The sequence below is a fragment of the Phocoena phocoena genome, chromosome 14 (genome assembly GCF_963924675.1).
Source record: "Phocoena phocoena chromosome 14, mPhoPho1.1, whole genome shotgun sequence".
In the NCBI taxonomy this organism is placed as follows: Eukaryota; Metazoa; Chordata; class Mammalia; order Artiodactyla; family Phocoenidae; genus Phocoena; species Phocoena phocoena.
Genome location: NC_089232.1, coordinates 77,908,373 through 78,052,551, shown reverse-complemented (window position 1 = coordinate 78,052,551; position 144,179 = coordinate 77,908,373). Strand labels below are relative to the sequence as shown.

The 144,179-nt window shown below is 44.6% G+C and overlaps 1 protein-coding gene across 1 annotated transcript; it reads right to left on the bottom strand.

Moving 5' to 3' along the window:
* Window positions 1–56,125: 56,125 nt before the first annotated feature.
* Window positions 56,126–114,387, bottom strand: CYRIA (CYFIP related Rac1 interactor A). The gene is made up of 11 exons (XM_065890930.1): window positions 114,237–114,387; window positions 81,197–81,276; window positions 69,129–69,250; window positions 67,785–67,890; window positions 65,813–65,949; window positions 65,054–65,131; window positions 64,773–64,889; window positions 64,603–64,682; window positions 63,045–63,171; window positions 58,683–58,753; window positions 56,126–56,485 (listed from the first exon to the last, which is right to left on the bottom strand). The coding sequence occupies exons 2-11, from the start codon at window positions 81,264–81,266 to the stop codon at window positions 56,422–56,424; spliced, it is 972 nt and encodes a 323-aa protein (XP_065747002.1). The 5' UTR covers window positions 81,267–81,276; window positions 114,237–114,387; the 3' UTR covers window positions 56,126–56,421.
* Window positions 114,388–144,179: the final 29,792 nt, after the last annotated feature.

Sequence of the window (144,179 nt, the reverse complement as noted above, 5' to 3'; positions counted from 1 at the left end):
CAGAGCTCTGTGAGACCCTCTGCCAAACCCCTGGCAGTGCGTGCAGGGACCCAAGTGAAAGACAGGTGTGGGTGGAAACTGAAAGAGACCCCTTGTTGATTTCCCGAGGAAACTCAACTGTTTGCAATGACCTGGTTCTGCAAGTTTTCCTCCTGCGTCCACGTGTCCTCATCAACTCCAGACTCACAGGAATGATGATGGTTGTGAAATTTGGAGCTCATGCAGGTAACTCAAGTTCAACATGAGAGGTTATGCAGTACTGTTTGACACCCAAACCACCATTTTGGACTCCTTCCTCTCCTTTTCCCTGTGCTCAGACATGCCGCAAGTCCTGCCATTCTGTCTGTATAGTCTCACAACAGACCTAATAATTACTTCTGCTACTGTCCTAGATAGAACCGTGCCCCCTTCCCCAACACCTCCAACATCTGCCTTTGGTCTTTCCCTCCAGTTCCTCCTGATTGTTACAATCAGCTAGGTTTTCTTAAAACAAAGCTCTGACCTTTTATTCCCTCTGCTCAAATACTTTCAGTGAGCACTCATTACCGACAGAATACAAATTCTCATCCTGTATGCCCACAGTCTGGCCAAACCCAAGAGAGCTCTAAGTACTGGTCAGCAGTTCAGCAAACATGCATTGCTCCGCACCAGGCATTGGCCAAGGTGTAGGAACTACTGAGTATGAGTTTTCAACACTCTCCTTCTTATCATCTATATTTCAAACCAAATCTTTTCCATCCATCAAAACTCGTGGACTATGGGCTCTCTTGAAGTACTCGGGTTGCACTTCTCTCATTGCATCTTCACGATGGTCATTTGCATTCCTGACCAGGAGTCCAACATTTTAGACTATGAGTCAGTCATCACTGAATTCCCTCATCTCCCTCTGAAAATCCTAGTACCTGGCTCAGCTTGGGGGTAAAAGGTGTATATTTACTGAGCATCACCTGTATTTCTAGGACTATTATAATGTGTTCCACCACTCTGGTCTCCACCCCATTGAATGCAGAAGAAACTGACAATCCTCACAATACACACATTTTATTTTTAATAAATCACTTTTCAAACATGTTGCTGATTCTCCAATGTTTAACATATTTTGAAAAAAAAACTCTCATAGTATTTTTATTCCTTTTTTTTTCTTTTTTTTGCCCATTGTAGATTTGAAACTCATAATACTACCAGCTTGAAACAACAACTGTTCATATTTTGGTCTGTGTCCTTTAAGCCTTTTATCCTAACGAATATCAATAATTCAGAAATTGCAGAGAAAATAAATATTTTTTATCTTGCTTTCTTTACTTGATTTTGTACCGTAGTTTTCCTGCCAGCAATGTATTCCAGGAATATTTTACTCATTGTCCTTTTGCTACCATAAACAACAATGCAATGAACATCTTTGTGTACAAAGCCTTTCTTACATTTGTAGTTGTTTCCTAAAGATATTATTCCAGAATTGCAGTTGGTAGGGCAAAAGGGTATACACACTTTATGATCCTAAATTCTTACCTTAGCTTGGCTTTTAAATACACAGTTAAAGGGAAGGTCATGAGCAAAGGTGACTGTTTAGCAGAGATCTGAGAGGGAGTCTTCAAATTCCACTATCTCAGCCTAATTTATTTCATGACTATGTTAATGTTTGCCTTTGCCTTCTTCTCAATTTCAAGAAAAAACACAAAACACTGAAATTAGATTCAGAGCCAACCTCTCCCTCTCATTTATAAAGTCTGCTTTCTTGATGGGAGAGGGTGAGAACTTTAAATCTCTCTCTGAGAAAACATGCAATGAAATTGGAGATGGTGGGACCCTAGACCCAGAGTCATCTTTGAATGGACGTGTATTTCCCAGTGCTTTGGGAAGATGGAAAACCCTAACAAAATAAAATCAAGACCAATTCCACATAGTTCAGTCTCTTAGCAAAAAGAACCTTATTTCTCTGTTACTGGGGCAGCTATGCACAGATGCAAAGCACAGACAGACTATCCTTGCCCTGCGTTATAAAATAGTTATTTCTGTTGAAGGTCATTTTGCTTAGGAAGAAAAACAGAAGACTGGTACTTGGCAGGGAGGCGGCAGAAACTGATGCATCTCTGCCAAGGACCTTCAACATGGATGGCCCGGGAGATCTTCCACGTCACCCCAGAGCGGGTCATGGCCCTGGTTACTGCGGGAGGAAGAGGAGGAAGATAAGAGTTGGAATAAAATGAAAGAGAGAAGGTTGTTCTCTAAGTCCTCGGAGTTCTAAAATTAGAACCTCCTAAATAAATTTCCAAGATTAATAAAAAGTAACTGGACCCCTAAGGTAGGGTATCGTTGTCTACCTACACAGTTCTCCTCGCAAGAGTCTCTTTATTCTAAAAGTGGGCTGTTTGAAGGGGAGAGTCAGCCCCACCCTGGATTCATGGAAAGACGGGGGCAGATTGGTAACCTCTTGCAGGCTGAGCATCTTCAATCTAACTAAGGAGGAGGTGGGGGAGGAGGGTGCCCTCCCCGCTTCCTCCACCCACCACCAAGCAGGGGATTTTCTGGGAAGTGAGGGTCTGGAGACAGTGATGATCCTTTTATCCTGTCTGAAGTCTCCAGGAAAGCCATGCAGGAGTCTCCTCGTTCTGGTCTAGTGTTTGACTCTGGTATGCTTTTACCCACCACACCATCCATAGTCTCATAGACGCCACAAATCCAACATGTTCAAAGCTGAACTTTTCTCCTAGGATGTCTTCTCCCCTTGTTCTATATCTCAGCCAATGGCTTTATGGAGTGCTTCTTTACTCAGCCCAGAAACCCGAGTGGCTGCCTCTCCTTACGCCATGCGTCTTGTCAGTTCTCTCTTCCCAACCTTGACGTCTTCTCCCAACTTCCGGTCACCCAGCTCTGGTCTGCGTGATTCCTTATTTATACTTTTGCAAAAGTTCGCTAGTTGGTTTCCCTTCTCCAGTCTCTCTCCGACCTCCCCTGCCCATTCTCTGTCCTGCCCTCACTCTCCGTTCCATTAACCACACTAGTGCCAGAAGGATCCCACTAAAACAATTTCATCAAGGTACTTCTCTGCTTCAAATATTTCAGAGGCTTCCCACTGTTTTCAGAAGGAAGATCAAGCCTCTTAGCACAGCAAGCAAAGCCCTTCCTTGATTCCTCAATTCTTCCACATTCCGCCTCAAATTCTATACTTTGCGCATAATATATTCTCCAAATGTGTCAAACTCTTTCAAACCTCCATCCCTTGAAAGAGCTACTGCTTCTGACTGGAATGCCCTTCTTCCAGACTTTTTGACTTTACTAAGTTCACTGCCAGACTCATCTAAAATGTCAGGGAAGTGCTCTCTCTGACCCTAAGGCAACCTAGACATAGCCCTGTCATAGCATTTGTCAACATGTATTGTAACGATTGATCTCTTAGCTTGTCTTTCTCACTAAAGTGTGAACTCCTTGAGGCCAGGAACTGTCTCTTCCACATCTGCATAACCTAAGAGCATTAAATGGTAATGGGCATGTAATACATATTTAGTAAATTGAACAAAAGAATGAATGGATAAACAATGGAAAAGAATTCTGTGCTGTGGGCTGGCTCTTTGGCTAAACCATTCTACTGTGTGCCTCAAGTTCTCTGTATGAGAACACGTTATCTCCTTTTATAATAGCTACTCAAAAGCTGAGAATAGTATGTGTATGAGTATGTGTGTGCATATGTGTGTATGAGTGTGTGCACACATGCATCTGTGCAACTGGATGTCCTAGTCTGGGCTGATTATGGGCATTATCTTTGGGGAGACGCTAGTCCTATGATACAGGGTTTAGAAAATAGAAGTGAATGCTCCATAACAAATGTGACACTTCCTATGGAGTAAGACCAAATTCAAATACAGTAGATTCAGAAAGAAGAATTTTGGTTTGTAACTTGAGTCCATTGATGAACATCGTCCTGATGTATGAAGTGGTACAAATTTTCTATAGAACAGGTCTTGCCTCTTATGTGAATTAATATTCAGGCTCCCAGGATGTCTTTCCCAATACTGTATATTTTTAACAATTCAATTAGTCATTCCCAAGTGAAGCATTCTAATTGATTATTTTCCAGTCTCTGTTGGTGATAAAGATAATGGATGTTTTTGTGGAGTAAATTGGCTTCCTTGCTTAATATCTGTTTCTTGATGTCATTGCCCAGCAAATAAATGGTGAAGCATATTGCTATAAATAGCATGATGGCTGGCAGAGGAAAAAAAATAGCTGTGTTTCCTGACAGTGCAAATTTCACACTGTTTTAATTACCACAAACGTTCACTCCTATCTCAGAGAGCTGGGCAGGAAACTGGGAATAACTGAAAATTTGTAGACATGGCTGAAATGACAAGCTTGGGATGAGACTCACACTGGCATGGGCAGTGTCCCCATGACATCCTCTGGGAACTTCAAGTCTAGGAGGTGAATTGGACCCTCTGGGAATCAAGCACATGAAACCTGGAAATCTGTCCTGTTCTTTGTGCTGTTGAGACACCTGTCTCCCTAAAATAAAGAGTTTGGATCTCAAAAAAACAAAATAAAAGACAGAATGCTGGAATTTTCTATTCAGGCAAACACCTACACACTTTCACAGTCCATATTAGGCAGTGGTAGAGGAATAACAGGGATAAGCTTCCCTGCAGGCGTGCTCTGGATGCTAGACTTTCTGTCTACCTCGACTGAGTATGAAGGCCTTTTCTCCCACATGGCCTGCATCTCTTCCCTTCCCATTTCCTCAACCATCACCTATCTTCCCTCTGACCTTTCCCACCTGCCTTATTAACTGGAGCCACCTCTCCTCTTCCCTGAATTCTGGACAGTTCCTGGCTCTCCTGAAACCCCACTTCAAGAAGAGAATGGTGTTAACAATGTATTTGCTCCAGTGCTAGAGATCTTCTTCTTGGGCCTTTTGTCAATTTTGCATTTGGGGTGAGAAATCTCTGGCTCAAGCCCAGAAATCTCTACAATACTTTGTAGTAATGGAAAAAGCATGCATTGGCACAGTCGTTTATAATTTATGCCAACCTCTCTTACATTTTTTCCCACGTGAGGGTAAATCTCATTGGATTTGAAATTGGATACAACAGTATCTTATAATTACTCAGAGGAGTTTCAAGCCTTAAGCAGGTGGAAGAAAAGGAAAATTTTTCACTTCCCATAGTGATAAAGATGTAATTTCTTACAGAGGGTAGGAGGTAGGTTTGCGAGGCTTAGGAAAGAGGCCCAAGGACCCAGCCAGTACTGCCTCTCTGTGGAGTACGAGGCAGTGGCCCTTTTCACCCATCACAGAATAACCATTCGATGAATATTAATTGATTGTTTAGATGAACGTAAAAACTAAATAAATAACACAAAAGGGTGCAGCATGGATTACAAAACAACGTTACTCAAAGTTTAATGGGAAGTAAGTTTAAAAGCCATCAATGTGGCCTGGCAACCAAAGTCCCAACCATGATGCCATGTTTCAGTACCAGAGACGTATCCATGCTAAGGAAAGTGCTTGAACTACTTCTGTGTTCAGTAAGAAGGCTCCATATCATGGTTTGCATGTTGTAGAAAACATGTTCTAAATGGTCCAAGAGGTAAACCCTAAGACCACATTGGTGGAAATACAGTCAAACAGACATCAACTTGATACAAAGAATCGCACGCAGATGGAAGCTCACTGGTCAAAGGCGGACTGTGCTAGTTATCAAATTGCTTCTTAGTTCCAAATTCCCTTTTTGCCCGCTCTTGGAAAACTGGAGCTGAGCTGTTTAACTATTTTTCTTTTGCTAACTAACGAAGGAAATGGGTGTCAAGCTTTGTCATTACAGAATAGTGGAGAGACACTAAATCCTGAAGCATGGTAGCTTCCTTAGCGTTATCCTAAGGTTCTTGCAACATGCACAGATTCGGTGGTGTACTAGTGGCTGCCATCCCATGGCACTCCCAGCCTTGGGCGGTTTTATAAACAAAGTGCCTCTAGTGAAACATCTCCCCAGGAATAGATTTCCCCAGCTCCCTAGAGGGCAGATTTCCAGCAAGTTTCCCTCGTATGGCACCATGGCAACTTCTCATCTACCCTGCGAGCCCTGGACTCTACAGTAAGGTCTGGACCTTGGCCCTGGGGAACCTATGCCTTATGTGTTATCTCGGTCCAAGGCAGAGAGTCCGCTTCCTATATTTGCTATTCCTTTAATCTTGGGCGTGCTCTTCACTTTTTACCAGCCAATCTCTTACTACCACAATCCTCTGTTATAGTTAATAATTCTTTATATCAGACTGTCTCTGTTCAAATTACTATGTGGTTTTGCTTTACTTACTGGGTCTTAATCGATACACCTAGCAATTGCGTGGAGTCCTGAGAAATGGGTAGAATTTAGGTAAGCATAGAGGAAAGAGAATGAATATTTGAGGCAGAATGAAGTCATTAAGGTCCATATTTTTCATGTTTATACTATTTTAAAAGAATGAAATAACTAGCAGTAATTACATTTAATCTAATTATAAATTCCTTGAGGCAAAGACTATGTCTTATTTTTCCTCAAGTCCTCTAATATAATGCTTGATGAAATAATAGAATCTTCTGGACATTGTCCAATCCATTTAACCATAACTGAGACCTGGGAAGAAAGACCAGACCTCATTGCAGTGCTTCACAAAAAAACCCCAGTAATGTTAATAATAAAACTAATAATGTTAGAAAAAAATATTGAGTAATACCATGTCCCAGGCTTTGTACAAATGAGCTCATAAGTAAAGACCCTCAAAATCTTTACAAGATAAATATTATTATTACATCTGAAGCACAGAGAGGTTATGTAACTTGTTTAAATTCGCCTAACTAATAAGTGGCCAAGTCAGCATTTAAACCAAAGCAGTCTGGCTCCAGATACCCTCCCCTAAATCACCAAACTCTACCATTTCCCAACTGTGCACGGAATTGTGATTATATACCTCAGTGCTAATGATCTTTCCTTTCAATATTCCAGGGGAACAAAAGACGGGGGTCTTTTTTATACATTAAAGACAGGAACGTTTTCTTTGGAAATCAAGATTTCTTCCACTGAGGGTTAGGAAAGGAAAGATTTCAGAACTTTGCTGCTTGAAATGTTGAATATTAAAATGTTCCATGTATTAATTGGTACATTTTCTTATGAAGAGTTGCATGCCCTGGGCTTCTTCCCTCCAGGATATTTACCTTTTCACCCTTATCTTTAAGGAATTGTGGTTTTGAATGTTTGGGTTCCATGACAGAGATTCAGAGAGCAGAAGGCAGAACTCTTCTTGAAACGGGCTCCCTCAAATGCCCTCTTATTACATTCAAGACCTGCTCTGATTTCTTCACTACCAGATGAAGTAGGTGGAAAGCCACGCTGGCCCACATCCAAGTTTTCAATTTCTACATGATGTGCTCTTATTCTGGAAAATTTGGAGTCCAGGACCCCTCTTCTCCTCCATGGATATTAATGTCTCTCAGGATGCCACTTAGGCTAAAAGCACTTTTGAATTGCTTTGACCTATAAAATCCTACATGTAATGTTTCTTCTACCTGGAATGAGTAAGACTCTACTCAAATAAGATGTCCTTTGTGACATCTTTCCCAGCCCCTCAGAAGAATTAGAGTTCTGTGCTGTGCTCCCCAGAACACCTGGCTACCATGTCTCTGTTAGGCCTTGTTATATGACCCTGAGGCTGACACATATCTGCTTCTCCTCCAAACTGGAAGCTCATGGAAGGCAGAAGGCTATTGCATACCCATATTTGTTTTCCCACAGCCTGACATAATCATTAAGACTGAGTAGGTGTTCAATAAATATGTGTTGCTGACATAAATACATGAATAAGTGAATGGATTGGGGCCTTTCCCAATCCATACAGGATTTATGGACTTGGGCAAATCATGTCACCTCCTTTAAAATGAGTCAGTGTGATTAGATGATGCCAAAGGTTCCTTCAAATTCTGATTTCTTAGGGGTATGAAATTCAGTAACCATTTTTATATTTTGCCCTGAAGTTACTAAGAAACTTTTACAAATCCAAAGCTTTATTTTTTTTTTAATTCCAAACATTTTAAACAACTGTATCTCCAAAGATCTCATGTAGAAGAGCTCTGCTCATCTCCACTTCAGAAGATCCATGGGCTCAAATGCTAATACAAGCTCTCTGTCTATAAGCAAACGGTAGTACTGTATAGGGTAAGAGGAAAGTCACATGAACTATTGAAGCTTCTTTTGGAGTATCAGCTTCATCAACCACAGCTCTGGAAGTTCTGATACCAATCTGTTAATACAAGGTCAGGGATGAAATTGGGACCTTGGGCACACCTGGAATAACATCTCTGAAGATTTTCTATCTGTGAGGGAAGATCACCACTTTGGTTCGTTCCTCAATTTGAGACCTGGACTGCATTCTTTTCTTTCTTTCTTTCTTTCTTTCTTTCTTTCTTTCTTTCTTTTCTTTCTTTCTTTCTTTCTTTCTTTTTCTTTCTTTCTTTCTTTTTCTTTCTTTTTCTTCTTTCTCTTTCTTTCTTTCTTTCCTTCTTTCTCTCTCTCTCCCTCTCTCTCTCTCTCTCTCTTTCTCTTTCTTTCTTTCTTTCCCTCTCTCTTTCTTTTTTTTTTTTTTGCATTATTTTCATTTTAACCTCACTGAACTATGAAATAATCCATCACCGGGAAACACAGTCTTTCTCTGCACTTGATCAAGGAGTTAAATGCACAGTCCGCATTACAATTCCATTATCCAGGAGTGGATTCTGCTCTTGAATTAGGGCCTGTGGTAACAGTTAGTCTCTCCTCTCCTTTCCAGATGCCAGGCATTGTACAACTTCCAATTATTGGATGACCAAAGCCAAGGGAGGCAACGCCCCCATCTGGCCAGACAGAAGAAACAAGATGAAAATAATGATAAAGAAACCAGAGTGTATTTATTGACTTCCCTCTAGAGATGAAGAAAGAGGCTTACAGAAGTTAAGTAGCCAGCCCAAAGTTATAAAGCTAATGTCTAATTTTAAAGTCTGTACTTTTCTGTGAGTGTGAGTGTGTGTGTGTGTGTGTGTGTGTGTGTGTGTGTGTGTGTAGCAGAGGTGGGCAGTATGGATGAAACACAGACTACATTTAAAAGTACAGCGTCCTAGATAGTTCTCTATTCCAGGTCATTCATTTCAAAGAAGAAAATTAAGGTGAAACATACGGAGCTCAGAGTCATAAACCAAGGTGTCAGTAGAGGCGTGGTTAGAATCTAAGTTTCTTTAGCCTCAGCACTTTGGTCTGTGCAGAGAACCCCACTCCACGCAGCTGGGGAAAGAGTACATGACAAAGCTGCAGTCACACTTATCAACTGTTTGACCAACGTATCATCGATATTTTATCATTAAGGAAAATCAGGTTTGGAGAAGATAATGACCACATCGTATTCATTTTACGATGAGGAAGCTGAGATGGTGTGTGTCGTGCCCATACCTCAGGGGCTCAATAAATGTTGTGCTCCTCCTGAAATGGGCTACTTAGTTTTTTAATATAATTATTATCAGGACAAAATTAATTCATGCACCTGGTAAAAAATTTTGAAAAGGTGTAGAAAGTTTATGGAAGGAAAAGGTAATTCTCTCCCTAGGTCCATTCCCCAGAGGTAATCATTTTTAACCTTTTCTGATTTCTGTCATTCTTGGGGTTAATGCCATAATTCTAAATATCATGGTTATAGTTCTATTCATTTGTTTATCCACTTGCTTATTTTAAATGATAAGCTTCTATTTCTTATTCCATCAACTCTTGGCAGAGTCTTTTCTATCATGTGATAAGATGAGAAATTGTCACTCTCTGTCCCTCATTCATTTCCAAGGTCATATTCTATCTGTATCATGATTAAGTCTTTCATTGTTTATCTATATGTTGATGTTATACATGGAAACAAACAGACTTTTAAATATTTGATCATATACTGTTAGACCAACTAGTTAGTGTGTCTGGATCAGCAAAGAAAGAAAGTAGAATTCCTTTTTTTTTTTTTTTTTTTTGCGGTACGCGGGCCTCTCACTGTCGCCGCCTCTCCTGTTGCGGAGAACAGGCTCCGGACGCGCAGGCTCAGCGGCCATGGCTCACGAGCCCAGCCGCTCTGCGGCATGTGGGATCTTCCCGACTGGGGCATGAACCCATGTCCCCTGCAACGGCAGGTGGACTCTCAACCACTGTGTCACCAGGGAAGCCCTCATGCCTTCCTTTTTAATGTCTATGTATTTACTATATTGCTGCAATATAGCCTCAAGTATTTTACCTCCAGAAATAGTGGAAGAAAAGTAGCTTTCTGAGCTCTTGTATAAGTGAAAATGCCTTTATTCCATAATGTTTAAGAAATTCTCTATTTGCATTATTGTTGCAGATGACAAGTCTGCTGACAATCTGAATATCTTTTTCAGTTTAAAATTTTCAGGGTTTTTTGTTTAGTTTTCTGTCTCTCAAAGCACCTAAGACTGTCTTCTTTTCTCAACAAAATGAACCTTCACAAGGATATGTGCATCAAAATGCAGATTGTGTTTCACTCATTCTGTTTCTTAACTTTTAGTGGTCCCTGCAATTTAAGTATTGGTGGTCTTCAGCTCTGGAAATTTTTATTCTGTTATTTAGTTGGTAATTTTCCTTTTTGATTTTCTCTTTTCTTTTATTCTGGAGTATCTGTCAGTTGGATTATGAATATCCTGAATTGATCTTCCTTACCTTTTAATTTTTCTCTTTCATTTGCCTTTAAAATTTTTTTCTTCTTTCTGAGAGGTATCCCTGATTTTATCTTTCAGACTTTCTATTCATTTTTTGGTCTATCATGATTTTTTAATAGATTTCAAATGATTTTATCTTACTTTCCAAGCATTCTTTTAATGGTTCCCATTTCAAAAATAATTTTAATATTACCTAAACTCTCTCTAACAATCATCATTATACTTTTCCATTCTCTTTTGTTCCCTGGATTAATTGCATTTCTTCTTTAGGAGATGAGTTATTCTCATTTATCTTTCTCTTTCTCTCCCATCAAAGGTAGGGCAGATCTTAGGTGCCCATTCACATTTATGAATGAAGAGTTGCTTGACTAGTATGAAAATCTGTCATAAGTTTCTTCCATTACAGTGTTGACTTGTTTGCCCAGCAAGCCTTTCTCCTGAATGAGGAGACCGATGGTGAACTGTGTGTACATGTTTGTGTTGACTGGAAGGGTTTAGATTGGATCTGGTGAACAGACTGCCTTGCCTGTGTTTTCTACCCACCACCAGCCTGTCAGAAAGAAGGGTGCCACTCTGAGGCCAGCTCTAACACAGGCACCTAAGACTTTTCCCCCAGCAAGTGTTCAATTTCTGTAGGATGGAGTGTTCTTGGCCTAAAGCCAGGTAGCTGCAAGTTGCTCTGTTTAGGGAGAAAAGACTGAACAGTTCAAATATTTCATGAAGGTTTTTTTAAAATTAAATAGCATAGATACTACTCCTTAATTCTTGGCTTTCCATAGCTACAGACTTCAAATTTGGAACCTATTTAGAATGTTGTTAATTAAAACAGTTCCACCTCTGCAGCAACCTTATCCTCTTATGTTCTGGCCATCCGCTTTCTCTACTTTGGGTGAGCTATTCATTTGATTTAATCTACATGTCATCTTTCAGAAATTTGTTAAAGTTCTTGGTATACTGGAGTCCCTCTCTTTGTTCTCTACATTTCAATGATTTTATTTTCTGCTGTTTATTTTTTCTGTTATTTCAGTGGAAATCAGGAAAGAAGAGGAGGTAAATACGTATGCTCAGGTCTTCATCATGAACCAGAAACCCCCAACTATTTTAAAAAATCCTGTAAGCTTTTGAAGGGATTATGTACAGTTTTTAGCATTTTCTCAGAGGCTTCTAATTGGTTTATCATGAGGAAAGAAAAATTTTAAATATGGGTTATATTATTTCATTCCAAAGTAATACTGTACTTGGATAAGACCTAAAATGTCTTATCCGAAACTGTTTATGAGTATGGACTACTGACACCACCTAAAGCCTGTTATTTTAAAAATAGAAACTAAGACCTAGAAAACAGAGAAAGCAGCATAGGTAAATAGAATACGTGGATTCAGTTACACACACACACACACACACACACACTGTTCTCTCCCCTTGGAGGATGGAACCCTCTAACCACTGCACACAACTTCAAACCCATTTCTTTGGCTGTGCAAATTTGTCTTCAAACCCTGCTGGCCCTATGTTATTGGCAAATATTAAAATGGCATTGACAATCTTCTAATCTGCCCAGCATAATCGAAAATTCAAATTAAGGAAAGATTATGCTAATGGAGGAGAAGATCATAGAGTGGGAAGGTCTCTCTGAGGATGGCTTGTTCAGCTGTCCGACTGACACAGGCTTTCTGTCTGTAATATCCCTCCTAATGGTCTTTTCTTGATCATCTCCAGTAATGAGAAACTCGTCACCTCCAGAGGCAGCATTTTTCTCTTCAGGCAGTGCTGTTAAAAGGCCTTTAAATGTAACCCTGATTTGGCTCTATGTACCTCCCAGTGTGTTCACCAGCTGTGCTCTCCAGGATGTATAGCACAAATCTAAACCACTGTCATATGGAAGAGAAGTTTGATATTTCACATGTTAACAGGACAGGTAAGAAAGAGATCCATTTAATGTCAGAGACAGTTGTCACTTCCCTAACTAAAGATGCTTGCATTCCTCAAGCGGGTCTTTACAAAGAGTGAGCCTGTTAAGTAAAAGCTTTAAAAATAATTCCATTATCCACTTTACAAAGACAGAGTGACAGCCGATCATTAGAAGAAGAAAGTCTTTACGGATGATGCACGATTTGCAAAAGATGTGGCTTCATCCCTTAGAAAAGGAGACGTACAATAACTTCCCACCAAGATACGTTGTGTTTGTTTGCGTTTCGTATCATTCCTATGGCTTCAGTTTATAAATGAGATTCATTGCAAGTCCCCCTTAAACTGTTAAAGGTCTATGGATACAAAGAATTTGGTTGTCTGGAAATGCCTGGAACTTCAGCCACCTCTAACTGCTTGTAAAGAGACAACCAGAAATTTCAGAAGCATGGGTAGCCCACACTGCAGCTCCAGCACAAACGCACCCTGGAGGCTGTGTGTCCATCCGAGTGGTCCACTCTTGGCCCCATGGATAAATCTGAAATGCATAAGCAAGGTCCAGAGACCACGGAGGCCCGTAGTCATCACTTCCAATTCCCTCATCATGTAGATAAGGACGCTTGAGGCCCAGGAGCAGAAATTAGAAGCCCGGAGTCATTCAGGAAGTCAGGGCAGAGAAAATACTAGAATCAGAAGCTTTGGTTCTCTGGTCCAGACATTTTTTTCTCTATTCTTTACTTTTCTGTTATGGGCTGTGGTTCTTTATGTCCTGGCCCCATCCCCCATCTGACGCCCTCTTCTGGAGCTCTCCGCCCCCCACCCTTGTTCATTCTGTTCTGCCACGCTACAGACATCTAACTGTTCTTGAAACACAGCAAGCAGGCTCCCTTCTCAGGGCATTTGCACTTCCCATAGGTCTGCCAGGCATGCTCGTCTCCCTCCTAGCTGCATGAACCACGCCCTCATTCACTTAGGTGTCTGTCCACATGCCCTCAGGGAGGCCTTTCCTTGTCATTGTATCTAAAATAAGACTCCCTATCACTCTCTCATTTTCCTGATTCATTTTTCCTCACAGCTTTTCCCATATCCTAACATATTAGATTTCAAAATATGCATATTATGTACGTATGTTTCTTCCCAATAAATGTAAGTTCCATGAAGATGAGGACTTTGTGAGTTTGTCCACTACTATACTCCCAGCATCTAGTGCGTGCAAAGAAGTATCTCTGAAGGCCTGATTAAATAACACCTTTGAAAGTGTTCCATGCAGTTTAAGAGGGGAATCAACTGAGAGTTCACACGGCACAACAGACCCCTCTACCACTGGGAACTCAACTCAGAACCTCCTCCTACAAAAGACAACATGGTGTCTTTAACTCTGGTCTCCATTTCCAATCCCTAGTTCAACTCAAATATTCACTGAGCACCATACACTCAATAAATGTTTGTTAAATTAAGGAATGAATACAAGCACTGATTTAAAAGGCATATTTTTGTAGTAGGATAAACATAGGAGACCAGGCTTCAGGAGACCTAGAAGGTTGTTCCTTGCTCAACCAACAGCTGTATTAGTTTAGGCAAGTTTCCTAGGCAATTAATCACCTTCAATTAATCACCAAATAATCAATAAAGAGGGTAAAACAGATTGGTTCTAAGAGACCTTCCAACTCTGACACTCTAGAATATCATAAAATATTCTCTTAGGTTATTTTCTTCTTGCAACTTGCTAGTGTTAATCGATTTTAGTAATACCACTGTATCTACAGGCTGTTGGGAAATTTGTTCTTTACCACAGCGATGACCAAGGTCCTTTCAAGTAGCCAGCATGCCAAGCCACAGGTAGGCTCCATTTATCCACAGGTCCATCTCCCAGCAATCTGACTCATTCAGGACCTTTTGATCCTGAATTCATCAAGAGTCCCCAGGTACCCACATGAGCTGGCAGAAAGCCTCAGCATTAAAGATTATATGCGTTGCTTCTCATGCCCTCTTTCAAAGGCTTAAAGAGTCTAGATTCTTGTTTTCCATCAGTGACTCAAGGGTGCTATTTCCTCTTCTGGAAATTGCCTTCCCCTGTCCATTCTTGCTGATGGACCCCTGTGTGTTCTTCAAGCTTATCTCAAATTTTCACTGCTCTAAGAAGCTACTACAGCCTCCAGCTGCCCACAGAGTTTAATGTTCTACCTTCCATGCTGTCACGCTAACACGTGTATAGCTTCATAACCGCTTTGGCCATTTTGTGTTATCGTTATGCTCGTTGAGAGTTTGAGCTTGTCGAGGTCAGTGTAATATTTTATTTACCTTATTCCCGAGGATGGAGTCTGGCATGGAGTAGGTGTGCGGGTAGTGTTCTCTGGAGACTTCTAGTGATCTCGTTTCCTGGACCTTAGTTAAAGAATCCCAATAACCCGAAAAGGAAAGGTTATAGAAGGCATTCAGGAGAGGTAGATACATGATCCCTGAGCAGAATAACTGGTGACATTGCATGACACTGAGGGAAGAGACAGGAAGATCTAAAACCAGATACAGAGCTGCGATACCGCTCCGGACGCTAATGGGTCTCTAGAATGACATCGCCGAGTGACTTTGAAATGACAGGGTTCTGTATGGCAGATGGGAATTCAGAATTTCTGGAAATGTCAAACACTTTTCAGAAGGATGTCTCTTGACAAGAGCTTCCTCTGCTTGTTTGGCGTTTGACAGGCTCAGCTTTGGTTATCTGGAAAAGACCAAGATGCCAGAGGAATGGGACTTTATCAAGTCATAAACCGACAAGATTTGATTAAATGGTATCACGTGCTCAGCATTGTACATGTGTCCAATAACGTGCCAAAGACTGGACTCTCAAAGAAGTCAAGAGGCCAGACTGGCCAAGACTGTGAGGGTTTTAGGTTCTTAGTGGAGGAGGAAAGATCAGGGATCATGGTAACCTGGAAGACATGGGGACGGGAGGGGGACTCAGGCCAACCCGTACAGACAGGGAAGGGTGGATATTAGGAAAGAGGAAGAAAATGTGCTCTAGCTGATGGAGACCATTCAAGCAAAGGCCCTGGGGCAGGCCTGGCAAGAGAAAGTGAGATTGGGAGGTTCAGTAAAGTAGCAGTTAGGACAATGTCTTGCAAAGTATGGCAGATTATGGGAGACTGTCGACAGTTGGCCACAAGTACTTGGATCCAGAAACAAGGTGCTGATACATGAGTAAGGAAATTATCTAACCTAGTGGCTACTGCATAGTCAAGTCACAAATAACTTGACGGCATTGGTGTGGGTGAAGGGGCCCAGTTTCTGGAATCCTTCCAGTGAGCTTCTGTTACTCAGAGTAAAATACGCTGCCTCTAAAAAGGCCCTCAAGGCCGTGTATGATGTGGGCCCTGTCTCCTTCTACTCTCCCCTCTGCTTAGACTCCAGCCACACTGACCTCCACACAACCAAGTACCCTGCTACCTCAGGGCCTTGGCACGTGCATTTTCTTCTACCTGGAATTCTTCTCTCCAAGACACCCGCAAAATTTTTCTTTCTAATCTTGTTCAATGTTACCACATCAGAGACCACTCTCATGTGAAACCTCTCCTCTGTGGAATGCTCTGTCTCTCTTATGCTGATTCATTTTTCTTCCTGCTGTTTATCATCAGCTAATACTTTGTATATGTATTTGTTTCTCTTTACTGTCTTTCTCTATCCCCTAGCCTCCAGAATGTTTACAAGCAGAGATTCTGGTTTTTACTATCCTAGTCCCAATATTCAGAACAGTCCCTAGCACATATAAGCACTCAGTAATTGTTTGCTGAATGAATGAATTGTGAAGCTATAGGAAGCTTCAGGAATTACGTCCAAAGTTAGGTCATATTTTTCCAAATGATTTCCAAAATTATCAGTAGATTCTCCAAAAAACCTACTGCCAGTAATTAAAAAAAAACTGTATAGAACCCAAGTAGACATCAGGAGACCTGCAATCTCATCGTAGCTGTGGGATTTCACCTAGATGAGGCTCAGTTTCTTCATCTATAAAATGGACATAAAAATACCTGTCTCATTTCTACTACATTTGCAAAAGCCAAAGTTGTTGAGGCCTCCCATGTGCCTATTGCTGTGGTCCAATAATAACCCAGACAGCCGGTCCTCCGGTCTCAAGAAACTGGCAGGCAGTTCAGTGAAGCAATGAATGGGGGAGTGGTGGTAAATTTCATCTCCTGTGAGCTGCTAATGAGACCCAGTGTGAACATTCCTGCTGGAGGCCGCTCAACTATAAAGAGGGTCTCCATAAAGAGACCTTCGCGCGTCCACCCCTGCCCTACCTCTCCATAATCTAGTGGATGTTTTCAGGGCCCCCAATAAAACTAAGCAGGTGTTTGCCACAGTTGTCCAGCATTTAGCTTAACGTTTGTGAAGAGTGTTTACATGCCTACTAAACACACATGGCCGTTTGTCCACCTATCTTACCTTGTAGGGTTGCTATAATAATCAAATGAGATAACGTCTGTACAGGGCTTAGTACAGAATCAGAAATGCAATTATTATTGTTAGCAGAAACTCGCTAAACTTCTATTAATGCCGAAGATGGTATATAAGTGGTAATAGAAAGAACCTGGAGGGATAGATAGAAGGAAAAGGCCAGAAGGAGAGAATTAAAAATATATAGTTTATTTCATATACAAAGTTATATCTATTTTGCAAATTTAATTGGTCAGGTGTTTTCTGAATGCAGCATTTGGAAATCATCGAGATGCTGTATGAGACACAGACACTGACCTTAAGCTAGGCAGTAGGAAGGCTAACTCAGATAAGATAGATGAGAACAGGGCTCGCTGAAGCTGAAGACGGGACACTAAGCAAGAGTTGTCTGTAGTCGTTCAGGTGAGAAATTGTATGGAACTAAACAAAGACGGTCACAGCAGGGATGGCAAAGGAGAAAACACAAGGCACATTGAGAAGGAAAATATGATAGGGGTTGAGTGACATGTTTCATTACTTATCATTTCATTTGTTCAGTTCCTTTTGCTGAGCTCTTTCTGCCAGGCTCTGCAGCATTTATTGGAAATACAAAGATACAAGCATCAGGATAAGCTGCATTTGTTTTGTCCTCCCAGGAGCCAGACATAGTATTAAGAAGTCTACACTCACCATGGCATTTAATGTTCAGAAGGTCCCTGTAAATAGGTCTCGCCATTCCCCACTCTACAGTTACAGAAATCTGAGCTCAGAGACAGAGGGTAAACAACTCGATCAAGCCACACAGCTAGGCTAAGCTGGGGTGAAAATGCAGGCGTGTGGATTCTAAGCCTGGCTCTTTCATCTCTGCTGCAGAGATGACTAGGGCGAGGCTCGTGTCACTGCAGGAATCAGTCCAGTGAGGGGAAGGTGGAGGACAGATAGGATGGAAGGTCGTAACAGGGGCACGCCCAGAGCCTCAAGAAATGGAACAAAGAGTCAGAGGAGAAGGAAAATCCCAAGATGTTTAAACTGCTGACTCTGAAGGTAGTTTCTTGCCACCAAGTGTGTGAGGGAGACTCAGAGGTCATTTGGGAAAACCTCTGGGCTGTGCCTGTAAAGGCTGGGGTGGAGGTCCTGCTTCCACCACGACCTTGAGCAACTGACTTTCTCTCTATGGGTCTGGGTTTTCTCACTGGCCAGGAGTTTTGGACAAAGTGTTCTTCAAAGTCTCTCCCATCTCCAAAGTGGTGGTGGAGAAACTGGAGTCCAGCGGGCTGATTAACAATGAAAAGTCAATGGCAGAGGGAGGACTCAGTTGGCCCTGTTTTGGTCTTTTTTCACTCCTCCACGAGATATTTCTTCCACTGCTTTCCAGTTCATCCCCTAAAGTGTGAGACACAGAATCAGAAGGTTAGGGTCCTGGATGTCTATGAGGAATCTCAGGGGGAAACCAGGTGGGGATCCTAGACTAGGTCTTTTCTCTCTGGAGCCCATGATCTCATTCCCATTTCCCTGGAGTGTGGGGAATAGAATGCCCCATTCACTTTATCTGAATAGAGAGAGGCACAGTTGTAGAAGAGAGAATGCCCACAACCTGGCCCTCGGCTCTCAGCACTGGGTTGGGGAACAGAGGAGCCAGGAGATGGGCATGGAGTGGAAATTGACTTGGGAAAAGCACACCCTTCTCCCAACTGGCCGTGCCTTCCAGCCATTGCCCCACGTGGGTGAACGGGAAAGCTGAAGACCCTGCCACAGCCAGAGGCTCAGCTATTATACACGTCTGGGCAAAAGCAAAACTGGGGCAGAGAATGGACTTTAGGCAGGACTTTCAAAAGGTTTGGTGCCCACGCCGATAGTTTCTGTTGGCATAAACAATGTCTGTTCAGTTGAAACTGAACCTCTCCCTAAACTCTGTTTCCTCCTACCCACTTCCCCTGTCTCTCTTTTCTTATACTTCACAGAACAATAAAAAAAATATACATTTTTTACCCAACTTCTGATGGAAATACATTAGATTCTTGACAGTGGTGTGCTCAAGTCAGCTCATAAGCCGATGGTTCAATTTTTTAAAAATTTTTCAAGTTGGTTGTTAAACATAGCCATTATTAAACATTAAATTATAGAACTTACAATTAAATAAATTATAGTGAAAACAACAGTAATAAATACTCAAAATTATCACTTCCTAATTATTTTACTACATTTTATCTTTATCTATGCTCTTGAGGTTACTTACTTTCCATCATATCTGTGCAGTGAAAATACTAAACAACGGTGTGTAAATATTTTTGTAATTCCGTATTCAATGAGCTTATCGTGGTAGCTAGAAAGTGGTCATGGTTGGTCATATTTACACCATGGAAATCCTCAAACATCGCAAATCAAGGCTTGATTTATTAATTTGATTGCCTTGACATAAGAGAGTGACGGATAAAATGTTAATAATGTAACTTAACCTAAAATTGTGCCATGTCTGTAGCCATTACATTGTGAATAGCATACAAATATTGAGGAATGCTATTTTAGTTTCCAAAAACAATTATCTGAATCAGCAAAGAAGTTCCTCATGTCATTGACAAGTGAGATTCCAACACACACCTTCATTATTTCACTTTCATCTACCTTGTTAACTAAAATGAAAATATCAACTAACATTCATGTCTAAACTACATGCATTGTTCATCCGTAACATTATAGGTAGGCAACAGATGCGAGAGTTTGGCAAAAATCAATGAAGTGTTCTGTGAGAATCAATTGGCTATACGGAATTTACAATAAAGAATGTATTTATATTTTATTATCATTTGTGAATTGTGTACTACACATACTTTAAATTAGTAAAATTTATAATCAACTATGTACAAATATATATGCAACATATATATTATATATGTTCTCAATATATACTTCTCCCGTCAGAGAGCTGGTTGGTAAATTGTCACCAGCATACCATTGGCTCTTGGGGTCATCATTTGACTGACAGGAAAATGGAAGTTTGTATTAAATGTCACTGTTTGTGACATTGGGTACAGACAGCATTGGGTCCAGAGTAGATACTCTGGTTAAGTGACTTGGAGACTACATCAAGATTCCGTAATGCTATTAGATCATATTAAAGTACTCTATCATTTTTATCTACAATGTTTTCTACTGACTTCCTAACACAGTCATTCACTCCTTATCTCCAAATAAAAATTTCTCACAGGGCTTCCCTGGTGGCGCAGTGGTTGAGAGTCCGCCTGCCGATGCAGGGGACGCGGGTTTGTGCCCCGGTCCGGGAAGATCCCACATACCGCGGAGTGGCTGGGCCCGTGAGCCATGGCCTCTGAGCCTGCGCGTCCGGAGCCTGTGCTCCGCAACGGGAGAGGCCACAACAGTGAGAGGCCTGCGTACCGCAAAAAAAAAAAAATTTCTGACAGTCGTCTTTGACACTGAGGACTCCCAGCAGGATAGAAAAATGGCACGTGTTTGGAGCCAGGGGTGGAGCTCAGAAAGAAGGAGCAGGCTAGGAGGACTCTCCCTTGAGAACTTGGGTTCCCGAGACTGAGATTCCACGCGAGAACAAGCGGTGGACATTTTTAAAAGGCTAGCCTCCTGGCAACCCACTGACACAAACCTATTTTACCTTTACCTGGGTATACACTAAGCGCTCTATAAATGCAGAGTCCACAATGAGTTAACACAAGACATATCAATCAAAAGTAGCTATTATTTATTAAAAGCATGCTCTACGTCTCACTCAGTGCTTGGTGCTTTATAGCCATTAACTTTCACCTTTAAATAGCTCTCCACAGCTATTATTATTATCTGATTCCATTTTACAGGTAAGCAAACTGAGGGTCAAGGATGCTAGATAACTTTTAACTAATATTTGGCAGATCCATTATTAGCTGGTCTTTGTTTACTGGCCTCTCTGATTCCAGTACCTGTCTTCTTGCCTCATACCATCGTGATGGAGGTAGGGAGGTGAGAGCTGGTGCACAAGGAGGGAAGGATGTGCCTGTGTATCCATGCCCTGTGGTCTGCATGTGAAGGTGAAGATTAGAGTTGGCACCGCTAGAGACTCTTCTCGAAGCCTCAGAATGACTTAGAGAATCTCTGGGAGGAACTGGTTTACAGGAAGCTTCTCTGTCTGCACAGAAACGGAAGGTCTCAGAGAATCTCACGTGACCCTGATGTGCCGGAATTTGCTGGGCTCTGACACGGGAGGGTGTCCAGAGGCTTCCTAAGCAATCCGCTGCAGCACTGGCTGGAAAGACTAGGGGTGCTTCCTCGTTTGTATCTTCAGTGAACTCTCTGAGGGACCAGAATAAAAATTAATAACACAAATATTTATGTGGCGTTGACACAGGTGCCAGGCGCTATTCTAAGTGCTTGACTGACATTAAACGAAGTTCATCCTCAGGACACCCTACAACATAGGTCGTTGTGACAGAGACTGCTGGCCCTGATCCATTCTCCTCTACTTCCTGGGCAACAGCTAAGACTGGACTCCCAGCCTCCCCTGGGTCAGGTGTGGCACGCCTCTCAGCGCTGGTCAATGGAGTGTGAGTGGAAGGGACTAGGGCCTCTTCACAGCCAGGCCATGGAGTTCCTTGGGTCCCCACCCCCCAGTTCCTCCCCCTCACTGGGTCTTTGGAAACCAACCATTAGCCTGAGTCCTCTGAATCACTGGAACAGAATTCCCTGCTCATCTGATACTTCTCTGGACTATTTTTGTGAGTGAGAAATAAACTTCTTTTACGTTGAGCTACTTCAAGTGTGAGTATATTTCTTACTACCACCTAGTTGACTCTAATGCAACTTCATACTATGATTATCGTCATCTCCATTTTACAGATGAGGAAACTGAAGCGCAGGTCACTTGCCCAAGGTCACACGACAGGTGACACATCTGTGGTACAGGTGGAATTTAAACCCAGGCAGTCTGGCTCCAGAGTTCATGCTGTTATTTTAAATTGTTTTTTTAACATCTTTATTGGAGTATAATTGCTTTACAATGGTGTGTTAGTTTCTGCTTTATAACAAAGTGAATCAGCTATACATATACATATATCCCCATATCTCCTCCCTCTTGCGTCTCCCTCCCACCCTCCCTACCCCACCCCTCTAGGTGGCCACAAAGCACCGAGCTGATCCCCGTGTGCTACGTGGCTGCTTCCCACTAGCTATCTATTTTACATTTGGTCATATACGTATGTCCGTGCCACTCTCTCACTTCATCCCAGAGTTCACGCTGTTGATCACCACACTACACATCCCCTTATGGACTAGAAGAGAGTAGTGGTGAGAAACAGACTGTGGGGCTGGGCTGGAGGGGACACCGGCCACCAGGTGTTCCCAGGTCCTTTCTGTCCAGCTTGAATGGATGGGTAAATGGAATTGTTAGGAGAAGAGGCTTCCCCAAGGTCCCTCAACAAGATTAGGGTTCATGTTTCCTGATTCCCATGTCTCTCCACTGCACTGTTTAGCCTGGCTGCTAAACACACTATAACCATATGTAACCTACAGCACTACAGAGCTGCAGGTACCCCAGCAACATAGCTTTTGTAAAGCCCCTCTTTCACAGATGGGGGAATGGAGTCGTGGGAAATGAACTAGCCTGCTCAAGGTCACCGAGTTAGAAAGTAGAGCAGACCTGAGGTTCAAATCCAGTCTGACTCAGGGCTGTTTTATTAACCAGCCCCACTTTGCCCGCGATACCAACCCTATAAACTTAAAGTAAGATAATGTGTTGTGGGAGGGGCTTTAAATCCAAGCTCGGTGGCCGTCCTTTAAGAGGGAATAACAATGTGCACAGCTGCCGTGCGGTTTCCGGGCATTCCCACCCGCTTTATCCTCCCTAGAGTCCCTCCTCTCACAACCCTCTAGAGCTCTGGGCGCGCGTCTGTCCCTGTTTGGCGCATCCTCGGGCCCCTCCTGGGGTAGGGCTGTCTCACTCATCAGGGAGGTCCCGGAACCCAGCGCTGCTTGTGGGCGTGGGCAGGAGAGCGGGTAAGGTTTGCTGACTGCAGAATCGAACAAGGTGGGGGTGGGAGAAAGACATTCGTGCCCCCATTTCGCAGATGGGGAGACTTAAGCTCATGGCGTTGAAGGGATGTGCCCAGGCATGTCCTCTGCAGTCCAGAATCTGTGGCTCAATAATCAATGAACGGGTGGCAGCCAGAGGCATGAAGGGATGGCGAGTGGCACGAAGGGGGGCTTCCCAAAACGCAGCCACCGCCAGGGCCTTGCATGAAGGAGGGGCTCATGTCACTGCTCTCCAAAGACCCCCTGGCCAGCTCAATTCACCTGCTTCCCTGCAGGGGTGGGTGACAGGCGGGCGGGGGTGGGGCTGGTGGGAGGACTGGAGCAGCCCCGATTTCCCACCCACCCCCCTCCCCAGCCCCGCCCGCTCCGTCTCGCCCGGTCCGGGCTCGAGTCGCGCCTCCCTCTTCGAGGAAGCCGGAGCTCCGCATTGCAGGGGTCCCTGCGGGCCCGGGGTCGCCGCGCCCCCGCCGGCTCTTCCTTTGTCCCGGCGCGTCTGCGGCAGCAGCTGAGCTTGCCTGCAGGCGGGGCGGCCGCGCGCTGCCCGGTGCACCAGCACCATCTAGGGGCGATCGGGGTCGCACAGGTGGAGCCCGGAAAGGGGTAGAGCGCTCCGCCGGCAGCCGTGGATCACCGCGCGCCTCGGGCAAGTCGCTGCCCCAGCGAGGCCTCAGTTCCCCTACTTGGGGTAGAGGTGATAATCAGGCCCACCCCTTTGGGAGCGCCCAAAGGCGTGATGCCATTTCACTCCCCTCATCGCGTTTGATCATCCCTTGTCAGGCAAGGAGGGAAGCTGAGGCTCTGGGAGGTTGAGTAACCCCAAAGGACACAGCAGGCCGGAGCAGAACCAAGAATCAAAGGCAGGCTCATCTGAGCCCCAGATGTGTGAACTGACCTCTACTGCATCACAGGGCGCGGGGGCGGTTTCCCCTGATATCTGCGGCTACTACGGGAAAGCTTCTGCTGCTCGGTCCTTGTCTTCTGCCAGCTACTTCCTGTGTGATCTTGGCCAAGCCACATGACCTCTCTGGCCTGTGTGGGAACCTTCTCCCCAAAGCTTCCTGGAGCCCATCCTGTCTTCCTGAGGCCACAGCCCACTATGCCTGGCTCCTCTGACATCCCTGTATACCTTATTCTCAAAGGTGTCCTGACTACAGCCTGTGGCTGACAAAAGCAGGTGCAGGACTTATGAAGAGGATTTTGACGCCTCTCCTGCAAGGGCAGCTTTGTTCTGAGGTGCAGGGTAGCCCAGGCCTCCCTGGGAACTACCGGGCCCTGTCATTTGTACAGGCTTCCCAACTCCCGTCAGCTCTGAACAATCCCTGTCACTTCAGGTGACCAGAGAGTGTATCTCTTACAACTCAAGAGCCTGACATGTACCTCACAGTGATGTGCCCTTTCTCAGAGCCGTGGCCTGGGTGTGAGGCTTGTTCTCCAGGCACTGGGACCTCTGCAAGTCCTGGACTGTTCATTTTCCGCCCTGCCTTCCCCACTCCTACCCCAGCACAATGCTGACAATGAGAGAGGAGTTTTCTGGAAACACCGTTGAAGTGACAGCACTTTACCCCTTCCTGCCACCCATAGTCACTCCAGGGCCTTCTTGCCGCAGATGTTGGTTGAGGATCTGCTGTGTGCCAGGCGCTCTGCCAGACCCAGCTGACACACTGGCAAAGTCCCCTAACACATCTGTCCAGGCAGGTTCATTAACCCCATTACACATGTGACTGGTAGGAACTATTTCATCAGTTTAGGAGTGGATACAGTCACATAAATCTCATTTTTCCAGTTAATCTCCCAAGTCCATTTGCCCAATTTAGTGGCAAGGTCTCTATTTCCCTCTCAAGGCCAATGCCTACCCCATCTCCAGTTGTCCACCAGCGTATCAAGGAGCTTTAGGTCTTAGCCAGGCCAGGGGGATCATTCCTGCTTCCGAATGCCAGTAAGAGAGAGTTGGAGTTAAGTCCATACCATAGTGGACCTCAGCAGAAAACCGGTCCTTGACAGACTGATGAGTTGCTGTCCACTGTTTCTACGGTGCCCTTCCCATCTGCATCCTGCCCCAGCCCAGTGCTCGCAAGGTTACAGCTTTTACAGTTTCTACTCACACTCTGTCATTGTGATGAAATGCCACTTTCTGGGCCACCAAGCCGGGTCTGTAGGGGCTACCGTCCATCTTCAGCCACATGCAGTGCAGGGTCCCGCCTTTTCCTCGCAAGGCACCTAGCTTGAGTCTGGTCCATCTGGACCCCTCTACCCTCTTGACAGTGGATAGAGGCAGGTGTGACCTCATTCTTCCGGAGATGATCCAATAACAGAAAACCTCCAAAGAAGGGTTAAGAGCCCAGACTTTTCCTTTCTAGAAAATCCCTCGGCCCTTGTGAAAATTTGCGCACTGCTTTCCCATTGATTCACTTTACTGACCAAAGTTTTTGAAAAACCGGCTTTGTTAAACAAGGCCAGAAAATGTCCTATAACTGCCTTCTCCCCCCAGAGCAGTGGATGACAATTTATTTTTTTACCTAACCAAAGACAGCTGCTTGACTAAGCAGAGAAGACCTGCCGGGCATCTAAACGAGATGACCTGCCATTCCTCTCAGCACCACAAACAAACAAACGTACAAATAATGAGCTCAGCTTCTCCAGACACCCTGCCATGGCACACGGGGGAGCTGCAAGGCCGCCGGGCTGAATGTTTTGCACGAGGTCACATAGTTAGTGGGAGAGCTGGCGTTCAAATCCATGTCTGCCTGTCCCTAACACCTGGATTTTTTCCATTATTATTCTTTCTGGTGAGGGTATTTAGCCATCTCAAAGGTGACTCACACTTGCAGCCTATCGGATATCTGGTATTTTTATTGCTAATACTATTTAAAGGACAGATCCCTGTCCTACCCCATTCCTCCCAAACTCTAGTAAAAGTACGTTGGAACCAATGGGACCCAAGTGAAGTCTGTGGTCTCTGATTGTCATCACATCACACTGGCTGATCAGATAGACCGAAATGGTGCCCTTTGTCAGACCTGCACCAGCACAGTAGGGTAGCCCAGTGAATCTGATGTGACCCCGGACCTTCCGCCTCTGTGCACTGACGGGTCCAGTGGGGGAACTTGTCCAAATCTCTTCTTTGGAGGATGTCCATCTCACTGTGGGGCGAATGGGCAAAATGTGCTGGGTCTTGCCAAGAAACCAAGACCCAGCAGAGACGAAGGGTCATAAACTATCAGAGCTAAATGAGTCCCAGCCAGGCGCTTGGATCGCTCAATCCGCTATACAGTTTAAAAGACTGGGGCCTGGGGAGGGGAGATGATTTCCTGTGGCCACACAGAGGCATTGATGGAGGTAGAATTAGAACAAAGAGATGACATGTATCATAGAGCTTCTTTGATTCAGCATCACTCTCTCCAGTTATTGTCTTTTAAAGATATTATCACTGAAAAGTACACAGGGTACAAATTAATTTTACTAACTTGTGAATAAAGTGCTGGGCCCCAGGTAGGTGAAATGTCCTGCTCAGGGTCACTTGGCTGGTAGTGGAGCCAGAAATGGGATTCAGATCTTGTAACAGGGAGGTGTTCATTCCTGTTGCTTCTCCTGGCCGGGAGTGAAGCACTAAGAAGGTCGTTAACCTTGCAGGTGAGGCTGCTTTCCAACTCTTTCTTTGTGGAGGGAAAAGAGTGATATTTTAGTACCATTTCAAAGGAGACAAGACTTCTGGGAACAGGCTCAGCAAGAACCCACTTTCCCCACTGCCCTTACCCACTTGCCTTTGACTATAGATTGCGGCAAAGGGGGAAGGGACTCAGGGTTGGAGTCATAAAGACTGAAATGAAAATCCCGACTCTATTTCTTACCATTCGAGTGATCTTAGCCACCATTCTTCGAACCAGAGTGTCATTTCCGGTTCCCAGAAGCTAACAAATGTCTTTGTTTCTTGACCTTTGCTGCTTGATGCTAGTTGCATTGTTCATGTCTGTGTGCTGAAATTTCAGTATCTGTATCTAGGCCTGGGGTTTGTTCCGAAGCCCCAAGGGGCCTTCCTCTGGAAGCTTTGGTGTAAAGCTTTGGACCCAGCGGGCACAGAACCCCAGTTGGCATTGTTCTGTCTGAGTTTCACTGAACATAGGAGTCTCTCAGTCCTGGTTGCCAATGAGTGGACCAGACCTTTGTTAACTTCCAGATCAAAAGAGGCCTATTAGTTGTTCCCTGTAAGGCAACCCTTTTGGTCCAGACTTAAGATGGCTGCTCAGCAACAAAAGCTACCACCTTGTCCATGGCTGCACTGCTACCATTGACCTTTGGGGCCTTCTAGACTCTGACCTACCTGGAGACTATACCCAGGTGGGGTTAAGGGCGACCACAGGTTGCTCACTCAGTGCTAGGTCACCCATCCCTACAAACATCTTTTTTTTAAAATTTGTTTTGCAGACCTCCGTCAGTACAAGGGTTGAGCTTATGCATTAGCCAGGAAATAAAGAGATTTAAGGCAAATTAGAAGGACGAACTATACTTTAGCTTGCAGAAAGTAGAGTGAACCAAAGAATTTAATGAGAACTAATGCTTATTCATAAATGAACTGTATTGGACACAAGTTTTTTAACCTTGCACTTTAAAGTATCTTCAAACATGAGGCTTTCAAAATGTTATATGTAGCTAACTAAAAATATTCCACAGTTTTTTAAAGGAAAGACAAGTGTAAATTCTTTTCTTTTTTAACATCTTTATTGGAGTATAATTGCTTTACAATGGTGTGTTAGCTTCTACTTTACAACAAAGTGAATCAGCTATATGTATACATATATCCCCATATCTCTTCCCTCTTGCGTCTCCCTCCCTCCCACCCTCCCTATCCCACCCCTCTAGGTGGTCACAAAGCACCGAGCTGATCTCCCTGTGCTATGCGGCTGCTTCCCACTAGCTATCTATTTTACGTTTGGTAGTGTATATATGTCCACGCCACTCTCTCACTTCGTCCCAGCTTCCCCTTCCCCTTCCCCGTGTCCTCAAGTCCATTCTTTACATCTGTCTGCGTCTTTATTGCTGTCCTGCCCCTAGGATCTTCAGAACCATTTTTTTTTTTGATTCCATATATATGTGTTAGCATACGGTATTTGTTTTTCTCTTTCTGACTTACTTCTTGTTCTGATCTAAATCTCAAATTAAAGCACGAACCTTGTAGTTTATAAGGTATGTCAGGCAATTAAGGTTCGTGGTTGCTTCTTTATATTGAGGCTGCAAAGATAAGCACCTAAGTTAATTACGGAAATGTCACTAGTTTATTAAACATCTTCAAATATGATAATTGGCAATTCATTTATTGAGCCTATATTCATGTATCCTTGGGGAAGGGTCATCCTTCCTTAATTCAGGTAGAAAGTTTGATGTCTTGATCCTAGGTTGTTAGTATGACAACAGGGCTCTTGGCTGAGCCCTGGTCCCTCTTGGGCGAGGCAGGATGTACGAGCCACAGATGGACATGTGCCCATCATCTTAGTCCCTCTATTGATTGTCCAGAAGTGAGTTTAATGAAGACAGAATGTCTCCTGTAAACACATCATTATCCCTGATCAAGGAAGTGTAAACAGAACGTGGCCTGGGAAGCAGGCTCTTGGTCTCTCCCTACCACAGACGTGAAAATGCCCAGGCTCCAGGGATTTGCCAAGAGTCTGGAGTCAGTAAGGAAACTTCCTGGAGCATAGGGGGAGGACCCAGAAACCAGACATGCCGAGAGCTCAGACAGTGTCTTCAACATCAGATCTTATTCCAAAAGTTGGAAAGATGGAATTAAAGCATGAATAGGTGAACCTTATCAAAAAAATTCAAATAATCTTAAATGCTTAAAATGATGATATAGAAGGAATGGAAATATATCACAGAAGCATTTGCTATAAGAATACTTTGAATGATAGGAACTAGAGTGGGATTCTGTTTACCTGATCTTACTAAAAGCAACATTTATCTCTCAATGTCCTCAAAAAAATCATTAGAACTTCTTGATTCTTCATTTATAATATGTAATCCATCTACTTTGTATTTGTAATATATACTCTATAAACTTTGGTTAATTTGCTTTTTTTTCTTGATGAAGGTAAAGCTGCTTAGACAACTATAAAGTGTCAGGTAGATATAAGGGGTTATATTTATACAATGTCTAGCACATCAGCCCTTAATAGGTGGTTGCTCTTATAATTGTTATTATAATTATCATGATCTCCATCATTCACACCATTTAATTACCTCTGTATAAAGTGAAGGGTGTAAGTATGTTTTAATTAATAATGTAATAATGGATACCTCTTATTGATTGTAAACTATGTGCCAAGTCCTACACTAGGTGCTTTGCATACAAATTAACATTTTAGTTATTGCAGAGACCCGGAGACAACGACATTATGAGCATTATTTTACTGAGGCTTGGGGAAGTCAGGCATCTTGTAGACAGTCCACAGGGTCTATTTGGAGGAGCATTGGTTCAAAGCCAGATCTGTCTGACTCCACACACCTTGCTTTTCCTGCCATCTCGTGCTCCCTGTTTTGAAGAGACGGACAACGTATTTTAGAATTATTTCAGGTTGGTATTTTTCCCCCTCTAAATATATGTCAACTGTAAAACCACCTGAAATACAGGCTGATCCTCCTTTCTGAAAGACAATGCAAGCCTAGAGAAGTCCCTTGGAAGGTGAAGATCACCCTCCCCATTTCATCACCCTCGTCCTGATTGTTGCTATTCTCATAGGCACGGACTCCAGCTTTGTTCCATTAGCGTCTCCTGCGCACCATCCCTGCTCCAGCTATTTGTGAGCATTTTACATTGTAAACCTGCCTTCCCACCCTAGATCAGCCCACCAATTGCCTGAAAGCGGTCCTGTGGCTCTAGTATCTCCCTGCGGTCATAATTAGCCAGGACCACAGGCGGGGTAGAGCAGAGATGCTTTCTGTGTCCTGCACTTTCTCCCCAAACCCACGGAGTGGCTGCATATCAGTTACGCTCAGCAAAGTGCTCTTTAGATACACTTGATTGCCTCCAGTAACAAGAAGCTCACTACCTTCCAAGGAAGCTCATTCAATTATTGAAAAACTCTGGTGATTTGGAGATTGGATATAGGCATTTCTTCTTCTTTTTTAATTGATATATAATGGACATACAACATTGTGTTAGTTTTAGGTGTGCAAGATAATGATTCGACACAGGACATAGGCATTTGTATAGAAAAATAAAGGAACACAAGTTGATACACACTTTCTAAGTACAATTTATCAATAGGTATCAAGAACTTTAAAATTGTTCTTTCTTTTCAATCTGCTGATTCTAATTCAATCAGCTAATTTTCTTCCTTGAAATTCACGTTACCAAAAGAAACCAAGATGGTGGAAGAACTGTTGTAGTTTTAGATGTCAGCATTATATTATTTATAATAGTTTAATGAATACATGCAATAATTAAGGATCTCAGTGATCTTAACCCTTACTCAGACAAAATGGCTTGTAGATCCTGATAGATGACTTATGAGAGGAATGGTTCTTCACCATAATTCCTCACTAGAATGTCCCAGACCAATTAAATGAGAAACTTTAAGAATAAATCCAGACACTAGTCTTTTTTTTTGCGGTACGCGGGCCTCTCACTGCTGTGGCCTCTCACGTTGCGGAGCACAGGCTCCAGACGCGCAGGCTCAGCGGCCATGGCTTACGGGCCCAGCCACTCTGCGGCATGTGGGATCTTCCCGGACTGATGCACAAACCCGTGTCCCCTGCATCGGCAGGTGGACTCCCAACCACTGCGCCACCAGGGAAGCCCTAGTCTTTTTTCTTAAGTTGCCCTAGTGATTCTCATTGTGTAGCCAAGGTTAAGAGCCATTCTTCTAGAAGTTATATAGTCATCAAAATGGCTTGTTAAAGTCACTAAAGCTCCAGTCTTCAGAAAGGGAAGCAGGTGAGAAAGCAGGCCACCCGCTTTCTACTGCTGTGGTAGGGAGTCACTGTTTGGCCCTGGTACCCCAGGGGCTAAGGGGTTCAGCACCTGGACCTTCCCATTGCATCCATTGTACTCACATCCAACCATCCAAGGGCCCTCATGAGCCCCTCATCCAGATGAGTCTGCAGCCCTGCTGGGAGGTCCAGACAATTTTGAAGAGAGAAGGCTCCAAGGTGACAGGCAGGCTGGGGTCTCTTTAACTTGGTTTACCATCATGATCATGCATATGTCACTTCAATCATGCATATGTCACGAACTCTGGGCTTCCATTTCTTTTGTGAAGTGAAGATAATGGCTCCTGCCTGACAGGGAGCTGTGAGGCTTCAAGCAGAGAGTGGGGATGGAGACATTGTACGCTCTGGACCAGGCGAAGTACTCACACCACCAGAAGTCAGCTTTGTGGAGGAGGAGAGAGAGAGCTTCACGTGCACCCGAGCGTGGGAAGCGGACAGGACAGACTGAGCTCACCTGGGGGGCTTCACTGAGATCAGCTCCTCCCCGCCTACCCCTTCACCTGTGAGCCCCCTGTGCCTGCCCATTTCCTCCAGGAAACTGACCGATGGTGGTTTCTGTGCTAGTCAGCCAGCCTTCCTGGTCCTTCACTGCCGTCTGCATTCCTTAGAGGCACTGGCCTCTCTTTTAAATGCCATCCAGGGGGACCAACATTCCCACTTTTATCCCCTCTGGTGATTTCTTTTGCACAAATTGGAAAAAGCATCAAAAAAAAAAAAAAGAAAGAAAGAAAAGAAAAAGAAATCAAACAGCTCTTCCTTTCGCTTCAAAAATAGCGCTTCTGGGGCTTCCCTGGTGGCGCAGTGGTTGAGAGTCCGCCTGCCGATGCAGGGGACACGGGTTCGTGCCCCCGTCTGGGAAGATTCCACATGCCGCGGAGCGGCTGGGCCCGTGAGCCATGGCCGCTGAGCCTGCGCGTCCGGAGCCTGTGCTCCGCAACGGGAGAGGCCAGAGGCCGCAGCAGTGAGAGGCCCGCGTACCGCAAAAAAAAAAAAAAGCTCTTCCTGTCCCATACCACAGGTAGGGGTGTAATTCACAGCTTCTGTTCTTTGAGCGTCTATGTCCCTCACAGTGGCGGGTTAAGGCCACTGTGAGATATCTGGAAGGATTTCTCTGAGAACCGGTATTTAGATCCTCCAGATCTGGTTCATTTGTTTGTTGTTTGTTTACTCATTCATTCATTTATTGAGAATAAACAAATGTTACCATACCTTGCAGAGGGCAGCATTCTTGGACAGACTCTTTCCTGAAGTCAGAGGCCAGGCAGTTGGGAAGTAGACAGCAACATACAGCCAGAATCTGCCCATGCCTCGGCACCGCCACCACACTTCCCCTGGTCCCAGCCACTGCCACCTCTTCTCTGGTTGACCGCGGTAGCCCGCTAACTCCTCTCTCCATTCTCTCCTTTCCTCCTGCCCACCTCGTGGGCCAGTCTCAAAAAAAGTCAGAGCGCCCTTTTTTTGTAACATTTTTAAAAAGTGAAGTATAGTTAACTTATAATGTTGTTAGTTTCACAATGCTCTTTAAATGCAATTTAAAGTATGTCGCTTCTCTGCTCAGAATTCTACAGCGACTCACCATTTCGCTCAGGGTGGAAGCCCCGATCCTTACCATGACCTGGCAGGTCACTGGATCTTGCCCTGCCCCGGGACGGCTCTTAGCTCTCTGGTCACTATCCTCACGCACACCCACTCCAGCCACGTGGCCCCTCGCTCACCCTCCATCACCTCGGGTGTACGTCTGGGGGTGCTGTGCACTGCCACCCCTTCACTCTTTTCTTGCGATCCCAATTCAGTGCCCTTGATGTGCAGTTGATTTCGGAATGCTGAGTTCCCTACAGCCTCAGCACAGGAGACAGCAGGGCGGTCTGGAGTTTGGACATGTTCAGAAACACTAGTCTCTTCATTAAGGATTTCCTCGTCTGCTTCTACCTGAAGCCAAACATCTGGATGGAATATGCAGAAGCCAGACCACATGTCTGGGGGTTCTTCACATGCTAACAGAACACAGACCATCTGGGGACTGTTGCTGTTTCACTCTTCATCCTTGTTAAGGTTCAGTTACTTTAAGTTCAACAAACGTTTGTTTACTCCAGCTTTTTGCTTTTTTTTTTTTTTTTTTTAATCTTTTCAATAGAGAGATGAACAAGTCCCACCATGAAGGAACTGGCAGGCTAGAGGAATGGGTGGCACGTCACAGGTAATTCTACCCAGTGCCACGTGAAGGTCCCAGATCTGGATCCGGTGGCTGCTTCATGGAGGGACGCCCGAAAGACAAATCAGAGGCCATCAGTGAGCTGGAACCTCGGAAGTTGTAGTCTTTCAAGGTGATGAAACTGAGCCCAAAGCTCAGTTGTTGCCTCTGTACAATGAGGGGAACACCTTTGGGGTGTCCAAGGCTGGAGTGGACAGTAAGGAAAAGAATTTGAGGTCATGGTATAGGGGCACTGCTGTCCTTATCAGGCAACAGGGGAGATCTGCATACAATTTAAAAATTCTCTGACTTTAAAAGTACAGTTTAACCCATGGGCTAATCAAATGGAGGGGTGTTAGCACTTTTGAAAGTAGATCCTCCCTTGCTATATTTACCGGGTAAACATTTACTCATCACTTAAGACGCAGCGTAATTGCCCTCACCCTCCCGGAGAAGTCTTCTCAACCGTGAGTACGCTGGCCATTTCTGTCTGTCTGCAGCCACCTCTCACCAGGCTAAGTTCTGCCATGCTTTCGAGCCCACCATGTTCTCACTGTTTATGTCTGGGACCTGACACAGACCAGATGGAAGGGAATGCACGTCCCCCTCCCTGGATACTCTAGGGCTGAGCATCTTTTGCACTCCAGTATGGCACCTTCTCCAGACACCCTCCAGGGAGCAAGTTCTGAAGGGATGACAGGGAAGGGACAGAAGGACCCTGCATGGCTGAGATGGGAGATATAGGAAGACAGGGACAGTGCCCGGAGGCACACATTGTCAAGCCCTTGGGCTTTCTCTCAGCACAGAGGACGTTTTTGGACATGCACTGCTCTGCCATGGGTAGATATGGGGCATCTTGGGTGCACCTTCCTTTGTTTCCCAAGCCTTCCATGATACATGCGCTATTTTTTTAACTGTTTATTTTCTATTGGAGTATAGTTGATTAACAATGCACTATTTATGATGATAGATTTAAAAGACACGAGACAAAATTCTGATGCTCCCAGACACATAGATTATTGTTCTTTGCTCTTGCAGGAAACCCTTCTCCCTAGTATCTATCAGAGTCTCTGTTCCTGAGAAGGCAGTAGAATAATCAATTACCTGCAAGGTTGCTTTGCACAGGAAAAAGAACTTGACTGAAAACCAGAGCAGATGATTCTATCTCCCGTCTGCTCTGAGCAGGCTTTTCTTCCCGGTCCTTTGGAGTCTTTGGCCAGGATGGCTTCTTGGTAGCAAGGGTCCATCTCTGTGCTGGGAATGGCGAAAGGTAAGTTCCTATGCTCATGCCAGATCTTTTCCTACCCCAAATGCTGCCACGTAACATCTCAGAAAGTTGTTCCTCCTGTTCTGTCTAGATTTAGAGACTGGTTTCAGCTGCTGACGTGGTGCTTCTACTGTCTGTCCAATCTGAATGTTGAGTGTGGTCAAACCCAGCTGTGCTGATGGGTCAAGTTTGCTCAGCCACAGGGAAGGGGGTGATTGGACCAATCTGTCACTTCAGTGCTTTTCCCTGAGCGCATTCTATGCACTGAGGCTTGTGCCAGGAGCCTGAGGGAAACAGAGAGGGACACGACTGAGTCCCCCCACACGGGAGCTGGGGGTGACAGAAATAACATAACAGGCTGAACATGTTCAAAAGCAAGATGCATTTGTTTTGCCTACAAACTCACTCCTATTTTGTAAATGATCCTGCCTCCTGACCCAGTCACTCACTCATACCAGAGACCTGACGTTCATCCTGGATTTTTCCCTCTCTCTTCCCCCCAGAAATGATCCTAAATTCTCTAGATTCTTTTTCTGTTCCTCCTTTTCCATCTCATGAGCTCTGCCTCCGTCCAGCCATTTCTCTGATCTCCCTGAATCTCCCATGCCATCCCTTCTACATGACAGCTCATGACAATTTCCTTTTAAAAACTTGCCGGTGACTTTCCATATCTTTCTGGGTCAAGCATGTCCAGGCATCTGAAAACCAGGTGACCTCCATGATGCAGCTCCATGGGACATTTCCCATCTCACTTCTCCCTCTTCTCTTTTGGGAGTCAAAGCAGGTTCTTTACACCCTCCAGGATTCAGTTCGCTTTCCCAATGCCTCCTGCTTTCTTTGGTGACTTTCATCCTGTCTAGAATGTATCTCTTTTTGCCCAAATACTACCTGTCACACCTAGCTCAAATGCCACTTCCTATAGGAAGCCTTCCCTGATCTTCCAATACGAGGGCATCTTTCTCTCCTCCAAATCTCTTGAAGACTGAAACCGAGCAGGACCCTGTGAGGCCCTCCCGGGTACTAAAGTCTTTCCGTGTCCTCTGTTTCTTAATTATACGATAAAGGCTTCGGCCTCCTAGACCTTCCCTGAGTTCCAAAGAGCAGAGTCAAACAGTTGCTAAGGGAAGAGAGGGAACACAGAAACAAAGGAGGAATAATTAAGAAACTATAGTGCAGCGATTAAAGCAGGATCCTGGTTTCTTCTCAGGGAATATACATAATACCTTTGAGTTCTTCTGAAGGAACTAAGGCCCCCCACCCAGGTGGAGGATGGCAACTTCAAGTTGAGCACAAGATCCTTGGAGCACCACCCTGTTACCTCACCACCAACCAGTCAGAAGAAAGTCACACATCCTGCAGCCCTCACCCCAAATTTTGCCTCCAAAAACTTCTCCCTGAAAACCTTCAGGGAGTTCGGGGTTTCTTCGGACATGAGCCACCCCTTCTCCTTGCTTGGTCCTGCAATAACCCTTTCTCTGCTCCAGATTCTGACATTTCATTTTGTTGGCCTCACTGTGTGTCAGGTACACAAACCTACGTTTGGTGACAACTGTTTGCAGAAGCTTTGTAACTAGAGCAGAAGCTTGAGATAAAACGAGCTTGGGCTGGAAATTTGATTAAGCCACCGAATAAGCAGGTGCTCTTGGGGAGTTAACCTCTCTAAGCCTCAGTTTTTTCATCCATGAAATGGAGAACCCTCATGCTTCCTACATTCGCTGTGAGGGTGAGAGATGATACCTGCAAAGCACTTAGTGCAATGTCCATTAGTAGGGGTTTGATAAAGGGTGGGTATTATTATTAGTATTCGAGGCCATAATTAGGCACTCGCTCTCTTTAAGTTATGGGGGTATTGGCCAAGGCTCCTGCCCGAGACCTGAGTGCTTCTCAAGGGGTGAGGGGTGGCTGTCCCAGGGCCTGCCTGATGGGTGATGAACTGCTGGGGACATGGCGGGGTGGGGGGTGTCTGCTCTGGGGCTGCTGAAGGTACAGAGCAGTCGCAGAGAACAGCAGGCTCAGGGCTCACACTATCAAAGGCCTGAGGCCCCAGAAGGACCAGCTTGTTTCAGTAAAACAAAGAGAAGGGTTTCCTTGAAAATCCCACTTCTTCCCAGATTTCCCTCTCGGCTGCTTCTGTGGCCACACATGTTTCCGATGAATCCACATTCAAGTGAATTTCGGTCGACAAATAACTCGATACAGCTCTTTGGTGGGAGAGAATTCCTTCGGGATGAGGTCATGGTTTGGCTACAGTAAAATTAAAAATAACCCAGAACCCCCCGCCGCCCGGGCTGGCATCAACCCAGGACAGTGCATTTGGGAACCATTATCGGGTTTATCGGGGTAATGTATCGCAGAAAACCTGCTTCTGTTTATAGACCATTTTATTATTCCGTTTTGACATTTCCCTTTTTTCTTCAACCTTTTTCCCCCTTAAGCAAATATCTATTAGACTGAGTTGAAATGTGACCCATCCAAACATACTCTTTTTCGACTTGAGGCTAAAGCAGGTCTGACTAGAAGCAGAAATGCTTAAATGAAAAGTTATGATTTACTTTCTTTCTAAAGGGAAACAGTGTCAGAAAGAGAATTTTATGTGACAAGGGAACATTCGGAGCACAGAATGACAGCTGGCAGCTGACACAGGCCTTGCCTGGGAAAGGAGTGATACTTAGAAGGCTGGGCATGATCCCACCCGGCACCTCCCACCCCCAGGCAAACCGGGAACCACGCACAGGCAGAACCTCAGTTATTTCCAAAATGGCAAAGCTCCCAGATTGGATTGTAGGCATAACGATGGTCAGATCAGGAAGACAACTTTGCAATAACACAGCAGTCTTTGTGCCCATTATCTTACTATTGGATAAACTGAGGCCCACAAGGTGGCAGGTAACTCCACTGAGGTATGGTATTAACGGGGTTGGGTCTTAGGCCAGAGCTCAGATGGCATGAGCTTGCGGGCCAGCTCTGCCCCGTGATCTTAGGCAAGAGACTTGGCTTTATTGTGCCTCCAGTCTATTGACTGACTGTAAAATGGGATAATAATTTCTGTCTTGTTTGTATCATACCGCTACGGAAGATCCAAAGAAGACCCAGCTAGTATAGCAAATATTTACCGAGTGCTTTCTACGTGCTCTGCACTGTTCTAAGCCTTCACAAAACCCACTTAGCACTCACAGCAATCCCACCAGTTAGATACCAGAGTGATGCCCATCCTGGGGATGAGGGAGCTGAGTGAGACTCAGAGAAGTTCAGTTACGTGACCAAGGTTACGTCGCTGGAGGATGATAGAGGCTTGATTTGAGCCTAGAGCGCCCCACACCAGAGCCTGTGCTCTTGACTCCAACCAGTTGGTCTCTGGGACCTATTAACTCCGAGCCCAGATGCAAAGGTGAAAGACCAGGATTCCTGCTTCCTGCTCCATGGCCTTTACAGGACCCTGAACTGCCCCAACTTCTGGAGGGGGAGGTGGTCAGGCTACTTTCCTACCCTTTCTCTCAGGCCTGGAGCAACAGATTAAATGATGACATGGAAAGATGGTTTGAATTCTCTTTGCATGCATCTGAGTACAGACCTGAAAGGCATGTGTGCTGGTGAGGGCTGGGAGTTCGAGAGGCGGGCCTTTCCTGAAGGAGGGCTCCCCCCCGCCACACACACACACACACACACACACACACACACACACACACACACACACACCGTGGTTGCTGAATCCCGCTCTGCCCTTGCGTTTGCTCCCCTCCCCTCTTCCTCTTTCATTTCGATTTATTGCTCCCAGGCCTGACTACCTCCTGGCTTGCCTCTTCACAAGCCCCTGGATTCTTGGATGATCTGATGACCTAGCCCCCAACTTCCTCTTTAATCTCCACCTTCCTCTCCCTTTCGCCCTCTGGGGGTCTGTGTGTGTGTGTGTGTGTGTGTGTGTGACCAGTTCTTGAATGCATCAAGTTCTCCCCCCACCTAGGGGCTGTTACGTCTGCCCAGAATGTCCCACACCCCACACTTCACCCTTCTGATCCTGGTCCAAGTAGCTTTCCTCAGACCCAACTTCCATGATCCTCAGTCTTAATTAATCTCCCCCAACGTCTCCGTACTTCTCTCATAGAACCATTTCTTTCCCTTTGCGCCCTTCTTACCCTTTGCACTCAGACATTATTTTTTAAATCTATCTCTTTATTTAGACCAGGGACCTACAAACTCTCTATTACTGTCATAAACTTTTACATTGTAAATGGCTATGTAAGCACCTACAGGGTATCTTTGATTTTGCTTCTTCACCTTGCAAAACCTGAAATATATTTATTTATATTTATCTTTTAAGATGAAGTTTGCTAACCTAGACCGTGAGCCCATTACAGCAGAGACTGGATGTCTCCTCTGCATATCCAGTACCTGACCCAGTGCCTGGCGTGTAGTCGATGTTCAATAAATATTGGTGTCCTGAAATGATCAGCGGATTCTCCCTTCCTTCTAGCTCCCCCCAGGGGGAGGCAAGAAGTTTAGTAGGAAGAATTCACGCTGCATCCAAAATCTCATTTGAACTCCAAATTTGAACTCTGCTGTTTACTAGCTGTGGGACTCTGGATAAGTCATTGTCTTTGAACCTCAGACCTAGTATCCTTTAAGTGAAATTAGTAATTGGAAGGGTGCAATAAGGTGATAAAGATGACTTAGCAAAATGTAAAGACCGTATAAAATAGTAATTACTGTCATAATAATTTACGTTATTGTGCCAAATGTCAATTTCTCACCTCTCGGCTCCCAAGCACCTTTCATTGCTTGCTCTGTGATAATGGAGAAGGACCCTGTGCATATTTTCTCTTTGCCAGTTCACACAGCATTTAGCTCTCTCGGTACAGGGCGCTCAGGAGACACCTCAGAAGGAAGGGGCTCCTCCTCTTGCTGCTGGTATGCTGCTTCTTGCTCCTGTCATTCTGCTGCCAGCATCACATTCGGGGACATTCACCAGTGTTTACCCCCGGCAAGTTTCGGTTGTACCTCTACGGACAATTTCCCTTTGATTTTCAGTGGTAGCTCCGTGGGCAGATCCCCACTGAGTCCAGTGGCCAGCTTCCCAGCCTGGCCTGCACACAGTAGGTTCCCAGCTTGCCATTCATGGCTGTGGGTCCCCACCCATCTGTCTCAACCTACCTGTTCCTAGACGGGGTATTTCCTTTCGGCCACTTTCAGCTAAAGTTCCCTACTCACCAGCCTCAGCCTAGTGTCTCTGGACCAGCGTTGACTTGGGGTAACACAGTGAACTTCCCTGCCATCCAGCAGAGTATAAACGGCACCTTCCCCAGCGAGGTGAAGCCCATCCTTGGAGACGGCCTCTGCCTTCCAAGTTTATTTCTTCCTTAGGCGCTCTCCGTCAACCTTAGGGAATTCTTTAGAGTACTCTTCACTCCTTTATAGATTAATTATAACTGTTATAGTTAATAATTCCTTATAGTTTTTCTGTTCAAATAACTGTATACCATCTATCTCCTGATTCAACCTTGACTGAGACAGAATTGTTATCGTCTCAGGAGATGGACACGCAAAGTTGGGATTCAGGGATTGGCTTGGTTGTGTCTCTGAACTCGAGTGTAGTGCTATTTTTTGCCAATAGGAAACGAGGTGCTAGCAATCCATGGCATGCAGTGGCATCGCCATTAGTCCAGCTGTCGCCTGTGGTTGAATGTGATAAAGTGCCAACTGAAGACATGCCTTGGAAGCCCGTGGCCTTTGTGGCAGGAATGATGACAATGGGACTGTGGTGTGGGAGGGGTCTTCAAAGTGCACTTGAGCCATTACTGAAAGAAAGTGACAAACTCTAGTCCTTGAACTGTCAGCTCAAATCACAGATTGAGGAGCAGAGAGCTTCCAAGACAGTCCTAAAATATGTTCTCATTTCTTATAGCTTCAGGGCTGATATTGTGGAAAAAATCAACAAAAAATTTATTCCGCAAGTTACTGAGTTACAATAACAGTTGAATTCAGAGTCTTGCCAAATTTCTCAGGCGAAAGCGAGGACACTTATTAGGAAAGATTAGGAGACTAAAACTAGGATTGAGAACATCTGGTTGGCAGCAGATGAAACTGACAATCTTAAGCCTCCAAATCACTCTGGATTTCCCTTGGCACTGAAATTAGCTTGTTCTCCTGTACACTGAAGTTAGACCCACATTCCTGTACCTGAAAACCTTATTATTTAATTTTACCTGGGGTAGATGACTTAATAGTGGACAATCAGTCTCTTTAAGATCTACCAGAATCGCCCTCTCTTGCTAACAGACCCACAGTTAGAGTCACATCATTTTATGCTCCAGAGATAAGTACATATTAAGGCCCAGGTGGAAATAGCTTACACCCAGAAGAATGGAAATTGTGCTACTATATTGGCAGAAACTTGGGGAACGTGAGAATGGATTTTATGGGCGTTCAGCCAGGGAGGGTAGACTATAACAATAGATTGGACCAAATTCATTGGTATTACTAGAAGTTCCACATAACATGTTAACTCATGCATCCAGGGGTGGCTCTAACAGCTCACTTGGGAGCTGTGAGCAGGCAGGAGAGGTGGGGTTTGTACAGTGAAGAGATACAGAGAATTTCTGGTCTCATCTCCACCCTGCAAAAGTCCATGACTCTGCTTGGGAAAAAAACCACATAGATCCATGTGAAAACGAACCAAAAATAATCTCTCAGGAAGGCAGCCACCTTGAAACAGCAGGAAAATAAGCAGCATAAACAGTCAGAACTATGGCGCTCAGGGAAGAGAAACTCTTACAGGCTGGAGGACTGTTCCGTGGAAGGAAGGAAAGGGCTTTTTTGGGAGTTGGAGATGCCTAGGTTTGAGGAGCCCAGGAGAATAGTGGTAAGTGAGAGTGAGAGGCAGGTTTTTAGATCAAGACTGAAAGTGTGGCCACAGACCAGGGCTCATGAGATCTGTGGAGCTCAACAATTATCCCACAGATGCTCGGGGCAACTCAAGGCCCCCACAGGGCATTGACTCCTAATGCGTAAAGCACACCCTATGAGCTCAGCATCTTCAACCTGTGTCCAGTGCTGTAATACCTCCTTTCCAGATCCTAACACGTTAGGCATGAACTTTACACTTTGCTCCCGGAGCCCATACATCCGGGCATTTACTATCATCTGTGTCTGGATCCAAGAGCATCCGGGCTCCGAAGAGGAGGAATCACCACAGCTGCATGTTAACCTCCTTGTCGATTCTAGTTTCTTGTCTGAGGAATAGACCTCTTTCCTGAGGTGGCTGGATGGAAAGTCTGCTCTTTTTAGGAGAGATGCTGTTCCTACCCTAGGAGTGTGGCCGACACTCATACCAATGGCTGACAATCACAGTAACTGGATTTTGACGAGATACAGTAGACCTCTCAGAAGAGGTTACCCATGTGTCATCAGCATGGAAAAAAAAAAGTCAGTGGACTTTCTTCGTTCTGCCTTTTGGACGTTGATGTCCACGGTATTGTCTTACTTTAGCCTTCTGACCATTTGTCATGGTTGGTTAGTCAAAAGTGCTGCTAAAGGAACTATAACCCTCCCAGGGCAAGGTGCATGGCCAAGAGGAGGATATGCGTTGTATCCGGCTCCAGACTGGGGTGTGTTAAAACCTGTCACGGTCTGATGCTGGATCTTCTCTCTGGAAGCTGAGCTGCTCTCCTGCTGGAGACAGTCGAATCAGTGCAATGGGAGAGTCAACTCAGTGGGCCAGGTGGGGTCAGAAAGTCTAGCTGACCTTCCCCACAAGGAGATTCTCCTTCCATTCTTGTCTTGGATGATCTGATTTATATCTTTGAAATTGAAGGCAGTTCCTGATATAGGCATGTTGCGTTGGAGACAGCAGAGAGCAGGCAGGGATCTAGCCTTCACCAGTAGGTTGGTCACCATCACAAACTGAAGGAGAAGGACCGGGAAGTGAAGGGGCTGGACAACAGGGTGCATGAAGGAGAGCCGAAGAAATGGGGGGAAGAAGAGAAATGTAGACAGGGCTTAGTCAGTGTCTCCGGACCTCTGGGAACTGGGGACGCACTTTGCTTGGTTTCAGTTTCTACCCATTCCCTTCCTTCCAAAGGAATGTAATGGAGAGTAAATAAACGTTTGAATAATGAATGAAGATCCAAAAAGTAGATCCAGAACCAAGTGAATGTAAGGTAAAACCAAGATATACTTTAGTTGAATATAAAGAATGCATTAAAAATCAATGTCAAAGAGCTAACTGAGCAGTGTTCCTTTGGAGGTATAAGCTCCCCACCACTGGGGTGTGTGGGCATCAGCAGAATGCCCCTTTCCTAGAAGTGCCTTGAAAAGGTGTTCTGAATGGCATAGCACCCAGGGACACAGGCCAAGCTGTCGCCCTCTGGATTTATGCTGGTCAAGCTGTGAGATACACAGGTGAGGCGGTCACTTGGGGTTGCCAGACTCCACAGACCACAGCAGGGAAAGGAGGGCTTCCCTTGTTCATAGATCCATGGCTAAATTCACGAATGTTAACAACCCTGATTGGTCAGTGTCTCGAGCTTTTCTCTTAAGTAAAGCACAGACCTGTAAAAAGAAACAAGAGAAGACACAGAGAGCTGGGTGACTGCCACAAGGCTAAATTGGATATGCCACGAGTAATAAAATAAAGATGAAATATGCCTTATTATTTGAAAATTTTCACTAAATCTATTAGAAATATTTAATTGCAGCTATAAAAGTTGTCATCAAAATGGCCTAGCCTAATGTGAACATAAAAAGAGTAGACAATGAAATCTTCATTAGTTAATTAAAATTTCTTAATTTAATGAAGTGTCATCCTGATAAAGTTAAATAAATATGGTTTGCTCTGTAGTTTACAAATGAAACCCTGAAAACAAAAACGGTTCAAAAGAATAACATTCTGTCTGTGTTTCGCTCATTCATTCATTCCATGCCCTCACTATAGTTACTGCAACACACGAGCTGTCAAATGTCAGAGCCGGAGGGACCCACGGCAATGCGTGAGACTCAGTAAACATATCTACATGCACGGATGATTGTCAGTGCTCAACCATGGCTCATTCAGAGGAAGAAACACTGGGGACCAAAAGCACTTGCGCTTTATTAGGGATAAAAAATTTCATCTGCAAGGATCTTGCTTTAACGGCAGCATTACAGTCATTATCTGTCCTCGCTGGGGGAACTGCTCAGTGTAGATGCCAGTGACTGTGTTAAATTGAACATGGGGTGAAAGAATGAGGACGATTGGATGCCTGTCTCTCCCACGACTGCATGGCACTCATTCCTCACAGATCTCAAAGTGAGTTTAGAAACTCCATTAACTGATAAAAGTCCCAGCACAGGACTTGCTGTAGGCAAATGCAATAACATCGGCCCCGGTGAAAAGGTGGACCAACCCCAAGGACCCAGCAGGTGGCATTATTCCGATCTTAGGACATGGGCTGTGTTAACCAGCTCTTGTGTCCAGATCCACTTGGTCAAGGATTCCCTTTCCCCTCCCATCACACCTCTACTCTGACTGAGTGATAGTCATGCACACCACCTGAGCTGAAGTCGATCCTGGATCTAGATCTAGTCTTCAGAGATTGACTGACATCATCATTTCTCAACCCTCCATCCATATCCCCTCACCACCTCATGAAGCTGTGTCTTCCCTAGCTCTGAAACATATCAGTCCCTAGACTGTGGAGTCCCCAAGGCCCAAGATCCAACTTTGACTTTACTTAGGGCCATAGCAACTGGCAAAAGCTAGCATGTAGAAGAACCCCACAAGAAGATGAGAGCCACGCACGCTGATGGAGAAGCAGTGTGACCCAATCTCTCACTTCTCATCTACACCATGGCGCTTTATCACTGAGCCTGGCTTCCTGCAGGACGCTTCAACCTTTAAACCTTCATACATATTAGCTGTGCAGACACCCATGTTCAAAATATTGCCCACGTTTCCAGGCCCAGTTTATGGATCACAGGCGCTAGGGAGATGGCCCTGATAAAACTCCATCTTCACAATCTATATTCCCATTCTTTAGGGAGTCCGAACCATAGAGCTCCTGGGAAGCTTCCATAACCTCTGAACCAGTAGTTTTCAAAGTGTGAAGTTCAGTGTCTTTGTTCTATAGTGCTTCACAGAGATCAGGCAGAGGTCACACCTGCTCAGGTAGGTGTCCCGACCCATCACCTCCACCGTGTCAACAAGCGCGAGTTATGCTTGTTTACCAGCTGGGATTCTAGTTAAGTTTTTATTTGAACAAAGGGGTTTTTAGGCAAAAATATGGAAATCCAAAGGTCTAAATCAGGGTTTCTTAAAATAAATCACATTGATGCATATGGAAAATGAGGATTTCTTGGCTTCTTGCAAAGAAATTCTGATTCAGTACGTCTGAAATAGAAGCCAGAAAACTGCTTTGCAGAAAATTGTCCAGGAGGTTTTGACACTGACGTTTCAAGGACTGGGGAGCTTGCAAGCCCTCTTCCATAGAACTTACAGCCACGTAATTCCTCTTCCATAGAACTTTCTGCCATGATGGAAATGCTCTCTCTCTCTGTGTCACTACAGTAGTCATTATATGTGGCTACCGAACATTTGAAATGTGGCTAGTAAGACTGAGGAACTACATTTTAAAATTTACTTAATTTTACCTAATTTAAATTTAAGTAGTTACATGTGGTTAGTAGCTACCACATGGATGGTACAATACTGATGTTCTCCCTGTGAAAAAGTCTGCCCTGTAACATCCTTAACGGTTAGACATACATTTTTTTTTTTTCAAAGACCTCTTTGCCTATGATGAAACATTTTCGGGTTGGGTTGCCTTAATTAATTTGCTTTTCTCCTATTTAATATGTATCTGGAATATATGGATAAACAAATTAGGGTCCCTTTCTTCAAAAAGCTCAGAATCTAGTGAGGAAGATTTTAGTCAGGGAAATCAGCAAGTCCAGTCACGTCAAAAGAAGTAAAGAGATTCCGATCTTGGCAGACTGATTTTAATTCATTCTGAGTCCTTCAGTTTCTAACATCCACGAGCACTTTATATCAGGTAAGTTTCTGCTTCAATAGTTAGAGCCTCTATGGAACTCCAGCAATCACCTGCTGATGGGGAGGACCATGGCAATTAAAGGCACAGGCTCTGGAATGAGACAGCTTGGGTCCTAATCTTCCATCTGATCTTTATTAGCTGTGTGCCCTTGGGAAACTTATCCAACCTCTCTGTGCCTCAGTTTTCTCATCTGTAAAATGGGGATAGTACTATCACCTACCCTCAGCTATTGCTGTGAAGAGTAATTGGGATAAAGTATGCTAAGTGCTGAACCCACTGCCTATACATACACACAGTGAGAGCCCATAATCAGGCAAGTTTCTATAGCACAGTGATTGACAGCATGAACTCTGGAACTCGGCTGCCTGGTTTAGAATCCCAGACCTGCCACTTACAGCTCTGAGAACCTGGAGCATTTACTTTACTTCTTTGTGCCTCAATTTTCTCCTCTGTAAAAATGGGATTTATTAAATGGTAGGGATCGTGTAGAGAGGTTAATATGCATAATTAACTTACGGTCTAGCTCCTCGTACAACGCATAAGCATTTATATTTATTTGTACCCTTACTGCTAGTTGTTGGTTTTCTCTCTTCAGTCTATATTTTCCAAGCCATCCTCCCACACATCAGTCAGAATAATCTCTGAAAGGCAGAAATTTGACCGTGTCATGTTTCAGTTTAAAGTCTTTCCATATCTTCCTATCACCCTCATAGCCTTTCACTTTCTTGTTTGGCCTCACCTCTCATTGGGTTTCCATCTTTTATCTCCCACCTCCAGGAAAAACAGAACCCATATGCTCCATCCATATAAAGCCTCTGATGGTGTTATGGCCTCTTGCCTTTGCACGTGATGCTATTTCTATCTGAAACAGTTGCCCTCTATCCCTTGCTCCTCTGGGGGGTATCAAAGCCCTTCTAGTCTTCAAAGCTCAGCTGCCTTTGCCAAGATAACCTCCTTGACTTTCCCGCAACCAGGCTAGGTTAGGTTTCCCATGTCCTTCCTGTCACGTGACTTTCTGTTTATCTGTATCATAATACTTATCGAATTGAATCATATTTATGTCCCCCCAATAGAATGTGAATTTTCTGACTTTCATAACCATATCATTGGCAATTAGCACATGGGTTTTATACTCAATGTAAGTAAGTCAGTAAGTGAGAAATTAAAAAAAAAAGGGGGGGACCGAGTTCTGGGCAATAAATAAAGGATATTTTCGTAGACAACTTCCTCCCTTTTATCCCTGGGTCAATGATCTTCACTTATCACCACAAGAATTCAGAGATGCTAATTTGACACCCCTTTGAAAAAACTGTACATGTGAAACTATAATTCCACAGGTACAGTTTAGTTATCTTGAGGTTACAAAATGAGCTAATAACAGGTAGTTTAAATCAACATACCATGCATGGCTGCTTCTCAAACAGCCCAACTCTGTCTAAGGCTAGAAGGGGACATTTATTAAAAACACTGGCAAAGTCTGTCAGAGTGAGACCTTTCATATCCATAATTCCTACCATCTGTAACATCTTATGTTACATAAGATCCCAAATTACCAGTAGCAGTGTTAATCCATCATCTGTCCTAAATATTTTTAGATGTTCTTTATATACTCTACTTAGCTCCCCTTTCTGTTTTTATAAATGTATGTGCTTTACTTGCCACAATTAATTTTATGCTGACTTTATCATATCATGGGACAATCCAAAATCCTTTGGGATGATTTTTCAGAAGTAGTATAAGGTATAAAAACAAGTTATATTGAAACCAAAGAAAAAATTCCAAGTCTCTTAATTAAAAAGAGGCATTCAAGTTTTCTCCTCCCACCATAAAGTATTACGAATATAATTTCCTACAGGGTTATTATTTCTATCTAGATAAGAAGTTACTCTATAAAATTTGTGTTATTATTTGTAATAAAAGGAAAAGATACACTTCCAGTAAACTATTAATGCTAATGATTTCTGATCGCATCTATTCTGTTCTTCATCTGCATGAGAGAGTTATTTACTCTTCAAGTTACACTTGGACATAAAGAAACTCTTAGTCAAATAAATATGAGCTATTATTTACCGTCTGATAAATAAGAAGGTTCTACACCTCTGCACCTCTGTGTCTTTTGTCATGGTTACGCGATCTCGTGTTCCTGAATAGCATTGTCTGCCTTGTGAAGTACTGAGCTACTCTTTGATACACATTTAGAAGCAAAGGCTGGAAATTATACCCCAAAGAGCCTTCAAAAAATAAAACCTTATCATTGGCACACTTTACAAATGGATGGAGATGATTTTGTGTGTAACGTACAAGATGGGTTCCCACACCAGATCCCCTAGGCCTAGCCAAGATGCCAGGGGCAGCTTCAGTGGGCAGTTCCCATACGCGCTGTCAGTGGCCTGCCGGAGGTTGGACTTTCTCTCTCCACTTTTCTGTTTCCCGGCTTTCTCGGAAATGAAGGAAGGTTGCTCAGTCCATTCACAGCTGCAGCCCAGCGGGCTGGCCAACTGTGCTTGGATGCTCCAGCATCCAGGCTTCAAGGAGATGAGATTTAGGAGTTTCTGTACAGCTCCTTAGAGAGTTTTCAGAAGGACTGGGCCCTTCTCGTCCTCAGAAGTAACTTCCTTAACAGTGCATCTGTTATTAGGTCCTCCTCCTGCCCTGTCTCTTTCTCTCTGTGCTCCTGCCCCTGCTCCCTGGGTTCATCTCCTAAATAAACTACTTGTGGCTACGTCCTAGCATTAGGCTCTGCTTCTGGGGGGAATTCAAACTAAGGTATCAGGCTACAAAGAAAACCTTGATTAATTCCAAAATGATAGCAATGGTATAGGTCACACATTCTGATCGTGATAGAATAATAGTAACATTAATGACAAAAACTGGAGTACAAAGCCCAACAAAATCCTTAACTCTTTAGATATTTAAAATTACGCCTAAATTATGCATAAATGGAAGAAAAATTACACTCAGAGTATAAAATAGCCTAGTAAAAATGATAATGAGGTGAAGCTAAAGGTGTTATCATAGAAAAATGCATTTCCTAAAAGAGTTTTTTCATGAACAGAGGAAAAAAAAAACACTAAATATTCCACATAAGACATTATAAAAATAAGAAATAAGAAAGGTAAAAAATACAATAAGGAACTTTAACAAAGTGGGAAATAATGAAGATAAAAAATTACTACAATAGACAATAAATATGACCAACGGTTGGTCACTAGGTGCAAGGCCCTTTGTCACATTTTTATAATTAACATAATTTCACAGATGATAAAATTGAGGCACAAATAAAGTTGCCCAAGATTACACATTTAGTAAGTTACGTGACCTGAATGAAAACCTAGGCTGCTGTTTGGACTTTGACTGCTTCCCTCTCTTAAATCATAACTGCTATTCAATAGCTACTTCTTACAACATACACACACATGCACGTGTGCATACATGTATATACAAACATGAACAGATAAATCATGTATTTGTCTGGTCAAGGTAAAAAAAAAAGAAACACAAATTCAAAAATGTTAATTCTAAGGAAGTAGATGTAACCACAGGTAAAGAGAAAATAATAAAATAATGAATAATTTCTAAAAGGTTTTGCTATTTTTAAATGTGGATAAAATGTACTATTTTCTATGAAAATGCAAACTACTTAAATCAAAAGAAATGTATAGACTACATGAACAAACCTCACAAATATGGAAAAATTCAACACTATTTACTGAGAATACCTGCCTAAAAATGTCAGTTGAGATGGTTTCTTAAGTGACTAGTGTTAGATCTTCAAATGGTACATAATTATTATTTTTTAAATTACAGAGCTGATTAAAAAAAAGATTCTTTTAAAGAAGTCTCAGATGTGGGTTACTATTTCTATGACACATTTGGGCAACAAAAAAAATGAGACCTAAGCACAGCTGTTCACCACTAATCTCTCTGGTACCACCTAAATCTGAGAATGGTATAATGGAGATGGGAACATGGTAACATGCAGGAAAGAGTAACTAACTTCGCTTGGGTAAAGCACGGAAAGAGTCAAAGAAGAAGAGCCATTGGAGCAACGTCTTAAAGGATGAACAGGATTTCACAAGACAAATTAGGGGAAGTAGAATTTCAGGCAGAAGGAACAATGTTATTAGCAATGTTATAAATCTGAAGAAAATAGATGTTATATCAGAAAACTGTGAATGTTTTTTATAGCATGGAAAAATGGGATGCATGTTTGATAGAAGGTAAGTGAGATGGGAAAATTAAGTTGTTAGGTTTGATTAAGCAGCATTTCTGCAGAATGCCAACGTCCATGAGAAATCATAGATGTTCTGTGAAGTATGAATTCTGTAGACAAGTACATTTAAGAATTGCTACATATCATATGCTCTAGCCTCCTGTGGAGATTTACAATGAATAAAAAATTCTAGTAGAAAAAAGAATAAGTAAATAAAATAATCTGTTTAACCTGTTTCACAAGTACTCGAAAATTGATTTTCTTTTCATGGAACACCAATTAACATCTCCGAGACTATACTTCAGGGAACTTGCTAAAGGCAATAGTATGCCACAACATTGTCAAACGTATGTCACAGAAAGATGTGTTAGCTGTATGCAGAATGGATTAGAGGAGGGAGAAAGTAGAGGCTGAGTGACCTTCTAAAGAAGAGATGGTAAAGCTTGGAGTAAATAAAGCAAAATGAACTGAGGAGAATTTGACAGATTTTGAGAGCTCCTTAAAAAGGATATTTGTTAGGTCTTAATAATCAGCTGGAGGAATAGGGATAAAGAAGAGGAGAGATTTATTTTTATGAGTTTGAATTTTAAAATATTGTGAATATGAAAATGCAAGATGATATATGGGCCTTTCCAAAACTACTTCCTGCCCATCTTATGTGATATTCAGAAGTCCCAATACAAAGGAAAATGCTTTTCCAGCTACCGTGAAACTTTAATTTTATGAGGAACATATTGTCTTGATAACCAGAGTTCTAGAGACAAAGTTGAACCAACGCATAGGACTTATGGATTCCAGGGTACGTGGCGGTGGACGGTCAGGGCGACAGGCCTAGATTGCTGTCCAAGGTGCTGAATCGATTGGTCAAGTTATTGGAAATTGCTTCACTTGCGTTTCTGCCTCTGCCTCAAGGTCAACTCTCTGATGGAGTAGCAGCCTAGCACCAGACCAAGCAAAACTTCATCCAACTAGCATGTCTACCCTTGCCGGAACTAGCTGACTCTGACTTGTGATCAAGACAACAGCTTGATTTCTCAGTTGGACTCCTGGCAGATCTGCTGCAAGCTGCAAACTCTCTGTGTCCACAGAGGCTAAAAATACCCTGACAGGTAGGTAAACATCTCCTCCACGAATAAAGTCGACCAGTCAGAGGAGCTGGTAGTTTGTGGCTGCGGATGGCTGTGAGCTGTAGAAATTAATTATCAGGGTCTCATTTCAGCACACTCAAGTTTCAGGACCCTGAAATTTTCTCTCCGCAGGCAGCTTCTATTGGCCACTGGCCTATGTTGAGCTTGACACTCTGTAGGTCACATTTTCTGCCCACGGGAACTTACAAATCTAATGCACAAACCAAACACATGATTTAAAGTACTGTACAGTGGCCTATATTTAACATCAAATACATTAAATGCACTAGGAGGCAAAAGGAGAGGATTAGCATGGACTGGGTTAGTTAGGTAAAGCTTCATGGAGGAAGGGGATCATCAAGTTTACTTGAAGCCCAAGTAAACTTCAGATAGACAGTGAGGAAGAGGGTGTGCATTAAAGACAGCATCACGGGAGTGGAAATGCCCATGCAACAGTTTGGAGACAGTAAATACTCACCTGGTTCAGCCTAGAGCTCCCTATCCTTTCATCCTCCCCACCCATATTCACATGAAACACCACCACCTTTATAACTTCTCCCCATAGTGATAGCATTATTTCTATCACACAAAAGGAATAAAAAAATCCTTTCAAATCTATTGAAATTTGGAGGGAGATAATTTTATAGCCTCCTCCAAGTACTTTTGATATTTTCTAGAGACAAGCTTCTTCAAGGTGTAAGAAGCCTTTTAGAACTACCAGTCCTCGAGTCACAACAGACGACTATAGATCTTGGGTGGCTTAGGAATGTTAATAAAATATAGCTTCTGACTTGAGAAAAAGCCTGTTATGGGGCAAACAAGGACAATTTAAAATGAACAGAAAGTGCAGGCAGAGAGAAAGAGGAATCTGGAAATATGCAATTTGATAGTGAAAACTGGAAGATCTTGTAGAGAAAAGACTATTTTGAGTTTACAAGAACTTTCAGCCTAAAAGGCACTTTCTAAACTAAATTCTGGGACACCAGGCAAGGGAAGAGCTAGAGTAATAAAAATACAGTCCCAGGAACCTGATGTGACCAGGGCAGAAAAATTCCCTTCTTTGGAGTTTCACCTGTGAGCTGGAGCCACAGGTCAAGACCTTTCTGTTTACTGAGTAAGAGGTACATGTAGGATGTACTCAGTCAGGGTGGAGGTTACTAGTAGCAACCAGGATTTTGGTGTTGGATAGATTAATGTGCTTAATGAATATGAATAGTTTAAATAAATGAATCAACATTATACAGTATTATTTAGTCGGTCATTTACATTGTGATGACTAATTATCCTACACACCTTTCAAACAGCAAACATCTAGAAATTCTGCCTGCTTACTGATAACTTAAAGCACGAAATCAGGGGTGACTACAGATTGCCAATATTCACCAGGTTTCAGGAATGTGCCATCTGAGCTCTTCTTTACCATCCTTCCAGGAGAACTCTGATTAACAACCAAATTTCTGGTTGGTATGAAGGATATTCATTTCCTCACCAGCTGTGCTCCTCTTGACAATTACACTTATGCTTACTCATTTCTTTTTCATGTCTTTTGACTCTCATCACTTATTTAATTAGGGTCTCTCTCTCCCCTTCTTCTCTCTCTCTCTCTCAAAGGCCCCTTTCATTTTCTCTCTTTCCAGCTTTTGTCCGTTTATAATTTGTGTCAATTTACAGAAAATTTAGCATTCCTATTCATTTCCCTTTGTGTTTTGTATATGGTATCATGGAAGGTCTCTACTGGGGACTCTAACCCACTGAGAGCACACACAATTAGGTCTTAGGTGATTAACTTAAAAGGTTCAGGGATTAAAAGTAAGGCTCTAGAAAAGTTTCAGTGTTTAACAGTTAAGAGAATTGCTTTAGAGTTTACGTTGCCTGAAAAATGAACTTTTGTGGAATAGGCTATTTGCTAATTTTGCCAAATCCATAAAGTGCTACTGTACTCAAGAGAAAAAATAAAAGAGCAAATAAATGCTCTTATATTTCTTGGCATCCTTGAATAAGTAGGTCTCATGCAACTCTAGATATCAGTCACGTATCTCCGTATTTTATGCCTTTTAAAAAAAATAATGGGGGGGGGGTCTTTGCTGAAATGAATAAATACAGCTGGTACCAAGACTAGTTCATTTTGGGCATTTCAGATTTTGGGTATATGAAGTAGTTGAGGCATAGAGAGGTGAAGGGCAGCTGGTGTGATTTCCTGGTCCCCAGAGCAGGTGTTTAGCAAATATCTATGTTTAGTAAGTATCTGTGACCATGTGCTTACTACCCACTTAACCTTGAACATCACATAAAAGAGGTGTATTTTTAAATATATGTACCAAACTTTAATTTTCATTTCACACTCAAAACTTCTGTACAAAAAGAGGCAAAGCAGGCAAAAAAAATTACAGGGACTTCAGCAAACAATATACAACTTTTAAACAGCTTTGTGTATGCAACAGCTTTTATAGATGTAGTGGGGAAATTGGGTTCCAAAGTTTTTGTTTCTTTACGATAAAATTCCAATGTTTATTATTAACATCTAGAAAAATTTGTATCTGTCTGGGATACAAGATTGAATGAGAAGTTTCTGATGTCTACTGCACCATTAGATTCCAAGATTGAGAGAGCTTCATTTTTCTTTTGAGAAAGCATGAAATTATTGTTATTTAAATGTGATGATTTATTAAAAACCTCAGTTTACCATTAATAACTTGATACAACGGTGATGGCTAGGAGCAAACACCGATGAAGCGTGATATTAACTAATAGTTAAAGGAGAGTATCCAGGATTCCCTTTCTGGTTGTTAATTAATACTCCAGCCCCAATGGGCCACCACAATTCAAAACATTCATTGTCACTTTGTTTTACTAATTCCTAGTGGCACATAAAAGGTTTCCAAGAACAAAGTTATAATGTCAAAGTAGCAGTGCATCCGAGAAATGCAATTTTCACCTTGTTGCTTGCCCCAAAATAAATATCTGAGTAATGGAAAACACTTTTATTTGAAAACGATGAGACATGAAATATGAAATATAGTTAACATTGACATGGATACTGTGGCTAGCACTTTCCCCTGAACCACTCACAGGCTGTGGACACATGTGCATGTGCACAAAAAGCTGTGATTTTTCAAGGACGTCTGATGCCTGGTGGACAGTCTGTTAAAAGAATGTCTCCCACAATAGCTCCGGAGTGGACCCAAGGCCCATCACCTGTTAGTGATCACAGACATTCAGTTAACCGTCCCCCTGATAGTGAGGCAATAGTTCAGGTCCTGGGCTTTTGAGAATCCACGTACTAGTGAATCTTGGCTTTGAAACAAGGTGGCTTGGCTAAATCGGGGCAGACCGGCAGCCTCTCCCCTATGTTTGGTCCCATTTGATAGAAAGTCTAATTAAAAATTATAAACGTGCTCAACTATTTACTCTGCAAGTCCTTTCCCCTCTCCAAGACTTAATCTCCTTCCCTGATATGGGAGGAAAGTAAACCCAGTGACGATAAACATTGAGTGCATCTATACTTCTAGTCTTGACAGTTGTTTCCCAAAGATAACATGGGCCTGCCAAGTAAAAGAACATTTCTTAAGCTGAATATTTAATGAATTTGTTTACCCAGTGTTATCTTAATTTCTGGATTCCTCTAGGGTTTTAGAATGCCTAGGTTTGGAAAGGTCTTGAAAGCCATCTAGTGCATTTCTGTTCTGATGAGAGAACCCTCATCCAAGCAGCTGTACTTGTTCAGCTGGAAAAGCTCCAAGGAAAAGGGCCTTTCCTCTCCTTGTTGACTGACATTTAGATACAGACTGGGTAATCTGTTCTGTCACTTGACTGGATTTCTTTGTGAAACATAAACAAAACCAAAGTATGTCTCTCCTCTTCTTGGAGGACTCAAGGCAATGCCAGCTGGCCACCAAAGTCAGGAAAGTAATGGTGTGACAGCTCATTCCTTGGGACATTGTGAATGACACCAAACCCTGATATGACCAAACCCAACTTTGGGAATTACCATTCCCTGGGCAACTCTTTCCTTCCATCAGAAATAGGCAAGCAATTATATGGTTCAGGCCGAGGGTTTATTTAAAAGCGTCCAGTATCACCCCCATAGTATGTATGCATAGGCCACGTGGTGAAAAAAAAAAGGGCATGGAGTCAGGAACGAGGCATCCTGGGTTCTAGTCCTACATGGGGGTGATCCCGTTAGACTTCATCCTCTGTCTCATTTTTCCACTTGGAGACCAGAATAGAAGATTTCCAAGATTCCATTCTAAGCTCTGTCTGCAGACACAATGACCCTTGTCATACTGCTAACCATCAAGACAAGGTGGGGTGATGCTTACTGGACTCTACTTACAAAGGAAGGATGTGAGAGTCAGTCTTTTTAGTGGCTCATAGTCTTGTAGGACTACTGGAGATTATCTGTTATTTGCCCATTTTATAGATGAGGAAAGTGAGACACAGAGAACTTAAGTGAATCTCCCAAGATCACTCTGTGAATCAACAGGGCTAGGACTTAATCCAGGTACTCAAGCCAGAGTTTATACATTGCAACAAGCTAGCAGCTGGGTCATAAAGGAGCTCCCATTTAAATAGTAGATAACCAGAAAACGAAAATCTCCCCTCTAAGTTCCTCTAGTTTTCTGGTAACTAATTAAGTGTCTAGATCTCCGCTGCCACATGGATGGTCCCCAGAGGACGGGGCTCCTATTAGGATGGGGTGTGTACGCAGTGCTCCACAGACAACAGGAATGTTAGCAACCTTACCCACAATTTTAGCCAGAGCTCCATTTCCCTGTCCCTGGAGACAGAGGGTTGAAGCAGAGAGATGACTGTCCTGTCGCCTGGGTGCCCTTCCTCCCCACCTGTGCCCCACTTCCACGACAGCCACCAACCCATCCACAACAGCACATCTATCTATCCTTGCTTCCCTCCCATGAACTGATGCAAACACACTGATTTTTCCTCTTGCAAAATGGAAGGGGAACATTAGGGGGTACAAATCAAAACAGGAAGAGAGTATGCTGGTAAATAAAATACATGCAACAAAAAAGTTGCACGTGTGCTGTGCTGTCTGAGGGAAGAGAGGCGGTGTGCTGAATTCCAAACACTTGGCTTTGTGTCTCCACGTGCATTTGTCTTTTCTGGGATCCCTCTCTCTCTGTCAGGATAACAGCTGTGTTTCTTGTAGTTGAGCTGTCCCAGGAAATCAAATACTTCATGTTTCTATAACTATACTTCCCAGAGAGATTACACATCTAGAATTAAAACATGACCACAAGCTATTAGGAATTTCTGATTGTTAAAGGTGTAAGGAACTCCAGTAGCAAAGATCAATGTCTCCAAAATTTTCCTTTTGGAGAAGGGGTTTTCCTTTCAGCCATCGAAGATAAGGCTCTCCAGTCAATTTATGCTCTGCTGGGTTGAGTCAGTCAGGATACAAATTAAGGTCCATATATTTCAGGGACAAGAAGGAAACGGTTATGTAAATACACGAGTATTAACATCAATCTGTATTAAATTATGTAAACATATACATCTTCTGAGGTCAGTTCAAAGATCCTCTTCACTGAGCAAAGCTTTACTGAAGCATGGCTCGAATCTGTTTGGAAGTCGATTCATCATTCAAGTGTTTTGTAGTGAACCTGGATGGAGAGAAAAGGATGGCGGTCAGTGTGCAAACAGCACTCTGAGAAAGCTTCGATCGTGACTCTCCAGCTCATCTTTACCTTGGGAGACATAACTGATATTTAGAAATCAAACTTGGCATTGGTTCTTTACACAAAGAGCCACACTTCAATGCCCAGAGCAGTCTCAGATTTAATATCTGATCCTTCCTTCCAAAGGAGTTTTATGTTATGGTTATTAAACAAGTAGATCTTCCACTTAATCAAATAATTTCACGGAGGAGACACAAGCATTCTCATTTTCCAGGGAGACAGACTTCACGTGCTTGAGTGCAGGATCTTGGCCATCTAGGCCACCCCCGCTGAGTCACAAATATTAAAATATGGGTTTGCACGTAACAACTTTACCCAACACTTAAACTGTTAGGGTTTTCTACTTTTATGGGAATGCTTGTCCTCCTTGCCACCACAAGGGGGCACGATGGCAGGTCCATATACTGAAGAAAAGTGGTGTAGTTTGTCTCCTCACATTAACTGGTGTAGAAATAGTTCATGAAAAGAAAGGAAAAGAGAAGTAACATGTAATAAAATCTTGACCGCGTCTCAAGCACTCCATGGAAGTTTTCCACTCACACTAACTCTTTGTAGGACAGGTTATTGCCTCCATTTTACAGATGTGCAAACTGAGGTTTGGAGACATTAAAAGACCCATTCCAGATGACAAATACAACGATGTATGATTTGTAAACAATTTGTGATTTCTGATTTGGATCCAGGTCTGCCTCTGCCTCAAAAACCTGTGCTCTTTGACTTCCTCACAGTGCCTACAGGAGACACCAAATGCCGAGGTTCAGATGGAACTCACAGCCTACCGCAGTGCCCCGCTCTTAAAGCTCTGCTTGACTGAATGATGCTGGAAAGCAAAAGAAACGAACAACAGAAGCCAAAGTCTTCTTACTGAGTGTGGAAAGCCAGCCTTTTGTGAAATGGGCACCAGTGGAGAAAACCTCGGTTTACCCACAGAATCTGGAAGGCTCTTGGGTTAAAGCTACATCTCTTCTGAAGAATGATGACCTAGCAGCTTCATGAAAAAGGATTAGCCTCAGTGTATAATTATTCATTTCATGTGCATCTCAGTTTCTTCATTTATTAGATGGGGTGACAGATCTTATCACTCTGACTTGTGATGATTAAATGAGAGCAGGAAACGTGTGTTGTACGTGCGTAGAGGATCACTGCTCCATCTCACTTATACTTATTGAACATTTACTACATGCATGAAGTTGAGAGGAACTGAGGGAAATCAGGTGAATGATGATGATGAATCATTCAGATGAATGAGACAGCAGGGACCATGAACTTTCCAGATCACAATCCCGACTGTCATGATTCAGCAAACTCCTGTGGATATGTCACAGCTAAGAAACAAGAATACCTCCCCTGGAGTGGATTAAGCGCACGTGTCCTTGGGAAGAGAGCAGGTGCTCGGGCATGACGTGTTAGCAGTGAGGAGACAGCAGGAACACTAGCCAGCTACACCTGGAGTGGATTAAGCGCACGTGTCCTTGGGAAGAGAGCAGGTGCTCGGGCATGACGCGTTAGCAGTGAGGAGACGGCAGGAACACTAGCCAGCTACAAGGGCATCCAGACAGGGGACAGCAGGCTCCTCAGTTTTGGCAACTGCATGTACGACTCACCCAGGGACCTTCAGAGCAAACCCACAAACACAAAATGGATGCCTGAGGCCCTAGCCCAGCGATTCGAACTCATTTGGCCTGGATTGGACCCTGAGCATTAGTGTTTTCAAAAGCTACCCACATAATTCTCCTGAGCAGCCAGGTTTGGGAACCACAGGTGCAGGGGGAAGTGAGACCGGGGAAGCTTCTTCTTCTGCAAGTCCCCACCAACCACAAAGCACTGTGGCTGGGAGTTAGGCCTTTGACCTGCGGGGTCACCCAGGCCTGGGTTTAGATCCTGGCTCAGCCATCTGCTGTGTGACTTTTGCCAAGTGAGTTGACTTCTCTAAATTTCAGTTTCTTCCATCTGTAAAAAGGGGACGATAAAAATGGGGCTGACCGCAACAGGCAGTTGGGAAGATGACATGTATTAACAGATGCAAAGGGGTTAAGCCTGGCGTTCTAGCCCTCGGACCCAAACAACACCTACATTTGCAATGGTTCAGAAGGGTTGGCTGCCCCACAGGGCTGAGGCTCACCTGAGGGCGTTCAGCAGCCCCTCCACACTGTCTGGGGCCTGTTCCTTCAACACCTTTATACAGCCTTTCATCTAGAAGAAAGCACGAGAGTTTGTGAATACCCCAGTAATTCCATCATAGTACCTGTCCATAACAACATCTGTTCATAATAATATATTATTTCTTCCCATAGAAATCAAACTCAGAAATGTCCAACACACCTTCCTACCCCCTCAGGCCAGTGAGTTGTTCTTCTGGGCTTCTAGAAGGTTCTGTGCCAGTTTTCATATTATACTGCAATCGAACATTTTATGTGTCTGACTTCTGGGGACAACGACCTGAGACTTTGATTTTCTTGTCTTGGACTCGAGAGTCAAGGGGAGAGCTCCTCCTCTAGCCTGTGCTCAGTTGAGACTGACCGAATGAATTGCAAACCTGATCGCTTTATGTCATCTCTCTGCCCAGAATGCTTTTCCTCCTTCAGCTGTTTGACTGGTAAACTCAACAACTTAACAATTTTTTTTTCTTTTTTTTTTTTTGCGAAGGAAGAATCTGGAAAGAACACCATCACTCATTTTAAGCTCAGATGTTCATGCACTGATTTGGGTATACTGTACTAAGGGCCTCTTTTATAAAGGTCACTTATAAAAATGTTCTTGTATGTTGCAAGTTTTTTCCTAAAGGCCTGATAAACTCTGTTGGATTGATGGGGGCAGCCAGAAGCCCAGGGTTGAGAATCATTTGGGGGCATGTTTAGGCTCATCCATAAAGAATGTCGTGGTCAATCAGAGATGCCTGTCCTAGGTGCAGAATGGGGTCAAGCTCAGAATGAAGAGATTTGGTCCCTCTCCCGAAAGAGCTCATAGTCTAGCGGGAGAAGAGAGACAAATAGCTCATTATCATCCTGTGATATGTGTTCTTGTAAAAAGTGCCCAAGGAGGAACGGGGCCATAGATGAGACAAGAGGCAGAAGAGCAGTGGATACTCTTTGGAAATTTCGAGTTCTATTCCAGGCTGATGAAAGCCTTGAGTGTGAATATCAGGATGCAGCCAGAGGTGTAGTCAGGGCCAGATTCAATGTGGGTTTAACAGCATGTTCGGGAGTTGGGGGCCTTTACCTGTGGAAAACACCCGTGATAGGTGTTAAACAATCTAGTAATGTGATTCATACTGAAAGGGATCGGAGGAAGCACGACTGGAGACGGGAGGGCCAGTGGGAGCCCCTGAGGGGGAGGGTGTGAGAGCAGCAGTGGGCACGGAGGGTCAGGGCAAGACGGGAGGATGCATCTGAGGTCCAGGTCACAGGATGTGGTGATGGAGAAGGCGTGAAGGTGAAGAGGGAAGAAGACAGTTCCTAGGTCCTGAGGGACAATCCCACGTTTCTGGCTTTGAGACTGAGTTGCAGGAAGGTGAAATACCTGAGACAGGAACCCAGGAGGAGGAGAAGCAGGTCTGTGGGGGAAAGGATAACCTTTGATTTGAGGCCGGCCATGCCTCAGGTGTCCAAAGGAGGGGGTGTCTGGAATTCTGGGTGAGGCTTGGGCTGGGGACCACGGTTTAGGAGTGATTCTATATTGGATCATTCCATACAAGTTTAAGGAAATCAGTTGAAAATGTCATGTCACTCCAGCCTGCTTTCCTGACACCCACGATTAGCATCAGTTCTCTAAATGATGCATATCCCGCTGGGCCTCGATGACTTTGCTCTGATGATTCCCTCCGCCTGGAGTACTCTTCCTTCTCTCTGTCCATTTGGTAAAAATCCTCAAGGCCCACCTGAAACGTCACCCTCTGTCTCTGCCTCTATGCAGAATGAGTTTCTCCCTCACCTGGGTTTCTAGAGCTCAGTACCTCCATTTTGGACTACAGAACACATTCTTTGTAACCGCAGCTAACAGGATCTATTTCAATATTTGCTTTTTCACAGTTGATGCGGATACCCTAAGGATTTATAAAACAGTGCAAGTAGCTGATGGCTTAGAAGCAGACTGGTATCTGGAAAGAAACCCTTATGTCATCAAAGAAAAATGGCCCATCATGTACATGTTGTGCTCCGTAAACCTGAAACTTTCCTAGAGACACATATAAACTTCTACGAACAAACCTTCTTAGTGAGACATACGTGAACAAATGGACGTCATCAAGACTGGGTAGGGATAGATCTAATATTATATAACGTTTATAGCCTCAGCAGAAAGACTTAGTAAATAACAAGCAAGGACAAGCTTTTTAAAGGTTAGGGCTACAAGACATAATGGTACCCAGCGTATTTTTAATTACTGACTGTGTGACAAGTTAACAAAAGACTGTGGTAAATGAGAATGTCCTATGAGTACTAGGTAATAAATTCAATCCATATTCAAATGGTATTCACGGGTTATTAATGGAGCTATTTATACTTAATCTATAGCATAAAAACGTTAAAGCCTCACAAAGAATACAGTAAAAATATTTATTGGTATAAAAAAACTTCCATAATATACTGTTATGCAAATTAAATATGTTTTAAAATAGAAATTATGGCAGGGTGCTAACCTGTTAAGTATATACACACACAAACATCGATACAAAATGAAGGGACATATATATGTGACATATTGACGGTGGTCATCTGTCCATGGTGAGGTTACCACTGATAAATGTAATTTTCTGTGTTTTGGGTCCGTTTGTTTTTGTTGGCTGCCCCGTGTAGCATGTGAGGTCTTAGTTCCCTGAGCAGGGATCGAACCCACTCCCCCTGCGGTAGAAGCATGGAGTCTTAACTACTGGGGCACCAGGGAAGTCCCAATTTTCTGTATTTTGATTTCCTGTATTTTCCCAGAACTGTTATATAAGTATTTATTTTCTTGATAAATAGAAATAATTACATTAAAAATAATGAAGACTCTCTGAAGAACCATGGCTAGCTATGCTAGGGAGCCAGAACCTCAAAATGAGTAATCCAAGTTGCATTATTAATTGATACATTTCCTTACAATCTTTAGATTCACGGCCCCTCTGGGCACATGGACCTTCTGTCTGCACAGAACTAGAGCATCAGAGATGCTGTTCTATATGGATAAACGAGCATAGAGTGCGCACGCCCCGACTGAGCCGCGTCAGAATAAGTCGGTACCAAGAGGTCCTATTCCGTACTGAAAAGCCTTTAAATTAACACAGGGATACGCTACTGGGTGCCATTGCAGGCAAACAGTGGGCTGAGAGGAGCCTGTTTTATCCCACAATCAACAGGAAATCACCTGCACACCACAATCATTTGTTTTCCAATCATATCCATCCATTCAGCAAAAGCTATATGGAGTATCTATTGAGCGCCATGCTGTATGTACCAAGGATACTGCCAGGCAATGAAGCAGACATTAGGTATACAGATCTTGGTCTCTGCCCTTGTCAACAAACTCAGAGTCCATGAGGGAGTCAGAAAACCCAAAATGGTAGGCGCTTTGGGCCCGGAGGAGAAGCAAGGCTCTGCTCCATACGGGGCACAGGAGATGGGCTCCAAATGAGGTGACATGTGAGGAGCGTCTTAAAAGAATCCCCCCATCAGAGAAGAGGGAGGGCACTCTGGGCAGAGAAAAGGGCTCAAGCATATTCCAAGGACAAGAAAAGGCATGGGAATCAGGCAGAGCCATCTGCAGGGATGGTGGGAGAGGAAGTTGGAACATTGTTTGGGATTTGACCACAGTGTCTTGTAATCTAGGATGAGACACATATAACATATAAAAATATATATATTTGAGGATATGGGGAGGGGGAAGGGTGAGTTTTGACAGGGCGAGAGAGAGTCATGGACATATACACACTAACAAACGTAGTAAGGTAGATAGCTGGGGGGAAGCAGCCGCAAGGCACAGGGATATTAGCTCGGGGCTTTGGGACAGCCTGGAAGGGTGGGATGGGGAGAGTGGGAGGGAGGGAGACGCAAGAGGGAAGACATATGGGAACATATGTATATGTATGGCTGATTCACTTTGTTATAAAGCAGAGACTAACACACCATTCATTGTAAAGCAATTATACCCCAATAAAGATGATAAAAAAAATATATATATATATATATATTTATATGGCACACTAGGTAAGCTGAAGGGGCAGCTTGCAGCTAGGGGACTGTTTACCTCTCAGCTCCTCTACAGGCTGAGGGAATCAGCACCTCCACATTCCTGCTGTGTCTCTGAGGTTGGATGTGTTTGCTGCAAACATATGAACAGGACAGGACTTCTTGCTACGAGGAGAGCTGCCACGATGGGGCTTGCATCTGGGAGAGTTCACTCCCGGGGCGGGGAGTAGGGAGTGTGGAGGGGAGGGAGAGAGGGAAGCAAGGTCTGTTTGACAACATTTATGAGCTCTTATTGGGAAATCACAGTTCGTAACTATTCTTACATCGATCTTGGATGTCTTGCAGAAAGCTCCCACGGGGTGGACGTGGTCGTAGAGGATGATGACCCCCACCATCACCCTCATGCAGAACATCAGCGTTTCTTCACTTGTAAACCTACTCCTGTACTCCCTGGAAGAGAGGACAAGTGGCAGAGATATTACCTCCGTGACAGAGCACGTTCATCTCTGGCTCCACAAATGGCTACTTTAGCCTCCTCCTATCCTCCCTGGAGAACAATTCCAGACCTGCAGAACCAGGTTAATAAGCTCTTAAAGAAACCAGCGATGGTAATTCTCCTTGAGTCTATCTGACCATTGTGAAAACAAGGTAAATTAGAGGGCAGTAAATTCTCTTCTGCCCTCAGCGAGCCAGCTCATCATGTACATAAGTCCCTCGCCCATCAATCTTGAATATTTTATAGCAGGTCTCTCTGGCTGTCCTAGATTATAGAGAATAATGGCTTCATTATGGAGAAAACGAATCAAGTTCATTTCTATAGAGCAGCTACCATGTCTCCAGTCTGGGTAACTTCCTTTGTAAAGATACAGGCTGCAGACTGAATTACATTGGCAAAGGTACCTACCAGAAATTACATACCATTCATTGGGCTGAGAGTATTTGTGGGGTTTGAATTTTGTTCACCTACCTTGACAGGGTCACTGATGATTCGGGTAATTCAAGCCAATCCTAGAGGCTTTCTTAACATTTACTTCCTTACGGTTTGTCCCCACAGTGGTGATGATTACTATTTCCATCTTGGAATAAATCTTAAATATAAGTGAGCTACCTGAAATTAACACCACCTGACCTTTGAACAGAGCACCAAATTTTATAAGGCACTCTTGGTGCCTTTGGGCCTCCCAAACTCTCTGCATCATAGATGGTATTATGGGAACCTCATCAGATGAGGAAACCAAGGTCCAGGCAGGTCAGACCACTTGTTTATGGGCACAAAAGGGGCTACAGACATACGTGGAATAAGTGGAACCCTGACATTGGAATGTAGGTTTTCTCATTACCATACTGCCTCAACCTCAACAAACTCAACCATTTTTTAAATCTAGCAAGTAATTTAAGTGCAAGGAAACTGCTGCATGCACGAGAGAGAGAGAGAGAGAGAGAGAGAGAGAGCGAGAAAGAGAGAGAAAGAGATCTTCATCATCATTTTTGCAATAGCCTTACCACTTCCACTCTTGGTTCTACATCTTCTCTCAAATCCTTTCTCCAATATATTTATAACATACCCAGTCATCTACCCCAATCTTCCATTTGATCCTTATACAACTTCTCCTGCATCTTTGATTTGCCGTTTGATTCCGCCATCTAACAAGCTATGCAATCTTTGGGAAGAAGTCAGTTAATCAATTTAGGCCTCATCTTCCTCAGCTCTAAAATGGGGATACTACACCTCGCACCCAGAATTCTTTATGAAATTAATTCAGTTAATATATAAGTAGATGTTAACATGCTGACCCACACGTTAGATGTTGTCACCACCATCACCATCATCACAGAGACAGGTGAACTCTTGACCACGAATACACCTCTGATTTAACTTACGGAGTCTCCAGCATGACTTTACAAACGCTCGTCATCGTACTGAGGCAGTCTGTGGTATTCTCTATTGGCAGTGTTTTGTTCTAAATGGGAGACACAAATGGGTATTAGCCCTGTTAGCAGCTTTTACATGCAATCGGGCAAAAGGCACCTCGTTGCTCGACGTCGCTTACTTCAGAGACAAAGTGCATGGTGGCGTTGCTGAGGGTTTTCAGCATCGGCGTGGCTTCTGCATAGAAGAGGGACATTCGGTTGGCCATCTCATTGTTGACTTCGTTCTCAATGTCTAGCTGATGAAAAGAAGATGAGAGGATGCGGTTGATAAAGAGATGGTCAACATCTCAAAACAGTGTCCTCTGGAAATGGAATTACAGACAAAGGCTCTGTCTTCTCCCTGTGCCCCTCCCGATGCCTGGAGCATGCGTGTGTCAACCTGGGAGCTCCGGGGACTCACATGCATGTTGTTGATGCGGTTACGACTGATGGTCCTTCTGTAGTAGCTGAAGTCATTCTGAATAGCCGGGTTCCTCATCTGAAATTCAGAAGGGAGGAAAGCGGGTCATCTCTCAGCATCAGGTGTAGGATATGCATCAGAAGCCCAGACACCAGATTCTGCACAGATACCAGAACTTCTCTTTGTTACCCAAGAGTCAAAGCAACTTCCGGTTAAAAATAAATACTCAGGGCTTCCCTGATGACGCAGTGGTTGAGAGTCCGCCTACCGATGCAGGGGACACGGGTTCGTGCGCCAGTCCGGGAAGATCCCACATGCCGCGGAGCGGCTAGGCCCGTGAGCCATGGCCGCTGGGCCTGCGCGTCCGGAGCCTGTGCTCCGCAACGGGAAAGGCCACAAGTGACAGGCCCGCGTACCATAAATAAATAAATAAATAAATAAATAAATAAATAAATAATGCCCTGGTTTTACCCTAGGCTAGATTTCAGGGAAAGTATACTTGTTCCCAAAGAGGAAGAGACATTTGAAATGTTTTTTTCTGGTTGCATTGGGCAGATTTTGAATTTCCATGTAGAAACCACCATCTTCAATCACTTTGACCACAAGGAGTTCAAATTCTCACCACATGACACGCCTCTCTAGGGAAGGAGCTACAGCTCACTCATCTCTCTTGCCCCCGCCGCACAGCACTGCAGAGCACCTGGACACCTAGGTGCTCAGTAGGAATTTGTTAAACTGCCCAAGCGCACGCGGCCTAACCTTCAGTTCATCAAATCGAAGGGTGAAATGCAGAATTTCCGCAAACTCCTTTGCCAGAGCCTGCTGCCGCTCCAGGTGTTGCGTTGGTGTGTAGGGTGGACAGGTCAGAGATTCCAATAAACTCTGAAGAGCTTTTTCTGGAAGTCAAAGGGATACAGACATATTTGAGGTGGCCCGCAGAGATCTTTTCAAAAAGCACAATTTGAAGCCCCAGTTGACATTCTCAGAGATAACCTGCTTGAGTCTTTCCACTCCACCCTTTCCCCCAGAACTGTGTGAGATGTGACATGTGTGGGTAAGGAGGAAAAGGAACCCCCCATGCTCCGCCTCCACTGGAGAAGAGCCCCGGGGCCACACAGTCTTGTAAACGTCTCCCAGAGCTCAGCCGGACGCTCACACGTTCTGTCATCCCAATTCCTCACCCTGTTAGAAAACCACAAAGAGGTGATTTTGGATCATGTGCACGAGATAGCCATTCAGAAGCCAGGATGAGATGAGGTGGCCCTGAATGCGTGGGGTAAATCACCTGCTCTGCAGGGACAGACTTCTGGGTCATTCCAGCTCTTCTCTGCATTTACACTCTCATCAAATCCCAGGCATATTTTTCTACAAACCCACTGCCACATCTACCTCCATTACTGTCCTGAAAAGAGTCTCATTGCTCCCACTTCTCTGTTTCTAAAACTCCCTTCCAGTTTTTCCTTCCATGTATTTCTCCTAGTACCGAGTCATTTAACCAATCCTCTAGAGCAGGGGTAGGAAAACTATGGCCCACAGGCTAAATCTGGCCCACAGTCAATTTTTGCAAATAAAGTTTTATCAAAACACAGCCATGCTTTATTTTCATTCCCCTAGGGATTGACTATGGCTACTTTTGTGCTACAATGGCAGGGTTGAGTGGTTGCAACGAAAATAGGATGGCCCACAAGCCTAAAATATTTATTAGCTGGCTCTTTACAGAAGAGTTCACCAGCACCTGCTCTATCATCCCTAGAGTCCTTTTACAGTTTCTTTCCAAGGACACCGCTAGCATTTTCTGTCTGTGGGAACACTGTCTTCTGAGGCAGCTCGCTTGACCTTGGACTGCTCTGGTAGGTGGATTTTTCCTGTCTGCTGAGCTGAGTGTTGGCTCCTTAGGATTTCAGCTCATTGGGTCTAGACACACACTTGGAAGAAACAGAGAAATCGATTCCTCTTCAACCTGAGTGTCTTCAGAAGCTCCCTCTTCTTGAAAAACTGGTTCAGTTCATTGAACTATTTCCTTTGAGTCTTAGCTTCAAGTTCTCTCAACATCATGGCTATTATTCCCCCAGCGTACTTCAGTTTCTCTGTTTAACTCTTAAAATGTGGCACTCACTTATGGCAGAAGTAGAGTAAAACATGACCACACGCTTCCCCGTTCTAGATGTATTATATTAACCAGGGAAACCTCAGACGGCTTTACTGTTCGGGGAGGGGTTGTATCATATCGGTGGTCACATAGAGCCTACTGTCAACCAGACTTGATTTTCTTCTTGCTTCTGCAAAGCCATCCTGTGCCTGCACAGATTTTTTTAAGCTTAAGGATAGAATGTTACGCTTGTCTTTCTTGTATTTTACTATATTAAACATAACACATGATTCCAGCCAACCAACTTCTTTTTGGGTTAGCAGGTAACCTGTATTTTCTCTGTCCTTCGGAAATGTGATCAGACATGGTAAACCTGTTAAGAGTCAGACCTAGCTGAGAACAAATCCAAAGGGACACCCACTAGTGAAGACACTCTAAATGCACCAATAAATGCAGGGGAAGAAACTCTGAGGTGGATTGACAGAAGTAGACATGGCAGGTGATTTTGTAGAAGTGGCCTCTGACGATGCACAGCGACGGACCTGGGGTAGTTTCCAACGCCCTGAACCTTTCCTGCTACTTTCTCAAACGCCGTAACAGAATTTCACACGTAAGACATGAAAACCGTAAACACATACTCACCTAGCCTGATAGAAAACTCATAAAATCTCTTTAGCCTCACGACCAAAGGACACACTGCATTCCAAGCTTTTTCTTGAAGCTGAATGTCATTGGGATTTTGAATGGCCTGCCAAAACATTATGGAATTGTCTGTTTAAAAAGAAGCAGTACGCTCCCCATCAAAATGACTTAAGATTGAGAAAGAATTTGAGTTAAAAAGATATGATTCCTGCTGTACTTTGCTAATGTGTATTTCCCCAATGGACATCAGTTCATTGGAGTGTCGTCCAAGATGCTCAATTAGGATGGCGATTTTAGCCCTTGAACATAATGTAAATGGCTCGGCAATTAGACACCACGTCATCTTACTTGTTTCTCTTATCTTCAATGCAAAAAAAATGCATGTCTAATTGGAAGCAATTGAGTCCTCCTCCATCACCATTCGATTCTTCTAAAGTAGAGCTAGTGCTCATTGGGAAGTACAGATTCTGTGGATACTTTCCTTTCGTTATAATATGTATTACATTCCCGCCAGTCTGTGATGGTACCTAAATTACCTAAATTAAACGGTGACCCCTAAGTAGAAAAATAACCTCTTAATAGGCTGTTAGTTTCTTCGAAATGCTGTTTTGTCTGGGTTTCAGCAGCTTGAGGATTATGACGCTAGCAGTGCTTTTGTTGTTGTTGTTATGTTTTGTTTTGTTTTTCAGAAAATGGTGGTGGCAGTGTGTGTGTGTGCTGATACTTGCACAAAACTAATTATTTCAAACAAAAGGAGTGTGAAGTTTCTTGCCTTGAAGGCATTATGGAGTCTCAGAAGCCACACTGACAATTTTCTTTTTTTGTTTTGTTTGTTGTTTTGTTTTCCCTGCATTTATTTTTAAAATCTCACATGTCATTTCAAGATGACAGACGAGCAGACTACTTAAAACGAGATCTTTTATGACTCTTGTTTCTGATACTAGTAGAACCTGCCAAAATTATTACAAATTTTTGTAAAGTTCATATAAACCCAGACTACCAATCATATTTCAATTGTTGTTCGTAGATTTCATATGTATGTTTCCCTTATATGAAGTAACACAGTGACAAATTATTGTTTAAATGTGAGTCCTGCAATATCAAATGTATGTTGGAGAAGAGAATGGCTAACACTTTACACAGTCTACAGCACTGTGTGCTCAGATCAGCGTACTAGAATAAAAAGGACCATTCATACATTTTTTAAGGACACATTACCCTCCTTGTTCTTCCTAGTATGCTAGGAAACACTAGGGCTATTACTTAATCTTGCTGTGTGTGTGCGTGCACGGGTTTCCTTTCTCCACCAAGGGTGCTGTCAGCTCAGTATTATTATTGGCATACGTCTCGGATCTCTGGCCCCGCGCCCTTGTAAGCCTGCAGGTCTGCGAGGATGCTCTCGGAATCCTGGAGGACGGCGCTGATCTGGTTCCATATTTCCCGCTCTCCTTCTGTAGGCTGGGCATCTAAGCAGATGGGAAACCAAAAGACACAGAGGGCTTGTGTTTATAAACAGCCTGAGAAGAGGCTTGGCATTCAGTTCTACCTGCTAGACAATCCTATTTTAACTCCTGCAGGCTTAGTATTTACTCTTTAACATAACAAGGTGCTAAGAAAGGAAAACTAACAGAAATTCTGCACATTACTCAGTTCAAAATAGTCATCAATATTTCACACACATTAAGCAAAGTGTGTTGGAATCATTGCAGGCACTCCTTTATTTGTATAGGTCACATTTTTTGCATACCTACTACGTACCAAGTGGTACAGTGGGTGATAAGAAGAATAAACATTATCTTCTGGGATCCACTTTTAATAGAAGCTATTGAATATTTCTGTTATGATTGAAAAGTCTGTGAATCTGAGTATAGATAGGAAAATAGTCTCCCTTATATTTCCATACTACAAAAGCTTAAAATATTAGATAATGAATCCTTCAGAGCCACGACAGAGATACTTTCTGGAACACAATGATTTGTAGAAAGCTTTGTGGTTTCCCTTTGAACATGAACTCAAAAAGTGCCTGGAGTTCATTTTAAAGGCTCCTGTACTGTTCATCTTTGGTATTAACCATGAAATTTATCCACAAAAATAAGTAACACATTTAAGCTTAAATAATGAAGAATGCATTCAAACAGCCACAGAAACATCCCCTTAGCCCCTCAGTGAATTCCTACTTGTTTACATTCCTGGAGCCAGTGTTTGCTCTAGTCTGCAGGAGTATTTTGTGGGGGGCTAGTGGGTGGAAGTAGAATGGTGGTAAAGATTGGGTTTTATTTATCTCACAATGCCTACAAAATAGGTTTCTTGCCCAGGCTAGTCAGGAAATTAATCTCCATCTAAAACGAAGGCACTGCTAACAGAGAAAGGGGATAGATGTCATCTCCTAAAAATCTGTTTTCAAAAATCCAAGTCCTAAGGCTCTGAATTCTCCCAGCGGACCTCACTAACGAAAGGTGGGATGGAGTCATACCTGGTCTAACATTACCCAGATCAAATCCCAGTTTTGACTAATCTTGGTGGGGGTTAGAAAAAACAGAATTCACAGAATAGGTGATTTTTTAAGTGAGGCATTGACCATGCCAACTGGGTCTTCAGAAAGGCTGAGTATCAGAGTAGAAGTGGGCCAGATGTGGTTGCTCCCGCTTCAGTCACCATCTGCTGGACCTACACTAATGCAAGGCCAGACCTCCGAGAAGTGATGCCCATGGAGATTTTTAGATCATTTTATTTCTCAGATCCTGCTAAGGCCTAAGAAGTTGGCGGAGTTACCTGGGAAGTGAAGGGTGAAATTCATCAGTGCATAGTAATTATCTTTAAAAGAAAAGAAATCATAGGCCCTCAGAGATTACTCAGAAACCCTGCAACCTGTTCCTTCTACAAATGAGACGGATTTCAACTAGCGGATGAGGAGGGCCTAAAGTACACGTGCACCAGGGTGCAGAGAAGGGAGAGATGAGTGTGGTCTGGGAGAAGCGGTAACTGCTCCATGTAAGGGCTGGGACTGGAGCTGGCTGGCTGGAAGCCCCAAGGGAGGGTGCCCATGAAAAGCAGGAGGAAGACTTGGCAGGTGGCCCAAGAATGGCTGGACTTGAAAGAGGAAAGGGACCTGCCAGGTTACATTGCTGAATCCAGCCTGGGAAGCAGAGGAGGGAAAGAAACATGTTCCCCCTTTATCCTTTGCTACCCGTCTCCTGCTTCCCCAAAACACCTGGTAAGCTGTCTCAGGTAAAATGTCTGTCACAATACACTATATATTTCAGCTTTTCCTGTTTTCCCAAACTTTTCTCAAAGCAATATGGCGTCTTAAACAGAAACCTAAAACCCACAAGCTAGGAAGCCTGTAACTTCCAGGGTAAGACTGGCAATTCCCAAGTAAGAAGAAAGTCAGGGAAGAAAACATATGACAAAAATGCAAAGATCCTAGAGAACAAAAAATCAGATACTCTTGACTCAAATCCTTTCCCCTCTGGATGAATGTACCGAAAACTCACAAGCTAAACACAAAGACAATTTCCTATAGAGATGTATATTTGAGAAGGAAAAGAGAGTCTGGGACCAAGATTCTGAGAGGTAAGTCTATTTGAATATCAATACAAAGAAGTATGGGAGAGGAAGGCACTTGGAGAACAGAAAAGGCTCCTAACCTTGGCTGTCATATGACTCCATCTTAGCAAGTCATCACTTGGTAAGTTTTAAACAAAACAGAAGTAAAGCTAAGTGGTCTAGAAGAGGAGCACTGGAAAAACAAAAACAAAAAGCCCCCATTCTTTTGATGGTTACTGAAACACCAAAGGAGAAAGATTTCAAACTCAGTTTTTAAAAACAGAGGCCTTTCTTAAGTGCTTCAAAAGTAAGACAGTTTCCAGGAGAGTGGCCTAAAAGTGGTACTGGCCACAGACAGGCAAGCATCTCTCCATCCCAGGCGAAGTGACACTTTCTAATACAAATTCACACTGACGTTGATGTGACCACAAAGAGCTGGATGAGTGACATGGAGGACGACACCACTTCTCTCCCAGAGGTGGCAGAGTTGGGGGCTATGGTGAATCACTTCCGGCCTGCAGTAACTCCCTCCTGCTAGCCAGAGTGATCTGTGAAACAGGACCCTCAGTCCCCAGCCTCCCTCTCTGGGAAAACGTTTCTTTTGGCAGATATCCTAGTGTCCTATTGGAAATATTTCTCATGTGGCCCCGTTCGACAGGGATGGGGTAGGGAAGGGTGGGAGAAATCCAAGCCATCATTCCTTCTTTGGGAATGATTCTGACTTAGAAATGCACTGGCTCATTTTCTTCCATAATTTGCTAGGCTTATTGCAAGCCCTAGTTTTCTCCTCTCTCCTCTGTCATGGAACTTAAGTCACCTTTTCTTCCAGCTAATAATTAAGCCCTTGGGGCCAGCAGCACAGTCCCTGTCTTCTGGGCCAGGCAGCTCTAAGAGTCTCAGGGGACTCAAATCACAAGTGGCATCAACTTCCGAGGCAGAGAGTCCCAACTGGAAGAAGCCCTAATCTGTCTGTCTTCTTCTTTTTTCAAATGCGAAAAGGACTGTGTAACCCGAAGTGACATTTGGTATTGGCCCAAATCCCTAAGTTCATGACTCATCCCACTTTGATCCCCCAGCTAAATGATCAGACACTTAGGACTCATTAGTGAGAATCTGATCTTTGAGCCTGTAAGACTCAGGCCTTATTTGTTTCATTTGATATCGTATCCCCAGGACCTAACACAGTGCCTGGCACGCAGTAGATGCTGGTAGAAAAATGTGCTGAATAGTTGAAACATATGATTTAAATATACTTCTCACATTGTTTTGTGATGGTTTTTCTGCTTGGCTTTGAATTCTGAGATCTCTGGAGACAGGGTCTGTATTCTTGTCCTTAGTGCTCCCATATGCCCTACCCACTGGAGATGCTCACTAAACATGTCATGACTCAATGAATAAATGAGGAAATTGACCAGGTGACAGAGAACGTGGGCTGTGGGAAGTAGCAAAAGAAATGAAGATCCTCTTACTTCTAGATCCTCTCTTCCGTCTTGTCTCTCTAACAGTGCTGCCTGTCTCTCTATTACCGTGAAGATAATACGCACTCACCTACAATCAGATTGGCTATTCACATCTTCATTTACATTGTGTTTTTAAATCTTCCATCATTTTTCTACAGCGTCAACGTTTCCTCAGTGCGGTTAACACATTAATAGAATATTTGATGAGTGAAAAACTGCATTTAATGTTTATTCTCCCAATTCTAAGGCTGTTATCATTTTGGAGTAGTCCTTTGAGAGGCTTTGGGGTCTATACTTTTGGCATTCTCCAGATTCAGATTCAATTGGTCACCACGTTTTTAAAATGTACTGTCTCTTCGGATGTCAAGGAGAGACATCTTGAAAAAGACCTTGAAGAATTAGTGATTGAAAAGGTTACTATATTTAACCTGTCAGCAACCGCATTTGCTGAGTGAACAGGAACTCTGAATTATGGGTTTTGTTTTTCTATTTTTAACACAAAGATTGACCTTTAGTCAAAGGTATACACACACACATGCACACACAAATGCACACCAATAATATTAATGATGGAAATGGGTCATTATTTCCAGTTGCAGTCAGTGAATTATTTGGTGATATTTTTTCTAAGAATCACATTCTAAATTTCTAATCATCACCAGTTATTTCATCAAAATTAAGGAGGATGGTTACAGAAAGCTGGGCTGCTCCTGTCTAACGATGAAGCTGTTAAAAACCCCTGTGATTTACACAGGCAATTTCAGAAACCAACAATTCTAGGAGCCCTGGAACGAGCTTATCCAGGCTTTTCCCCGGGTGATGATTTAAACCCCCTATTCCGGACTCGCTATTGCAGAAAGTATGAAAATGTATCATGTGCACCGTGACCTTGAACACATCTATTTATTGTTAAGAACTTGCTGAATTCCACGTGCCTAGAATTTTTAATGGAAAAGTACCATCTTATCAATTAAGAAAGTTAAACAGTATTCATTCTGTTTACAGGGGATCTATTTATCCTCCTTTGGCTCAATTTGCTAGTGACAGTGGCTATTCACTGTCAGCATTTTGGAGTCACCAGGGTCAGGTAGAGGTTTCACAGTGGAGGATTGTGGTATTTACTGAAAGCAGAATGCTTGGCATTCCACTGTGCTGATGGAGAGGAAGGTGGCCATGGGCTTTGTTTGTCAGGAACGGACATCTTTGGTGAACATACCCCAGGGCAAGGCAACAGGGTTCAACCCAGAGCAGGGCTGTCAAATCAAAGGGTTCTTATCTCTGTAAATCAGCCAAGGATGAGCCCTGTCTCTACAAGCACCGGGAACCCACACACCTTTTCCTAACAACCTATTCAGTACTGTGTGGAAAAGCTGACAGAGAATCAAACAAATTAACCAAAGATAATGTGAGAAGAAGACACAATTTATCTGGAGATGTCTTTGGCTTGGAAGGAAGCCCTGGCATTTCATCAGTAGGATACATCCCTATCTCTGTACCCCACTGGTTGTTGTATAAACACAGAAGAAAGGTACAGCAGAAAGAATCTGCCAAAGCCATAAATTAAATCTATGGCCCTTCTTCCCCACCCACTTCCTCACTTCTCCACACCTCGCCCCTTCAGGATAAACTAAGAAACATAACTATCTAATATTAAAATTTGGGCATGTAAAATGGAAATGATTTATAGCACAATACTAACCGCTTACAGAAACAACGTAAAATTGTGAAGGTCCATTGGAAGATGTAAGTGTGATTGGTTGACGTATTTATTCATACAGGAGCATTAGCCATCACATGCCAGAGCCCCTTCCCAAGGAACAATCAGATGAGGGACTGCAAAGAACAGGGAGGGTTAAGATACTTGAGGGCCTGTTTATTTCGTTCACATGCTGTGAGATCCCTGTGATGTCATGGGGGAAGGGGGAGTTCCAAGGATGTAGTTTTGGAGATCCAGATCCTACCATCAGTTTTACCACTCACTAAACATGAGACCTCAGGGAAACCCTATTAATCTCTCTGGGTCTCATATTAATTCTTGGTAAAGGGAGGGAAGCTAATAAGAGCCCCGTCTCCTCCCTGTATGTTCCTGTGGGGTCTATGACCTGTAGGATTGTAATGAGGATGTTGACAGATGAAAAGCGCTTAAAAAGCAAAAGTGCTAGAAACTGAAAGAATCTTTGTGAATGAATCCCTACGATGGCATACACAAATTCCTTCCCCGGTCTGTTCTGTTCCTTTGCTTTTTGTTTGTGTTGTTTCATTTGTAAAGTGACCAAAAACATTCTTTATTTTCCTCCTTTACTCTTCTAAGACTATCTAGCCTCCTGTGAACAACCTCAGCAGATGTGAGGGTACCGGAGAGGGAGAGATGCAAGAAGAGATCAGTAGCAGCAGGAAGTAGCCTGAGTCAACAAAGAAAGCCCAGATGATCGCCTACTCTGACAGCGCCCCCTCCCTTGCTTTAAAGAGTAGGAGACTGTAGTCCTAACAGGTCAAAATATTCAGAGCCTTTCTGAGAGGACAGTGGTTTGGAAGCTTTAGAATTTCCCTCTTAACCCCACCTCCTTCCCCATCAACCACCATTATTGTTTTTGGCATTCCTATTATGCTCATAAAGGTTGGTTTTTCTTATAAGAAAATCATTTTTCAGTTGCTATATTCTAAGAAACACATCTTCGGCCCAGCCTAGAACCTGTACTTCTTTTGGCCAGCCCATCACTTGCTCTCTCTATTACAGACTTCTCTGCTACCTGCCCTACTGTCTCTTCAATGTGTTTGCATCTGATCTCCCCAATAAAGTTATATACTCCTTGAAAAAAAGTTCATGTTCTTCTAATGTTCCTATATTTATGTGCTCTATGTCTTTCCCCCCATGCCTCTCTGCTCCACTAAGACACCACCCCCACTTCTGCTGGTCCTTCCTAATGCTAGGATGCAGGGGATGTTCTACAGATAGTTACTGAATTAGCATCAGTGAAGAAATCAAAATTCCTAAGCTTATACTTCATGCCCAGGTCTATGCTGGTTACTGAATAAGTCATGTACAATACAAGCACAAGATGCCATCCAAATCCTTTCCACGGGGAAGTGAAATAATACCAAAGAGACCTAGTTATGTCAGAAGGAATGGAGAACACTGGAATAAGAAAATGTGTGAGAAAATATAAAAGATCTATTAAGATTACAAATACAAACACATACACGTTTAAGAGACTATTGCAAGTTTAAAGTTAAAAAAAGATATTGTAATGAGGAGTTTATAACATAGGTACATAGAAGCAAAACATATAGCAAGAGCACAGAGGGTGGAAGGGTGGTGATTGGATGTGTACTGTGATAAGTTTCTTAAATTCTTCATGAAGTAAAGAATACATTTTGAAGACAGATGGCAATAAGTTAAAGATGTATATAGGGCTTCCCTGGTGGCGCAGTGGTTGAGAGTCCGCCTGCCGATGCAGGGGACACGGGTTCGTGCCCCGGTCTGGGAAGATCCCACATGCCGCGGAGCGGCTGGGCCCGTGAGCCATGGCCGCTGAGCCTGCGCGTCCGGAGCCTGTGCTCCGCAACGGGAGAGGCCACGGCAGTGAGAGGCCCGCGTAACGCATAAAAAAAAAAAAAAAAAAAAAAAAAAAAAAGATGTATATAATAATCTCTAAAGTAAGCACCAAGAAGCATAACTAAAACGTCAACATAAAAGGCAAAAGAGAATACTAAAGATTATTTGATTTAATCGAAAGGCAGGAAAACATTGAGAAACCAAGAGCAGAAATGGAACAAATGGAAACAACACCAAGATACACTCAAATACAAACAGTAATTAACTGTACATGGGCTGAACATGCCAATAAAAGGTAGATATTATCAGCTTGGATGAAAAAAATTGGGCCAACTATGTGTTGTTTATGAGAAACACGCTATACAGATAAAGGCAGACAGAATGGGGAAATATATACCACTGCAAACACTAAGCATAAGAAAGCTGTTATGGTCAAAATATGGCAGGCTTGAAGGTATATTTAACAAAAGATATGTGGGACCTCGAAAAACTATAAAACACTGCTGAATGAAATTAAAGAATATCTTAAACAAATGAAAAGATAGACCATATTCATAGGTGGGAGGAATCAATACTACCTAGATGTCAATTCTCTCCAAATTGATCCCTAGATTTTATGTAATTATAATCAATATCCCAGCAAGATTTTCTGTAGACATTAAAGGCTTATAAAAGATAAATAAAATTATTTAGAAAAGTAAAGGAGCTAGAATACTCAAAACATCTTGAGAAAGAACAAAGTTGAAGGATTTACTTTTCCTGACTTTAAGACTTTATTAGTTGTTACGTTTTGGTATTAATTGGTGAAAGGGATCAATCAAGCAATGAGAGAGAATAAAAGGTCCAGAAGTAGCCTGATACATATTATAGTTAACTAAATTATGATAAGGGCATTAAAGCAATCTCCCTGTGCTAGAATAATTTTATATCACATGAAAAAAAAATAAACCCAACACCTCTCTCATAACATACACAAAAATTAGTTAAGGATTGATCATTGACCTAAATGTAAAGTTTAAAATTCTAAAACTTTCATAAGGAAATGTAGTAGGATATCTTTATGACCATGGAATAGGCATGATTTCTTAAAGAAGATACAGCATGAACTTAGTAAAAAAGGAAAAAAATGATAAAATAACACTTCATCAAAATGTAAAACTTCTGTTCATGGAAAGAAAAAAGTAGTGGGATGAAAAAACAACAATAAAAAGATGTTAAGTGATTGCGTAGAAACGTGACCATAAACTGTAAAACCCGCTGCAAAGGGCAAAAAATTTCAATCAGATCCACACAACTGGAAAACCTAAGGACAGATGTGTCTAATTTTGTATTATATTTTGACCCAACCTAATTATATCTATTTGACCCAGTTCAATTACATTCCATCAGTGACTTCAAAAAGAATATTCAACACTCAAAGTAGAGGTGCCAAAGGCCTTTGAGTTGTTGCCGTATACTGTTCAGCCTTCATTCTTCCTTCTACTTCTTCCTCCTTAACTCTTTTGTAATCCAGCCTCTGTACTCAAAGTGATAAATCCTGAATCTTTTGGGCAGTTAACTGCCCAATCTGTCATCCCCTTTTCAATCTTTTTCCTTCTTGACCACTCTTAGCATTTGAATCCATTTACACTCCCTCCTACTTGAATGTCTGTGTCTCCTGGCTGCCTGATCTAGCCTGTTCTATTCTGTTTCTTCACATGGCCAGCATCTGTTACTCAGGCTCATTCACTGTCCCATAGTCCAGGCTCAAGGCGGGCTGAGTGCTGGGTCGCCAAACTGGGTGGGGCCCAAGCCCTGCCATCAGGAATCTCAACTGAGTAAGATGAGGTTCCTCCTCAGTGTGGTCTTTCTCTCCTGGATCCTCTAACTACTCAACCTCCCTTTAAGTATAAGCACACCTGAAGTTCCCATCCCCTCAAGCTCTTGCCTGCTCTAGTTTTCCCTCAGGGATTTCAACTACTCTCTTTGGAAAAGTCTTCTAGATCTGTAGAAAAAACACTCATTGTTTTAAGTCCATTCCAAATGCCACCTTTGCAAGAAGACTTCCCCAATTCCTTCTGTAGTCATCCATTTCCTGAAACTTGATGTATGCTTTCTCCCTCTACTCCCAGGCCACACTGTGCCTCTCCTAAGCCCCTTACTTTACTTTGTCTTGAACTGTGTGCCTGTATTGTCCTCCACACCTGCCTGGAGCTTCATTAGGCAAAGGCTGCTCTTGTCTAGCTCTGTCTCCCTGATGGCACCCTGGCTTACACGAAGGCTCATAACCATTCTCAGTATACTGTTACCGTACTGAGCTGAAATCTATATAGTCAAGGAAAAATCATGACCACAGCCCATCTTCCCCACGCTTCCAGTCCATCACCCTTTTTTCTTGAAAGCCAACTTTAGGAAATACGATTTGCAGGATCAAGAAACCAATATTTTTTTTTTCATGAGACATCTTAGTTTGTAGATGATTAAGACTTCTCTCTCTAATCAGGAACAGAATGATGGCTGTAGCACTTCCTGGAAGCTGTCTGTGATGAGCACTTAAGGGAATCAAAGCAGAGGGAGGAAGAAAGCCAAAGACATCTGTGTTCCCATCTCAGTTCCCCAATCATTCCCTGTGAGACTTCAGCCCAGTGATTTATCTTCTCAGTCTCAGTGAAATAATGTTACTCTTCTTAGTATTGAGGGGGAAATAAACAAGATTTTATATATTTCGATAAATTTATAGTTTTATATTTTCCTTAAATACTATAGTTCTAGTCCTAGTAGTGAGCCACCCAGACATGGAAATCCATTCCACACTTCCCCCTCTTAGAGAAATTACAGTATATCTACAAATGGAATTTTGGTACCATAAGCTGTTATCAAAATTCAAGATATTTAAATGTTCTCTTCAGCCACCATGACCTTCCCATAAATAACATATTAAGAAAATGTCCAAAGTACAAGACTGAGCAGATCAGAGTCCTTGGGTTGTAGCAGAGAGGAAGTGAAGCCCCTTTGCTATGGTGGTGGGGAAGGGGATCCCCTGAGATGTCGCCTCAGAACACTGCTGCTGCTCCAGAGAACATCAGCTGAAAACTACTGCTTTAAATTCCTGTAGATTTTACTTTTACCACTTTAAAGGATTTTGATATTAGACTTGACAAAGGACTCAAGCCTATTCTATGTGGAAGCATGGAAAGGCAAAATTCAAGAACAGGGAAATAGGCAAATGGGGTCCCTCTGGTAGTCGTTGTGAGAAGCACACACACATGCATGTGGACTTTAGGGCTTCCATAAAAGAACAGGCATGTAACTCCCCTAGGTGTTTATATGTCCCTGAAGTTGTGAGTGAATAGGGTGTTTTACCACCATTTGGGCCTCTGTGCATGCTGAATGAAACAGTGTAAAGTGCATTTGACAAGAAGTGGAAGGGGTCAATTAAAAATGCAAGTAGTAAAATTAGGGTGTTGGAATAATGGGTAATTTGTTTTGTAACAATTCTTTAAAGTTATTAATAAATCTTCCTGTAACAACAACAACAAAGATATATGTATATTACAGAGGAGTAGCAAAAGTCACACAAGTAAAAAAAGCCCATTCTTTTTGAAGTATCAAATCAATCTGGCTCTTGAGTTCCCAGCTGTACCTCTTACCAAACCCAACCAAACCCAGCCAAACCCAACCAAATCCAACCAAACCCAACCAAATCCAACCAAGCCCAACCAAAACCAACCAAGCCCAACCAAAACCAACCACACCCAATCAAGTCCAGCCAAACCCAGTCAAATATCAAGAACAACAGCAAACCGAGTTAAATCAGAAGTGAGATCTCTTTCGTTGAATATAATCTACAGTAAAAATCTTTTTCAGAATGCAAGAGCTTTGGGGACACTTTTCCTTTTCAAGTAGGTATTTTAGACATACCAAAGATTTTAAAAAGATACATCCAAGGAGCTTTCATCACTTGGTTTGCTGTATCTTAGAAGGGTCTTCTAGCATTTACTTAGAAAATCTCTGTTAGAAGGTTTAATGTATATGTAAGGAAGTTCCAACTTATTTTTAATATAAATAAAATACTTGAAATATTACAGTTTAAAGCAGATTAAAGTCTGGAACAGATGACTACTGGACAAAGGACATTTAACTATGCTTAGCATTGTGGAACTGCAATTCAAAAAGAGGAGAACACAAGAGTGAGTGTAGAAATGTGAGCCTAGTTGATTAAACATGAATGTGTCATTCATTTATAAATATAGTCAATCAAAAAATAACAAGATAAGAAAGAATCTCTGTATGTATTTAGTCATGATTCATAAGCCATTTTGCCTTAGGAAAAAATCTAAAGTTTTTGATAAAAGAAAAATAACCTTTCAAATGAAAGTTATATCTTAAACTCCTGGAACAGTTTTCTATTATCAAATAATATAAAAGAACAGATAGAGATGACTCAAAAATACAAAATCTGTAAGCCTCATTTCTTGTATATATCACTTTTTCTTTTACGTCTAGTGATATCTGTTCTATATTAATCTGTGTCAATTACTACGTATACTATTTTTCTTTGGAATATGACATAAAAAATTTTGAAAATTATTAGGAAAATACATGTTGATGATTTATATTAGGCCTACAATAACTGATTGCTTCTAAAATCAAAGAAAAGCCTGGGCGTATTAAAAAGATATTCTTTGGGGTGTTTTTAAAATGTATGAAAAGAAAGAAGGAAATGATCTTTGAAGACTCAGAGAAATGCAGAGTGACATTTGGATGTGGTTTAAGTATCACACACAATCTTTATCTTATAACTTCCCTATCAACAAGCTATAAAGAAAGTGAAAAGTTTTCACCATAATCTTTAAATTTTTGGAACTTACTTTCAAAATCCAGGAAAAAATGTGGGTAGTTTTCAATTTCCCTGGTAAGGACTTTGAGCAGGTTTCCCATCCCAGCAAACCTAGGAGAGACAACACAAAACCAAATACCATTAGCAGTATAAAAAACAAGCTTCTGAAAAGATTGGACATTTTTTAATAACTTGCATAAATACCACTGAACCCCTATAACTACATCAGAAGGCCCAATAGAAAGTATCTTTATACCAGGTGATGAGTGATAACTTAGCAACTATTTTTTATTCAAAGAATTAGGTATTTTAGTCATAGGAGGCAGAGTTTACGTATATTCTACAAATTTCTTCCCTTTCCCCTTCACTAATCCCCTGAATCCTTACGGTTAATATTTCAGCTTCGCTTTGTTTCTGTTCCATTGATGTGGGAACATACCATGTCAATGGACAAGCAGAACAGAGAGGGCATTATTAAAATACCTATCCAAAAAGGTAAGTTTCTTAAAGTTCCTGAGGAAAAGAGTTTAGAAAACAGATTTATACTCCCAGGAACCCTCTTAGCCTGTACAGGAGGTCATGTTTCCCAGGCAAGTCGGAGGCTCTTGCAATTTGACATTTCCATGGTAACGAAATTAGGTACTTCATGAAGTGTAGAAACGGAAAGGTATAATAACCAAAAAGTTTTCTCAATGAAACTGCAGCCTGGGGCATTTGCAAGGGTGAATCAAGTCTACAGAGAAATACAAATTTGTTATATATCTGCAATCCCAACCTGAAAAAATAGGGGAAATGTAGTTATTATTTAAGTAAATAGCAAAATTTCTACTGCTCTCAGCTCTAGACATTAACCATCTTCTTCAGGAGGCCGTTGTCCATTCATTTATTCTACACATATTTATGGAGCCGTGATTTGATGCTGGGTACTGTGCTCTTTGGAAGGCATTTTTCTAACTCATGATTCAGACACCTCAGCTTGTGAAGGACCAACTTGAAAAATCACTGGACCAGTAAAAGGGAACTGCAGGGATGTAATTTTCTACCCACATGGCTTCTGACAGTATTTATGTTGCTATAGGCATTTAAAAAGATAAGCCACTCTAAGAAAGATGTGGTGAAAGAGGAATATACGAAAAGGATGGTGTTGTGCATGAAAATACATAGCAAGCAGTTCCCTTAAGTGCAGAAGGTGGTATAATCTAGTCTCCATAATCCCCCCTTCTGAGCAAATAACTCATACACTGCAGACAACATTCACAGTATAAGTCACTAACATGAAGGTAGAAAAGAGTCTGCTTCCGGAGGGCTGTTTGCAATCCTAGCTCTGTTTCCTGTTAGCTCCGTTATCCAAGGCAAGGTACTTTACTCTCTAAGCCTCAGTTTTCTCATCTGTAAAAAGAATTTTTGAAATGTATCTATTTCATCAATCATGAATATTAATGAATAAAAATAGAAAGTGTTTAGCACCGTACTTATAGGAAGTGCTCAAGGCACATTACATGATAATTACCACCACCATCATCATGATAATTATCTTAACAGCCTTCAAATACTTACTTAGAATTCTCTTATGGAAAACGAATGAGGTAGGTTATATGTGGCTCTAGGGAAGAGAACCAGAACCAATGAGGAAATAATGAGGAAGATCTTCATTCAGTGTTGTGAAAAAATTTCTAACCATTAGGGTTGTCGGCATATTGGGTGATTTGCCCTGTGAAATAGTGTTTCCTGTCACTGGTGGTGTTTAAGTAGAAATATGGTATATTACTCCTGAAAAATATTATAAAAATGAGTTGGGCAGAAAGTTGGAAAAGATACCTCTTAGACCTTGCCTATCTTGGAATATATGAATGTGCGGGCATGTATGACATGTACACACACACAGACACAGACACACACACACACACACACACACACACACACACACAATAGGAGGCAAACACCATGCTTCTCTCTTCCAAAAGGATCGTCCCTATTCTTTCTGTCATTTTCTTCCTCCCTTGCCTTTATGCACATTTTCTTTTAAAGTACTTTTGAGCAAAGCCCTGTATGAGACAGGTTCTGCCAGATTAAAACTCAGAACTGGGATAGCCCATCCCTGCCACTGGGCAACATTCACAAATCCTCCTGGGTCTCTAGGAAATAATCTGTTTCCAATTTAATGAACAATTCCAACTCAGACCCGGAGGCACTTCTTGTAGGAAGATGATTCTACTGTTTAGTAGCAGCCCTGACTTTCATATATAAAATGCCTTAATGGAAGTTAAATATTCTTAATTTCCCTAGCTTTGTGCTATTAACATGTCACAAGAGACCTGAATGGATTTAGCTTCCTCCTAAAAGTCTGACTTGTGTAGGATTTTACTGTCAGAGTGCCTGGGTGGGAAATACATTAAGCCTTTAAAATTAGTAACAGACTGAAATAAACACACGTGGAAATACATCCAAATACTAGCTGGCTGCAGAGTTCTGTTCAAAACGTCACTTAAGCTGGTTGGCTAATGCAGCCCAATATTCTGAAGCATGATTCTAACAACAACCCAGGTCAACTAACTGGAAATATTCTAGATGTACTCTAGATGTCTCACATCCCAAACAGGAACTGTCTGGAACAATAATTGATAATTATGGGATATTATGTAGTATTAGGGGTCAAGTCCAGTCCCATGGAACCTAGAAAACATGCATTTCAATACAAGCTCCTTGAATAAACACAGAAATAGTTCATCTCCTTCATGGAAAAAAAAAATGATGCTCATCGCTCCCCTCCAATGGGACAAGAATTCATGAAGTATATTCTGGTTCAAGGTCTGCAAAGTGAGTTAGCATCACACAGATGGGCACTGGGTAGAGACCATGGTTGTTTTGTATTAGACCTCGGGCTCCACTTGGGAAGACCCTCACCCAAAGAGCTTTTACTACACCCCCAGCTACATTCTTCATGACAGAGCCTCTCCAATCTTTTCAAACAGCTCCTGAGTGCATACAAAACACATTTCTATGAACCATGTAACTAATGAGATGGCTTAGTTAATCACTGTGAGGATTATTTTTTAATATTTGATCTTGTTCAATAAAAGAATTTAAGATAGGGCTTCCCTGGTGGCGCAGCGGTTGGGAGTCCGACTGCCGATGCAGGGGACACGGGTTCATGCCCCGGTCCGGGAGGATCCCACATGCCACGGAACGGCTGGGCCCAATAGCCATGGCCACTAAGCCTGCACGTCCGGAGCCTGTGCTCCACAGCAAGACAGGCCACAACAGTGAGAGGCCCGCGTACAGCAAAAAAAAAAAAAAAAAGAATTTCAGATAAGTTATTATACACTATTAGAAAATGCGAATGCTTACATAATGAAAGTGAGGGGAAGAGGAAAATAAAAGGAGAATCGTAGGAGGAAGGTAGAGAGGCAAATAGTACATGAACTATAGGTCATCCAGGCAATAAGATCTTCACATCTGTTGGAGATCAATTAGGATCTAAGCTTCTGAGTGCCAAAGCAAAGGGAAAAAAAAAAGTCTCTTTCAAGATTTGGTGTTCAGAAAATAAAGACAAACTGGTGACACTGGAGAAGTACAGCTTTTTTTTTTTTTTTTTTTTATGAAATAGTGATCTGGCTAAGAGAGAGCTGAGACAAAGAGAAATCTCCTCCAGCTGAGAGTGCACTGACACTTCTACCTGAGGGTGAGCAGAGCCTTAGAGCTCCCATGGCTACAGCAGTGCTTTCACAGCCGAAAGGCGGGGAGAGAAGCCTGGTTGGCAGTCCAGGACTGTATTTAGGGAAGCCGGGGACTCTGGTTTCCATGTTCCGTCTGGTAACTCCATGCCTACACTCCTAATGTGACCTGCTGCTGGGTCAGTCCCAAGGAACTTGCCAGATCCTTGCCACCCTCCACTATGGATTGGGAGCTCGTATCAGAGAGAATAAGGCAATCCGGCAGGTGATGATTCTAGGCAGTTTCTACAGGTAAAGAAGCTGCTTATTAAGTTCAAGGGATAGGAAAGGTCTCCCCAGTAATAAAGGAGGAGATGGGGAACCAATATGAAGGAAGAGAGAAGTACAGCAAAAAATCCAGATGTGAAAGTACTAAAATACTAGGAACAGAGTTCATAAAGGAGGATGCTAAGAAGGACTCCAGGCCTAAGGGAGCTCAAGCAATACTTTACAAAGCATGTTTATTATTTAAAACTAGTATGCTGTCTATATTATAAAGTTTAGGCTTATTTTAACACACACACACACAGACACACAATGTCTCCCTTGACATCTTCAGAGATCATCTCAAAGTGAAACCTCCCTGGGACACGACATAGTTTGCAGTGGCGCCCGTGAGTGTGGTGAGATCTGAATTCACTCCCTCCAGGAGGGTCTGGTAGGGGCAGAGCAAGGGAAGATTAGGAGATTTGGTCTCTCAGAAGAAGACAGAGGGGAGATGCCAGTTGGATAAGTACTCATGAGGCGATGGGCCTTGCAAACATTCTTTCTGGCTCTTACTTGGGATGGTTCCTGCTTTGGAGACTGGCATTGGAAGGTGGTCCTCTTTCCGTCTGTGGCCACTCTGGATGGCCTTTTGCTCTCAGAGACACCTGTCTTCCTCCACGACCGGGTTCTCCAGGACTGTCTCTTCTCTACCAAAGTGAAGGTGTGTGGGCGTCTACCATGATGGCTTTGGCTATTTGCTGGGGTTTTTCTCCCAGAGCATTGCAGGTTGGGACTTACTGATAAAGATTAAGACACAGTCTTGAGGATCTGTAGCACAGAGTAGGCTAAAATAAAAATGTGGCCTACTGATATTATCAGAAGATGCATAGTGTAAGTGGTAAATGATGAGCTCCTAGAGAAGAGTTTGAAAGAGCTGCACAAATATGTAGCACGGTCTCACTCCCCCATTATGCTAGAGCAAGTCATTGTAGCTTTGAGTCTCGGTTCTTCACCTACAACAATAGTATAATAATCTCTTCTACATGAGATTCTTGCAAAGACTATTGAAATGAGTGTAAAACCGCTGCGTAAAATACTGCGCAAATATTAGCTCTAATTATTCAGCATTACAACTCGTTTCATGGTTTAAGTTATTCATGGAATCAAAGAAGTATTACATCCCCAGAATCATGTAAGTTGCATGTTTCTTGATATTTCAGGTTTGGTCTCCCAAAATCCATGACTCTTTATGTAAACTGCTTTAACGTCAAGCTATAATCAGGTAAATATTTAAAGGTATTAATAGCTAGCACCGCAAGAGATTTTCCTACATGCCAAAGACTGTATTTTAGATACCTTTTCTTACTTTATCTTCAAAATATATCTAAGAGGAAGATATGTTGTTTAGGAATGAGAAAACTTAAAGGTATTAAAATTAAATACAGAAGCTGATTTTAAAAATATAAATCTTTATGAAAGAAAACTAAATTTTCAAGAGAACTATATTTATATAAGTGTGTGACAGTTAGAGGCTGGGGTCTTCAGATAACTCTATATAAGTTAATTCCCATTTCCAACACGAAAATCCCAAGCAGAAACAAATGCTTTTGAAAATAGCAGTAAGGAGATCACCCTTTTAATAAATACTCAAAAAAATCATCAAAAACTTCAATTTTTAACCAAATGGTTGTGTCTATGTTTACCCCTTTTCATAAATATAGCATATAGCACAAATATCTAATGAAGAAAACCCTGCCAAAGGGACCCATGAAATATCTCTACTGAAAAGGAATGAAATGCTAAAGGGCAAAGGGGCAACACAGATTTTCCAACAGTCAAAAGAGGGGGTCGGTCAGGATCACTGCCCACTCAGGTCCCAGGAGACCTGGTTTATCTTCCTCAACACTGACTCTCTTGGTGACAGTGATCTATCTAAATAAAAGGAAAAATCAAACTCCTATCCTCCCTAAAGGGAATCTGGTAACAGTTTGATGGGAAGTTTCTTCTTTTCCCTTTGGTTTTCTAATAAAAACACCACCTTGGATAATTGCCCCGAGGGAAGTAGTCAATCACTGGTTGAACACCCTGAATACCTGCGGCCTGTGGGAGTGGGGTTTTCAATGACAGAAGCCATGGCTGCAGTGCTCAAGTGATACACATGCTATTTAGGGAGACAGCACAAGTTCAAATTAAGAATGTAATCGATCTGGAAGCACATTACAAGCTTCTGATAAGTGGTAAGGGCTCAAAAACGTGAACTGAATGTGAAAGTAGTAGTATGTACCCGATACACAGTAAGTACCAACCAGAGTGATGATGATGATATATGAGAGGGACAAGAACATGCACATTTTATTGAGGGTCCACTGTGCGCCTGGCACTGTGCTTGGAGCTTTCACACACTTAAGTTCACTCAAACCTTACAGCAATCCTTCAGGTAGCTATAATTCTCGTCATGTATTGGAAGAAGAAATTTAGTTGGTTAAGCATCTTTCTGAAGACTACAGGAAAATAAAAGATAGAGCTTGAGCATCTAGGAACTCAAAAGTCCATGCTCTTTTCCCCACAGGAGGAGACCTGGGATTCCAGACCCCTAGGAGGCCCCTGTTTGGGGACTCTGAGAGTCCGTGGTCTGTGGAAAGTGCGTGCTAGATAATGCATGATTGTACGTATATGCTCCTTTCTCTGGGGAGAGAGTCTATAGTTTCTGTTAGATTCCGAAGTGGCCTGCTCTACACTAGTAGTCCCCCAAGGCATGGACAGTGAAAGACATATTTCTCTAGGAATTTAGAGAAGACAGAAAACCATGTGGGGTGGAATCTTCCAGAAAAATTAGCGTCATAGAAGAAGTGAACTCCACCCAGGCATGAAGGACCCTGGGAATCTGTATTGGCAGAAAGGACGCCTCCAGCTGGGGCATCTAGAGTGAGAAGGGAACAAAAGACACTAGTTATGTGACTGGTGAAGCCTTCCCAATACAGAAGTCTTATTCCTCAAGGTTCATGTACAGCAATACAATTTTGAAATGGATTCTTTCACATTTTTTTCCAAATTGTCTAGAAAGAGGGTATTTCTCTAGTCACTGCAGGAGTGTTAATAGTGCCTTTAAAGACTGCCCGCATGTCCCTGCCAAGGGAGGCTCTCATCTCCCAGGGGTGACGATTTGGGATGTATGCATGGTATTTTCTATGACTACTTTCTTGGCTCTGAGCTCAAAACCACTTCCATGGGAGCTGGCTCCAAGGCTGCTCAGTAGAAAATGATGACCCTCCTAAAGAAATCATCCTCCGCTAACATTTCAGTTCCAAAAAAGAGAAGGGGGTAAAAGTGCACTGCACACACACACACACACACACACAGACACAGACACACACACAGACACAGACACACACACAGACACGCACATTTTTTTTTTTTTCCTATTTAGAACTTGGTTCTTGTTTGGAAGAAAAAAAATAATAAGATTAGTTTTATTCCCAGAGTGTAAAACCAAATAAAATCAACTAGAAGTGACTTTGAAAAGATGTGACCATAGTTGGTGAGGAAATTTATTTGTTTACTATAAGTAAGACATAACAAAGGACTCAGGCCCAGGGTGTGGGCATTGTGAATTCTGACCTTTGCCTGTGTACATGCCCAATTTTCATGATTAGAGAACAAGCACTTAGAAATTTTCTTTTGTAGCTATAGCTATCGGAAAGGAGACTTTCTAAACCAATACCACCTTTTATCAATACAGAACAGAAAGTGAGAAAAAATAGAACAGCAGCCCTACATGGTTCTATTTGCTAATATTTTTCTTAAGGTCTAAGATGACAAATACTCAATGCCTTTACCAGAAGGGATGGGTTTTCTTAGCACTCTGAATGAGACAATACCTTTCGGAATCTAAAATGTTTAGCATCCCTGGTACAAAGACTTTAGAAATCAAAGACTTAAGTCCTGGTTGAGCCTAATATTTTTCTGCAACATAGTTAGCATATAAGCCCCAGACCAATCACGAATCCAACAATGATGCATATTTATATAACATCACATCTTTGTCAAAGGTAGGGAAGGTGATATTGGACCCATTTTACAGATCAGAACATGTGGGTCAGATATAGTCAGTGTCCTTCCCAGGGTCTTCCAGACGGAAGTCCCAAATGTCCTCAGAATACATTCCATATTAGAACTGGGGTCATCTTTTTAAAGCTCTTATTTACAAAAAAGCACTTGCCCAAGGACCCAAAATACATTAGGGCCAAAGAAGGAGCCATAAGGAAGGTGTCCTGGCTGTCAATCTCTTGCTCTGTCCATTAACACAAAAAGTAAATGGGACAAGTTCATTTTTTTAAAGACATTAAAACATAAGGTTGGGGCTTCCCTGTGGCACAGTGGTTGAGAATCTGCCTGCTGATGCAGGGGACATGGGTTTGAGCCCTGGTCTGGGAAGATCCCACGTGCCGCCGAGCAACTAAGCCCGTGAGCCACAACTACCGAGCCTGCGCTCTAGAGCCCGTGAGCCACAACTACTGAGCCTGCGCTCTAGAGCCCGTGAGCCACAACTACCGAGCCTGCGCTCTAGAGCCCGTGAGCCACAACTACTGAACCTGCGCTCTAGGGCCCGTGAGCCACAACTACTGAGCCTGCGCTCTAGAGCCCGTGAGCCACAACTACTGAGCCTGCGCTCTAGAGCCTGTGAGCCACAACTACGGAGCCTGCGCTCTAGAGCCCGTGAGCCACAACTACTGAGCCTGCGCTCTAGAGCCTGTGAGCCACAACTACGGAGCCTGCGCTCTAGGGCCCGTGAGCCACAACTACCGAGCCTGCGCTCTAGAGCCCGTGAGCCACAACTACGGAGCCCATGTGCCTAGAACCCGTGTGCCACAACTACTGAGCCTGCGCTCTAGAGCCCGTGAGCCACAACTACGGAGCCTGCGCTCTAGGGCCCGTGAGCCACAACTACTGAGCCTGCGCTCTAGGGCCCGTGAGCCACAACTACTGAGCCTGCGCTCTAGGGCCCGTGAGCCACAACTACTGAGCCTGCGCTCTAGAGCCCGTGAGCCACAACTACCGAGCCTGCGCTCTAGGGCCCGTGAGCCACAACTACCGAGCCTGCGCTCTAGGGCCCGTGAGCCACAACTACCGAGCCTGCGCTCTAGAGCCTGTGAGCCACAACTACCGAGCCTGCGCTCTAGGGCCCGTGAGCCACAACTACTGAGCCTGTGCTCTAGAGCCTGTGAGCCACAACTACTGAGCCTGCGCTCTAGGGCCCGTGAGCCACAACTACCGAGCCTGTGCTCTAGAGCCCGTGAGCCACAACTACCGAGCCTGCGCTCTAGGGCCCGTGAGCCACAACTACCGAGCCTGCGCTCTAGAGCCCGTGAGCCACAACTACCGAGCCTGCGCTCTAGAGCCTGTGAGCCACAACTACCGAGCCTGCGCTCTAGGGCCCGTGAGCCACAACTACTGAGCCTGTGCTCTAGAGCCTGTGAGCCACAACTACTGAGCCTGCACTCTAGAGCCCGTGAGCCACAACTACTGAGCCTGTGCTCTAGAGCCTGTGAGCCACAACTACTGAGCCTGCGCTCTAGGGCCCGTGAGCCACAACTACCGAGCCTGCACTCTAGAGCCCGTGAGCCACAACTACCGAGCCTGCGCTCTAGAGCCCGTGAGCCACAACTACCGAGCCTGCGCTCTAGGGCCCGTGAGCCACAACTACCGAGCCTGCGCTCTAGGGCCCGTGAGCCACAACTACCGAGCCTGCGCTCTAGAGCCCGTGAGCCACAACTACTGAGCCTGCGCTCTAGAGCCCGTGAGCCACAACTACTGAGCCTGCGCTCTAGAGCCCGTGAGCCACAACTACTGAGCCTGCGCTCTAGGGCCCGTGAGCCACAACTACTGAGCCTGCGCTCTAGGGCCCGTGAGCCACAACTACTGAGCCTGCGCTCTAGAGCCTGTGAGCCACAACTACTGAGCCTGCGCTCTAGAGCCCACGAGCCACAACTACCGGGCCCGCGTGCCACACTACTGAAGCCCGCGTGCCTAGAGCCCATGCTCTGCAACAACAGAAGCCACCACAATGAGAAGCCTGCGCACCACAACGAAGAGTACCCCCGCTTGCCGCAGCTAGAGAAAGCCCGTGTGCAGCAATGAAGACCCAACGCAGCCAAAAATAAATAAATACATAAATTAAAAAAAAAACACAAGATGCATATGGTAGTTCTATTTTTAGTTTTTTAAGGACCCTCCATACTGTCCTCCATAGTGGCTGTATCAATTTACATTCCCACCAACAGTGCAAGAGGGTTCCCTTTTCTCCACACCCTCTCCAACATTTGTTGTTTGTAGATTTTCTGATGATGGCTATTCTGACCTGTGTGAGGTGATACCGCATTGTAGTTTTGATTTGCATTTCTCTAATAATTAGTGATGATGAGCATCTTTTCATGTGCCTCTTGGCCTCCTGTATGTCTTTCTTGGTGAAATGTCTATTTAGGTCTTCCACCCATTTTTTAACTGGATTGTTTGGTTTTTTTGATATTGAGCTCCATGAGCCATTTATATATTTTGGAGATTAATCCTTTGTCTGTTGTTTCATTTGCAAATATTTTCTCCCATTCTGAGGGTCGTTTTTTTGCCTTGTTTATGGTTTACTTTGCTGTGCAGAAGTGTTTAAGTTTAATTAAGTCCCATTTGTTTATTTTTGTTTTTATTTCTGTTACTCTAGGAAGTGGGTCAAAAAAGATCTTGCTGTGGTTTATGTCAAAGAGTGTTTTTCCTATGTTTTCCTCTAAAGGTTTTATAGTGTCTGGTCTTACATTTAAGTCTTTAATCCATTTGGAGTTCATTTTTGTGTATGGTGTTAGGTAGTGCTCTAATTTCATTCCTTTACATGTAGCCGTCCAGTTTTCCTAGCAATCCCACTACTGGGCATATACCCTGAGAAAACCATAGTTCAGAAAGAGACATGCACCACAATGTTCATTGCAGCACTATTTATAACAGCCAGGACATGGAACCAACCTAAATGTCCATCGACAGATGAATGGATAAAGAAGATGTGGCACATATATACAATGGAATATTACTCAGCCATAAAAAGAAACGAAATTGCGATATTTGTAGTGAGGTGCATGGACTTAGAGTCTGTCATACAGAGTGAAGTAGGTCAGAAAGAGAAAAACAAATACTGTATGCTAACGCATATATATGGAATCTAAAAAAAGAAAAATGGTACTGATGAACCTAGCTGCAGGGCAATAATAAAGAAGTAGACATAGAGAATGGACTTGATGACATGGGGAGGGAGGGCGAAGGTGGGGCGAAGTGAGAGTAGCATCAACATATACACACTACCGAATGTAAAATAGTTGGCTGGTGGGAAGTAGCAGCACAGCACAGGGAGATCGGCTAGGAGATTTGCGATGACCCAGAGGGGTGGGACACGGAGGATGGGAGGCAGGCTCAAGAGGGAGGGGACATGGGGACATGTGTATGCATATGGCTGATTCGCTTTGTTGTGCAACAGGAACATGGTATTGTGAAGCAATTAGACTCCAATAAAGATCTACTAAATAATAATAATAAAAAAAACATAAAGTGTGATGTGTCACTGCCAGTGGAGGGTTTCTGCTCTATGGTAGTAGGGTCTCCCTAGAACATGCTAAACAGCATGTTAAACAGGACATCCCCACTGGTGGTTCGTAACATTGTGTGCACTTCTCTCCTTCCCTACCACGATTATCCTAATTCAGACCCTCAGCAGAGCTTCCGGCACCCTGCAAAGAGCCCCCAAACTGATTCTCCTGATTCCAGTTTTGTCTCCTGCCCTTTCGTTTCCAGCTTTGCAAACACAAATCATTGTTACAAAAGTAACAATGTGACTTCCTTGCTTAATATGCTTCCATGGCTCTCCAGGGCCCACAGGAGGTAGCACATACCAGTGTGTGCACTGGATCCAGAAAACCTGGCCTCCAGCCCCTGCCCGTCTCCTCTGTCCCCTCTCTTCCTCCGCACCCCTGGGCCCTCCACTCATCACACCCTACACTTCTCTAAAGCAGCCTGCTCTTTGTTGCCTCAGGGCCCTTGCACATGTTGCTCCTTCTGTTTACAATTATAATGACAGCTAACATTTTGTAATGATCTGCAGGCCATAGGGATGAGAGCTTTTCATGTATTATCATATTTTAATTTTCACAACCACCTTATGAGGTAGGAACTCTTATTATCCCAACTTCAGAGATAAAGAAATCATCTTAGAGGTTTTAAAAGTTTCTCAAGCCCACAGTGGCAGAGCTGGGTCTGGACGTCAATTCCATCTGACCTCTAAGCACTGGCTCTCGGCCATTGCCTCCCCAGAATCCCCTTTCAAGTATGAGTTTGGAAATCAGGACCTTCAGAAGAACCCCCCTAAATCTTCCCTCCTCTTCGACTCTACCTCAAATAAAACAAAACCCACTCCCTTGGGTAAGTTTGGCTTCTCTTTGCTCACCTAACTTTGTGTGTTTACTGTGTGTTAGTGCCTACAGTGTGGACCATAATTACACACTTTCCCCCCATCTCTGAATATAAGGTCTTCTTGGGCAGGGCTGTTTTTATACCTCCTTGTATTCCCAGCACTTAGCACAGGGCCTGGTACCCAGTTAGCACTGGCAAAGAAATCCTTAAGATTGTTTTGTCCAGTGGTACCAAAGCATCAACCAGTCCAAGGCAAAATGAGAAATTAAGGCTATGGCATAAGCCTTGCATTTCTGCTAAAGTTATGCAAACATCTCTATGCTACAGTGTTTTTTATTTATTTTACAAAATGATAGTGATAGCTACATCTTAAGTCCCCAACGTTTATTTTGAAATTTTATGGTTTTATGAAATTCCAAAGTCTAGGAGTCACTAACCTGGTCGGTTACTGGGCCCAGCTCGGGAGCAGAGCTGCTGGTCTCTGCTCTGAAGCTGGTGCCTCCAGCTGCACACTGTGACCTGTCTCATTTAGTTTTATGATAAGTCTGATCTCCTAACTACAATGGAGCCCTGAGATTTCCCCAACAGAGTGGAGGAAAGAAGTCCAGTTCTGGCTTCAGGAGTGTTTCTGGCGACTGGATGTGATTGTAGGAGGGCTATTCAAACAATCTGCCCTTCAACCTGATCAACAAGGTTCAGATTTGGAGGAATCCTGATGGCAGCCAGGTTGGCAGCTGCTGTCAGCGACGAAAGAGGCTTGCAGGCTCCCCACACCGTCCCCCGAAAGCAAGTGACCCCTCCGGCTTGCCTCCCATGAACCAACCAGGGAGCTGTCCGAGCAGGGAGAGTACAACCCTGATACGTCTGGTATTCACACTACCCAGAGACACTTTCTCCTAGTAATCATACAACCCATCATACCTCATTTATACTCCTTGATTGTTTTGAATGATAAGCAAAACCGGTTGACCATCAGCCTGTAATGCATCAGATGCAAAATAGGTGGCTTAAAAAAATACTTCTCAACAAAAGGAAGGGTACATTCCTTAAGTGACAGAAGCACCTGCTTTTCTTTGGGGGGGGGGACGGGAAATGCATGGATGGAATGAAGTAGCTCAGCCTATAAATTCCGGGAGCAAAACCAGGTGAGCGATTTTAGATAGTTGGGCTGGGCTGGAATTCCCTGCCCCAGCTGCCACTTCTGCAATGAAGTCATAAGGTTCTCTGTTCCGTTGCCGAAAGTCGTGCCAAGAATCCAACAGATGATTTCATTCCAAGACGAAGGAGGGGAACTAGAGTGAGTCTATTAAGCACTTTCATCTGACAATAAAAATGAGTTAATGGCTAAAATGTGTTTTCAAAACGTTTTAACACTACAAGTAATGGCACTCAAATGGGAAAATGCCTTGAATACACTCATCCATCATTAATACCACGGTGTCCCTCAAAAGGGCTGGGTGTTCCCGGTGGAATACAAGCTGCTAGAGTCGAGTTGTAAGGCAATCCATGGGAATTCTCAAAAACATACTGAGAGACCATCACAGAGCTGAACGATTAAGTGCAGGTTTAAAATAGTCCTTTCAATATCTGAGTTCAGTTTTCTAAAATAGACTATTACCTCATCACAGCTAATTTCCCCATAAACATCAATATTACAGCAGCAAAAAGTCTCCAAGAAATGAGAGTGAAATTAGATTCTTTTTTAGGGAATGCAAGTCAATGTGCCCCCCACCCCAATTTCCAATACCAGTGAATACGGAAACCATCAAACTGGGACTTTGTTCTGGACCAGCCCACCGCTGGGAAATCATTAGTGAATTTGTCCCCTTCCACTTGCGACATCAAGAACACGGTGAGGAGGAAACTGCTTGATAAGCTTGCCCCTTCCCTAGAAGGAGGGCTGACAGTCACAGCCCACCCAGGCCACTTCTGCCCGATTTCAAAGGGAGAGTGACCCCTGCAGGGCAGCAGTCTTGGAAATGCCTTCCGCTTACGGAGCAGTGTTGGGAAAGCTGTTTATTCCACCTGTCTCCGATGGCTTCGTTTCAGTCTAGAACCTGAAAGGGAACACGGGTAAGTCGCCCAAAGTTTGGGCTGTTCTGACCATCAGTGATTTAGATTAAACAGACTCTCATTTCTCTTGGATTACAGATCTCCTTTTTCCAGAATTGATTCTCAGGTATTTCAACCGACAGAAGCCAGGGTCCTCTTTGCTCTGAGTGCGGGCTGCAGAGGAATCTTGCCCTGCGTGCTGTTGGCCAAGCCCTCCCCCGCCGAGATGCTGGAGGGCCTCCTTGCTGCCCCCTCATCTCTCTGAATGGTCCTTCTTAAGTCTCCGCTTCCTCCATCTAACCTTTAAGTGTCTGTCCCTAATGCTCCTTCTTCACACCTTGTCTCCCGGTCCCGCTCTAGCCCCAAACTGGACCTCCTTCCTCAACTCCTGGCCGGTAACTCTAAGTGAATTTCCTGCAAGCATAGCAATTTGGGGAAGATCTTAATAGCCTTAAGTTCTGCCCTTCCCAAATGTCCTCCTCCTTCTTTGTTCACAGAAAAGCATCATCGTCCATTAAATTATGAGCCAGAAACCTGAGTGTCCCCCGAGATTTCTGCACCTGCTGCCCCCCCCTTAGACCTGGTGTCTCACCAAACTCTATCCAGGTACCTTCCACGTCTCCCCTGGCCGTGACTTCTCTCTAAGCCCTTCTCCTGGCCACAGTCTCTCCCCATCATCTCCAGCCATTATCTTGGGCTCTCTCTCGCCTCCCCCAGTCCAACACCAGATACCCCAAGCACCTCGGATCACACAGGGGACTCTGAGCGCACGTTACAGGAAATGTCCTGTGTAAAGTGAATGCTGGTGAATTAAATCTCTTCTATATGTTATCTCACAATATAACCTAAAAAAAGAAAAGAGAGAGGAAAAAAAAGAAAAAGGTTTTCCCCCCGTCCCTGCCTGGCTCTCGGTCCCTGGCAGCTGCTCCACACATCTGTGCCTGAGGTCTCTCTGCCTCTAGAGGTCACTGTCAAGCGGTGAAATATGACCTCGCAGGTCAAGGCACCGGAAGGCACGGTGCCCGCGGATGCAGTACTTCTGGGAAGCGAAAGCCCCCTGAAGAACCCCACCTGCCCCAGTGCCAGGGACTGACTTGATTTGTAAGTCTAGGTTTTCAGACACTGAGTTTTCTTAAACGGAGGTCCACCTGTGCAACAAAGGAGGCTTTGGAATTGATGGAGGTGTCAAAGCATTAGGTATATTACTTCCCAGTTCAAATTTATTTGGGGGGGGGGGAATGTCAAAATTATGGAAGTACCAAAAAGACCACCAAAAGCCATTTCACATACTGAAAACCTAAAGAATTTGAAGCCAAGGGAGGTTGGCGTGGTCCATTACATCTCAAGTGTCAAGGTCGGCCAAAGGGCGGAAAACATCCATTGAAATCTCAGAGGCAGGAGGGGCTTTGCTTTTGGTCTCCAGTTTCTGAAAGGAGCAAATGCCTTGATTTCAAAGTACGCTTAATCGCAAGCCAAAGGAACGCTTTAAAATAAAACCCCTAGCTTGAACCCCAAGCAAGCACTGAAGACCATCACTGTAAGCTGGGACAGGAAAGGCGGGGGTGGGGGGGTGGGGGGCGAGGTGGGAGTGTGCTGAGTGCCCGGGAGGCCGGCTCTCCTGCAGGGAGCTGCTTTCTGGGGCAACTTCCCGGCCCAGTGCGATGTGGAGCTGCTGGGTGGAAGGAAAAAGGCATGTTTCAGTGTAAACGCTCCCCAAGCTGGCTGTCAAATTAAGATGGGTGCAATTTTTCACATGGTATTCAGATCCTAAAACCTGACCCAAAGCTCTCTTTCAAGTTTCAGCTCCTGTGAACGCTCTGTGCTTTGGTCACACCAGCGTATGGAGAGTGCCAACAGCTCTGGCCTGGTTCTTGCTTCTGTTTTTGTGCTCATATGCTGCTCCCTTTGCTTGGAATGCCCTCCCCCTCTCCTCTGCCTCTGGATGGCCTATCTTTCAAGGCCCAAATCAGATTGCACTTCCTCCCAGAAACCTCCTCCCTGACCCCCAGGCTGAATGAGCAACATCTCTTCCTTACTGTGGATTCTTTAAAGGGCTATGTCTTCTTCATTTCCAGAATGTTACCCATTTCAACTACCCCCCACCCCTCCCCAGCCAAGCTCCAAGCACAGGTCCAGCACGCAGCCTCTTCACTGATGGCCACTGAAATGGAATGGAAGATTCGGTAAGCAGTCACTGCATAGCAATGACAGTAAGATTGGCAACTGCAAACAAGCCGAACAGAGGAAGGGTCGTTGGGAAGAGAAATAGGTTGGAGAAAATAAACATTTCCCAAAATAGAGATATTCTTCTTGTTTTATGATCATAGATGACCTTGAGAATCTGATGAATATCGGCCTTCTTAGAAAAACGCACCCATGCACAGACCCACATGTTTTTTGCATGTAATTCCAGGAGGTACAACACACACACTGACACCCAAGAATGGAAATCCCTCATTTATTTTAAAATCGCTAATTGAGTGTATGGACAGCCAGGCAGGATGAGGGAGGCATTTCCAAGTGTGTGGACCGTGGACCACGCTGAAGGAGAAAAGGAGTTCTTTAGTGGCAACAGCACAGGCTGAGGAGACCTTGGGTAAGTCTACTCTTCTGAATTTGGGTTTTCCTCGTCTGTGAAATGCGAATCATAATACTTCCTTAGCAGTGTCGTTAGTGAGTAAATAAAATAATTCAGGGAGAGCACCTAGTATAATATCTGGCATGCAGTCAGCCTCCAGCAACAAAAGCTAGTTTTCTGCACCTCCTGTCTCGCATATAAAAAACTGCAACCACAATGCAAACAAGTCATTTCCCTTTTAGCAATAAATTCTGCACGGCCGCTTTGGAGCGAGGGAAGAAAGCGACTGAGACCACCGTCTCGGCGAAGAGGTGAAGCCGGTGCCGCGCGGCTACTGCGGGCGCGTTCGCGTGGCTATTAATCATACAAGAGCCCATTTATGACAAACACAGGTCACTCCCTTTTGCATGACAAGCCCTATGGGTCCACAGAGGCCCATTATCCAAAAAAAACAGAGCATTGTGGGCGACGCGGGCGAAGCCGAGTGCACACACACAAGCGGACATTGTGAGGCTGTTTGCACAACCCCGCGGTGCTCCTCGCGGATTTCCTGCCAGGGAGACATTTCCATCTCGCGGAGGCGGCTGCAGACATTTGCTCATTCAACATGGCTTCGGGCCGCGCGCTGCGAGAGCCAGGGGCGCGGCGCCCTCTGCCGGCCGTCTCCAGACCGCAGGCGGGGATTGGGCGGAAGATAACGCCAGCCGCTCTCAGCATCCCAGCCTCCTCTCTCTCCTTCCCCTTCTAAAGGAAAGCGGTGCAACAGGCTTGAGCTCTGGGGTCTGGAAAGCCTGTAACACGTGTTGGCCGCAGGTCCTTGGACGAGCCATGTCACCCCTCAGGTCTTACTTTCCTAGGTGGAACCCCCAGCACTCATTTGTTTGCGGCAAGCCCTGAAGGAGATGACAGCTACACGGCCCAGGGCCTGCCCCTCGGCCAGTGTGGAATAAATCCCTGTATTCCCCTTCTCCACCTGTCTCCAGTAGGGTGGGGATTGTCATCTGCCCTCTGAAACTAGGAAAGGAAATCAGCCAGCACCTATGGGTAACGTCTTGGCTTAAACTGTAGCCAGTGTTCAGAGCGGATGTATGACTTTTATCTTCCTGTGTCATCTCCTTTTTTCAAATTGTTCTCTCTTGCTTTACAGTGTGTGTTCTGCGTTGGCAAGGGCAGCCCCGACGTGCAGTATTCCACCCAGCATCTGAAACGCCCGACCTTCAGGACAGGCTCAGTTGAAGGTGGAGGGTGAGCTCGCAGAAATTCTCAGCTAAGTTGTCTTTCTCAGAGATAAAAGAAAGACCACCCTATTGAACTTCCTAAACTGAGCTGTGATGTGGAGCGTAGCAACAAGAACATGAACTTGGGTTTGGATCACAGCTTAGCTATTTATTAGCTGGGTGGTCTCAATCAACGTATTGAACAACATTTACTTAACCTCCCAGAGTCTGAGTTTCAAAATGAGTAAAACAGAGATGAATTCAGCCTCTTCAAGGCTGGTTTGTAGAGACAATGACACCACATACGTAAGGAGCCAGATGCATAAATGGTAGTGGCCATAATCACGATCACTACTGTCATTTTTCTTGTTCCACCCACTGGTCTTAGTTCTGTCCTCCTGGCCATGAAGAAGGCGGAGGTGCTCTGTGGCATTCCAGAAGCAACTGAGAAGCCGCCGCAGTCCCAGCCCTCCCTTTCTTTTTTTTGAAAATTAACTTTTTATCTCTAACATGGCCAAGAAGATACATGGAAACTCAAAACCATCAACCAGAGATGCACACAGAAATATACAGACATGACTTGAGTGCAGGCAGTATTTTTTTTTAACGGCTTTATTGGAGTATAATTGCTTTACAATGGTGTGTTAGTTTCTGCTGTATACCAAAGTGAATCAGCTATACATACACATGTATCCCCATATCCCCTCCCTCTTGCATCTGCCTCCCTCCCACCCTCCCTATCCCACCCCTCTAGGTGGACACAAAGCTATGCGCCTGCTTCCCACTAGCTATCTATTTGACGTTTGGTAGTGTATATATGCCCATGCCACTCTCTCACATTGTCCCAGCTTATCCTTCCCCCTCCCCGAGTCCCCTTTCTGACACAACTATTAATATCTATTAAATACCATCTTAGAGGATGTATGCTGATGACTTCCAAATTTATAACTGTCTCCTTGATCCCCTCGCTGGAACTCCAGACTCATTTATCCCACTGACTGCTTGACTTCTAACAGACACCTCACACTTCACATATCCAAAATTCAAGTTTTGTTCTTTTTTCCTAGAAATCTGCCCCTTCTTCAGTCTTCCTTCTCTCTGTAAATGGCAATTCCACGTTTCCAGACACTCAGACTAAAAACGTCAGTGTCATCCTCGGCTTTCCTTTCTCTCACACCCCATATCTAAGCTAACAAACCCTTCAGCTCTCCTTTCAGGACACAGCTTGAATTTGATCGTTTTTCGGACATGGAGGCCTAGACAACCCACAAGGCATCCCATCTCTTGCCAAGACTATCATACTCACTTCCTAAACAGATTCCCCAGTTCCCAATCACTCAGTCAATTACCCATCTGGCCATTCTAATGATGTTTCAAAAGTTTCAGCATGTCACTCCTCTGGTTAAATCCCTTCAATGGTTTCCTGTGTCACTTAGAGTAAAATACGAGATTCTTATCACAGTCAACAAGGCCCGAGGTGATGTTACCCCAAGGTAGTTCATCTCGTACAACTCCCCTCCATCGCTGGGCTACTCACAGCTTCTGGCCTCTCCCCCTTCTTCATTCTTGAACTTATCACATGTGTTTCTGCCACAGGACCGTTGCTAGTCCTTAGTCCTAGAATGCTTTCCCCCAATATATCTGCATGGTTTTTCTTTAGGCCTCTGTCCAGGGTTTACTTTTAATCTCTATCGCCATTAACATATATACCCCCAGATCCCAGACTAGGGCCTGACACACAGTAGGAACTCCATACATACAGGTGGAATGAAGGAAGTCATCTGTTCATAAACACGACTCCCATGATCCCCTGGAGCTTCTCTTCCATCCAAACATAAGATTCTTCCTCCAGGCCCGTGGGAGGAGAGGCTCTCAGGCCATCTGTTATTTTGGTCAGACACTCTTATTTGGGTAAGAAAAGGGGAGAAGTAGTCCTTTCACGGGATGGGAAAGTGCATGGTCAGTGAGCCTGGTCCTAATGAGGTACAGCATGAACCTCTAAAATAGAAAGTGTGTTTTGGGGGGAAAGTAGAGGGAGAGACGGTCAGGAGAATCTACTGAAGACTAATTATATAGGAACTTTGAATCCAGAAAGCAGAAGCAAGGAAACTCCAGGGCAGAAATGCAGCTCGGTGCCTTGGGCGGGTCAGGCAGTTGTTATGTAACCCTGGGGCCTGAAGGTCGTGGAAGCTACCGCGACTGTAACGCCTCTGTAATGCCACCAAATGCACGGGAGTCACTGTCTCTTGTCCTAATCTGTTTTCAGCCACTTGCTTGCTACAAGACCTTGGAGACGGTCACTCCCTCCGTCTGAGTCTCATCCTTATCACATCTGTAACCAACCAGGACTGGCTAGATGACCTGGGAAACTCCTCTTCGTTCCAACATCCTGAGGTTTTAATGCAATGAGAATGTCCAACAATTTCCAGAAATGTATTCAGGCAACCTAAAGCCACACCAGGAGCTAAGGTAATTAGAAATGGGATGAGATTTCCATTTAAGAAACAGAACTGCGCCTTGACGGCACTTCCACAGAGCATCCCTGGCTTGTTTCTTGAAGCCCTTTGGATTTCCAGCTATTTGGGAAGGATGGTGGTGATAGATTCCCAGCACCATGCTATCTCAAAATTGGCCACTGCTGCACTCAGGGAGTACTCCAGAGTTTACCTCTGTGACAAAGCAGTAATTCAGAAATCAGGTAGAACACTTAAACTACTAAAGGGAAATTGTTCTCAAGCCCTTTTGTACTTCCGAAGCATCAAACATCATGAAATACGCAGACAGGCTAACTACAACTAATTTTCATATATTTGATAAAGCGGGTCCCAAAGTACCTGTATTAGGCAAGGCTTGGGCAGCCAGCTTTCATCTATCACGTGTATTCAGAGGTCTAATATGACATTCTCTAATTCAGACTCTTTTCCTTTGGAATTCCAGAAGCAATTGAAAAGCCGCCACAGTCTCAGCCCTCAGAGCCCAAATCAGATCTCACTGCAGTTACGATAATAATATAATTGTAACATTAGCCCGCTAGGTTAGGGATAATTGGCAAACACCAAAGCTACGTCCACTGGCTTTCAAAACAATTCCAAGAGATGGTGAAATGATGCTGTTAATTCCCAAGGCTTTGGAAGTCTACTTACTGTGCCCAGGAAATAGCAGCATTCAGCTGAAATAAGTAATAAATTCTTTCAATATTTCTAGAGATTACCAGTAACACTGAAGATTCTGTTTAGTTGGCAAAACTCTGTTGGCTCTGCCGGGTGATCTATCCACCTACATTTCACTTTATGTGTGATTTGAGTCAGTTGATCCCCACCTCCACCCAAATCCAACACCCCTCCCTCTCCCTTAGAACTGGCCTCTTCCTTCTTATGGCCCTAATATATACACCCCGTGTATCCTGTATATATTTCTAACAAAAATATAATATTCATATGTGTCTGCTCAGCTTCCTGAATGCAGGTCTTAATCATTGGTCCAGCCTCCACACCCAGCACAGTCCTTGACAGAGTCCAGGAAAGTGGGTGCACGGTCAAAGGAGCAACTGCATGAACATTTGCTCTTTTTAGAAACTAGAGCCACAGTCCCTGCACCATCCAGTGAGGGTGAGAGGCTATGTTTAAAGACAGCTGTAACGAGTGGAAGATTCTAGTGAGGACTGGTATCTGGGAAGAAGGTGGAAGAGAGGAGAGGAATCCTCCGGCTGGAAGGATCTGGGAGGGTTTCATGCAGGAGGGGGCTGTGGAGTGGGAGGGAGGCCAGGGAGAAACTGTCAGTGAGGCCTGGGGCTGGGACGAAGGGAACCCCAGGTCCCCCACGGCTGAGATCACACTCTCGGTGGCTGGAGTTGAGAGGCCTTTGGAGGGACAGCTATCATAGGCCTGGCCCTGAGACCTGTTGGCAGATCCCAGTCTCCTGGTTATGATGAAGTGGTGGGACCCGGTTTTCCTAGGTGGCTTTTTTTTTTTGCGGTACGCGGGCCTCTCACTGTTGTGGCCTCTCCCGTTGCGGAGCACAGGCTCCGGACGCGCAGGCTCAGCGGCCATGGCTCACAGGCCCAGCCGCTCCGCGGCATGTGGGATCCTCCCGGACCGGGGCACGAACCCGTGTCCCCTGCATCGGCAGGCGGACTCTCAACCACTGCGCCACCAGGGAAGCCCCTCCTAGGTGGCTTTTAAACCCACTATAAAGGTGGTTCTCTGCCAGGCAAACTTACATCCACCACCAGCCTGGGGCCTGCCGTGCTCCCGGTGCCAGTCCTGGGGGGACGCGCTGCCCTCCGCTCCTCTCCCCACGGCCCCGGGAGCCCTCTCCCAGCACCTCCCCACGGTCCTGTCACCCCTGCTTACCTGCCTGCCTCTCCTCTTAAAGGAGGAATACCCCCAGCACCGGAACTGGGGCTGGATTATGTCTGAATCCAGAGTAGGCTGTTGAGGGAATATGTTTCCGAATAAATGAAAAAGTGAGTGGACCAGAGATGGCGTGGATGCCAAAATCTATACCCAAGGACTTCTTGTCAATCATCCACTTAGAGCAAGAGGGAAGGGAAGAGGAGGGGCTGGTGGGAGAGGAGGAAAGAGTGAGAGAGAAGGAGGAATGAAAGGAAGGAAGAAAGGGATGAAGGAAGAAAGAAAGGAGAGAGGGAAGGCAAATCGTTTCCCCACTTTCACATCTCGTTTGATAAAGATGTAACCAGCTTCAGGCACATGAAGAAACAGACTCATAGGGGTCTCATCCTATGCTTGACAATTAAAAGAAAGAAAACTTGAGTCATCAGAAAAGCAGAATACGGCCTGAACGATGCCCACGTTAACTTCTGAAAAAGACATCTCCCGCCACTAGGAGTCATTTTCACAGAGGGTGGCCCGTGGAGACTTCTGAGCGTCCGGAGGCTGAGCCGGGAGAAATCCAAGGTCAGGGACAGGCGTGGCAAAGGAACAGTGCCTCCTCTTCAAGTGCAGGTGGAATCGCATTGCGTGGATGCTCTTTTCAATCCAAATCCCTACACTACACGGTGGGGAGGCCTGTATTCTGAAGTGGCCGGCACTGCTTTCCGCCTCGGGGCAGTGGGTCCTGCCCCAGGTAAATCCTGTCCACTACTCTTCACTCACCTTTCCTAATACGTAACAGTGTGGGCACAGAGGGCCCTGAAGCTGAAATCCTGAAGACTCCCAAAATGACGTCACTCAACCCCCTGCTTCCCAAATCCTCATTCTCGGATAAGCGTGATAATAGCAGTTGATTGTCATTCCTGCACTCAGTGCCATTTTAAGTGCTGCCCACAAATTATCGCATTTAATTCTCACGATAACCCTCCAACGTAGACAAGTAGTTTGGCTTTAAGAGTTACTAAAGCGATATATTTCTGTAAAAACCGAGAGCTTTTCTTTGGGCAAATGTTAAGAGCTTGCAGTTAAGTACTTTCTCCACTAAGGGGCGTGCTCATCTCACGTTAAAAATGCCAGACCTGGTCAGGGTAGGTACTTAGTACAAAAGCAGAAGTTTGGAAAAGGGACAAAGCAGGGGGATCAGTTTCAATGCCCTGAATATATTTATTCTTAGTAGTAAAAAGGGTTCAAATTCGCAGCTGTGGTACCCAGCGCTTACTTAACACACTAACTCACTTCATTCCTGTTCAAGGTCATTTCAAAAGCATTGATCTTGACCACTTTGCGGGAAACGGAGCCACGACATTTGGGAAAGAAAAATTCATAGATTCAGCCACTTGGCTTAGTAATCATCTTCCCCTGCCTCTTCCCCTAATGTCTTAAATCACGCGTTCCAACCAGGGAAACATCTGTCTGGTGGCTGAATCAACCCGACTCCAGTTGCAAAATGTAAAGAGTAAAAGAAAGAAAGAAAATGCTGAAATCTTATCCAAGCTTATCAAAATGAATTACGACAGCTCATTTTGGTGAAATGTCCACTTAAAATTATATTTTGGATCTGGAAAACACTCTGGAAGTGTAAATTAGGAGAGCGGGGGATCCTCCGTTAGCGATCGGTAACCCCGCCCTGTATTTATAGACAGAGAGGCGTGCAGAAGTACAGCATTGCTTTCACAGACGATGCCCCTGCAAGAAACTCAACACACACAGAGAAGGCAGCACAGTCACAGTGGAACTTCCCTGTTTGGATGGATCCAGCAAGACCACAGTTAAACCAAACGAACAACCTTCCCAAGTTTAGCTCCAGATTTATGTTCAAACCCGGCCGTGCTCTTGATGACTCAACCGTGCACTACCCTGGTTTGAACTTTACCCTGCAGCCGGGGTTCCCGGGCTGGTGTCTGTGGCCACAAATGACTAAATTTGAAAGCTGTGCCGTGCATTTGCTAGAGGGCTCTCAGTCCTCACAGACAGATCAAGTATTGTTTAGGCTATTTCTAAATTCCACTTGAAGACAGCAACTTGTTACTCAAGCACCAGGTCTGGGACTGCTCCGCGGTTCCTACCAGCTGAGAACCCAGCTAAATAAAGCAATCCCAGGTCATTTGATGAAGTGGAGTATGGAGTGTGGGAAACGCACTGAAGAGACAGTGGAGACACGGGCTCCCCTTCCACTTACTAGCCTATGGCCTTGGCCATGAGCTTGAGAACCACTGCACTGGACCAAGGATGTGGAGTTCCGGTGTCAAATCCCCTTTTCTTCCTGTATCTCACAAGTAAACGGTTGTTTTAGGATTGATTATTTTAAGATAAATGAAACTAGCGGTTCCCCTTGGACTGGTTTCATATTCATTTTGTTTTACGAGTGAGTTCATTTATTGACCCCATCTGGCACATGTCAAAGCTCAAAAAGTAAGCAGGGATAGCAGAGTAAGCCCTCACTAGGGGTCTTATGCTGAGTACTTGTCACACAGGGTCCGAATCCTGGGTGCCTATAAAAGCTTTACTCCTGTCTCCCATTCTCCCGGGTTCCGTTCACTCATCTGAAAAGAGGGTCAGACAGACTCAAGAGCAGGTGATCTCACAGATCCCGCTAAATAGTAAGCTTTTATGAAATTTCCAAGGCAGAACTCACTATAAATCTTTGTTAAAATAGAAAACCCAGGTGTTTAAATGCAATACTTAAGCTAAAACACACACACACACACACACACACACACACAGAAAACAATCCACCCATTGTATGCAGCCATTAAGTAATGTGACTCACTAATATTTTGTCCGTCACTGACCAGGCAGCTAGCATCTCTCGGAACCAATACAAGCAGCTCCCGTTCGGCTCCAACCAGAATGCCCGCAGCTCAGGGCTGTCCCTGCAGGGGTGTGACCTGGAAGATGCGCAGGGCACACGCGGCAGGCGCCCTCTTCCTACCCTCAGCTAGGGGAGCGGGTTGGCATGGTGACGCCTGAGACAGCTTTCACTTGATTCCTCCCTCTTCCCGTTCACTCTATTATCACTGTGTGAGATCTTGCCCCAGAAGAACAGAGAAATCCTGAGGGCGAGGTCTGATGTCAGGGGAGAACAAGCCAGTCTTTGTCAGGCCCTTCAAGGAGGAGGCCCGGCCAGGGCTCTCGGGCCGCACACAGAGGGGCCTGTGCTCGCTCTGCCGGGAGCAGAGGGGCCTGCTCCATCCTATGCGATGGGGGCCCTTTGCTGGCTCATCCTGAGCCCTCTGCCTCGACTAACACCGGAGCTGGGCAAAGGGGATGGATCTCCACCTGGTGGCCCCAGGCACTTCACACCAAAAAGGCTTAAAGCAGAGCCTACCGCCCACACCAACACCAGAAAACCACTCTCAAGAATTCCACCCTCTTGAGCTCTTCTCCCAGTCTCCCACTCAGAATGGCACCCCTCCCTAATCATCCTTAGTCAACTCCTCCCTCCTTCTCTCAACCCGCTGTCCAGCCTTCGGCTCAGGCCTCCATCTCCCCCCCCTTCACTCCAGGCCCCCCAGCTCCTCTGAGAAGCCACCTGGCTCAGGGAACTCTCCAGCCTCTGGTCTCCTACAAGGCTTCACTTGTCCCAATGGCAAAGAAGGAGTGACGTCTCACTGTGTTTATCATGTTGCCGACTCCGGCTTTGAAACGCCATCATCTAGGACGAGTTCTGCACCCACGAGATGCTTAATAAACAGCCAGTAAACGATTGAACCCACAGCACAGCCCAGGAACGGAATAGTATATTCGATTCTAGAGGCTTTAGATCAAAATAAAATCGGCGAACACTCACTGAGCCCTGACTATGGGCCAGGTACCACTCTGCACCCTTACGTGCATGAACTCACATCCCTGATCACAGCAGCCTCGTGTGGCAGGTCCTGTGGGCTCTCGTTCTGCAGATGAGGACAAGCTGGATGAGACGTCCGGTCAGCCCGAGCTCACCAGCTGGAAGCGGCAGAGGAAGGTCCCAGCCCAGGCTGTCCAGCTGCAGTCTGTGCTATAACCACGGCAGGACACAGCATCTCACGACAACCCCAGTGAAAGCAAATCTCACCCAAAGCCCACTCTGATGTACACCGTGCCATGTGGCCTCCCTTAGAACTAGGGACATGGGCCTTTGCAAATGTCATCACACGTCCAGCTCCTTGTATCCACCTTACGGTAACTGAAGAAAATTGGTAGATTGCCGTTGCCCTACTTGCTTGGCTAGCAGCCGGGTCAGGGCGGAAAGAGCCGATACGTGGGGAAAGGGGTCCTGCGGGGCACTGATGGCCAGGCCTGCGATCACATGAACGACTCTGCAGGACTCTTCTCTCTGCCAGTGTGCACCGTGCCCCTGACCCCTGGCTTCCTTCCTGCTCTCCAGGTCAGGTGCAGTCTCCCTCCTGGGACTCCTGGACTGGCAGCTTACAGGTCCCCAAGACAGAAAGGAAGCTTGCCATCAGGGCGGAGCCCAACACTCCAAGCTGATTCTCCTCTTTTCCAACCCTTCTCTGGGTTGGAAGACAGAGCTGCAAGGAGGCCGGAGGGCTGGAAGAGGGCACTGAGCAAGGGCAGCAGCTACACCGGGGGCTCCCAGCAGAAGGCTGGGAGGATGAGGTACAGCCGAGCCATCCTTCTACTCTGTACCGGCTCAGCTGTTCTGTTTCCAGGGCTGGTGGAGGCCTGGCCGTCCATGAGGAGGTGAGGGCCTTGGTTTCTCACCTTCGAGAGCTTCCTGGTGGTGATGATGCAAATTCCAGTCCTACACTGGGGTCCCCCGGCACGACGTGGGGAGTCAGCAGGATTCAAGGACTGTCCTTGGGGACGAGTTCAGAAATGGAAGTTGGACAATCAAGCCCAACACCCTCCTAGTGATGATGGAGAAGGGAAGGGGTGTCCAAGGTCAAAGGTGAGTCAGTGCTAGGCCTGGACTAGAACCCAAGTTAACCCTGATGCCTGTCATTCCGTCCCTCCCTCCCTCCCTTCCTTCTTTCCTCCCTTCTCCCTCCCCTGCAGGCCGAGGTGTAGAGTGCTTGCCAGCGCTGGAGGGATCCACAGAGCATTTCCGGCCACGTGCATCCCTGACTCTGGTGAGTTGCCACTGGTCGTCCCAGCTCTGCAGTTTGAAGCCCTAATTGAGGGACCCTTCCAAGGGCAAGTCTTAGTTGTAGAATCTCCTCCTTGGTTTACTGGAAGCTTCACCCATTTATAGATAGGGTGACGCATAGCATATACAGTGGAAGAGGGACAGTTAGAAGAGGGTTTGAATCCTGACCACCTAATAGCTGTGGGCCTTGGGCAAGATGCTTCGTCATTCTGAGCTGCAGTCTCCTCTTCTGTAGCCGACACCAAGACTCCCTTCTGCTGTGCCTGTGAGCATCCAGTGCCATGACCTTTAGAGACTCTGGCACATATGGGGACGTGTACAGGTCAGCAAGGTCAGTTCTAAACCACATACCCATCTCCAACCAGCAAGTGTGACTGGAGGTCATGGGCACCAGGCTCTGTGCTAGGTTAGAGTAAATTCTATATAATATAAATGCGCATATACACGTATCTACGCACTTACATATATATTATGCACATATACACAAGAATGTGCGTATACATAACACACACACACACACACACACACACACACACATATATATATACACACACACACCTATATATTTTTTTTCTAAGAGAAAGGTAGAAGGACAGATACAGTTTTAAAAATCTCTTGCAGTTTTCACTGCGAAGAAGCAGACCCAGGTCTCTGTAAAGTTGAATTTTGCCACCAGACAGCTATGCTGTTCAATCAGTGTTTCTGGATGATGGAAATGGATTCCTCCTTCTCCTCTTTCTACTTCTTTTCTGGCCCCCCAACCCTTACCCTATTCTGCTCACTAACACCTCCATAGCGTCGGAGAAGAGATGAACTCAAATTAGTCAATTTGATTATTTTCAGTCACCGCTGGGAACGAGGTGGGAGGATGGCGACTGGCGGAGTTTTAAAAGCAGAGCTGAGGCATTATCTGTGCATGATGATGCCCTGGCTATTTCCTCCCCACCGCCGTCACAGAGAACTGAGTTGATGACAGTGTTGTTCTGTACTCCTTCCCAGATCCCAACTCCTACTCATCCTTTAGTGCCCAGCTCACATGGCCCCTGTTGGAAGCCTTCCCTGACTTGCCTGGGCAGAGGGCAGGCTCCCTCTCTGCACCCACATCACTGTGTTCATGCCGGGGCTTCTTGCCCACCACCTGCTCCCATGACTGTTGGTTCCTCTGTCTTCGTCATGAGCTTATGAACTCCTGGAGGGGCTGACTGGACTTGACTTGTCTCGATGCTTCCAGGCCTAGCACAGAGTCTGGGGCATGGTGAGGGCTCAGGTATTATCTTTTAATGAATGTGCACATTTTAAAGAGAACACTCTTATTTTAGTGTTCGGCAGAGAGAGGGTTTCAGAAATGGGTATTTGTTTTCTGACCAGAAAAAAAAAACCAGATCAAGATCTAAATGCCATCATTTCTACTAGAATAGCATGGACTGTTGCTAGCCACTTTCTCGCATCAGAAAAAAGGCTCCTGTTCTAACCATTCACCAGCAATTTGTGCAACAAGTTGCACATGAAGTGCTGTCAGCACTTACCACTCCCCAGGGCCCTGGGGGTGGAAAGGCCATGTATCTACCCTCACAACCTCCCATTCGGCTGATCTGTGTGAACCCATTTTACAGCTGAGGAAACTGTTACAATATTACAAGGAGTAGATATAAAACATGCACTTTAGAGAACAGAGGGTCAAATAAAATTCGGCCCTTTGCTTTGTAAGACTGCAACTGCCATCCATCTTTGCTTAAAGCCCTGTTACCAGCTCTGAGCTGTCCTCAGAATGGACTCAACTCTCTCAGCTCGACATTCAAGGTCCCTGGTTAATCCTCCCAGCTTCCATCTCTGAGTGAGTCCCTCTCTGACTCACCTCACCTCACCTGCACAGCCACAGCGAGTCCCTCCAAGAGGCAGCCCTCGTGTATGCTTGTCCTCTACCTGGAGACCTTCCCTGAAGTTTCTCACCCTCCCCGATATTCACCTAGCGGACCACCCCTCATCTCTAGGACGGAGTGGAGACAGCGTGTCCCCAGGAAGCTTCTCCGGCTCTGCCCCTCACTCTGCTCACATGCTTCCAAGGACGGGGAGCTCACTACCTCAAGCACCCCACCTCTTGGTCCCTCACACCCACTCTGATCAGAACACTGATAGCTGGGGTGCTGTCTAGCAGGCCTCCTAGTGAAACCATAAACAACTTGAGGGCAGGAGCTGAATCTCAGCATCCTTTTCCCCGGTGTCTAGCACTGGCGCTGATACAGAATAGGCACTCACATGTTTGTTGAATGGATTGGTCCTCCCTCTACCCAGAAGGCCAGACTTGGCAATAGTCTAGGTGGATGAATTCCAAGAGAATTGGTACCAGTGACCTGTGGGAGGTCCCAGGGGAAATTCCTACTGTAGCAAATTGGTACCACAATGACCAAATTAGGACAACTGCTCACTTGGACCTGATTTATCGATGCATCTTCTCCAAGCAGCCTTGAACCGGTGCCGGGCCACGGGCTCCTAGGACAGGGGGGCCAAGTCTCATTTACCTCCAGAGTGTCAGTACCTAGTAACCAATACGGGTTTTGGAATGAATGGCAAATACTCTACTGGTCAAGAACATCCATCTTTATTTCTATTTCAGGATGTTTTAGGGATGAAGCCTTTGAGACTCTCTGGGGAAGAGGGAGGAAGGGTACAGGATTCTCTGGAAAAGCCAACCAGAACATACAAGCCCAAGTCTTCACGGTGGCTCATGAGGCCTGCACCATCTGACCACTTCTCTCTGTCCTCACCTCCTTCCACTGTCCCTCGTTCCTTCCACTCCAATCCTCTTGCAGTTCCTTGAAGCCCAAGAACATTCCCACCTGAGAGCCTTTGTTCCCTTTTTCCTTCAAGCCTCCCTCCCTCGCTTTGCTCGGGTCCTGCTCCAATGACCCCTAATCAGGGGGGCCTTCCCTGGTATCCTGCCTAAAACAGCAATGCCTGTTCCCCCAACTTCCTCTCACTCTGACTTGGCTTTATTATCATTATTTCTGCTTTATTTTTTCCATAACACTTAATACTACCTGGTATAATATACGCTTATTTATTTATTGACACTCCCCTGATCCCACTAGAATGCAAGCTTGAAGAGAACAGGAATTTTGTTTGTTTTTTGCTTTGTTTTGTTTCGTGTGGATCCCTAACACCAAGAATACCCCTGCTGCGTAGGACATGCTCCATACATATTTGTGGAACGCACGGATGGCTGGAGAAATGAATGCCCCACAAGAGCTAACAGTCCACAGTCATGGAAGAAAGCCAGTGCTGTGGGCCTGGATGAACATGTGCTTGAAACTTAACTGTCTCGCTGAGGGGCCAGGACACCTGCTCCCGAATCAGCTGGCTCCAACTGTGAGGACATTCCTCTGGGTCTTGGAAGTACACTGGTTTGAAGTGAAAAAGCTGCTGGGGGTGAGTTAGTTTTCAGCTACTATCCGATGGGACAAAGGATGGACTCAACAGCCCGGGAGGGTGGTGAGACCTGAGGTTGGATGTAACAGGGCAAACCTTCAAATGGCCGAACCACAGAGGGTGATCTGGCCAAGGCGAGGTGAGGGCGGGCCGGTATTGAAGAGGAACTCTGAAATCAAGATTAACAGCTCTGGGCTTCCCTGGTGGCGCAGTAGTTGAGAGTCCGCCTGCCGATGCAGGGGACACGGGTTTGTGCCCCCGTCCGGGAAGATCCCACATGCCACGGAGTGGCTGGGCCCGTGAGCCATGGCCGCTGAGCCTGCGCATCCAGAGCCTGTGCTCCGCAACGGGAGAGTCCACAACAGTGAGAGGTCCGCATACCACAAAAAGAAAAAAAAAAAAAAAGATTAACAGCTCTGGGCTTCCTTAACTGCGTGTGTAGACAAGGTCTGTCCCTAGACTTTAGGCACAGGTTCAAATGCAACCCAACGAGGGCTCAAAGCTGTACTGAAATACCTCTGATTAAGCTGACATTTTTTGAGGTTTACTATAAGCAAGAAACTATGCTAATGCACCTCACCACAAGCCCGCCACACAGGGAGGACTGTCCCCATCTTGTGGACGGGGAAACAGAAGCTCAGGAATTTACAACGATCTAGGCAAAATCACTCAACCGATAAATAGCAGAACTGAGATGTGAAGTCAGGTCTGTCTAATTTCCAAAGCTCTTCTCCTTCCTCTGAAGTACGCTACAGCTCAGGGACCCCTCTGGGGAAAGAAACCACAAGAGGAAGAAAGGAAGGGAGCACAAGATAAATCTGTTCCCCTCAAGAATGAGAATCTGGTATAAGGACCAAGTCTGGGATAAAATAATCCCAGGAACTCAGAATTGGAAAATACCTGAGAAATCACCTGGTCTTACAGGTGATTCTCAGCTTCATGAAATGCTTCTGGTTTTAGTTTTGAGGGAAAATCAGGATATCTAAATGCAAAAGAAGAGCTTTAGGAGAGGAGAGCAGATGGTCACTGCAGCAACCGCTGAAAGAGTAACAGGTGTGAGATCATCTCAGTGTACTGTCACTTCCTTCGTGACTCCTGACCTTGGATGTGTGGGTGCCCTGGGCCAGCTTAGAGGAGATGTGCTAATACAACAAAGTCCAAGGAGCTGAAGTCAGCGGACCTTGAGTCATTGGAGAGGGATGTCAGCCCGTGTCAGGTCCAAGTTCAATGATGAAGTTCAAGTAGGTGTGGCCCTCTCCTTCCTGATAAGAAGAAAAGTGCCCATAACTGGGAGAAGGTGAAAGAGGGAGAGAACCAACATGCTGGCAGTGAGGGAAGAGGGCAAGGGGAGTGGCGATCCGAGGCTGGGGCACCACAGTGCCGAATTTACCTCTAAAGTCAGCTGCATTTACCTCTAAAAATGTTACAGCAAGTGAGATGCCAGCCAGACTTCCGGCATGAGACCTAAATTCCATGCCAGGTGGGCTACTTCTCTCCCTGCTGGTCTCAGTCTGGATGGCCAGAAAGAAGCCCTCAGATGCATTCTGCAGGGACAAAGCGACCTCCAGCAACAGCTCTAATCTGCTCTCCCCCTGCATGTAGTTCCAAGCGACTGTTTCCTGCCTAAACACTAAAAAGACTGAAGATAGCAACAGCTCCCACTCAGAATGCAGTTATAGAACCCAGGGACATTTAAGCACTTTCGAAATTACAGCTACTTTGAAGTGCACATCAATTCTTCATTATGTCCTTGTTTTTTTTGCTTTTCGGTTTTTTTCCTTGTACATGTATGTGGTGTTAGGAAGGATGGCTTCCAATCAGAGATGACAGATCTGGTGGAAGGACCATCCCCGATACTTGCAGGTATCCCGTAAGCCTGCATATCGCAGATTCTCTGCACTACGATGTTGGTCGTCACCGTGCTGCTGGCCATAAGCAGAGACAGTTGATTCTTACCTGGAGATCTCCCTTGTGACTCAGATTCACCAATCCAGGCTGATGGAACGAACCAGATGAGCAGCTGTTTGGCCAAGACAAGTCTGGCTCCCTAAATCAGGGCTGTGGTCCCCGAGAGTCCTGTGGTTTCTCTGTCCTTGGTGAGTGATAACCTGCAGAAAGGGAATGCAAGTGGTGTTACCAGGAGAGGCCGTTTCCTCTTCTCCTCTCATTATAATACATTCTTTTAAGGAGAGCAGAGAGAGTCCCAGAATCACAGATTCCTAGGGCTGGAAGAAATGCAATAACCTTGTCTAATGCTTCTGTAGTTGAGGAAACTGAGGCTCAGAGAAGAAAAGAGCTTCATTCAAGGGTTTAGCCGCTCGGGATGAGATTCCAGATTGGAATGTGTCTCTGACTCTCTGGTCTCTGGAATTTTTTAAAAAAGCAGCCACACGATTGGGCTGGCTTCTCAAACAAGTGGTCACTGACCCTGAATAGAAGTCTTTTATTTAACGGATTTTCAAGACGAGAGGTGGCGCTTTTCTCCACATTGCTGTTTCTGTAGTTTTACTCCTGGGAGCTGAGTAAAACAGTCCACCTCAGGCATGGGGTTGGGAGGATTCTTCCTTTATCTCATTAGAAAAATGCTGTTATGGAATAGTGGGACCTGTGGGCACAGCAGTGGGTGGACTTGGTTTTTTAATGATAGATGTATGTGCACCCAGCCTCTAGGTCTCCTGGTCTCTCTCTGTCTCTATCTCTCTGTCTCTTTCTGTCTGTCTGTCTCTCTCTCCATGTTTCATGAAAACACAGGAACAGACATGGATTTTCCTCCCATGATTATCATTTATTATGTGATCTTTCTTGTTTTTTTTTAATTAAAGTCTAGTTGATTTACAATGTTGTATTACTTTCTGGTGTACAGCAAAGTGATTCAGTTATACACACACACACACACACACACATGTATGTTCTTTTTCAGATTCTTTTCCATTATGGTTTATTACAGGATATTGAATATAGTTCCCTGTGCTACACAGTAGGACCTTGTTGTTTTATTATGTGATTTTTCTGAACACCAAACATTTGAACAGCCACTCCTCTGGGCCAAAAACCAAAACCAAAGAAGGGATCTCACATTTGTTAAGCAAATAATATCTAACAGGCACATCAGGTGAACCTTACATTTTCCTAATTTGTCCTCAAAAATTCTGCTAAAGGTACCAGGAACTCCATTTTTCCAAAGGGTTAGGGAACCGAGCTAGAGAGAACTAGAGTGCCCTGAAGAGTCATACAGAGAGTTCGGTGCAGAACCAGGCATGAACTCATATCTAACTCCCAAATTGATGTTTTGTCCATCTAAACTGGACTAGAGCTATTAGGCCAAAACACTAGGAGTTGTCTTATTTTTCCAGTGTGTTAGCTGGAAGGCAGGAGAAAGTTCTTTGGCAGCTGTTAACGTTGCAAGGACGTGAAGGGTTATTCTCGTTAGGTTCTCATTCAGCCAGGAGGCTCTAAAGGCCCTGGCTTCCTGTATACTGCCAGCCAGGGTTCATGTGCCCCAGAGAAGCCAGGCCGGCCCTGGCTCTGAGCAACCAGAGGGCCCATCAGGAAATCGTGATGATCAACGCTCGGTCTCTGTTCCTGTTCTGGGACAGGGCTGGAGAGATGGGGTGGGGATGGAGAAAAGAGGAAGAGAAAACAGGAAGTTGGGGGGAAGGGAAGGAAATGATAGAGAAAACACAGCGACTTTAGCCTGATGAGAAAGTGATTTCTGAGCCCTGCATTTTGGGAAACCAGGTCACAGTGGTAGTGGCGGAGAGGAGTTTGTTTCCTCTGAATTTGGGGTTGTGCCTGTGAATTCCCATCAGAGCACAGCCTGAGGAAAAGGGTGCCTGCCACAGGTGCTGTTTCCCAGGGGCACCTGAGTGTAGATACTGGAGAAGGTGAATTTCTAAAAAAGAATCCCCAGGTGAGACCACCTCTCTGACCTCTTGGCTGTAGCTGAGGCCAGATGAGCCATAGAAGGACCTGGAAACAAGAAAAGCTTTCGAGGTAATCAGGCGTCAGGGGCGCTATCCCATCCCTACCACTTTCCTTCTCAAACGGCCCTCAAAATTCTAACCCATTTTCAGTGTATTTGATTAGGACTTGATTCCCCCAGTGGGCCAGGAAGAATCCCGCTTTCTTCTACTGCAAAACTAAGAGGGTCAGGCCAGCAGAACGCTGAGTCTCCTCCAGACCATGACTCTAATAAGATACTTCCAGAATCTTTCCCTACCATTTTGTCCACTCTACTTAATTATAGACACTACAAAAGCTGCCCAGCTCCCAGTGCTCATCACGAAGGCTGGCAGTCACCTGGTAAGTTGAACAACCACACAGACAGACAACCCTAATAATAATCCAATCACACTGTGACACCAATACTGACAATACTCTACAGTTTCCCGATGGGTACTAGAAGGTGGGCCGGGAACACAGAGCCCCCTAACAGGCAAGCCCTCAGATACCAATTCCACCCACTCCAGTGGTTCCCCAAACTGGCTGTGCAACTGGAGAAGCTAAAAAGGAAAAAGTACCATCCCAACCTGGAGTAGGGGCCAAGCTTCTGGAGAGTTTTATGTCACCAACTGGCTCTGGTCCACGGACCAGCATTTGGATACCTTGGATCCTAACCCAGCCCTCACCAGGTCCCACCTCCTCCCATCTTACTGATTCAATCACGGAGACCCTACCATGGAGGAGCTCGCTCCAGGGATCTGTCCTTGACTCTCTAAACTACTCCCCCCACCATCCAAATAAACACAGAGCAATAAAAAGTAAGCCTATCCTTGAGAGGATTCCAAGCTTTTTGAAGAGCTGGCTGGTGGTTTCCTGTGTGAGTCACTCACAGGCCAGAGGTCCCTCAGGGTGAACAGAGATCGAGTAGGGAAAGACACTTACAACCCCCGTCTAGGTCCCCACCAGAAGCCCAACCTCACACAACATCCACAAGTCCGCTTCTGTCGCCAGTGGTTACGAATGACCAGAGATGCTGCCAGCGAGCGTCCCTCTGCTCCGCGAAGGAGACTGACACCACCTGGGACCGTCAGGAGGTGGCACACCTAGCAGCCAGAAGCACTTTTCAGCATCTTGTCTTCTTTGGTCATTTTCAGAGAGGGACAAAGCATGGGGGTCATTAGCACACTTTAAAAATGGGGAAGCTGAAATCTAGAGGCATAAAATGACTTCTCCCAGGTCACACAACAGAACCGAAACTAGAACAGCCATCTCCTGACCTCCAGTCCAGTGACCTGTGACCTTACCACTACCTCCTGTGCTCCCCTTACCCCCCACGCCCCCATTCACGGGAGGGGCTGACAACAGCTGTGTGTCTTCCGCTTTTGCATGGTTCTGGAAGTGACAGGGCTGGGCAGGGGGCAAACTGAGAGAAGGCAATGCAAACAGATGGTGAGGGGACTGGAGGGCCTGGAAGACCACCCTCCTGCCCTCCAGGCTGAGCAGACACGGAATCTAAAGCCAGGGTGGGAGCCTGCTTGTTCAAGCCCCAAGTTAACCAGCAGCGGAGCCTATCCCGAGTCAGGGAACCTCATTATGGCCTCTCCCACAGCACCAGGAGCCCTGGCCAATGAGAAGAATTACAAACGGGTAGGTATTTTGTTTGTTTTTTAATATCTTTATTAGAGTATAATTGCTTTACAATGGTGTGTTAGTTTCTGCTTCACAACAAAGTGAATCAGCTATACATATAAATACATCCCCATATCTCCTCCCTCTTGCGTCTCCCTCCCACCCTCCCTATCCCACCCCTCTAGGTGGACAGAAAGCACTGAGCTGATTTCCCAGTACTATACAGCTGCTTCTCACTAGCTATCTATTTTACATTTGGTAGTGTATATATGTCCATGCCGCTCTCTCACTTCGTCCCAGCTTACCCTTCCCCCTCCCCATGTCCTCAAGTCCATTCTCTATGTCTGCATCTTTATTCCTGCCCTGCCTCAAGGCTCTTCAGAACCATCTTTTTTTTTTTTAGATTCCATATACATGTGTTAGCATACGGTATTTGTTTTTCTCTTCTGACTTACTTCACTCTGTATGACAGACTCTAGGTCCATCCACCTCAGTACAAATAACTCAATTTCGTTTCTTTTTATGGCTGAGTAATATTCCATTGTATATATGTGCCACATCTTCTTTATCCATTTCTCTGTCAACAGACACTTAGGTTGCTTCCATGTCCTGGCTATTGTAAATAGAGCCACAGTGAACATTGTGGTACATGACTCTTCTTGAATTATGGTTTTCTCAGGGTATATGCCCAGTGGTGGGATTGCTGGGTTGTATGGTAGTTCTATTTTTATTTTTTTAAGGACCCTCCATACTGTTCTCCATAGTGGCTGTATCAGTTTACATTCCCACCAACAGTGCAAGAGGGTTCCCTTCTCTCCACACGCTCTCCAGCATTTATTGTTTGTATATTTTTCGATGATGGCCATTCTGACTGGTGTGAGATGATAACTCATTGTAGTTTTGATTTGCATTTCTCTAATGATTAGTGATGCTGAGCATCCTTTCATGTGTTTGTTTGCAATCTGTATACCTTCTTTGGAGAAATGTCTATTTAGGTCTTCTGCCCATTTCTGGGTTGGGTTGTTTGTTTTCTTGATATTGAGCTCCATGAGCTGCTTGTAAATTTTGGAGATTAATCCTCTGTCAGTTGCTTCACTTGCAAATATTTTCTCCCATTCTTTTTATGGTTTCCTTTGCTGTGCAAAGCCTTTTAAGTTTCATTAGGTCCAGTTTGTTTATTTTATTTTTTTATTTCCATTTCTCTAGGAGGTGGGTCAAAAAGGATCTTGCTGTGATTTATGTCATAGACTGTTCTGCCTATGTTCTCTCCTTTAAGAGTTTTATAGTGTTTGGCCTTACATTTAGGTCTTTAATCCATTTTAGTTTATTTTTGTGTATGGTGTCAGGGAGTGTTCTAATTTCATTCTTTTACGTGTAGCTGTCCAGTTTTGCCAGCACAACTTATTGAAGAGGCTGTCTTTTCTCCATTGTATATTCTTGCCTCCTTAATCAAAAATAAGATGGCCATATGTGCGTGGGTTTATCTCTGGGCTTTCTATCCTGTTCCATTGATCTATATTTCTGTTTTTGTGCCAGTACCATACTGTCTTGATTACTGTAGGTTTGTAGTATAGTCTGAAGTCTGGTAGCCTGATCCCTCTAGCTCTGTTTTTCTTTCTGAAGACTGATTTGGCTATTCGGGGTCTTTTGTGTTTCCATACAAGTTGTGAAATTTTTTGTTCTAGTTCTGTGAAAAATGCCATTGGTAGTTTAAAAGGGATTGCATTGAATCTGTAGATTGCATTGAGTAGTATAGTCATTTTCACAATGTTGATTCTTCCAGTCCAAGAACATGGTATATCTCACCATCTGTTTGTATCATCTTTAATTTCTTTCATCAGTATCTTATAGTTTTCTGCATACAGGTCTTTTGTCTCCTTAGGTAGGCTTATTCCTAGGTATTTTATTCTTTTGGTTGCAGTGGTAAATGGGAGTGTTTCCTTAATTTCTCTTTCAGATTTTTCATCATTAGTGTATAGAAATGCAAGAGATTACTGTGCATTAATTTTGTATCCTGCTACTTTACCAAATTCATTGATTAGCTCTAGTAGTTTTCTGGTAGCATCTTTAGGATTCTCTATGTATAGTATCATGTCATCTGCGAACAGTGACAGCTTTACTTCTTTTCTGATTCAGATTCCTTTTATTTCTTTATCTTTTCTGATTGCTGTGGCTAAAACTTCCAAAACTATGTTGAGTAATAATGGTGAGAGTGGACAACCTTGTCTTGTTCCTGATCTTAGAGGAAATGGTTTCAGTTTTTCACCATTGAGAATGATGTTGGCTGTGGGTTTGTCATATATGACCTTCATTATGTTGAGGTAAGTTCCCTGTATGCCTACTTTCTGGAGGATTTTTACCATAAATGGGTGTTGAATTTTGTAGAAAGCTTTTTCTGCATCTTTTGAGATGATCATATGGTTTTTCTCCTTCAATGTGTTAATATGGTTTATCACATTGACAGATTTGTGTATATTGAAGAATCGTTGCATTCCTGGGATAAACCCACTTGATCATGGTGTATGATCCTTTTAATGTGCTGTTGGATTCTGTTTGCTAGTGTTTTGTTGAGGATTTTTGCATCTATGTTCATCAGTGATATTGGCCTGTAGTTTTCTTTCTTTGTGACATCTTTGTCTGGTTTTGGTATCAGGGTGATGGTGGCCTCATAGAATGAGTTTGGGAGTGTTCCTCCCTCTGCTATAGTTTGGAAGAGTTTGAGGAGGATAGGTGTTAGCTCTTCTCTAAATGTTTGATAGGATTTGCCTGTGAAACCATCTGGTCCTGGGCTTTTGTTTGCAGAAGACTTTTAATCACAGTCTCAATTTCAGTGCTTGTGATTGGTTTGTTTATATTTTCTATTTCTTCCTGGTTCAGTCTCTGAAAGTTGTGCTTTTCTAAGAATTTGTCCATTTCTTCCTGGTTGTCCATTTTATTTGCATATAGTTGCTTGTAATAATCTCTCATGATCCTTTGTATTTCTGCATGTCAGTTGCTACTTCTCCTTTTTCATTTCTAATTCTATTGATTTGAGTCTTTTCTCTTTTTTTCTTGATGAGTCTGGCTAATAGTTTATCAATTTTGTTTATCTTCTCCAAGAACCACCTTATACTTTTATTGATCTTTGCTATCGTTTCCTTCATTTCTTTTTCATTTACTTCTGATCTGATCTTTATGATTTCTTTCCTTCTGCTAACTTTGGCATTTTTTGTTCTTCTTTCTCTAATTGCTTTAGGTGTAAGGTTAGGTTGTTTATTTGAGATGTTTCTTGTTTCTTGAGGTAGGATTGTATTGCTATAATCTTCCCTCTTAGAACTGCTTTTCCTACATCCCATAGGTTTTGGGTCGTCGTGTTTTCATTGTCATTTGTTTCTAGGTATTTTTTGATTTCCCCTTTGATTTCTTCAGTGATCTCTTGGTTATTTAGTAGTGTATTGTTTAGCCTCCATGTGTTTGTATTTATTACAGATTTTTTCCTGTAATTCATATCTAGTCTCATAGCGTCATGGTCAGAAAAGATACTTGATACAATTTCAATTTTCTTAAATTTATCAAGGCTTGATTTGTGACCCAAGATATGATCTCTCTTGGAGAATGTTCCATGAGCACTTGAGAAGAAAGTGTATTCTGTTGTTTTTGGATGGAATTTCCTATAAATATCAATTAAGTCCATCTTGTTTAATGTATCATTTAAAGCCTGTGTTTCCAGGGCTTCCCTGGTGGCACAGTGGTTGAGTTTGCCTGCCGATGCAGGGGACACGGGTTCATGCCCCGGTCCGGGAGGATCTCACGTGCCACGGAGCAGCTGGGCCCGTGAGCCACGGCTGCTGAGCCTGAGTGTCCGGAGCCTGTGCTCCACAACAGTGAGAGGCCCACATACCGCCAAAAAAAAAAGCCTGTGTTTCCTTATTTACTTTCATTTTGGATGATCTATCCATTGGTGAAAGTGGGGTGTTAAAAATCCCCTACTATGATTGTGTTACTGTTGATTTCCCTTTTTATGGCTGTTAGCATTTGTGTTATGTATTGAGGTGCTCCTCTGTTGGGTGCATAAATATTTACAATTGTTATATCTTCTTCTTGGATTGATCCCTTGATCATTATGTAGTGTCCCTGTCTCTTGTAATAGTCTTTATTTTAAAGTCTATTTTGTCTGATATGAGAATTGCTACTCCAGCTTTCTTCTGATTTCCATTTGCATGGAATATCTTTTTCCATCCCCTCTCTTTCAGTCTGTATGTGTCCCTAGGTCTGAAGTGGGTCTCTTGTAGACAGCATATTCATGGGTCTTCTTTTTGTATCCATTCAGCCAGTCTGTCTTTTGGTTGGAGCATTTAATCCTACCTTAAGGTAGTTATCGACATGTATGTTCCTATTACCATTTTCTTAATTGTTTTGAGTTTGTTATTGTAGGCCTTTTCCTTCTCTTGTGTTTCCTTTAGCTGTTGTTGTAAAGCTGGTTTGGTGGTGCTGAATTTTGTTAAGTTTTGCTTGTCTGTAAAGGTTTTAATTTCTCCGTAGAATCTGAATGAGATCCTTGTTGGGTAAAGTAATATTGGCTGTAGGTTTTTTCCCTTTCATTACTTTAAATATGTCCTGCCACTCCCTTCTGTCTTGCAGAATTTCTGCTGAAAGATCAGCAGTTAACATTATGGGGATTCCATTGTATGTTATTTGCTTTTCTTCCCTTGCTGCTTTTAATATTTTTTCTTTGTGTTTAAATTTTGATAGCTTGATTAATATATGTCTTGGTGTGTTTCTCCTTGGATTTATCCTGTATGGGACTCTCTGTGCTATCTGGACTTGATTGACTATTTCCTTTCCCATATTGGGGAAGTTTTCAACTATAATCTCTTCAAATATTTTCTCAGTCCCTTTCTTTTTCTATTCTTCTTCTGGGACCCTTATAATTCGAATGTTGGTGCATTTAATGTTGTTCCAGAGGTATATAAGACTGTCCTCAGTTCTTTTCATTCTTCTTTCTTTATTCTGCTCTGCAGTAGTTATTTCCACTATTTTATCTTCCAGGTCACTTATCCGTTCTTCTGCTATTGATTCCTTATAGAGAACTTTTAATTTCATTTATTGTGTTGTTCATCATTGTTTGCTCTTTATTTCTTCTAGGTCCTTGTTAAACGTTTCTTGTGTTTTCTCCATTTCCAAGATTTTGGATCATCTTTACTATCATCACTCTGAATTCTTTTTCAGGTAGACTGCCTATTTCCTCTTCATTTGTTTGGTCTAGCGGGTTTTTACCTTGCTCCTTCATCTGCTGTGTACTTCTCTGTCTTCTCATTTTGCTTTACTTACTGTGTTTGGGGTCTTCTTTTTGCAGGCGGCAGGTTCGTAGTTCCCATTGTTTTTGGTGTCTGCCCCCAGTGGCTAAGGCTGGTTCAGTGGGTTGTGTAGGCTTCCTGGTGGAGGGGACTGGTGCCTGTGTTCTGGTGGATGAAGCTGGATCTTGTCTTTCTGGTGGGCAGGGCCACATCGATGGTGTGTTTTGGGGTGTCTTTGACCTTATTATGATTTTGGGCAGCCTCTCTGCTAATGGGTGGGGTTGTGTTCCTGTCTTGCTAGTTGTTGGCATAGGGTGTCCAGCACTGTAGCTTGCTGGTTGTTGAGTGTAGCTGGGTCTTAGCATTGAGATGGAGAGCTCTGGGAGAGCTTTTGCCATTTGAATATTACATGGGGCCAGGAGGTCTCTGGTGGACCAATGTCCTAACTTCGGCTCTCCCACCTCAGAGGCACAGGCCTGACACCTGGCTGGAGCACAAGATCCCGTCAGCCACATGGCTCAGAAGAAAAGGGAGAAAAAAAGAAAGAACAAACAAATGAAAGAAAGATAGTAAGAGAGAGAGAGAGAGAGAGAGAAAGAGAGAGAGAGAGAGAAAGAAAGAAAGAAAATTTAAAAGTTGTTAAAATAAAAAATTTTTTTAAATTCTTAAAAATAAAAAAATTTAAAAGTAATTAAAAAAAAAGAAAGAAAGAAGAGAGCAACCAAACCAAAAAACAAATCCACCAATGATAACAAGTGCTAAAAACTATACTAAAAAAAACAAAAAGGGATAGACAGAACCCTAGGACAAATGGTAAAAGCAAAGCTACAGAGACAAAACCACACAAAGAAGCATACACATTCACACTCACAAAAAGAGAAAAAGGAAAAAAATATATATATCTTTTGGGAAGTTTGAAGTCTTCTGCCAGCACTCAATAGGTGTTCTGTAGGAGTTGTTCCACATATAGATGTATTTCTGATGTATTTGTGGGGAGGAAGGTGATCTCCACATCTCGGTCCTCTACCATCTTGAAGATCTCTCCCAAACGGGTAGGTTTTTAGATAACAAATATGACTCCTGTTCTTTAGGGACCTGTGGTGCATCAGGCATCATTTAATGCTGGACACCTGGTGACTCCCTGAAACCTCTCAGCAGCCACACTAGACAGATAGGCGTTATTCTTGCCCACTTTTACAGACGAGGAAACTGAGGCACTTGCCCAAGGGATCTGGCTTTTGAGTGGCAGAGCCAGGATTTGAATTCCTGCAGTCTGGCTCCAGTTCCTGCTCTTAACCGCTATGTGGTTAACACTCCATCGCAAAGCAGTTACATTAAAAAAAAAGAAAAAAGGAAAGAACGGGAGAGTCATGCACAACAGTCTATCAGTGGAAAGAAACAGGGATAAAGGAAGGGCACTAGGAACAGATAACACCTTCATTCCAAAGGCAGAGGAAAGGAGGAAACTCTCCAGGCGGGAAATATTGATTGAAAAGTGCTGAACAGGCAGGACAGGGATTCTGGTCCCCAGCCCTTTTTGGGTGGCAGCCCCCCGGTGTCAGCCAGCACCAGTAAATGACTTCCTGGCCTTGGTGCTGACACAGCATCACCCATGGGAGGGGTAAGTGGAGTGGGCTGGGGAGGGGATGGAGGGAGGGCCCAAGATGGGAGAGTCATCAGGGTGGGTGGAAGGGATGATGTTTTGGGAACCCAGCTCCCATGTCACAGAGGGTGGGACCCACTGGGCAGGCTGGCTAGCAAAATCCTGCCGAGAGTCCCCACGTCAAACGGTGAGTGCACACACTCCCAGGGCCACCCGGTTCTGGGGATGCTGGGTGAGTTCAGCCTCACAGAGGCCCAGAGAGCAGGGCAGGACAGGGATCACCCCTCAGAATTTCACAGACGGGGAGACTAGAGCTGCAATAATAACAGTCATGACATCATCGTCGTCAGCATCATTATCACCAGCGTCATCGTCATGGCAACCACCATTTGTTGGAGCCTGTCATGCATCAGGAAATGAACTAGATGCTTTACATGGGTTACTCAGTAAACATCAACTCTGTGAGGGCCGTGACATTATTGCTAATTTATAGTTGAGATAAGCTAAATAATATCCTAAAGGTCAAAAAGCTAGTTGGCTAGGAGGAAGGATTTGAACTGCTGTCTGACATTTTGGCCCATGGTGTCACCGCTAAGCCACATGTGCCATGAAATGGTGACAGGCTCTGCCCATGACTGATGGTGCTAACCCACAGCCAACTTCTGAGCTGTTAAAGTACATAGGTCCAGGTCTTTAAACTTAAATATATTATCCACACTCCAACTATACTAAGTGCACATACATGGTTACATACAATTAAGGTGACCGTGTGATTCATCACCCAAACCTGGGTACTCCTGAGAGTGAAAAGGGTCTATTAATAATGCTGCCGGGACAAGGCATAAACCAGGCCTGTCCCAGGCACACGAGGACATAGGGTCATCCTGCTATAACCCACAGTCCCGGGGTGAGTTCTTTTACGTCTCGCTGTGTTGGTGGGAAAATCTCCTGAAGGATCCCCTGCTTTTCAATCCACCCAAACACTCCTTGGCAACAATTCACTCTCCCTCTGCTCACCAGAACGTCTTCTAAGTCCACTGGACCGGCAGGCCTTATGCGAGCTGATCTTAAAGCAGGCATGCTATGACTCGGGAAGCAAGGGTGTGACTAGTTTGGCAATATATTTTGAAAGGACTGCTGGGTGTCCTGTGCCCTTGTGCCCAAAACCTGAATGTGCAGCTGTTCTGATCATCAGCCAGTCCCCCAACCCTGAGGGCCTGGTGGCTCCCCCATCTCCTGTGGCCTAAGGTAATGGGACGGGCAACCAGTGTGAGCTGGGCTGCCCAGCCCTCTGCAGAAACTGTCGTCCACTGACAGGACGCAAGACCCCGCTTCCTCGGGGGGCAGCGCGCGGCTGGGACAGGTGGCCTGTCTCCATTCCCAGCAGGCACTGACCTCACCCACCCCCGGAGGGTGTGGGGCTGTAGCCCTCTGGCCAGGGATCTCCCCTTTGATCCCACAGGCCTGGGGAGGATGGAGGCTGCACTTAAAGCTTGCTGTTTGTTTCTTAAGAATCTCTGGTAGAGAGGAAAAAGAATCTGCTCTTCTTTTGAAACCAGGAAATCAGTCTTGAACCAAAGTCACACATCAATAGAAGTAAAGTGAAATGCTAACAAGAAAGCAACAGGCGTTAGTCCACTCTCTGAAGAGTGTTTCCTGCATTTATTTAATCACTGGCATCCCAGGACTTCTGCTCCTGTGATTTTCTGACAGCTCAGGGAAGCTTCGTCATGCTGGCGAGCCCAGAGAGCCCTGAAGGGGCTCAGGGCTCTGACCCTGCAATAACACAGCCAGCCAGCCTCTTTACTTCTTTTGCACAGAAGATTTTGCCAGTGATAGTTTTTTGTAATGAGGAAGACCTTTTTTTTTTTTTTTTCCAAATTAGGCCACATTCACAGGTTGTTGGGGGTTAGGGCATGGACTTATCTTTTTGGGGACCACTATTCAACCCACTACTGCTGTCATTATTATTGTTATTACTATTATTACTATTACTATGAATGCTATTCGGGGGACACCTGAAACCTGGGGGTGGTAAGGCACCGCCACCCAGCAAGTAGGTGGAAAAGCCAGGACTAGAACATACTTCTCCCAACTGACTCCTGTTTCTTCTTCCTCAGCATGTGGCCCCTCATGCTAGCGGCCCAGGGTGCGAAGCCAAGAACGGAGCAGGAAGCAGCCTACAGACAGACAGTGAGTGAGCCTGGGCTCAGGCAATCCTAGACTGTCGGGGGGCAACAGAGGATGAGGGTGATGGGACCATCACAACTACAGGAGTGTCGCTTTTCTGGAGGGAAAAGGGCACAACTTGACAGGTTTGCGTGCGTGACCGTCACAGGTGACACAAGCCTGGATGCCTTGATGTAGCACGAATGCTTTACGGTGGGTCAAGGAAACCTTGGTGTATGCTGAACTTGGCCTTGGCTGGGCTGTGTGACCTTTAGTCCCTCACTGCTTCTCTCTGATCTTCAGATGCAAAGTCCGCTCAATGCAGACTTACAGCCGTATGCACCAGCAAGCCTCTTTGGGCTACTCTGCAGATCAAACGAGCCTTTGCTTCTACAGTACCACGGCTATTTATGTTCATGCATTATCTCTGCCATTGGATGGAAAGGTCCTTAAGAGGAGGGGCCCACCTCTTACTGATTTTCACAAACTATTGTAATAGGCCCGAAGCCCTGCACAGATGACAAATACTGGCGGTTGAATTGGTATGAGTCAGCTTCCCTGAGGGCAGCGAACGGCTCGGTGTGGCTGGGGAGGGAGGAAGAGGCAGCAGAGATACAGCAGAAATAGGCTGGTGTCAGGCTATGGTGGACTTTCCCCGCGTCCATGCTTTTTGTGACGTCAGACAACAAGCTAGTCTATCAGATGCTTTTGTAAGTGTCAGTAGGAGGATGGGGCTGTGGAAAGAGCCTGGGGTCTCGTGCCCAACAGTCGTGAACTGTAACTTCTTGGAGTCTTGGCTGCCCTGTCTCTACAATGGGAACGATCACTCCCTTGCAGGCATCTGGGTCACCCAAGATTAAAAGTGACCAGTGCAGTACCTGGCACCTAACTGAACTTCAGCAAATACAACTGGCCCCCTAAATAAGTGGGACAAAACTGACTTGGGCTGTCAGGGTCAATGATTGTTATGGAAGTTCAAGGTCAGTGCTGCCCGGAAGTAACTAAGAAATGGTACCATGGCCATATTGCACTGAGCACAGCCTGAGAGGCAGTCTGGCTGGAGGGATTTGTTGTCCAAGTTCCCAACGACTCCGGTGCACTCTAGCACCTCGTGCAAATAGTGGCGGCACTCATGCACCCCAAAGCCATGAGGGTCTCACACGGCAAATACCATCCAAGGACCACAAACCACCTGTGAACTCCCAGCAGCCCCTGGCCATCGGCTTGTGCTGGGTGTTAAGTGGCTTGTGTTGGGTGTTCTAGAGACCCTGCTCACACCACAAGGCTCGGTGGGAGGCGAGGCACTGGAGGTCAAGAAGCAGGAGATCGGGGCTCCAGTTTCTGCTCTGACCCTAAATCTCTCTCAGACCCGGGGCACATCACTCACCGCCCCCTGTATCATGAATGAAATGGTCTTTGGAACTTAGGGCTCTCGACGTCTAGAACAGCCCTTCAGTGGAGCGTTTCTGGAAGAGCTCAGCCTGTGATATATACTGCCCTTTGAGAGAGTGATTTTCTGACAAGCCAGGCCTCTGCTAAAAGAACCGTGCAAGTGGAGGCCCTCCTGCAGACACCCCAGGTCAAATCCAGCAGGTTCTAGTTTTCACCCCACCGATTCCTGCTGTGCAACCTTGGGTGAGTCACTTTACCCCTCTGAGCCTCAATCTCCTCATGTGAGCCTCAGAGATAATGATATTTAGCTAATGCCACTTCCCAGCAAACTCTGTTTTCTAAAACGTCACAGAAAGTACAAATCTCATTCCTCTCGGACGCGACAAGGCTAGTCAGCCTTTACCTTCCAGGACAGAGCCAGACACACCTTCACAAAGCAGCGATGGGAGAAAACAAGCACCTTCCATTATTCGCAGTAAGAGGAGAGGGGCCCAGTCAACGTGGGGAAGAGCGACTGAGAACTACCTGTGGTGACAGCTGGCAGCCGGCTTATCTGCACTGATGACAAGACGAGGGTCACTCTGGCCCAGGCAGACAAACACTGGGGATCCTCAGACAATAGCACAGCTGCTCCGGTTCCTGGGCCCCCTGCTGCCAGGCAAATTAGGAGTCATTTGATCAACATTCATCGTCAAGATGCAAAGGGATTCTGCCTTGTCCAGTGGCACAGGGATGCAGGGGGCAAATGCACACACACACCCCCATCAGGGTCCTGGGGTCCCTACACCTTGCGATGGGGAAAAGAGAAGTGGGACTGCGGACAGAAAAATGCCTGGGATGAGATCCTCATAGAAACCGACTACAGAAAAATGCACTTTCTCTGTGAGACCCACTAATATCCAACAAAACCCATATTCCTAAACCTAGTGTTCAGGTCTCTCCACAAACACGTCCATACTGATTGAGAACCATCCTTATATAAGCTCTCAATTTAAGCCCAGTGTGATTTACTGCAGCTTTGTGTTTTCTTGCCCTGTTCCGCAGCCTAGACTTACCCCTTCATATACCTCCATCCTTTCTACGATCCATCCAAGCAGCAGTGGCCTCACCTCCTCCATGAAGTCTTCTCTGATACTCTTCTGATACCCAGTCCACACTGATCTCTCTTTTGTCTGAACTCTCATAGCACTTTCTGTCTGCACCACTCAGCATTTAGTGCCAGTGGGTTGCTTCATCACTTTTTGACTGGACTCTTACATCAACCTCCTAACTAGCTTCATCCTGCCTGGACTCTGTCCCCATGCTCTGCAGGAAGAGCTCTCTAAAGCACACCTGATGATGTGTCTTCCCTGCTTAAAACTCTGCAAGCACTTCCCACCACTTCTAAGGTCAAATCCAAATGCCACAGCATACTCCCACCCCTCCCCTGAGGCTGCCCACACTCAAGTCACACCAAAGTACTCCTGAGGTTATATAATGAGGTGGTACCAAAAGTGGGACAAGAACTCAGCTGAGGGTTCTTCCCACAGTCCCAGGTTCTCCCAGGTCTAATGCTGGACCACAGAGAAGATGGCTAGGAGCAAATGGCACTGAACCATGGCCAAGGTGAAAGAAATCAAGACCAACTAAGCCCTTAGTCTTGATAAGCTTACAATATTATGTCAGTCAGCCAATCCACCAACCAACCAAGTGGGAGAGTAGGCATCTGAGACTCAGACATAAGATAGATCATTTGTTCTTTACAACAACAGTGATGAGGACATTTTCAAAGCTGTGGAAACTGAGGCTAACAGAAGTCACAGCTCATATCTGGACTAAAACGCCAGCCAAGATCCGACTTTGATGTTCCAGAATGGTATATCCCATAGCCCAGTGGCCATTACTACATTGTACCTCTAAGCACCCTACACTCAACACGTCTGATGCCAAACAGCAGCACTTAGCTCCAAAGAGTTCATTCTGTCCAGGCGACCCTACTGAGGAGCTCCTGCAACTCCTTAGATGGAAAGATTGTGAAAACTGGATGTTCCTGTAACAGAAGAGGGAGAAAATTCCACTCTAACTGTTCTATACTTATCCAAAGACGTGATCAAAAACACTGACCAGGCTAATGCTTCCTCCATCACACTTCCTAGTAATAATTGTGTGTGTTTATGGGGGAAAGGGTAGAAGAACAAGGTCCAGAAGAGAGCAAGACTGATATTTGGACAGAAGCACATATGGAAACAATGGGAGCCTGGAGCCAGCTGGCACCAGCCCACGAGAGCCAATTATACGTATGTCTTCCCAACTTCATATTCAGTGAGGTCTTGTAATTAGAAACCAGCCACGTGGGAATGTTTACACCATGGAAATCGGCAAACACTCCTAGTCAGGTTTGTTTTGTTTTTGTTTTTCCCAGAGAATCAGTTATTAAACATTTACCAGCCACCACTCAATGGATCCATGAGAAGCCAGAGTTGGGATGATGGGGGATTTAAACTGTAGCCATAGCTGTACCCCCAACTCACTGTCTGACCTGGGCAAGTATCTTCCCTTCCTGGCCCTCAATGACCTTAACTGTAAAAGGGGAGCAAAAAATCCTTGCTTTCCTGACACACAATTTTATAAAGTAGGACAGTGGGCCTAAGGGCATTTTGGTAAATGTAAAGCTATGAGGACATATTTGGCAATGTCTGCGGACATTTTTGGTTGTCACAACTGAAGTGTGTGTGGTGCTACTAGCATCTCATGTGTAGAGGCCAGGAATGCTGCTAAACATCCTACAATGTGCAGGAGAAGCCCCACAACAAAGACTTATTCTGCCCCAAATGTCAGCAGTGCCAAGGTTGAGAAGCCCTGATCCAAAGTTATTGCAACACGGTGGCCCGTTCAAGTTCCCTGAACACAACAGCATCCAGGAGAGAAATAAAGGCAACTTGGGTCAATTCGCAGGAACCCTGGATGGTCAGTGGGTGCAGAACACTGTGGTATGTGCTGCAGGGCGACAGCACAAGGATGCAACAGAGTTCCTGCACTAACACGGTGCCTGGCACACAGTAGGTGCTCAATAATGGTTTGTGGGAAAAGCAATGAGTCTAGCTGGAACCACAGTGTACTCTCTCTAGCAGATCCACACTCGGGTGTGGGCACACTCCCCCTCACAGTGACTCCAGGTAGAAGAAACTGACAAGAGGGATTTCACCTCCCCTGGGAGGGAGAAGTGAAGAAATGGTGTGAAATCCCAGCCCTGGGGACTCGGGTCAGACAAATAATCACTGGCCTGGCAATCACAGCAGCAGCAGTCAGAGAGCAGTTTTATTTAAGTCACTTTCTAATATGAGTTGAAAAATCTTGAAAGGTGAGGTTTTCAAACCCTCTCTGGGGAGTCAATTGTTAAAAACACACAGCAGGCAGTCTTGCTTTCCACACATTCCGAAACCACTTTTTTTTTAGACAGTCCTTTTCTCCCTGTACCACTTGGGACTGCAAATGCATTTAGCACAAACCACCCGAAGTGGAAATGGTGTTGGTTAAGAAACACTCCAGGCACTGCGGCAACCACAGGGAACCAGGTTGGCACGGCCCAGACACGAGGAAAAAGCGATGACACGCCACCCACCGACTGTCCCACGCCTCTGGGGCCTGGAGTCAGCAGGGCTGTGGGGCGAAGCTTTGCCACAAGCCTTTCCTGGAAGACCCCCCGTGAGACTCTCAGCCCCCCGGCCCTGCGCTGGACTGGGAGAGGCAGTCCATTTCTCAGGGAGTAGATGACAGGACAGGACCTCCCTCCGTGTCTCCCTGACCATAAACCATCTGACTCACAAAGCCCTTTAGTTAAAAGCCCAAGGGTTCAGAGCTAATTCTAGATGTAGCAGAAGCCAGCAGCTTCTCTGGCACCAGACCTGTGAGCAGACTAATGAGGGTAATTTTGCCCCTCCTGGTCTATGAATGATGACAACTCACTCAACTACAAATTAGACTCACAGGATGCCGGAGCTGGAGGCCACCTGAGCGCCTGCCTCTCCTCCCTTACTCCACTTCAGGGATGTGGGCCCCTGGGCCAGGGGAGGGGGCACACTGCCCAGACCTGCTGTGGAGTTTCTTACTGACTCTTAGTCGAGTGTAGTTTTCTGAGCGCTCAGTGACTCTTTTTTGTTCAGGTCTCTGAACTCTAAACCTTAAAGCTTATTGGGAGCTCAGGAATAAGCTAATTACAATCCAGGTAGGACCTGGGGCCACAGGATGGAAGTAAGACAGCTTCAGGGGAAGAAATTTCTAAAGTAACTACTTGGTGAGAACTTGGCTCCATCATTGGATGAACTTGGCCCCTTCCATCCTCACCTCTCATTCATTCTTCATGTCCATGACCCGGAAACATGGGTCTTATTCTGCCCACAATGGAGGTAAGGGCACCCAGGCTAAGAGAAGTAAAGAAAGTGCTGAAGCCCAAGCAGCTAGTGAATCCCTTTGATTCTGAGGCTCTTGCCTTAAACAAATTCTTTTCTTTTTCATTATAAAGTCCTAATATTGAAAGCGACAATACGATAACTTCTTCAGGAATGGCAAAATCATTTTGCTACATTATTTATATAATTATTATGTTTTTATAATAATAATATAAATATATGTTATTTTATAATAATAATATTATTAATAATCTCCAGAATTACTGGATGGCAAGCTTGACTTTTTCTCATACTAAAATGGCCAATATTTCTAGATGTGTTGTCAAGGGCCTGGGTCAGTGGAGGTGATAAGTAAGATGGCCATCGTGACCTCATCTTGGGGTCTGAATGCAGCCACACACCTGAATGACACACAGGACAAAACCAGGTAGGATAAAACCCTACCTGGCGGGTTGAACCCTTGTTTGGGGTGCATCCAGACAGACGGACAGCAATAAGGAGGAAGGACCCCACTGAGGCCCGCCCTGCAGCCCATCACTAGCTTCCTGTATTTCTTCCATTTCGGGGACGACGATTCTGAGAACACGGTACGGCACCTCCCTCGTGTTATGAGCTGGTAGCTCGTGAGCTACCAGAAAAGATAAACACGTGAAACCACAACTAGATACAGTTTGGCAGGTGACGTAACGGGAAGCATAGGCTGAGGTGGAAGCACCGACGATGGGCATCGAACTCCACCCACGTGCTGGGGATCTGGTCGGTTAAGGCTTCGTGGAGGGGTCAATGTCTGAGCTAAGTCTGGAATCCACACAGGACTCAGCCAGGCTAATGGGGGATATGAGAAGGAGAGTGTGGGGAAGGAGGGCAGAGGTCACAAGGCAATAAAAATGGACAGGAGTGATGGCATTCCTGATGTAAGGAACTATGTTAGCTGGGTATGGCTGGACTGTGAGAAAATGATGGGTCAGGTGGGAGGGAAGCCTGGACTGAACCTGGAGGCCGGGGTTGAGCTGGATCACAGGCGGCCAGCAAAGCCTCGTAAACGAATCCATCCTCCAAATGGGAGCTGGACTGCAGTGTTCACCTTTCACTGTTTGGCAGGGACAGGGTGCTGTTGTCAGGTTTATATCTTATGTCATATCTGTGTGTGTGTGTGTGTGTGTGTGTGTGTGTGTGAGAGCATACATACTATTCCATCCTGGCTGTCAATTATTTTATCTCTAAAATGGGGAAAACATGATGTGCTCCACATCCCAAAAGTGTTATATGAATGAGATATTTAATAAAAGGTCTATTAAAGATTAAAAAAAGATGAGAGGCCTATATGAAGAATGATCGCTGGCTCCTCTAATATGAAAACATGCACCCCAGAAGAATGACCTGGGAGGAGATCACGGCACACAGAGCAGAGGAGATCACTTCCTGCAGCCGCAGGTATTCTCATCTGGAAGGCCCTGCCCCATGCCGCATCCAGGGAGCAGCTTGCACTGGGCGCCTGTGTTCAGGACTCACTTTCCGATTCGCAGGACAGATATAAGGAGGCAAAAAACTAAACACCAAACACCCAGTTAATGTTCCCATTTTGAGATAAAATATTTTCACAAAGCCCTGCTTGAATCCTAGAGAATACATAGGTGGGTAGAGCATATTTGCTATTCAGATGAAATGGCAAGTCCTTGCCATAAAAGGTGGGCAGAGAACCGCCCAGTTGATTTGTTTCTCCTCTCCATCAGCCCTGGCTCTTGGGATGTCTGACTCCTGCTGAAATCAGGCAAGACAAAGACAAAGCAGACTGCCCGCCCCAGTACCTGGAGCCAGGGCCAGTGCGTAGGGGGAGAAAAGCTTCCTTCAGAGGGGAGTCGTTTCCAACCGGTCCACAATTACCTTTATTAGCATAACGTCGTGTCCTGCGTTTTGTAAAACACTTTCTTTTTCCATCTCAGGAGGAATGCAGCAGGAGAAATCGCTGCTACTGGGGGAAAAAAGTCTATAAAATTTAAACCATGGGGCGTTTGTTCAAGACTCCTGGGTAATGATGTCTCTTGATATATAATTCATGATAGCCTTAAAGCTTGGCCTACTTCTGACACAGAGATCATATATTTTGGATCCGTCAGGTGGAGGGCAGGGAGAAAGAGAAAAATCACTTTTAAATGGTTCAGCTGTGCTTCGCCTTTTGAGTAAAGCCAGACCATATTTTGGACGACTCTTTTCTACCATAAGGGCTTCCCTTAAAGAGCTTTTTTTTTTCTCTTAAATAGAAGAGGCAGCATATCATCCAGTTTCAGTTTTATCTTCTGTAACACTAGATAAAGATGAGGCTGAATCCATCTGTTAACACATACAGACAGGCTGCAAACTGTGTGAAAGAGCACGCACACACACACACACACACACACAATCCTTGCAAAAAGGGAGAAAAAATCCACACTTTAAAAAAATTTATCATCAGCAATGCTACCCAGTGCCGACTAGATAGCAGCACTTTTATCCTTTTATGGGCAGATTCAGGAGGAAGCCAGCCTTGCCACAAAGGCTGCTCCCCCTACGCTGCCACATGAATTGGGATCCTGGGACTGGCTGCGGGCCAGGCCCTTCCCCTATAGCCTGGGGTTCCAACCTCATCAAACTTAGCGACGATCCCCCTGGGCACCATTACCTGCCGTGTCTCAGTGCACTCGAGCTGATGCAGGGCAGAGGGAGGGTTTCCACCCACTGGTGCAAAGGCCATGCTCCCGTGGCTGGATTTTCCGGGGAAAAGGAGCAGGCAGGCTGCCTGGACCCCATCTGGTCACTTGGCATTTCCTAGGGCACTGCTGGTGAGGGTGGCACTGTGGATTACCCTCTCTAGGCTTTTCTTTTTTAATCTTTATTTTTTGGTTGCGCCGCACTGGATGTGGGGATCTTAGTTCCCAGACCAGGGATCGAACCCCCGCCTGTCCCCTGCAGTGCTTAACCACTGGACTGCCAGGGAAGCCCCATCCTCTCGAGGCTTTGAAAACTGCTTCCGCTCAACAATTCCTGAAAGCGCTGTATGCATCTGATCAGATCAGATGCAACAGATCAGAGATTGGAGGCTGGAGGTGACCTGGATGGGCCCTCGCCAGAGCTCGCATTGCTCATGCGTCCACAACGACCTCTTTCAAGTGGGCACCGTGCTGTGGAGAGTCCTGAAGTGCACAGAGTTCTTTTGTTTCTTCAGAAACCGTGTGAATCACAGAGTTCCAAAAATAAGCAAGCTTCATCTCATTAACGAGGTGGAGCTTGAGCACCGCACAGCTCGGAAGAGGATGGGGGTGGAGGTGATGAGCACCAGTGATCGCCGAGGCCACTGCACTTGCAGAGGCTTAGTGGTCTCTAGGGAGGGCCCAGAGCCCAAGCCACAGTCCATGCACCCTGCAGTCTCCAACGCTAGGTCCCGGGGATTCCGCTTCTGTGGTGTCTCGCATCGCCCCCTGCCCCCTCTTCCCACTGCTGCTGCCCTAATTTAGGTGCTTATTATCTTTCTGCTGGATGGTTTTGCACAGGCAGCCAGATGACTCTTTCTGAAGCAGCACAGCTATCATTGCGTCACTCCATGGCTCAAAAACCTTTAACGATTTCTCCATTGACTAAGAAACAAAGCCAAGCTTCTAATTCTTAAGGCCTTCTTCTGTAGGTCCCGGCCAAAATTCTAGCCTCACCTGCTTTTTCTCCTTCCCATACCCTACCCTCCAGCTCAGTGTCACCTTTCCAGCTGTCCCACCTGCATGCCCTCGCTCTTACATTTCCCTCTGTCTAAAATAGTTTTCTCTCTATTCCATCTCCTGAATCCTATTCATCCTTCAAGACCAAATTCAAAGGCTGCTTTCACCATGGTCTCAAATTTGACCCCCAGGGAAAATTTCTCTGTCCTCTGACCTCCCATAATTTTACCATCTCAATCGCATTCTTTTGCGAAGAAAACAGATTCTGTAAGTGTTGCTTCACTCCTTAGGCTGTAAGATGAGGGCAGAGGACTGCTCGATTGACTTAGCAGGTTTATCCTATCTCGATCGGTCCTGGCACATAGGAGGTGCTCATTTACGTTAAATAAGTGACTCACATATGGTGAGGAAGTCCACGAGATTGCAGACGTCTGGCTCTTTTGTGGGAGCACAGCTATCTAAAGAGATCAAATGAGTGCAGTGTAGACACGCATCATTAAAGGACCCTAAGGTATGCAGGGGAGGCAAGCTGGGTGGGCTGGGGTCAGAGGTGGATGATGTTAATGACCTCCATCATGATAAATCCAATGGTCAATTCTCAGTCTCCGTCTTTACTAGACCATCAGCAATTCTGCAGAATTGAGTCCTCATCCCTTCTAGAGAGTCTTAGGAGAGCACAGTCTCTTATTTTTCCTCCTAGTTAACGTCCGCTCCCTCCCAGTCTCCTTAGCCGGTTCCTTTTCTTTTTTTCCAAAACTCTTGACATTGGCATTCCTTAGGGCTCAGATCTTCAGTCTCTCTCTTCCCTATCAGGACTTAACACCTTTGGTGATCTCACCCGGTTTCATGGCTGTAATATCACCTATATTTTCATAAATCTCAAATGCCTATTTCCAGCTTTGAACTCTCCCTTGCTTGCACTAATCACAGACTGCTCGAAACCCACACTTGGATGCCGAACTCAAACTTAAAGTGGCCCCAAGCTGAACTCCTCCCTCGTCTCTGCTGCCAATCCTACTTCATCCACAGTGTTTCTCATCTCAGCTAATGACAATTCCATCCTTCCAGTTTCTTAGCACAAAATACTGAGTCATCTTAGCCTCCTCTTTATTTCATATCCCACATCAAATCCTTCAGGAAATTCTTTTGGCCTTACCCATAAAATATATCCAGCACACATCCAAATGTATCCCCTTACTCTGCTTCATTTTGTCCCATGCTCTTTTGACCTCCTAGTAAACTAGAAAGCAATAAACATTATTTTATTACCTTTGCCTGAGTTATAATAACTTTATTATCTGCTTTTTCTCACTAATGTCTCATATGCCCGGTGCCTAGAGCAATGCATGGCACAAAGTAGGCATTCAACAAATATTTGTCAAATGCATGAACGAATGACTTTAGCTGATGACCTCTGAACTGTAGCTTAAACAATAAGTAGCATTTAGCCTCAAAGAAAGGCAACCACAGCTGAAAGGCAACCACAGCTGAAAGGTAGGGCGACTGGAGGAGCAAGGCCCTAGAGATAAGAGAACCTTCTTCAACCTCTCCAGATGCAACAGTGGTGTCGCGAAAGCCTGCCTGCGGGATACAAAACCATGAAAGAAGCCGGACTTGAGCAGTTTTCAGCTTGTCTGTACCAGCCAAGAACGTTTTCAAGGGACTTCAATGGACAGCTATGTTTTCTTTGTGAAAAAGACATACAATCAAAATGGAAATGAAAGACACAAAAGTTGGTAAATAATTGTGTAGAAACACCCCCTGTACAATTTTATTTACATTACATGTTATTTCTCACATTTTTCCCCCTAAAATATTACAAAGACATTAGCCCTGGTTCTATCCATTTCCACCCATAATTAGACATCCTGTAAGTACATGTTCAGGGCCAGGCCCATGTCAGTTCTGCTCCCTGTCATACCCTCTGTGCCCACCCAGGCACAGTAAGTGTTTTAAAATTATTTGTTCAATGAATGAAGACATGAATAAACGCCTTCTGACTGTCTCCCGCCAGGACCAGTTCCACGATGTAAGAATATATTCTGAGAAAGAATGGAATGCTCCTTGAGACTTGTCCTCAAGGCAGAAAATACACCAGCCCTCACTTCCACCCAGCGCCTTACCCAGGGCCTGGTTTCCAGCAGACATTCGAGAAGGATTCAGCGCCTAGAAGTCAAGTTCATCTACAGTAAGTCCTCTACATATGAACCTTCCGGTTTTAAACTTTCAAAGATGCGAAAGTGCGTTCACATGTCCAATCACGTAAGTACATCCTCGACAAGTGGTTGTGCTTTTGTGTGCTTTACTGTACAGGACTGTATAGAGTACAGTATCTTTATTTCAAGCCCAGTATCTTTATTTCAAGCCCAGTATCTTTATTTCAAGCATGATGTAGCTGGTACTACTGTACTTTTCAAGCTATGTACTGTGAGATTAGAACTGCTTTCTTTATTTTTTGTGTTTGTTTGTTTTTATGTATTATTTGTGTGAAAAGTGTTATAAACCTATTAGAGTACGGTACCCTATAGCCGATTGTGTGAGTTGGGTACCTAGGCTAACTCTGTTGGACTTACGAGCAAACTGGACTTACGAAAGTGTTCTCAGAACAGAATTCCTTTGCATGTAGGGGACTTACTGTACAGGCAGACCTGGAAGTGTGAAAGGGCGCTAATGTACATCCATCTTCTTGACCCTGTGCTAGCATCTCAGCATCTCTACTCTGTTGCTGGGATTTGATCCAGGGTAGAGAGCTGGTGTGAAGCACTTGGGCGTGGTGTCCGCCCTGCCATCCAGGGAGGTTACGGCTGGAATCAGAAAGGCTCTACTCTACAAGGAGTCCTTTTAGTGGATGGGCTGAATCACAGAAGCCTCAGTGTTTGCATCTGTAAAAAGGGAATTACCACACCAGCAGGTCACGTGAGGATTGGTAAGCCCCGTGGAAGACTGACCTCACTGAGCTGTAGCCTTGGATGACCATTTCTTCTCCGGGGGCTCCCTGCCATGTCCCCCAGGGAGATGGGGCTTTTCCTGCTATTCAAGATGCCTCTGTCCAGCAGATGCTGTGGCTTAACTACTGTTGTCCAACAGAAGCTTCCTCGAGGCATGTTTTCTTTGCAGATGTTTGTGAAGACACTTGCCATTACCAAACTCAGAAGCATGATTAGGGGCTTCTGGGCTCTGAATAGAGTCAGGAATTAATGGGGTTGAAGAAGTGACTTCCTTGGAGACCACACTTAGATAATCACATGGAAGATGAATCTGGCATTGCTGTGCAAGCTTTCTTCTACCTTTGGAGGGGTCTTTAACATGGAAGGGGGTCAATGATTGCCATGGGAAATAAGGGGAAGGTAGAGCAGAAAAATTAAAGCAGGATGTTCACAGCCCTGCTACCCGTACACACACACACACACACACACACACACACACACACACACAGCCACTAAGCCTCCTGGAGGTCGCAGCTGACCAGATTCACCTCATCTATCAAAGAAACTGATATCAAGGAAACCGATTAACCGCAAAATGAAAAAGTATAAATTCCCGTTTTCGTTGTGGTAGAAATCAAGGGAGAAAGACCTGGGTCAGAACATTCTTTCATCTGAAAGTCATATTTCAACTGAACTTGCAAATGTTCTGGGGGCCACTGGCAGGAGAGTGGAACACATCATTCATGAGAACCAACATTCCTTTCATTTGTTTTCCAATACGAGGGTACTCTTACAGCCACTAAGAAAAATCACACAAGCCTTATGCCCGGCATTTATGAGCCTCTAAACTAATGAACTTCCCTCTTCTTGGCTTGTATATCTATTCAACAAACATTAGCTGAGGTGAGCAAGGACATGTTCTGGGTGGTGCAAAGGGTGTGGGATTTGGAGCCCAGGGGCCTTGGCTTCAACTTAAACAGTCTTAAAACAGGCACCTCCTCTCTTGGAGTCTCAGTTTCTTCATATAGTAAAATGAAGCTAAGCGCCACCCCCATGTCACATGGCTGCTGAAATTTACACGAGCTCCTGTCTTACAGACCTAGCACAGCATCTGATATGTCACAGGCCCTGGAGCAACAATGAATCTGAATTGAATGCCTGTTAAGTAAATGCTACTCTGTTACTTGAACCACATGTACTTCTGACTTCAAAGTGGTCATATTATTGGAAAGCGAGACTGGAATACACGCACCGACAACTCTAACGGGAGAGAGAAACTAGTGAAAGCTCTAAGACATCACAAAGAAAATGCTCTGGAGGGTCAGAGAAGGCAGACGTCATTTACAGCCAGGGACATTCGGGAATGCTTTCTGGAAGAATGGATACTCGACGGAACAGGATGTCACAGTTTATTTTAAAGGATAAGGATGGAGGACGGTTTATTTATACTTTAATACATAGAAAAGTCCAAGCCATTATGCTTGGTTATTTGGAGGGTATAAGAAAAGAAAGAGAACATGACAAAAACCCTGTCTCTAGATAATTAATAACCCAGTTGGGAAGAAGTCGTGTATATACACATACACACATACACAAGTCAGCTGTCCCTGACAACTTGTAACAATGGCTGATGGATAATTCAGAAATCTGGAGTGACTGAAATGGCAAGGAAGGCCACGGAGTGCAGTCACCAGTGTGCAAGAAGGTCTCAAGTAGTAACGGGGGAGCTCTGGTTTCTCCCTTCCTGGGTGCCAGTATTCCCATCTGTAAAACAGATCCAACCATGTGGCAAACACGTGCTAATTTACGTCCTTAGTCTAGGGGGACCCAGCTGATGGGGTCAGGGTGGCCAGGCCACGCCCCTGGGGCCACAAGCAGCTTCATCCCTTTCCTCTGTGTGCTGTACAAATATTACCATTTCCCATGTGGCTATAAAACAGAACATTCTGAAAACCCCTAGTCTAGATGACGTCAAAGAATCCTGCTTGTTTGGTCAACCTATCACGCAGAGTTCGAGTATGGCCCTGAAAATGGAGAGGTTTTGAAATGGCTAAAAGCAGAAGCCAAACTGGTCTATGCGAGGGGAGCTGGGCTCTGGGCATAGCCCTGGCAGGTGAGCTCTGGCCTCCCTTCAAGACCAAGTAAGGCACATAAAGTGCTGAGCCCTCCTCATTGTAATGTCCCGTTTTCTTTCATTGGTTTTGTATTTTTAAAACTGGTCTCTGTGATGGTTAATATTGTGTGTCAACGTGCTGGGTGACAGAGTGCCCAGATATTTGGTTAAACGTTATCCTGGGTGTGTCTTTGAGGACGTTTCTGGCTGAGATACGCATCTGAACCTGTAGGCTGAGTAAAGCAGGTTGCCCTCTCCAGCGTGGGTGCGCCTCATCCAACCCATTAAAGGCCTGGACAGAGCAGGCGATGGAGCAGAGGAGAATTCACTCTCTGTCTCTGAGCTGTACATGGCTTTCCTCCTGCCTCCTGACTTGCATCATCAACTCCCCTGGTTCTCAGGCCTTTGGACTCAGACTAGAACTATACCACCGGCTCTTCTGGGTCTCCAGCCTTTAGACTGCAGGTCTCGGACTTCTTGGAGATATATATTATGCGTTTATATATAATATACGTCGATGGGTCCTGTTTTTCTGGAGAACTCACGCTAACACATACCAGGTAACAGGGCATGCTAATTTGCTCAAGAAATGAAATCACATCTGGTGCAATTTCCCTTCCAAAAAGATGTTTTATAGTTATTAAATGTATTAACGTAAACGAGTGACTAGACGTTGAGCCTTCCTGTGTCATCACAGTTGATATGAAGCAGAGAAATGAACACATATATTCAGATACATTCACAAATGTCTAAATAAATGTCAAATGTCAGAAATCATTAACAAACGTCTAAATCTGAAGTAGGTCTGGGATGTGCTCTGAAATCCAAAAGACCTTGTCTAAACGCTGGTTTTGACATTTGTGAGCTGCCTGATTGCAGAGACGTAAGCATCTCAGTTTTCTCACCTGTAACACCAGAACCAGATACTCTGGTCACGTGATTAGGAAGCTTAGAGGCAGCTCAGAGGTTAGCGCGCAACGGGTGTTCAGTGAATGTCGGCTTCCTGTCTCCCGTTAAAAACCCATCATCCTAAAGAAGATGTGGCACATACACACAATGGAATATTACTCAGCCTTAAAAAGAAATGAAATTGAGCTATTTGTAATGAGATGGATAGACCTAGAATCTGTCATACAGAGTGAAGTAAGTCAGAAAGAAAAAGACAAATACCGTATGCTAACACATATATATGGAATTTAAGGGAAAAAAATGTCATGAAGAACCTAGGGGTAAGATAGGAATAAAGACGCAGACCTACTGGAGAACGGACTTAAGGATATGGGGAGGGGGAAGGGTGAGTTTTGACAGGGCGAGAGAGAGTCATGGACATATACACACTAACAAACGTAGTAAGGTAGATAGCTGGGGGGAAGCAGCCGCAAGGCACAGGGATATTAGCTCGGTGCTTTGTGACAGCCTGGAAGGGTGGGATGGGGAGAGTGGGAGGGAGGGAGACGCAAGAGGGAAGACATATGGGAACATATGTATATGTATAGCTGATTCACTTTGTTGTAAAGCAGAAACTAACACACCATTGTAAAGCAATTATACCCCAATAAAGATGTTTAAAAAAAAAAAAAAAAAAAACCCATCATCCTACAAGGCCCTACGGATGCAGTCTGGCCTCCACCTCACCCCCCCCCCCCCCCCCCCGCGGCCCGCTTCACTTATTCTCCCGGACAGACCGCAGGCTCTCTTCTCTGATTGGGCAAAGCACACTCTCACCTCGGGGCGGCCCCCCTTTCCCCTTCTTCTGCCTGTACCATCCACGCTCTTCCTGCAGGTGTGGATGTGCCTCCCCTCCCACTTCTCTCAGGCGCCTGCTAATCAGACTGCCTTCTCTGAACCACCCATATCAACATGAACCTCTTCACTCTCTACCCCCTTTACCCGGATTTACTTCTCCTCGTAACTCTCACCACCGCCTAACAGTGTGTGTGTGTGTGTGTGTGTGTGTGTGTCTGTGTGTGTGTGTGTGTGTGTGTATGCGTGCATAAAAGCTAACAGCAGGGCCTTTGTACTGTTCAGTCCAGCAACATAGTAGGTGCTCAATAAATGTCTGTTGACAGAATGGAATGAGGGAATGAAGGAGTCAGGCTCGGTCATCACAGCCCGCTGCCACCGCAACATGCGCAGAAGTACAAAAGCAAGGTGTTCAGTCTTGGACAGAAGCTGATGACAGGGTATGGATGGGAGGAACTCACCCACCGGGGAGCCCCGGCTGGCTTAATTAACCCTGAGCTCTCCTGGCTCTCCACGGCTGGGTGGAGAGGGCCTCTGTACGGGGGACCACCTCTCCTGACCACGAGGACCACCCTCACACAAGCACTTGGAGCCACACTGGAAAGGTTTTCATAAACACACATCCTCACCCTCCTTGGCCTAAGCAGCTAGGGAGATAATGTGTCCTCAGAAAGCTTGGTCCAGTCATCACACGACTGACCGCTCTTCTATGTGGTGCCCAAAACATACGCTCTGAGTCAGACACACCTGGGTTCAAGTCCTGGCCGCTCCATTTACCAGTTACTATAACCTGAGCCAAGTGCTCCTATGAGGCCCTGAGCCTTAGTTTCCTCTTCCATAAAATGGGCATACGTAATAAGGTGTGCTTTCTAGGAAGAGTAAGGGAGACCATGCAGGTGGGAAACCGAAAATCCACGTCCTTTAACTTGAATGACACATATCGGAGCTGCACACAGAACGTCTTCCCCCACTAACACCCAGAAAGGAAAACGATTAAGATGTCAATAAGGCCTATATTTTCCCCATTATTA

Bases quoted from the DNA above. Each gene is read 5' to 3' on its own strand.
- CYRIA (XM_065890930.1), bottom strand. From the start codon at position 81,266: ATGGGAAACCTGCTCAAAGTCCTTACCAGGGAAATTGAAAACTACCCA. The intron at 69,251-81,196 runs GTAAGTTCCAAA...CCATCTGCTTAG, and splicing joins TTTTTTCCTGGATTTTGAAA to ATGCCCAGCCTACAGAAGGA. The intron at 63,172-64,602 runs GTAAGTTAAATC...CCTCTCTTCCAG, and splicing joins AAAGTCATGCTGGAGACTCC to GGAGTACAGGAGTAGGTTTA.